We start from the raw sequence: 144179 nt of genomic DNA on the forward strand, positions 1-144179 counted from the left end.
GCTATTCGTGGGTGTGGGGTCCGTGCTGTGCATTTGGGCAATCTCATCTCCCCTTCTGGAGTCGGTGGTAAAGATGGGCGCTGAGCAGGTGGTGGGGGGAGCAGTGGGGGAGACTGGTGCAAGTGGGCAGCCCCCGAGCCAAGACTGGATGGTGACGGGCACCCAGGGAAGGTGTGTTGTGCGAGTGTGTTTGCTCGCCCATGGTTGTCTCCACACACGCAGGGCACCTCCTCCGGCTGCTACCTTGACGGTGCCAGGCCGAGTACATGTGGTGTGGTGTGGCATGGCGTGGCATGGCCCCGCCTTGCTCAGTAGTCGCTCACCTGAGCCAGCTCAGGGGTCAGGTTGACCGTGATGTTCTTATACAAGGCGTCATATGTGACATTTGCCAGATAGTTGAGGTTGCTGAGACCGTCCAGCCCCTGGCGCTCCCGAGACTTCCTCAGCAGTGCATACCTGTGCCAGGAGAGAGGGGGGAGAAAGTATTAAGGGGGAGAGCCAGGCTACTAGGACAACAGGCATGGGGCAGGACCAATTCAGAGGTGGGGCCCTGAGCTACTTCATGCAATGCTTTTGGTTTTCTTTTGTTTGTGTGTGGTTTGGGGACCACACCCAGCATCAACTCAGTTGTTACTCTGAGTTTGGCACTCAGAAAATTATTCCTAGCAGGCTCTGGGAACCATATGGGATGCCGGGGATTGAGCCCAGTCAGCCTTGTGCAAGGCAAATGCCCAACCCGCTGTGTGATTGCTCTGGCCTCCTGAGATGTTTTTATGTAGCCCATTATTTTGCTTGTCTGTCTGTCTGTCTGTCTGTCTGTCTGTCTGTCTGTCTGTCTGTCTGTCTGTCTGTCTCTCTGTCTCTTTAACAGACTGACACTGGTAATGCCACTGGTGTTAATCAAGCCACATTCAAATGGGTTAAAGAAAGAGTTAAAGAATTAAGCAAAGGGGCTAGGAAAGCCTGCACTGCATGAAGGAGCCTGTACTGAGGACCCCCAAGTACCCCCAGTGTGGCCTCAATCCAAACTTCAATATTCCCTCCAACCCCCTCCCCAAATCCAAAGGAAATAAATGCAAGGTGGTAAAAGATCAACCAGGGACAGAAAGACATAACAGCACTGAGACAAGAGCTCAGGGTCCAGACAACCCCTAACCCCCTACAGGCTCCCCATGAACCAGACAACAAAGCATCTCATGTCCGGTGCAAACACACCCCCAGTTCCAATGGTCTGACAGAGATAAATTGAGGATGGCATCTGTGGCCATGCTCACAGGTACATGAGGAACCTTTCAGAACTGTAACTGCAGAGAAATTGGCCTGCCGGGATTTCCTGAAGTTCCCCTGCGTTCAGTTAACAAGGCCAGATTAGTGGTACCCAGGATGTGTGGGGTAACCTCTAAGAGCAGCCCTGAGCATCCGAGAGATGGTTCCACATCAAGACCTCCCCACACACACACAATAGTTTCTTTTTAACTCCTACTATCAAATATTGCACTGTGGGCTTTTTGTTTGTTTTTGTTTTAAGGGCATACCCAATAGTGCTCAGAGCTTACTCCTAGCACTGCAATCAAGAAATCGGAGAAAAAAAAAGGGGGGGGGGGCCGGAGAGATAGCACAGTGGCGTTTGCCTTGCAAGCAGCCAATCCAGGACCAAGGGTGGTTGGTTCGAATCCCGGTGTCCCATATGGTCCCCCGTGCCTGCCAGGAGCTATTTCTGAGCAGACAGCCAGGAGTAGCCCCTGAGCATTGCCGGGTGTGCCCCCCCTACCCCCCCCCCAAAAAAAAAGAAATCGGAGGACCGGGCCCGGAAAGATAGCACAGCGGCGTTTGCCTTGCAAGCAGCCGATTCAGGACCTAAGGTGGTTGGTTCAAATCCCAGTGTCCCATATGGTCCCCCGTGCCTGCCAGGAGCTATTTCTGAGCAGACAGCCAGGAGTAACCCCTGAACACCGCCAGGTGTGGCCCAAAAAAACAAAAAAAAAAAACAAAAAAAAAAAGGAAATCGGAGGACCATATGGGGTGTTGGGGATCAAACCTGGGTCAGCTGTATGCCGGGCAAGAGCCTCATCCCCACATTGTACTATATCTCCAGGCACCAGCACTGATAGTTTGATTTTACTCCCAAATCTCCCAACCATCAGAGGGACAACACGAATGGCACCAACCTTCCAAGGAACTGAACTTCTCCTCGATGATGGTGAGGGATGGACTTGTACTTGCCTGTGTCCCCTTCAGGCCTGCTCACTGAGTAGCCTGCATTCTGCACCCTGTACCAAACAGAGGGAAGGGGGTCTCTGGTCAGTCCAGGGCCTTACACACAAGCACACATGTTGTGTTAAATAATTAGCGATGGTGCTGGATGGAGATGGATGGATGGATTTTTCCCTGCCATCCCAGGCCACGTGGCTCCACAATCCCCATTCAGCTGGAGGGTCCCAAGTTTAGGTGAACGGCAGAATCAGACTCATCCAGAGACAGGCATCAGGAAGCATCAGCTTTATTCATGCCCTATCCACCACATGTGTGGCCTATATCATAACCTTTTAAGCATTTGCTATTCTTAGTTTGCCCTGCATCTTAACTCCTTTCAGCCATCTTCCATTTGACCTCCATGCTGGCCAAAGACCAAAAGGACCCAAAAAGGGCCTAATCCCCTGGGTCAAAGGCCTTATCTACCTTTTCCAAGACCCCTCCCAGGAACGGGCGGGGTCTTGCAGGTAAGGTCAAGTTACCTAGGGAGAAAGGAGGGATGAGGCTTCACACACACACACAGGCAGGCCATAGTCCCAGCTCACCCCACAGCGCCAGGCGTAGCACCAGGCCCAGCATGCCAACTGTCAGGGTTATACAAAAGGGGCCCAATGCCAAAGGAAGTGGCCCCCAGACCTGTGAGCCCTGCAGGGTTACCACCCCCCCACCCCTGTGCTAAGTTAAGTCTCTCTGAGTTGTGCAGGGTCATTAGGAAATGAACAGAAAGGAATCTTTGATTGAAGCATCTCTTCCCTGGCAAGAAACAGCACAAGGGCTGGTCACATGCTTAGTATGTGAGAGGCCTGGGTGAAATCAGGGACCACATGGTCTTCCAGAGCCAGGAGCAGCCCTGAGCACAGGCAGGACATGGCCTCCAGAGGAAAAAAAGTCACGTCCCTCAATAAAATGGGCAGCCATGGGGATTCAGGCTTTAGACTCCAAGCCAGAAAGCTGATGCAAGGGCTGAGCATGGGATTTGCAACAGGGGCTCTGAAAGGCTCCCTGAAAACTGAGCCAGGAGTAGCTCTCTAGGATTCCAGAGGACTGAGTGTGGGTCCAACCCAAACCAGCAAAACTTACCTATGATCTACTTTACATCAACTGAATATTTTAAAACTAGCAAATACTACTTTGTAAGTAATAACAACCACATACTTTTTCTTGTTTCAAACTCAGAAAATAAACAGGTGAAAATCCTTTACCCTGTTCCATATCAGGTTACTATTTACTTATTCTATAAAATTATTACTTTATTTGTACATATAATCACTAATACTTGGTTCTTGCTTTGAGGAGATTCTAATAAAAATAAAAATGCTATGAGTGTAGGAACATCCAGCACATGTCAAAGACTTCACTCAAAAACACACACACACACACACACACACACACACAACCAGGGGAATTATTTCATCATTTTATACTGATCACATGAAAATTATATTTCTGCTATAGTGATTTATTAATATTTAAAAAGACATTAAAATTTGGAGCCGGAGAGATAGCATGGAGGTAAGGCGTTTGTCTTGCATGTAGAAGGATGGTGGTTTGAATCCCGGCATCCGATATGGTCCCCCGAGCCTGCCAGGAGCGATTTCTGAGCATAGAGTCAGGAGTAGCCCCTGAGTGCTGCCAGGTGTGACCCAAACCCCCCAAAATTTAATTAATTTGGGGGTGGGGAAGATGGCAAGGTAGATTGAAGCCTTGTGCTCCGGGAAGTTTATGTGGGCCCAAACAAAAATAAAACAAGTTGGGGGGTTGGGAGGTACGTTTAGACTCTGTGTAGGTGATTAGATCCCAGCAGTATTCAGGTGACCAGGTAAAACCAGGGATTGGATTCCCCCTGCTCTTTTAGTCAATTTTACCTTTTCCCCTATTTCTTTTGTTTGGGGATCAAACTGACAATCTTATGGGTTACTCTTGGCCCTGCACTCCTTTCGGTACTCAGGGGACTATATGGAATGTTGATGATCAAAACCGGGTTGACTGATTGCAAGGCAAACACCCTACCTTCTGTTCTATCACTCTGGCCCCCTTTCCTGGATTTTCACCTTTGAAATGTGACTACGAGGGCATTTTGAGAAGACTCGAGCTAGGACATACCTATTCCAGAGGTCATCATCCTCTCCACCCCAACCCCAGAAGGCATTGGGGAAGCCATTGATCTTGCGGAACTGCTCCACCGTCAGGCCACTCACTCCTCCGAAGAACTCTGTGTAAGGAAGCCTGTAAAGGGGACAGAGCATGAATATGAACGTGAACACTGGAGGAACGGTCTTTCCCCAAAGAGACCATCACGCACAAGGGTCTTAAGAACACTACTGCGTGCCCAGAACCACCAGGAACTGTTTCCTTAGGCCAAAGATATCAGCAGGTAGCTGAGTGATTTGTTTTTGGGGTTTGGGAGGCTTATCTGGCAGTGCTCAGGGGCTATTTCTGGCTGAAATCACTGGGACCCCTGATGGTACTCAGAGGGCCATCACATAAAGTGGCCACATACAAGACAAACACCTCATGGTCTAGCTCACAGATTTTTGGGCAACGTTTTTGAGGAATAATTGACAAAGCAAATCATTCAGGCATCTTACAGTGCATCATTCAACTGTAAAGATAATACAGTGGGGAGGGTGTTTGCTTTGCATGTGGCTGAGCCAGGTTTCATTCTAAACATTCCCTATGGTCCTTCATGCATCTCCAGGAGTAATTCTAACCCCTGAGCACTGACAGGTATAGCTCCCACTCACCCCAAAATGTGGATCCTTCAGTGGTTTTCAATACTTTCATGGAATTGTGTGAAGAAGACCACAATCAAATTCTATGTATGTTATTACCCCCAAAAGAAAACTGGTGCCCATAAACAGCCACTCCACCCATACTCCACCCCAAACCAATATTCCCCTGGATTCTATCTTAATAGACTTGCTAATTCAGTACTCATACACAGAGTGGTTTCTGAAGGTTTCTTTGGCCAGCATCCACTGTCAGGTGGTGGCCATAAGAGTTGGAGCTGGCTATATAATGCAACCATGCCAGCCCCTCCATCCTTTAAGGGGTAAATCTCTGTAACCAGGAGCAGGTGATACTCACAAGTACATGTATTTATCCAACTTAGTGGCAAAGTGCCTTGGCATCTGTCCACATCCATAATAGTTCCGGTCACTTTCTGGGATGTGGTCCACATCGTGAAAGATGAGGCAGTCCCAGTCCAAGTCCTTCATGGCCTCTTGAAAGCCAACATTAAAGAGCATGGCTCGGTTGAATGGTTGGGTGCCAACCTGGGAGGAGGGAGGAGAACCTTGTCTTGAAAAACAACACTTGAAGCAAGATCTCCTGAGCCTTTAGTGAGCTGAGCTGAAGGTTATTGAGACCAGGGTAAATGAGATCAGCCCACTCAGCCTGGCACCACAACTGGACTTGTGGACTTAAGTTTCTTCAGAATAAAAACAACAGTACCCCAAGGCGACAGAATGGAACATTAAGGCAACATTTGCAGCTCCTTATGGGGTGAACTTCCAGGGCCTGGAGCTAGAGTCACATCTCCAAAGCAGCATCAGGAAAAGGTGGCCTAATGTTTTGGGTCAGTAAAAATCTGTGCTGAGGGGCTCAGCCCAGGAACTGGGATGGCTCTGGGCCTCACCCCCAACCCCAGCTACCCTCAGGTGGATCACACACTATATAGCCTCTAGATATATGACAACCAAAAAGGACATGTACTTGTTCAACCACATAGAAGGCAAAGCGCAGGCGCTGGCGTTGCAGCATAGGGATGAGGTGCCTGAATAGGACCGGAAGATGCTCATGGCGGTTCCGGAAGGGGATGAGAATTGCCACCTGCAAGAGAAGATGACATTGGGTTAGCCCTCAAAGTCCAGGGTTTGTAATGAGACATTATTCTGCAGGGCTCACTATCAGGATTCACCCTGGTGGGGGATACCTGGTCCTCAACTCCCACCCTGTGAGTACCCATGTCAACCATGCACCATGGTCTGATGTAGCAGGACGAATCTACTGCATACCATAACCCTGGGAGGGTGCAATTTCTACACCAGAGCCCAACATCTACACTGCAAATAAAGCCACAGAGAAGTGTGTACACCATTAAGACAGCTGTGCAGAGTGTGACCTTCTATAACCTGTGTCATGGCAGATATTGGGTGGGTCATGCAGCGTTGGGTTCAAGTTGTGCTGGATAACTGTTTCCTGATCAGTCCTCATGTCTCCAAGGACTGGCAAGTAGACAAGAAATGTGACAGGAACAGGCCTGGCTGCGATGACAAGCCTGAACCACTTCTGCTATCTGCTTAGGAGACTCATGTGGCAGAGCAAGGTTCTATCATTTGTGGTCTGGCAATGGAAAAGCACATACTAGCTCTAATCAGAGAATCAAGGAGAGCTCAGGGTATGTGACAGTGGTACCTGAGTCAGCCTCATACCAGACCCAACCCTACTTCCACCCAATTAGCCCATTAGTGATTGGCTAATATTCCTAGAAGACAAATGCCTCCTGCCAACAATCAGAAGGAAGGAGGGAAGACAGAACAACACAAGCCAAATTTGGATCAGAGGCATCCCATGGTAGCACTCACCTTCCACCGGGCCACACAGTCCGATGGCTCCCAGTGGCCTCCCAGCTTGATGCTGGAGTCTCTGGAGAAGAGCTGGTGGATGGCATCCATTCCAATCTCGCTCATGTTGATATCTATTGGGCCCTCTGAACAGAGAGGGGAAGGGCATAAAAATGGGCCAGGAAATGACTGTTTTTCCCATAACGCCCTGGGAATGCTCTCTGGACAGTGGTGCTCTGCGCATGGACAGGGACAGGGGAGGTGCCTCATCTCGGCTTCCCAGCTCTCAGCACCCGACCAGACACAGTTAACAAGAGTGAATTGGAAAGACTGGGGGCACCGGGGCAGTGAGAGAAACTGAGATGTGGTTAAAACATGTTTTGAACTTATTCTATTTCCCATAATTGCTTTATTAAAAATCACCATGAAATCAGTACTTTTTAGATTTTTAGCTTTTGGACCACACCTGAAAATTCTCAGGGCTTTCTCCTGGCTCTGCACTCAGGAATTATTCCTGGGTGCTTTGGGGACCACAGGGGATGCCAAAGATGGGACCTGGGTTGGCTGTGTTCAAGGCAAGCAACCTCCCCACTGTGTGGGCTACTGATTTACTTTTTAAAAGATAAAACACACCAGGGACCAGAGTTACAGCACAGTGGTAGGGCATTTGCCTTGCATGTAGTTTACCTGTAATGGACCTGGCATCCCATATAGTCCCCCAAACCTGCCAGGAGTGATTTCTGAGCACAGAGCCAGGAGTAAACCCTGAGCAGTGCTGGGATAAAGAGATAAAACACACCAGACCCTATTTTCTTGAGGACCCTATTTTCTTAACCCCAGGTTGCCAACGAGCATATGCCAAGGAAAGGGAGGGACAGCTGGGGAGAAAGAAAGAAATGTGGGGGATACAGGAAGCCCAGAGAAGACTTGTAGGAAGTAAAGGAGGGATATCTACACAGAAAGCCAGTGACCCCAAAAGCACAGTGGTCAATGCTGTCCCCCTGGGAAAACCAACCACTCCTCTCCACCACCACCTCTTTCCTCTCCTTTCCTCCTTGCCACCTGCAGACAGAAAAGTTCATTGGGGCTCAACTTACTCATGGAAGGGAGCCTCTCGGGGCAGGTGCCATTTGCGAAGTAGGTGAAGTCCTCAGGGAGGAAGGTGGTGGTTTGCAGGAAGGTTTCGCTGTGGTTCAAGTCAAGAGAATAATCTGAAGAGCGAAGGACAAGGGAGGCTCAGCTGGGGAACTGCCACCAACCCTGTGATTCTGTTTTTGTTTGTTTTGGGGCCATACCTGGTGATGCTCAGGAGTTACTCCTGAATTTACTCAGAAATTGTTCCTGGCTTGGGGGACCATATGGGATGCTGGGGGGATCGACCTTGGAACGTCCTAGGCTACTGCGTGCAAGGCAGACGCCTTATGCCACTGTTCAGGAGCCACTGCTCCAGCCCCTGTAATTCTGGAGGTGAAAACAACACCCAGGTACTACTGTCACCTGCTTTCTGGGCCACAGTGTTGGAACTGGGAGGCCTGAACCCATTGTGTGCCCCAGTCCTCAGCATTCTTTCTCTACCCGGCTGAGCCCATCCTTATGGTGGTATGGTCTGAGGCATTAGTTTAGTTTTGGTTCATTTTGGGGGCCACACTTGGCAATACTCAGGGGTTGAACCCAGGTTGACTGAGTGCAAGGAAAGCTCCTACCTCGGTGCTATCTCTCCAGTAGAGCTAGATTATCCCAACAGGTAAAGATACACCTTGCACCAACGGCTGACTCTAGGCTCTCCTCGATGCTTCTAGCCAACCACTGCCAGCAGCCTCCAATTAATCCCATACTCCAATTTTAGGTCTCATCCATGAGATCTTTTTTTCTCTTTTTCTTGGGTGTGGCGCGAGAAGCAATAGCTGGCAGTGCTTAGGGTTTACTCCTGGCTCTGCATTCAAGGATCAATCCTGATGTGTTTGGTGAACTATATGGGATACTGGGGATCGACCCAGTTGGCAGCAAACAAGCTCGTTACTCACTGCACTCTCGTTCTGGCCTCTCTAATCTATCTACCCACTCCCTCTGAGTAAAGTTTACATTCCTCCCTGCCCTCAGCATATTCCTTTTTCCTGTTGCCCAGCCGTTGCCCCATGATGATCAGACCATGTGCTGCAAATACTACTCAGAGCTAAGGAGCCAGGAAAGCCAAGATTCCTCTTCCTTTCCTGCACATTTTTTCCTGGAGTCACTTGCTTTGTCCCACCAGCTTGCCAAGTTCCAAGGGGAAGAACGACTGACTCAGCACAATGCACCTTCCCAGTACAATGAATTCCTCCTGCATCCAATCCTGGTGCCCAATTCTTTCTGCACTGCACTGTAAGACCATGCTAGCCTGCAAATGTAAAGGGCTCCCAGATCTGCCATGTGGGGTGTAAGACAAGCAATGTGGCTAAGCAATTCCCCCTATGGATTGTGTAAATAACCCAAAGTCCTGCCAACGAGGCTTATTTGAACCAAGTGAGACATGTGTAGGACCGCAGAACCTAACACTTAACATGAGGAATCCAGAGGAAAGTGTGCTCCATCCATCTGCCCAGCTGCTCAGGGACCTGTGGGGGTCCCTTCTTGGGTTGCTTTGGAGAGTGGGCATACTGTGCGTGGGCTCAGAAATCAGCATTTGCTCTTTGCAAAAGAGAGAAAAGAGGAAGTCCCAGTTTGGTGCTTGTAGTTCTCAGGTGCTGCTAGCAAATGGGCTAATTCAGATGTGGCCAGTTCTTTTAAGAATTTACCTTCTGTTTGAGAGGCCATACTTCCCCTTCAGTTCCCAAACACTACAGAGCAACTGATCTGCCATGCTGCAAAGAAACCTCACACTGCACAGCAGCTTTTAGTTCACCTCTGAACTTAGAATGAGATGAGAAAGAGAGAGAGGGAGAGGGATGGGGAAGAATGATGGGAGGGAAGGGGAGGGGGAAGAAGGAAGGGAGGGAGAGGGAGAGGGAGGGAGAGAGAGAGAGAGAGAGAGAGAGAGAGAGAGAGAGAGAGAGAGAGAGAGAGAGAGAGAGAGAGAGAGAGAGAGAGAGAGAGAGAGAGACAGAGAGAGAGAGAGACAGAGAGACAGAGAGAGAGAGAATTTTAGGATTGGAGGAGAGTTCAGAGGGATAGGACATGTGCATGCTCAGAGACCCAAACTTGGATCCCCAGCCCATATTCCTCCAGCCATGCCAGCATCTCGCTGTGACCAGGTTACCTACCTCCTTACCCACACTCACGCAACCTGTGCACTGAACTATCAATCAGGCCTGCAATGCATGTAGGACCAAGAACCACTGAGAAAAGCAATCCCCCCACCCCAATGGATAGAGGCTGGAGAAGTAAAAGGCTAATAGGGGGCTGATTTTGTATGGGGGAGTACTAAATTCGATTCCAGGCACTTAATAAACCTGACCAGTGCTGGATGTGACCGCAAAACAACAAAAATTTCCTTAATCAAAATATACACATTTTAGGGCTGGAGAGAAAGTGTGGAGGTAAGGCATTTGCCTCGCATGCAGAAGGTCAGTGGTTCGAATCCCAGCATCCCATGAGCCTGCCAGAAGCGATTTCTGAGCATAGAGCTAGAAGTAACTCCTGAGCACTACCAGGTGTGACTCAAAAAACAAGCAAACAAAACATATGTGTGTGTACACACACACACATTTTAGGGGCAGTGGTACAAGCAGTAAGGCACTTGCCTTGCATCCGCTAACCAAGGACAGAGCATGTTTTGATCCCCCGGCATCTCATATGGTCCCCCAAGCCAGGAGCGATATTTCTGAGCGCATAGCCAGGAGTAAAACCCTTGATCGTCACCAGGTATGGCCCCAAAACAAAAACAAAAACAAAAACTACACACACACTTTACACTTTAATTCTTACTTGCCCACTATATGCCCAAAATGATTGGCAGTAATAATCAAAACTAGTAATAAACATCATCAGTATAAAGTTGCTGGAAAACATTAAAGAACAAGACAGACCAATCACTAATGTTGGGCCAAATAAATAAAATCTTGGGATTTATTTATTTATTTAGTTAGTTTTTGGGTCATACCCGTTAGTGCTCAGGGGTCACTCCTGGCTGTCTGCTCAGAAATCGCTCCTGGCAGGCACGGGGGACCATATGGGACACCGGGATTCGAACCAACCACCTTTGGTCCTGGATCGGCTGCTTGCAAGGCAAATGCCGCTGTGCTATCTCTCCGGGCCCAGGGATTTATTTTTAAAATAAAAGTCAGCACAGGTCTATCTAATCACCTGGAATGTTTTGCCTCTGGTTCCATTTTGGGAAGAGTTCTTTTTAAAACAAGACATAAAGAAAGCAGTTTTCTCTGAAATGTTAAAATCTGGTGAGGCACATAATCTTTTATAAAAATAGTTAAAGGCTGTATGGTCCCCAGAGACTGCCAGGAGCGACTTCTGAGCATGGAGCCAAGAATGGCTGCTGAGTGCCACCGGGACTGAGCCAAGAACCAACCAACCAAACAAACAAACAAACAAAAAAGTTAAAGGCAAAACCTTGATTAAGGAACAAGCTCTATTGGTAACAGAGTTTGTGATAGACAACTAGCCCCCATCACTCTTTTCTCCCTTTTGTATGACTAATGCTTGTTGGCAAATAGAAGCCACTGGTTCAAGTTCTCTCCCCTTCCTTGTCCATTGCTGCTTTGTTTAGCTGAAAAACTTTCTCCCAACCTGGATGAGAGGACAGAGCGAGGCTCAACAGGCTGAGCAAAGGCTTCATTCACATGCAGAAGGTCTGGATTCAAAGAAGAGTACCACATGGTCTCCTAAGCACCCACCCAAACCTGAGCCAGTGAAAGAACAGAGGGAAAAGCATCTGTCTTGCATGCAGCCAAACCAAAATTCAATCCCTAGCACACAATATCATCCTGAGCCCTGCAAGGGCTCCCCAAGCATGGAGTCAGAAGTAATCCCTGGGCCCGGAGAGATAGCACAGCGGCGTTTGCCTTGCAAGCAGCCGATCCAGGATCAAAGGTGGTTGGTTCGAATCCCGGTGTCCCATATGGCCCCCGTGCCTGCCAGGAGCTATTTCTGAGCAGACAGCCAGGAGTAATCCCTGAGCACTGCTGGGTGTGACCCAAAAACAAAAAAAAAAAAAAAAAAAGAAAAAAGAAGTAATCCCTGAGCATCATTGGATGTGGCCCTAAAACCTAAACAAAATCGAACAACCACAGAACAAAATGAAACCTAACCTGAATGAGGCTGACCTCCCAAACCCAGTAACATGCAGGACTAACCCACAGACAATCCAACACTGGGGCACGAGTAGAACAAAAACCTGGGTGATGTTCAACTTTACTTCCAAAAGCCATATTTTTGTTTTTTGGGTTTTTTTTTTTTGCCTGATTTGGTAGTTTTGGGGTGACCCCTATCTATACTGAAGGGTCACTCCTGCTGGTGTTAGAAATTAAACCCAGGTCTCCTGCGTGTAAAGCCTGTGCTTGAGCCTGTTAGACTCTCTCTGGCCCCAAGAAGCCACTTTTATGGTCTGTGGCAACAGTTGAATGACTTGGTTGTGATGAAATAGAAAATGGCTGAGTTTCAAGATCTAAGTGATGGCACAGCAGTAGGGCATTTGCCTTGCACATGGCTGACCCAGAATGGACCATGGTACATACAATCCCCCATTTATTACACCACCACCACTACATGTCGCTCAGAAACCAAAAACATACCATCATGCTCAGCTGTAAGAGAAATCTAAGAAATCTAACCGATCCCTTGCTGATGGTATGAATACATTTTTTAAATCAAATATCAAACTGCTTCCAGAAATAGCATTCCAGGATGTGGTTTTGCTGGTGGTGTTGTGAGCCAGTGGTAGTTGACCTTTCCATACCTGCAGACAAAACCCCCACCACCACCACCGCCGCAGGCTAGAGACTTTTGTCTGGAAACCACTTTGTAGTTTTATACAAGTAGTTTTCTATGGGGTTACCAGTCCCCACAGCTCTGCTCCCTAGGAAGTACAAGGGGTTAAACTGTTATTCACTTTAAGTACTGTTAGCCAAACCCAGCAAGAGGTTCCTAAAAGAGCTTCCCCCCACATTAAAAGACTTCACCAAACTTCCCCTTTCGTCCCATCAAATATAAAGAGCCTGGTCAGCAAGATATTCAATGCTGAGTGTATGATCTACATGCAGGAGGCATATACTGGACCTTCAGCACTGCGTAATACCCCAAGCACAGCCAGAAACAACCCAAGGCACAGAACCAGCATAGTCCCAAAACATTGCCGAGTGCTGGCCCCAAAAGAAGAATAAAATAATATCAAACTCAGTACATGATCTTCAGAGCACTGCAAGGAGTGAATCCTGAGCACCTCTGGATCTGACTCCCAAATCATGAAATAATAGCGGGTCAGAGTTACAGCACAGCAGGCAGACCATTTGCTTGTTGTATGTGACTGACCTGGGTTTGATCCCTAGTGTCTCGTGTGGTTCCCTAAGTCCCCAGGAGTGATTTCTGAGCTCAGAGCCAAGAGGAATTCTTGAGCACTGCCAAGGTGTGGCAATAAAATAAAATAAAAATAAAAATAAGGGCCCGGAGAGATAACACAGCGGTGTTTGCCTTGCAAGCAGCTGATCCAGGACCAAAGGTGACTGGTTCGAATCCCGGTGTCCCATATGGTTCCCCGTGCCTGCCAGGAGCTATTTCTGAGCAGACAGCCAGGAGTAACCCCTGAGCAACACTGGTGTGGCCCAAAAACCAAAACAACAACAACAACAACAACAACAATAATAATAAAATAAAAAATAAAATAAAATAGGACCAGAGAGATAGCACAGCGGTGGGGCAATTGCTGACCCGAGATGGACCCGGATTCGATCCCCGACATCCCATATGGTCCCCCCCAAGCTTCCCAGGAGTGATTTCTGAGTGCAGAGCTATGAGTAACCCCTAAATGCTGCCGGCTATGGCCCCCAAAAAACACTAAATAAATAAAATAAGTACAGGTGGGCTGTAAAGACAGTACAGCAGGCAGGCCTATAAATAAATATTTTTTTTTTAAAAGATTCAAACCAAACTTCCCTCTCTCACCCACCTGAGTCGTTGACGCTGCTGTTGCGCCTGGCGTATGCACTCCGCACCACCTGCTCATAAACCTGTGCTCCAATTGTCCTCACGTTGTCTCGGATCAAAATGCCTTGAGCTTGCATCATGAAGAGGTAGGTATTCACTGCAGAAAACACAAGAGGAGGAAAGGTGAACTCAAAAGAGCCATCAAAACAGCACAAGCTGGGCTGGAGAGAGAGTACAGTGGGGATGGCGCTTATAGTTGACCAGGTTTCAATGCCTGGGGCCCCATATGGGTCTCTGCTTAGCGCCAGGAGTGATGATCCCTGAGCAAAAGAACCAGGAGTAAGATCTGAGCATCGCTATGTGACACAAAAATAAAAACAAAGAAATCACAAACGGGAACTGGCATAACAGTAAGACAGGTAAGAAAGACAATTGATTTGCTTGTAGCCAACCCAGGCTCAATCCCCAGAACCCAATATGGTTCCTCAAATCCCTCCAAGAGTGATCACCAAGCATACAGGCAGGCAAAAATAAGCCTTCACACCAAAATGAACAAACAAAACACATAATCAGACAAAACTATGTGACCTTAGGTTTTGTTTTGAAACTTCCCAGGCCCTACAGAGGCCTTACAGTTTATATCTGGGCTTATTACTGTGAGAAACCAGCACTCTATGGGTAACTATTATCTCAGAGGGTCCTGAAAAACTAAATACAAGAAAAATATATGAGTATCTTTTTGGTTTTGGTTTGGGGTGGGGTATACCAGCAGTGCTCAGGGGTTACTCCTGGCTCTGCACTCAGGAATCACTCCTGGCTGGGCTTGGGGACCCTATAGCATGTCAGGGATTGAACTTGGATCAGCATGCACTATGTACTGGCATACATGCCCTATACTAAGAGTCCTATGGCTCCAGCCCTATATGTATTCATTAGATACCTGATTCATCTATTTTGTTAGACTATCTGTTCTAAGTTCCTCTTTTCAAAAATCTATGACTAGACTCAGACAATAGACTACCAGCCATTCTAGCAACTGAAAACCCTCAGATGGAGGGCTGGGCTTGGTAATCATTGAGAAGAGACAAAATAAGGCTCCAATTGCTGGGGGGGGGGGGGGGCTTTGAATAGAAAAGAAATATCAGCAGCACTCAAACTCACCCAGCTCAGCCCCAAGCCCACAGCAATGAGGAAAACAGTGGGCAGTTAGAGGCCCAAGTTTGTTAACCCACTTAACAAACCATGATTCAGGGGCCAGAGTGATAGCACAACAGGGAAAGTGCTTGCTTTGCATTTGGCCAATCCTCAGCATCTCATATGGTACACCCTTGAACCTGTCAGGAGTGATCCTTGAATTTAGAGTCGGGAGGAAGCTTGGAGCACTCCCTAATGTGACCCCAAAACAAAAACCAACTGCCCAACCCTCTGAAGAAGACCTGCTCTGTTTCCCCAAGTCTTTCTTCTCTATAAAACTAGATCACAAGCACAACATTATTTCTATAATCTACTTAGAATCATAAATGCTATACCAGCTATTATCAAGAACTGCTAAAGGCTCTTGAAAAACAGATTCTTGGGCCAGAGTGATAGCACTGTGGTAGGGAGTTTGCTTTGTATGCTGCCAACCCGGGATAGACCTGAGTTCGATCTCTGGCATCCCGTATGGTCACCCAAACCATATGGAACGATTTCTGAGCAGAGCCAGGAGTGTAACCCCTGAGTACCACGAGGTGTGGCCAAAAACAAACAAATCACAGCTTCTTAGCCAACTGTTCTAAGTTACCTCCTCCCCCCTCTCCCTTAAAGGCTGAAACGTGGATGCTGAGGCTCAGAGAGGGGCACTTTATACCAGTAAACACCTGAACTTTTGGCTGATCTCCAGCCCAGCCCTGGGCAGGTACATGACCATGACCTGGATTCCCCTGTAGCTGGAATCTACTGACCTTGGTTCTGGCTCTTTGACAAGATTTATTTGGCTGAGACAGTTTCCTCATTACTAGCAGTGTCCTGCACATAATGGGCAGTAATAGAGACTAAATGGATAAAGGAGGAGTTGACTGACTAAGCTATAGTATTCGATGTCTGTTCCTGTGAGAGGGTTGGAGGGGTCACACTCTCAGCGTTGCAAACCCAGGTGGTCAATAGAGAAACCCTGTTGGCTTTACAGAGACTTGAGGTCACCTCTCCCAGATCATTCCAGGGATCTCTCAATGCAACACCTTCTCTCCCTGCATCCCCATCTTTTGTGTTTTTCTAGCTTCCAGGTCAGGAAACCTCGAATTCTCGATACAAACAGGAGGGTTTTTCCAGAACAGCCCTCAAGTTCTTTCTTTTGGGTCCTGGAGAGCTCTAAAAACTTCCTTAAGAACTCTGATTCCATGTCCCTTAGGGAGGCCATTGAACACGCAGTGATGCCTCACCACAATGAGAACATTTGGGTGGCTGCTCTGAGACACTGCCAGCCTGCAGATGGGAGGTGGACCTCAGGTGGAAAGGAGTTCCGGGACTTTTGTGGGGGCCACACTCACTGAAGACCCCATGGTGCAATGCTTCATCTCACTTATTCACAACTATCCCAAGAAGGAAGTAGCTCTCTACTCACTTCCTGACTTCACCACAGATGAGGTAGACATTTAAACTGGGGCCCCTGGGTACTTAATCACCAACCTCAATGCCTCAGTCATCCACATTTAAGTCTTCTCTTGCTCAAAGATGCCAAGTACGTTCGTGGCTTAAAGGATTCTCCTAGGAGATTGCTGGTTCTTGATCTGCCTAAAGCTGCCCGGTGAAGCCTTTTAAACTACAGTGTTCACTGCTTGCTCCAGCTGTAAGGCTTTCCACCTGGCTGGTGGTGCTCCACAAACCTCTCTTCTTAGTGAACTTTCAGAATCCCAGTTCACAGGCTACGGCCTGTCTTCCCCTCCTCAAACTGCTATGACTCTCTTTCAGGCGATGACAAATTCAACTTTTTAATTTAGACTTGGTTCAAGTCTGCCAACAACTTCCTCCCATGTCAGTCTTGTGCTCCATTTATCAAGTGTACATAAAGCTGCTTCTTATTGATGCCTTTTCTAATTAACCAAGGGAATTGGCATCATGTGGAGGAAAAATTAATAAAGGGCTGAGGAAATAAACAAAGCCAAAGAAAAGTGCTGCCAAACCCATCCTCCCCTTCCACACCAACCCAGGCCTCCAAGGGCGTGAATGAAGGAAAGTACAGTTGTTTTTCAAAGAGGGTTGCTGGTAAACAAGGTAACACACACATGGCATGACGAGGGAAAGTACAGTTGCTTTTCAAAGAGTTGCTGGTAAACAAGGTTACACACACACACACACACACACACACAAACGTACATCCCAAGTAAGCTTGCTGGATGCCAAGGCCTTTTACCCTTGGGTGGTCAGGCTGCCAATGCATTGCCCGGCTCTGAATCATGCAGCTGGTGGCATGAATCAAAATACAGGCCCTCTCAAGTGTCCCTCTGGAATATGGCTACTAAATTTAGCCCACGGCTTCAGCTTCCTCATGCCCACTTGCGCACATGGACACGCATGTGCACACCCCCTTCAATTAGAAAATCTCATTTAAGAGTCATCTCCATCTTCTTTTTATTACCTTGGATAAGAAAGAAGTCCTGACTCAGGGATCACTGACCCAAGGTCACGATAGAATGAAAACTCAGATGAGGTAACATACTCCAGAACATTTTGCCAGAGTTTTGCCATAAGACATGGGACCTTGCAGTAAAATAGTTCTGATTCACAAGAGCAAGAGCTGAATCCCATTTTCTGTTTTGTTTTGGGGTTTTTTTTGGGGGGGGGGGCACACCCTGTGGTGTTCAGGGTTTTCTCCTGCCCTATGCTCAGGGGTCATTCCTGCCGGTTTTAGCAATCACATGGGATGCCGAGGTTCGAATCCAGTTTGGCCACATGCAAGGCAAATGCCCTACCACTGTGCCATCATCGCTCTGTCCCCTAAATCTCATTTTTAACAACAAAACTATCTTTCAGCTGAGAACTACATGTTGCAGTATGAAGCCAAACAATCTGAAAATGAGTAATAGAATGTGGAATATGTCATAGGCTCATTCCCATGTGGAAAACTCTAAACTGTCATTTCCTGTCAGACCAGGCTGGTGACTAAGCACTTACTGACATACTGATGAGAAAAAGAAAAAAAAAAAAACCGGAATTACCCAGGCCCAGTGTCGAGGAAGGATTTCTTTGGCCCATGATGCAGGAGAGAAAACTCTTAAGTACTGTGGTATTTAATGTCTCCAAAATTCCTGCTCGGATGCCAGCTATTAGCAGCCTGCCATTTCCGGGAGCAAAATGGGTGGGGTGTTTCCTGCCCTGGGACCCTCACGGGCTGTGAGGCAGATCCTTTCTAATCCCGCTCCCAACATCAGAAAGACTATGAACTTCCCCATTAGAATTCTGGTCAGTTCTGTGAGTCAACAGCACCATTTTCACTTGAACACACACATTAATAAATGACTGACTCATAAAAATTCCTCAGGAGATAGTGAACCAGCATTCCATATCAGGAGCTCAATAATCTAGTAGTGGTGGGCCCCTGGAGAGCCAGCACCAAAGTCCAGAATTCCTTTTTTTTTGGGGGGGGTGTCACACCTGGCAGTGCTCAGGGGTTACTCCTGGCTCTATGCTCAGAAATTGCTCCTGGCAGGCTCGGGGGACCATATGGGATGCAGGGATTTGAACCACCGTCCTTCTGCACCTAAGGCAAATGCCTTACCGCTGTGCTATCTCTCTGGTCCAGCCCCCAAGTCCAGAATTCCTTTTCCTCATCATTTGTGTTCTCTTATGTCTGCTCTGTGACTTAATGCCAAGAACCACAGGCAGAAATGCCAGCTCTTTTCTTGTCCTTTTTAGTGATTTTGTTTTGGGGCCACATTATTAGATGCTCAGGGTTAACTCCTGGCTCTGCTGAGGGATCATCATGGTGGGCTCAGAGGACCATATAGGGGTGCTGGGGATCAAAATTGCTCTTGTCATGTACAAGGCAAGTGTAATATCACCCACTGTAACATTTCTCTGGCCCCTTCCCATCTATTCTTTAGTCTGTGTCTTACTGGCAGCCACTGGAATTCCCCTTCCCTGGCCCACTTCCTCATTCATAAGCATCATTTGGGAGGATGTTTTGTCCGCTCCCCGACTAAAACTCAGTGCCCCAGAGGGCAGGGATGTAATTTCCTTCCATTGCCCACCCCCTCTGCTAGAACAGTGTCTGGGACAGGGAAAATGCATGAAAAACATGTATGAACCAACAGCAAAAACATCAAACAACAGTCTTCAATATTTGGCCAAGTCCAGGTGGCAGAGATGTGGGGTTCTAGGCCATCCCCTTTATGAGGGGAACCAAGATTGCTATCAGCTAGCTGGGCTGCTCTGCACTCACTTATTCCTAAGAAAAGCTCAACAGTGGTGCTGGAGTGATAGCATATTGGGTAGGGTGTTTGCCTTGCACACAGCTGATCCAGGACCCAGATTTAATCTCTAGCATCCCATATAATCCCCCAAGCCTGCCAGGAGCAATTTCTGAACATAGTGCCAGGAATAACCCCTCAGCACCGCTGGGTTTGGCTCAAAAACAAACAAACAGAAAAGCTCAACAATTCTTCTGACCAGACAAGCTGCCAGACTCATCTCCCTCTCCTAGTGTTTTCATACTGGTACTATGACGTTATCTTGTTTTCTTTGCAACCTTCCTTAATATAATGCACAAGTCATTTAAAACCTCCTGCAACATTCTGAGAAAAGGAATACACTGGAGAAGAACTAAACCCCCTCCAAAGAAGACCAGCTAAAAATAATACTGCACATTTATATGGATAGAGGGGGGGGGGGGAGGAATCATTCAAATAGCCCGAACTGAAAAGAATCACCAAATCCACTTCTAATAGTTAAAATAGTCTAGAACTGGAGACAGTATAGCAGGTAAGATATTAACTTGGCATACCATTAGGTCTCCGGAGCTTTTACTGAGTGATATCCATGAAAGAGGCAGGAGTCAACTCCAGGAGCCTCCAAGTGTGGACCCAAAACCAAATTAAACAAGCAAACAAAGGTTGACTCTAAAGTAGAAGTAGCAGCCTTTGCTTTTTTATTTTTTTCTTGGTGGTGGAGTCAGTCAAGCAAACTGGAACTGATGGTGTTTGCAAGGAAGAGTGACTGTGAAATCCCACAGTGAGGCAAGGTGTCTGCAAAATGTTCTCTAGAGGATTAGAGGCAGTGAAGAAAACCCAGTGGAGGGGCTCAGAGGTGTCAAGAGTGGCTTGAATGAAGGGGTTGAAATCTGCAGGGCAAAAAATACCTGAGGTGACTGAAAGACAACAGGGCCGATCACTGGGGCTTTACGTGTTATATTTAGGGGTCTGGCCTGGAAGAAACAGTCCCGGGTCACATTTCTAGCACCCCTGAGTCAAATCAGCAAATTCGCTTCCGACTCTCAAAGCTCATGGCTGAACTGCCTTAGTCTCGAGATGGAAATTCCTCATAGGATTCAGAACTCTGGATGAACTGAGCTGGGTCCCAAGAAGAGAACCCCTCATGGGCACAGAGTGCAGTGTCCAGACATGCCCCGTGTCAAGCCTCTGCCCATGAAGTAGCAATAGAACTGAGCCAGCCTGATCACAGCTTGCACGTAGAATAAATGGAGACTTCCAGGAATGAAGTTTAGTTCTTAGAATCCTACCCACAGGGGGTGAGTGCTGGGCAGAGCACATGAGCAACGGAGAGTGAGCAAATGTGTTGTACTTACTGTATTTGGTGAGGGTCTATTGGAGAGGCACTTGCTAGAACCATGAATCTTTGTTCTAAGCAACCTCACAGACAAGACAAAGTGGTCTGAAACAAGGTCATGAACATTGCCAGAGGGCTGGAGAGATAATACAGTGGGTAAAGGTGCTTGCTTTGCACAATGTCCACCCAAGTTCAATTCCTGACATCCCATATGTTCCCCTATATCCCACCAGAGTAACTCCTAAGCACAGAGCAAGAAGTAATTAACCCCTGAGCATCACCAGATGTGATAAAAACAAAATAAATAAATAAAAGCAAAAAACAACCAACCCACCAACCAAAGAGGGGGGGAAAAAAACATTTCCAGGAAACACTGGAGCAAACACACACACCAGCAGTCAGCTTCATTCATCTGTCCACACTTTCAAAATGAAACAAAGGATGGAGGAAATAAAGGAAACAGATGCTGCAAAAAGTAAAAGAAGAAAAAAAAGGGGAGGTTGTCCTATGTAAGACACAATAAAATTACATCTCAGTCTTCTTTTTTTTTTTTTGGTTTTTGGGCCACACCTGGCAGCACACAGGGGTTACACCTGGGTCTACACTCAGAAATTGCTCCTGGCAGGCTCAGGGGACCATATGGGATGCTGGGATTCGAAGTGCCGTCCTTTTGCATCCATGCTATCTCTCCAGCCTCACATCTCAGTATTCTGAGAGACTATATAGATTGTAAAAATAAAATTGTAAGAGAGGATGGGGTGTGGCTTCAGAGTAGAGCACAGCCGTATGGAGCAGGAGGCCTGGGGTCAATCCTGTCACACTCAGAATGTAAATGTGCTGAGGAGCAGGAAAGAAGGAAGCTCCAAGGGCTGAGCACAAGTTCTACATGTGGGAGACACAGGTCTGATCCCCAGCACCACATGATTCCCCTAAATACCACAGAGAATGGCTCCTGAGCACTCCAGTCTAACTCAAACAGTCCCTCCAAAAAATGAGTCGCAGAACTGTTGAGAGTTTTTTGTTTGTTTGTTTGTTTTTGGGTCACACCCAATGGCACTCAGAGGCCACTCTTGGCTCTGTGCTCAGAAATCGCTCCTGACTGGCACTGGGGACCATATGGGATGCTGGGATTCAAATTGCCATCAGTCCTGGATCAGCCGCGGACTGTTGAGGTTTAATTCATTTTGTTTGGGGGCCACACCCAGTGTGTGTGTGTGTGTGTGTGTGTGTGTGTGTGTGTGTGTGTGTGTGTGTGTGTGTGTGTGTGTGTGTGTGTGTGTGTGATCTTGGTGTGCCAATACACCAATTCCTACTAAACATTTGTATACAAGCGAGAGAGCTAGTGAGGGAGGTAAAGCACTGCCTTGCATGCTGCGGACCCCATAGCAACCCAGAACCATGTATGGTCCCCTGAGCACTGCCAGGGCTTACTCTTGAGCACAAACCAGAATAGCTCCTGAGTACTAATAAATACAGCCCCAAGCAATAGATACATAAAATGGATGTAAGGATCTGTTGTGTGTACATGGATGGGAAAACAGGTGGTAAAAAGAGAGATTAGGTGTTAGCCCTATAGCCCACAAAATAAATAAGTAGATTATTATCTTCCCCATTCAGGCAAGCATACTGAAGTTTAAAGAACAAGTTTATGGAGCCAAGATTTTTTTACAGCTGTGGGGCTGGATCAATAGTTCAGAGGAAAGGTACTTGTGTTATATATGGTTGACCTAGGTTTTATCTCTGGCACCCTCATATGGTCCCCTGAGCTTACCAGGAGTAGTTTCTGAGCAGAGACAGAAAGTAACTCCTGAGCATTGTCAGATGTGGCCCAAAAACCTAAAAAATGATTTTTTAATAGCCTCTCTTTCTCTCCAAAGTCCAAGTTTGAACAAATATTGTCCCATCGCTTCTAAGGCTGTCAGTACTCAGGAAATGTCAAATCCTTAGCTACTGTTTCCCACACATGATTCCTTCCTCTGGGACCTAGGTTCTGTCACAGCCTCACTGTTGCCCATCTGCCTGTTAAAGCTTGGATGCAACTGTGGTGCATTTGAACATAGAGCTGCAAATCATGGATGTTTGCACTCAGATCTGTTCCTTGTTCTGCAATACAAATCTCAAGACCTATGACTATAGGGGTACAGTGACACGCATTTAAGAGAGAATAGAACACTGGTTTGGTTTTGTTCAAGATACAAGGAATTTGGGGGGGAAGTACTAGAATGGTAGAAATGAATGGTAAGTATTCTGAAACTCATTCCCACTAACCTGATAGTTTATTATTTGTTCAATTATTGAAATACACGTGAGATTGGAAGTGGAATGTCATGTTAACAGATATGAAGGAGTCAAGAAATTGATGGTTAATTAATCACTTAACTGATCTAAGTGTCAGCTCTCTTGCTCAAATCTTCATGGCACGATGATCAATGACCAACCTCCCAAAGTGAACATCTGCAGAAGTGGCCCAGTGAGACAGATCCACCCATATGGCTGGGGTGGGGTAGGGTGGGTTCTGCCTCTGAGAAAACTGAGAATCCCCTTTCAAGAAAAGCTGGTGGATGTAGCCACCCAACCCGGCTCTGTCCAGAGCAACACTATTCTGGGCTACTGACAAAGGCTCCCTCAGTGGGAGTAGTGGGGGGGGCTTTTTTTCCCCGTGAAGGGTTAAGCACATGGGTCCTTCCTGTACCCACACTATACAGAGGCTGTCAGCCAGCAGCTGAGTGAGGAAACACTCTGATTATGCCTTCACTCCCTTTGCGAACGGGGTGTGGGCAAACCCATTTACACTTGAACAAAGAACTGAAATGCTTGTCCCATCTGCTCAAACCCTTCCAGAAAATTAATGCAAATATGGAGCAAGAGTCCCAGGAGTACAGTGGGGAGGATGTTTTTGCCTTGCATGTGGTTCAATCCCTGGCATTCCATATGGTCCCCTAAGGTAAGCATGACGAGGAATAATTCCTGAGTGCAGAGCCAGGAGCAACCCCTGAAGATCACATGATGTAACCCAAAAACAAACAAAAAATTAAAGTAATAATGAACTCTGTACATAGTTGCCTTAATTAATTTCTAAAGACAAAATCTTGGGCAACAATTAAAAAAAATAGTTAAGGTATCTGTAATTTCATATGCTTGAAAGAACCAAATATGACTCTAAAGCAGGGGTCTCAAACTTGCGGCCCGTGGGCCATTTGTGGCCCTCCATACAACATTTTGTGGCTCGAGGCCGGCCTTCAAATATCGCAGTATTCGCAATTATTCGCTTACCAAAATAATCACAACAAAATCGCATTAAACATTCGCATACCGCGAGCAGTTCCGTTGGGGGTATGCAAATGTTTAATGCAATTTTTTTGCGATTTTTCCCTTACTAATGTGATTTTTTTATTGCGAATATTCGGTAAGCGAAATCCCTTATGCGGCCCTGCCTCACCCTGACTTTGCCTCCTGCGGCCCCCAGGTAAATTGAGTTTGAGACCCCTGTTCTAAAGTAAAAGCTGTGGAAATCTTTCTGCTCTCTCCCATTTAGCTCTGCATTTTAACAATATTTAATATGTGGACACGTATGTATCACTTAATAGAAGCAAAAACAATACTTATATGTATGTATAAATGTCATAAAAGTTTTTTTTTTTTAATTCTACTGGTTAGGTTGAGCTTATTGAACGTGACAACTGCCATTCTACTCCAGAAAAGTGTATTGCTATGGGCTGCCACCTCACTATTCTCAAGTCCCTCCCTACCTTATTAATCAAGCCCAGAAGGGACCCTTAGTATGCCACTGTCACCACCAAAACTGCACAGTCCCTGGTGAACATCACAATTAAAGTATATGCTGAGACTCAATAGTGTGAGCCCACAAGGTTACCTCTGCTCGTCATGACCCAAAGAGCTGAAAGGAAAATGTTCTTACAAAGCTGTTGGGGGGACGGGGGCAGAGAGATAGTACAGCAGGTAGAGCATTTGCCTTGCACACAACCAATCTGGGTCCTATCCCCAGCATCCCATATGATTCTTTGAGCCAGCCAACAATGATTCCTAAGTGCACTCTGCACTTAGGAGTAACCCTTGAGCATTGCTGGGTGTGGCCACAAAACAAAAGAACCCCCCCCCAAACAAACAAAAAGGCTACTTTGTGCCATCTCCACTCAGGATAATTAGGGAAAGTGCACTTTTCCTTTTTCTTTGTTATGAGGCAATATTTCCAAGGCTGTCAGGAAATTTTTTTATATGGCCAAGAAAGAGTCTTTGCTCCACCAGTGAAAATTCTCCCATCCCAAAATCAAATAAACATTTATCAAGTCCATATAAACAGAACATAATTGATAAATGCCCACTCCCTTTCAATGCCCACTCCCTTTTCTTTTCTTTTGGCTTTTGGGTCACACCCAGCAGTGCTCAGGGGTTACTCCTGGCTCTACGCTCAGAAATCGGTCCTGACAGGCTCAGGGGATCATATGGGATTCCGGGATTCGAACCACTGATCTTCTGCATGCAAGGCAAATGCCTTACTTCCAAGCTATCTCTCCGGCCCTTCTTTTTTTCTTTTCTTTTCTTTTTATTTTATTTTATTTATTTATTTTTTTTTTGCCACTCCCTTTTCTGAGTCCAGTTCCCTCCATCCTATTACTCCTTGTTTGAATATATACCCTATGGCTTTCAGGAAATCATTCCATCTCTGATTTTTGCTTAGCTCAGGGAGTTTTGCTCAGCAATACAGAATGTCTTTAGGAAATTGTGGTTCTTAGGGCCTGAATGATAGTACACTGGGCAGGGCTCTTGCTTCTTGCTCTTGCTGACCCAGTTACAAGTCCCCAAGCACTGCATATGGGCCCTCTCAGCCCTGCTATGGAGTAGCTCAAAGTCTAAAGAAAACAGTGGTTCAGACTCACTAGTCATAGAGTACGGGGAATCTGCTTCATTTCTTGGACCTAGATTTCATGTTGGCATCAAAGAAGATGAGCTTCTTCGGCAAAAGTCACTTGTGTGAAGCGCATCAGAATCAACTCAAGCTGGAGCTATGGTAGTTATGTATTCAAGTCATTCCAACCACTAACAACCCCAGTGAAAATCCTTAAAGCCACCAAATCTGTTTGCATTGACCAGCCCAAAATGTACAAATTTCCACCTTGTTGCTAGAAAGTAGACCACCAAAGCGGTCTTTTTGTCTTTCTACTTATTTAAGACAGTGGTCATACCCTTTACTATTAAAGAGGGACAGGCATGGGGCCGAAGAAATAGTACAGCGGTGGGGGGCATTTGCCTTGCACATGGCCAACCCAGGACGGATGGTAGTTCGATTCTTGGCATCCCATTTGATCCCCCAAGACTGCCAGGGGCGATTTCTGAGCAGGGCCAGGAGTAAACCCTGAGCACCACCGGGTGTGATCCAAAACACAAAAATAAATAAATAAATAAATAAATAAATAAATAAATAAATAATAAAAATAACGAGGAACAGACTAGCACATGCTGAGTTTCCTGCCTTGTTACGGTCATCCCATCATGCTGCTCCAGATGCACAAATAACATTCTCAATCCCGAATCATTGTTCTACCTCAGCATCCCCTGAAATTAATTCATAATGATCCTAAAACTGCCAGTGTTTCTGGTTATAAACTTACTAGGGTTTCCTCTAACCAACAATTCAAAAACATTCTTCTGTACAGTTGTGTATTCTATATAGTCCTCCATCTCCTTCCTGCTATCTTCTGGGGGAAAAAAATCATTCTCCAGGTCTCAGGCAGCTTAACTGTTAGATTTGATGTTAGCCCACAAGACTGGAATGCAGCCAGACAAGGTTATTTACACAGGAAGATGTTTTAAGTGTTTCCTTTTGGAAACACTCTAAAAAAAAACAAAAACCAACACTCAATGACAGTAACACTTAATTGTCAAAAACATGAAACCAAAGCCATGACTGGCAAAAAATAATCAGAAGAAGCACATGCAAATGTCTTGGTTCACAAGCTAGCACTGAGCAAGACCGGGCCTTCCCTGACCCTCCTAAAACTACTACCATCCCTTCCATACGCTTCCCAAGGATCACAGGGCTCGACTTTAGCAACCACCAGTGGAGCCCACACATGATATGGGGCTTCTATATTTGGCATTTCTTTCACTTGCCCTGGAATAATCATCCACAAACTTTTCTTCTTTTAGTCAAGTGATGCTCAATGTTTTTGTTGTTCTGGTTTTGGGCTACACCCACCAGTGCACAGGGCTTATTTCTGGCTCTATGCTCAACAATCAGTCATGTGTGATCTAGGAACTCTGTAAGTGGCAGGGATCAAACCCAGGTTGACTGCATACAAGGCAAGTGCCCTGCCTGTTGCATTATCACTCCAACTTTATAATGCTCACATGCTAAAGTCACCCCAAAACCTGTTAACTCCCAGAAACAAAAGGACCAACTTATTCCACGAGGCTGCTGTGTGTGCTCAAAAGCTGAAAGACCACTCCAAAACATTTATACAAAACCTACAAAATAAAATGAGAGCCGGAATGATTATGCAGGCACTCGCATCCATCGCAGGTAGCCAATCTTGGTCTGATCCTTGGCATTGCATATTTTAAGAGTGGCTCCTGAGCATAGAGCCAGGAGTACCCCCTAAGCACTGTTTGATGTGACTCAATCCCCCAATAATAAAACAAAATGTGGTGATTGGGAGGTATGCCATGCTTATATAAAGCCCTGATCTACACCCACCTCCTATTTCAACACTGCTGAGTTCTCTGCCCCCCTCCCTTTTATTTGTGTCACACCCCGAAGCGCTCAGGGGTTCCTCCCAGCTCCACACTTAGAAGTCACTCCTGGCAGGCTCGGGGGACCATATAGAATGCCAGGATTCGAACCACTGTCCTTCTGCATGATGGACAAATGCCCTACCTCCATGCTATCTCTCCAGCCCCTCTGCTTTTTTTTTTTTTTTTTTTTTTTTTTTTTTGGTTTTTGGGCCACACCCGGCTGTGCTCAGGGGTTACTCCTGGCTGTCTGCTCAGAAATAGCTCCTGGCAGGCACGAGGGACCATATGGGACACCGGGATTCGAACCAACCACCTTTGGTCCTGGATTGGCTGCTTGCAAGGCAAACGCCGCTGTGCTATCTCTTCGGGCCCTCTGCCTCCTTTTTTTAAAAAGAAACAAAGAAAAAGAAAAATTCTGGGGGTCCGGGAGGTGGCGCTAAAGGTAAGGTGCCTGCCTTGCCTGCGCTAGCCTTGGACGGACCGCGGTTTGATCCCCCGGTGTCCCATATGGTCCCCCAAGCCAGGAGCAACTTCTGAGCGCATAGCCAGGAGTAACCCCTGTGTATTACCGGGTGTGGCCCAAAAACCAAAAACCAAAAAAAAAAAAAAAAAAAAGAAAAATTCTGGGGCTGTAGCTATAGCACAGCGGGGTAGGATGTTTGCCTTGCACATGGCCAACTCAGGTTTGATCCCCACATTCCATATGCTCCCCAAGCCTGCCAAAAGTAATTTCTGAGTACAGAGCCAGGAGTAATCCCTGAGCACCACTGGGTATGACCCCCCAAAACAAACAAACAAACAAACAAAAGAAACAAATTATTTCCAAAGATGATGGAATTGCAAAGAATGTATGTAAATTATACATTTACAACAGCAATATTACATGAGCACTTGTGTTCTAAGGTAAGGGGTCAAAACCAGTCTGACTAATATCTAAGCATACTAGCATGATAACCTTCTGAGAGGGTAATCTGGCCAAGCACTTCCAACCTAAGTCTAATCAAGCCTTTAGAATCATTTACTAGTATACAAAAATATCAGGAGTTAAGGAAGGACCTAAACAAAAAGCAGGAAATGATGGCCTGTGAAATAATTGGCCTAGTCACCTAATGAAGTTACTGTAATGGGGCCAGAAAGAGATGCAAAGTAGATGTCATTTAAAGGGAGAAAGAGATCATGACATTCGAGCCCTAAAGAAATGTGATTTAGGTACCAGAATACATTGTGAAATCAGTACACATGTTCTCAGCTGCAGTGATAACCTGATGACTACATAGAATATTCTTTAAAAACAGAGGTGTAGGGCCCGGAGAGATAGCACAGTGGCGTTTGCCTTGCAAGCAGCCGATCCAGGACCAAAGGTGGTTGGTTCGAATCCCGGTGTCCCATATGGTCCCCTGTGTCTGCCAGGAGCTATTTCTGAGCAGACAGCCAGGAGTAACCCCCTGAGCACAGCCGGGTGTGGCCCAAAAACCAAAAACCAAAAACCAAAAAAACAAACAAACAAACAAAAAAAAACAAAACAGAGGTGTACCCTAAAATTCATAGTATCGTAGCTTTGAATTTCTGGACAACTTCATTTGTTGATGCTGCTATCCCTAAAGGAGCACCCAATTTAACAGACTGGACATATAACAAGAGCTTATTAAACTTTCTGCCATTGTATTATTGACTTCATTGGTGATACAATAATTTCCACAAATGTGCTTGCTACTGTTCTTTTTTGTTTTTGTTTTTGGGCCACACTTGGTGATGCTCAGGGGTTACTCCTGCTATGTGCTCAAAATCGCTCCTGGCTTGGGGGACCATATGTGATGCTGGGGATCAAACCCAGGTCCGATCTGGGTCAGTCGAGTGCAAGGCAAACATCCTGCTGTGCTATCACTCCAGCCCCGCTTGCTACTATTCTTTTCCTTTCTCTCTCTTTTTTTATTTTGCTTCTCTTTTCATTTTCTTTTTTCTTTTCAGTAACTTTGCTTTCATTTATCTGGAAACAAATATATTATGATCAATTAGTCAACAATGTGATGTAATTTCTTTAAATAAATAAAATTAAGAAATAGAGACACAGGCCAAAGAGATATAGCATAGTGGTAGGGCATTTGCCTTGCACACGGCCAAATGATGGTTTGAATCCCGGCATCCCATATGGTCCCCCATGCCTGCCAGGAACGATTTCTGAGCATAGAGCCAGGAGTAACACTTGAGCACTGCCGGGTGTGACCCAAAAAACAAACAAACAAACAAACAAAAATAGAGATGCAGAACTAGAACATCAACTCAACAGGCAGTATATGTCTTGACATAGTAGGCCCAGGTTTGACCCATGGCATGGCATGGCATGGTTCCCTGAGTGCCTCTGGGCACAACCACTCAGCACTGAACCAGAGCCTGAGCATCATAGGAGATGGCACCCAAAACTAAAACAAATCTTAAAAGTAAAATAAAACAGTAGCTGGAGAAATATAAGCAAGGCATTTATCTGCTTTCCATGCACCTGGCCTGGATTTGATCCCCAACACTGCATAGAGTCACCTGAGTCCCACCAAGAGTGATCCCTGAGCACATACCCGGGAGTAAGCCCTGAGCATTGCTAGGAATGGTCCAAAACCAACAACGAAAAAGGTAAAATAAAAGAGGCAACTGTTGAAATATTTTTTAAACTTTATTTATGTATTAACTGATTGATTGACTGGTTGGTTGGTTGGTTGGTTTCTGGGCCACACCCAGAAGTGCTCAGGGGTTACCCCTGGCTTTGCACTTAGAAATTGCCCCTGGCAGGCTGGGGGAACCACCCTGGGATGCCGGGAATCAAACCGGGTCCCTCCTGGGTCAGCCACATGCAAGGCAAATGCCCAACTGCTGTGCTATCTCTCCAGCCCCATTTGCTGAAATATTTGAGTTAAAGTGTCCTGATATCAATCCACAGTTTGATTTCACATGACAGGTGTTTATGGCCAGATCTCATCTAATTTCAGATGGTGCCAATGAGATGTGTTAAAGCAAAACGGTAACAGCTGCTGAAGTGAATAGAGTTACTTGTTCAGTGTCCTGTTCCTCTTTCAATAAATCCAAATTTTTAATCAAATGTTGACAGGGAAATTAGATTTTTAGATGTATAAAAACCGTCAACAGGGGCCAAAGTGGTGGCAAGGAGCAGTAAGGCATCTGCCTTGCCAGTACTAGCCTAGGACGGACCAAAGTTCAATTCCCCAGCGTCCCATATGATCCCCTAAGCCAGTAGCAATTTCTGAGCACATAGCCAGGAGTAACCCCTGAGTGAGACCGGGTGTGCCCCCCCCAAAAAAAAACAACAACAACCATCAACAAGGGGCAGAGTGATAGCACAGCAGAAAGGATGCTTGCCTTGTATATGAATGACCTGGATTACAGCCCCAGCACTGCCAGGAGTAGTTCCTAAGTGTGGAACCAGGAGTGACTCTGATCATCACCAAGGCACATACATGCTCGCGCAAACACACCCAAACATGCAAGCAAACACACACACACACACACACACACACGTCAATTCTGCCTAAATTTATAAATGCTAATAATAATAAGCATAATGGGGCCAGAGAGATAGTTTAGGGAGTAAAGAACTTGCCTGGCTAGCCTGGGCTCGATTCCCTGATACCACATTCTAAGCACTGCCAAGGGTCACTCCTGAACACAGAGCCAGAAATAGCCTCCTGGGTGTCTTCCTCCAGGTACTAACGCAACAACAGCAAAATACTATATTATTGCAAAGAATCTTATAAACGGGTAAAAAATTACACTACAACAAGCAAATACCCTAATCAACATTAGGCACCTAGTCTAGTACCCCCAAATTGAAGTGGTAGTACAGAGGGTAGAGATCTTGCCTTGCAAATGGCCCACCGGGGTTTGATAGCCAGCATCCCATATGGTCCCTTGAGCCCACCAGGAGTGATCCCCGGGTACAGAGTCAGGAATAAGTCCTGAGCACCACTGGGTGTAACCCAAAAACCAAGCAAATAAACAACAACAACAACAACAAAGAAAATCCTTCATTTGTACTTGAAACTAGAATGAAATTAAAGTCACAGCTTAACAGGCTGAGTATGGAACAGGAGGTCTGAGTTTGATCCCAGCACTCCAAGTACCACTGGAATGATCCTTGAGCACCACCAAGTATAGTACACACTTGTACACAGACACAGAGTAAAACCTATCATTTATAGGATTTAGTCTTCCTATAATTTCACAAGGGAGCTGAAGAGAAATTTAAAATAAATCTTCTTGCCGCCCCCCTCTGGAATAGCTTTCTTTGAGAGCCATATCCAAACCTTTCCTGCTCAGTATGATTTACTGCAAGCCATAAAACCAGCTATCTCTGAATATCAGCTCTCACTACTCCCAAGCCTAGTCACAATGGACACAGGCAAATCCCCAGAACCAGCCAGAGCCCTCAGACAATGTGACTCCTTTTCCTGGAACCTAATACGCAAAATCCAAGATTTAGACAAAGGAAAGCTCCTTAGGAAAAAGCATGTGCTTTTTAACCGAAGTGTCAGCTCAGCTGCAGGGGGCTGGGAGATGGTCAGATACAGGCCAGGCTGGCACTGGGACTCCTGGGCTGGGTCCCCCAGGGATGCCTGTGGGGGTGGGGGGGCTGTTCCCACTTATTTCATCTGTAGAAGTGCCCCCCCCCCAGTGAAAATAACCCCTTCTTAAGATTGGCTAAATTTAGTGTCAGACAAAAGTCACCTTTGGGGGACGAAAAGAGAGGTCAAGGGTCAAAAGCACTTTCACAGCCCATGAACAACCATGGGCAGGCACTTGGGTCCCCAGTCTCCTGGACCCTGGCAGGAGTGCTCTCTCCCCCAAATTTTTTGAACTCACCTCCTAGGTTGGCATACTCCACAAATGAAGAAGTTGGAGGGAGAGAGACCTCAGGAGAGAGGGATCCCAAAAAAATAACCACTGAAATGCCGAAAAATTAAATTAGGGTATTTTATAATAGATTTTGTACTTTATTTTTAAATATTAACAAGCCTACTGAGTATCCAAGGGATAGCAACTTTAGCAGGGCTGAGTTCAGAGGCCAATTAGCGTTTCCCACCGCTCCAACAGCCAGGCTCATGGGGCTCTCTCCAAGGTGGAATCGGCTTAGGACCCAGTGGGTTTGGCACCAGTGCCTCAAGGCATTAAGGCTTCCTTGTGTAGGTGTGTGTGACATGTGTGTAGGTGCATTTGTTTGTGCAAGAGTGAGCGGGGGAAGCCCAGCCTGACTGTGCCTGTTCCTGGGCCAGCCTGTGTGTGGTTTTGTTTCTGTTGTGAGCTTGAAGAGCCCGGACCTAATGCGTCTGTTGGGAAAACGGTTTAGTCTCTCCTCTCACCTTGGCTTTCCCTTCTCACAGCTATTTTTAAAATCAGCAAATGCCGAACATTCATAAACCCTGTCAGTAGCCATCTGTGCTGCTCACAATTAGATCGCTGCTGAGAAGCAGCGAAACTGTCAGCTCTGAACTTTATTTCGACAATCTGGCAAATCATGAAAGGGATGAGTGACCTCATCTTCAGAGGAAGGTCACTCACCGTTCTTACTGCGAGGCCACCCCGAAATAAATCTCAAGCTTGAACGCAAACACCCAGAGAGGTGTGCGTGCTTTTCCCCACACCTCCAGCCCATAGGGAAACCATGCAAAGAGTTACCGGATCTCCACTCATAAAATGACTCTGCTCATGGGTAATAAGATGACCTTCTTATGGGATCAAAAGATGCTCAGAGGAGCCAGAAAGGTAGCAACAGTGCACTTGCCTTACACTCAGCTGACCTGGCTTTGATCCCTGATATGAGCACTGCCACAAGAAGTCCCTGAGAACAAAGCCTCTTACATATAGAATCAAACATGGGTCTGGGATGCACAGTTGACAGGCGTGCCTGCCTTGTGCACATAAGGCCCTGATTTTGATCGTTGGTGCTGCCCAGGTGAGTGAAGAGCAGTCCAACAGCTTTATTGGACAAACACACAGACACAAATATGAACAGACTGGCACACAGATACACACACACTGACCACAAGCCAAGTGTGCTACTCCCAGGAACAGTTTTGAGACTATGGAAGCACCAGTGAATCCTGAACAACCCCCTCATCCATCAGGGTGACAAGAGCAACAGAAAAGGGTAGGACACATAAGTACATAGTTCTTTATATAACATATATCTCAGAGAAAAAAGCCAACTTGAAAAGTGACAGGAAAAGCTGAAAAAAAAAAATTCACCTCAAGGAGCATGCGGGGATTGGTGGTGAGGGATGGGGGGTTGGTAAGCAAAAGCACGCAGCGACTGACTGAAACCTTCCACCCAAGTCACCCGACTCGAGAACTCCACGTAGAGATTGTACTGAAGTACTTTTTGGCTAATTTGTGGCTCAGGAACAACACACTCAAGAAAATGATGCTCACAGCAGGACATTAATACTAAGTAATGTTACTAGATTATTCTGCAAATATTTGTCCTGAATAATTGGCGCTGGCGGTGGCAGTGAAAACAGAGATGCAGCTCAACTGTTGGCTGAACACCGTCAGAACCTTATGTGATGAGGGCTCATCATTTCATTCCAGAGGGCCTGGCACAGGCATGGCACTGTGGTTCCATCCCCCAGGCCTCCTAGAGCCAAGGCTCTAGAGTTCTCAGAGGACCAGTGGGAACTGTTTAGTCTATGGAGTCCCAGGGGCTGAGGCTGGAACAGGCTCTGTCACTAGGAGCAGGGAGAGGCGGGTCCCTAAAGACAGGGAGGCAACTCCTGCCAGAGCACAGCTAGGAGCCTCTGCACCTGAAACTTTCTGAAGTGGTCTAAAGGGGAAGTGGCCTAGAACCCCCAGAAGTACTTCTGGGATCCTCAGCTGACACAAAACCATTATCGCTAGAAAACCTAAAACCCAGGCTGAGTAAGACCTTGGAGTCTTATTGGATTTTGGATTTTGAGCCAGATCTCTGGCCCAATCTTTTCTAGGGCATATTGAGTGTTGCTTCCTTTTCCTTTGCCCCTGTTCTGGAGAGAATCTTGGGGGCACAGGCAGGGGTGGGGCAGAGGGCACCTACAGCTCTTTTGGGGCAAGTAGTGAGCAGAAGAAACCAGAGAGGAAACATCGAGGTTCAGAGATACGAAGACCCACCGCCAGTCATGCTCCAGATGAAAATGCCTAGACAAGTTCATCCGAGTTCAGGGGATTCTCAGGGGTCTTCCCTCCTCTAAGTTTGTTCCAAAGGCAACGCCACTGCTGCTCACAATCTCCTCCGTACCCTCTCATCACACTTTCACCCATTTCCCCAAAACAACTTCTTTTTTTTTATTTTTCGGGCCACACCCGTTTGATGCTCAGGGGTTACTCCTGGCTAAGCACTCAGAAATTGCCCCTGGCTTGGGGGGACCATATGGGACACCAGGGGATCGAACCGCGGTTGAGATCTTTCCTTGGCAAGCGCTTGCAAGACAGACACCTTACCTCTAGTGCCACCTCGCCGGCCCTTCCAAAACAACTTTCTATAGATCTCTCAGCCCAAATGCTGGGGCAAACATTCAGTTAATTTGCTGTTGCTGTGGTTTTGTTTTAAACTATACCTTCTTGGGGCCCGGAGAGATAGCACAGCAGCATTTGCCTTGCAAATAGCTGATCCAGGACCAAAGGTGGTTGGTTCGAATTCCGGTGTCCCATATGGTCCCCGTGCCTGCCAGGAGCTATTTCTGAGCAGATAGCCAAGAGTAACCCCTGATAATTGCTGGGTGTGGCCCAAAAACAAACAAACAAAAAAACCTATACCTTCTTTTAATTTACAGAATGTATCTTTTCCCAAACATTTTTTGAGGGGTGGGGATTTGGGGCCACACCTAGTGGTGCTTGAGAGACCATATGGTACCAGGGATGGAGCCGGAAGTGAACACATCCAAGGGAAGCACCTTAACCCCTCTACTGCTTGTTTTTCTGTCTCTCTTCTAAACAGCCTATGTGTGGGTCTTTCTTGATAATCATTTACTGAGATTACTTAGTACAAATACAACATTTAATAGTATGCCATTAAATAATTTTTCAGGGAGCACTTGGGTCTGTGCTCACTAAACTCAGATCGTATACACTTATACAGGGATTTGAGAAATGTTGCGTTCATTCATTAACTATAATTTTGGGCAACTAAGAAACCAAGACATTCTATAACTAAATACCTCATTTCTATATAAAAAGGGATCAATAACTGTGCTAAAATGTGTTAAAAATACTACAGAAATAGTATGGAGGTAGGGCATTTGCCTTGCATGCAGGACAGAATCCCAGCATCCCATATGGTCCTCCGAGCCTGCTAGGAGCGATTTCTGAACCTAGAGCCAGGGGTAAACCCTGAACGCCGCTAAGTATGACCCAAAAACAAAATAAAATAAAACAAAATGTGTTAAATAGACATCTCCTTCAGGTTTCTAAAGTGAAAGTGCACAGAGAGAGAGAGAGGGAGAGGGGGAAGAGATAGAGAGGGAGGAAGGGGGGGGGGAGACAGAGAAAGGGAAAGAGAGAATTTTAAGGGTTGAGCACAAACTCTGCATACCTTGGCACCTCCAAGTATAACCCCAACCACTGAAAACAACAATGACAAAAGAGCAAAAGTTGCTTTCAGAATTTTATGGCTGAATAAGGAAAAAAAAAACATAAGCAGAAGCAACCCAAGCTCAAATTAACACACCCCAGTGATGACACAAGACTTTGGACTCCATCACCCAGGAGCATGTTCGTGGGATACCTTCCCGAAATAAAATAAGCCCATTTTATTTCTCCGGTGGAGAGGAGAACAGCAATACCAAAGAGTATCAGGTGACGAGGAAGGGAGTCTGGGAGCCTGGAGCTCACCCAGTCCTGAAATGCTAATCAGATACTGCCCGAGTATTATAAAGGGAAATATGAAGGTCAACCTGGTTACTAATTTCCCAGGGACAGACCGAGGCAATCAAGAAAAGGCACCAGGAACCTGGAACTCAAACAGGCCCGCAAGCCTGAAGGTGGGTGATTAAATGGACAGTCTGGGCAGGTGGGTGATTAACAGACAGTCTGGGGCAGGTAAGCGATGAATGGATAATCCATGGTAGATGGGCAATTAACAGACAGTCCGGTACAAATAGGTGCTTAATGGATAGTCCAGGGTTTGGCCTGTCCTGAATGGCCATCCAGAATGCAGCTACATGTGCGGGCACAGCTTCCGAGAAGCATTAACAAGGGAGCTGGCCTGAAAGTCTTGGAGGAGAAAAGCTGACCCAAGTGTACTTGATAAGACACAATCGGAGTGGTGGAAGCCGGCCAGGATCAGGGTCTTGAGGAGGACAAGGTGAGACTGCACACAAGGACATCCTCTGCTCAAACTTCCTCCTGGCACAGGCGAGACCAGGAGAAAAATAAAGAGACGTGGGAGGCTGCGTGCCATCACTGTGAAATCAGCATTTATGATTCCCACTTCAGAGGGAAACACTGAGCATCCACTCTGGCTTTCATCGCACTCAAAAGCTCCCACTTGAGCTTTGCTGAGTGATCCCCCTTGTCACCCACAATGCCAACTGGAAATGAAGTTTCAGAGCATCTGAGCCCTAAGCAGTCTCCTCCCAAATCTGATTCATTTCATCTCTGGCTCACAAGATGATCACAGAAATTTAAAAAAAGAATAAAGAAAAAAGATTTAAATCTCTGCCCAAGACCAAGGCAACTAACTGCAGTTCAAACAGAGAGAACAATGCCCACTTTGATCTTCTTTCTCACTTTCATTGTGGCTGACTTTCAGCAAGGCTGGGACAACACAATGAATTGTGGGAAGTGACCTGAAGGTCTAAGGACTGAAAACAAAACAAAACAAAAAAACCAAAGCAAAGCAAAACTCCTGAATTTTCTTCTACTTGTTGTTACATTATTTTTATAATTGCCCATCATGGAGGGAAATGAAAACTGTTCATTGCAACCAGCACTGTTTCTATCTCTGGCACACCCCATCTGGTCCCCTGAGCCCTGCCAGAAATGGTTCCTGAGAGCAGACCCCTGAGCACCTCAGGGAGTGCCCCCACAAACTAAAAATAAACTGCCATAGGGGAGATACCATGATCACGAAGGTGGTTTCCCCAGGGCGAGGCTCACCCATTGCACTCCGGGTATGCTGACCCCTGCGATTTCTCCAAATGTGGGAAACTCGACTGCATAATTTGTGGTAGTGGGGGACTGCGTTTGCGCTCTCCCCTTAAAAAAAAAAAAAAAAAAAAAAAGAAACTACCATAAAACTCATTAAGGCACTAGAGACTACTACTACTACTACTACTAGAGACTGCAGCGCAGTGTGCCCTTCTTTGCACTCATTCAGCTGATCCATAGTTCAATCTGTCGAACCTGATAGAGTTCTCATGCCCTGCTAGGAGATCCCTGCACACAGTGCTGGGCATAGCTCTGAAACAAGAAAACCAAACAAACTAAAAGAAAGCTCTCACCAAATCTCATCAGCCAGGGCAAGCTATTTAATCATCACTGTCTTTATTTCACTAGTAGCACGAGTCAGAGGATTGTAAGGCTTAGGAGCCACTTCAGCACACTCTTAGTGCTTTTCAGAACATTCATATTTTGGAACACAAGGCTCACCTCTCAGCAGCCAAGAATTCCTCTTACGATCTGAGACTCAAGAACCTGGGTTGTACTATCTCTTGGGCCCCAGAAGCCCATTCTTGACCTTGACCTCATCTTTCATTCTTGGCCTTGCTCTCTCTGCTCTTGTTCAAACCACCTACTTACAGTGCTATTTGCAAGATGCTCCTTCACATAGGTTTCCATCTCAAGTTAGTGTCCCACTCTCCCCCACACAGGCGCCTCTCCTGAGGTGATCACTCCTGGCAGTGCTGAGGAATGAACCTGAAAATTGAACTCATTCAGAGTCCCCTCCCTCAGTGAGGCCTTTTTGAGCGACACTGGATTTAACTCTGGGTCTCCCCAGCTGTCTCCCCCATTTGCCTTTCTTGCTGCAGCTCAATCTCCAGAGCACACAGCTCTAGAGACCTGATTCTATGTGGCAGACCCAATACTGTCTCTGACCCCCAAAAAGCAGCATCTCAGCTCAGGCAAGCCAGAGATGGGGTGTTCAGTGTTCTTATATCCAGCCCTCTAAACTGTGCCAGCACAGAGCTGCAGTCCAATAAACACTTATCAAACAGTGCTGGAAAGAGCAGAGAGGGTTCTCTTAGGGAGCCCACAGCCGAAATTCCACACGCGGTACACAGGGGAGGGGTTAGCCAGAGATTGGAAGAGATTAGATCTGGACTTGAAAAGAATTGAAAAATCTATTTTCACTTATAGCACATTTAAAATACAAATCCCTTCAAAGTTCATTTCTCAAAAAGGAAAGGGAAAAGAAAAAGAAACTCAAACACCGGCCTTAATTTTAGGTAAGCCGTGCATTCTAGACGCGCTTGCAACCTGAAACTTGTTTCAGGCATCTGTCATTCTCCAGCTTACGGGCTCTCTCCCTTTTTCAGTTTTTGGGCCACACCCAGGGTGCTCGTATGACCTTCTCCCAGCCATGTGTTCGGGGTGATCCCCAGCAGTACTCAGCACCCACACAGGTTCCTGAATGCAAAGCCTGTGCTCATCTCTTACCTCGAGGCCTTATATTTTATCTTTAGACATTAATGTCTTAAGTTTTATATATCCTACTAATCCGCTCCAATGTCCCATGAGCATTGCTTCTTTATTTTTTAAGTCCACTTTCTTGGCTGGCATAACCAAAACAGAAACTCCTAATTTGATGAAGTAGGTAGAGAAGTTAACAAAAACTACCCAGCATAATTTTAAAAACCAAAATTGGCAATTCCTTTACCTGGAAGTCTCCAATTGTTCAAACATTTAAAAGAAAAAAGTGTGTCATGCAAGGAAAGCCAAAGATAGAACAGCAGTAAATTCTCTGCCCCGAAGTCAACAATACTGAAAAACAAATCTGAAAAAAGCCAATCTATGAGAACTTCTGCGTCTATGTTTACCAAATAAAGGCAGTCTCATGACAGAAAGCTTTGGCAAAGATAGTTTCGGTATTTAGCTATGCTAGTACAACAGTAAATATACCCAGAAATTAGTGGCATACAGCTCTTATCTAGAAAAAGCTTAGTAGAGGGGCCAAAGTGATAGCACAGCATAGGGCGTTTGCCTTGCACTCGGCTGACCTAGGACAGGGATTGGACCTCAGTTGATCCCCGATATCCCATATAGTTCCCCAAAGCCAGGGGCTATTTCTGAGTAACCCCTAACCACTGGGTAACCACTGGGTGTGGCCAAAAAAAATAACAACAAAGTTTAGTAAATATACTTCACTTTTATAATGATTTCTTTGAGGACACAGGATTATGCCAAATTTTTATAAGATTTTAATTTATTGTTATTATTTATAAGTTATTATTTATACAGTGCTTGGATTAGTATAATTTCACATACCTTTATAAGAGGTAAGATATAGAAATAGTTACATAAAAGACTAAAATTACACACAGTAGATAAGAATTCCTAACTAAAAACAATGAATGAAGTGGCTCTATTAGATAAATTACTTTTGCTTTGGTGCCAAGGCTAAAAGAAATTCTTTGATTTCACCAGTAAAATTTGTAAAAAAAAAAAAAAAAAGTACTTTGATGTGTCTGACCTATCCCAGTATTCCTTTCAGTATCTTTAAGCTACAAATTAACTGCCAGATATCAGTAGGTTAAAAAAGATTAACTTTGAAGAACTGGTTAGGGTTAATTCCTAGTTGCTGAATGACCTCGGGTAAATCACTTTATCTTTCCCAGCCTCAGTTTCATCATCTGCTAAATGGAAAGAAAGCATTATCCCTAAGCTAATATTTGTAAGCTACTAAAAATAAAACCTGTGAAATAGAAAGCACTATTTTTTTTTGGGCCACACCCAGCGTTGCTCAGGGGTTATTCCTGGCAAGACAAATGCTGCTGTGCTATCTCTCTGGCCCGAAAGCACTAATTTTTTATTTTATTTTATTTATTTTTTATTTATTTATTTATTTTTTTTTGGTTTTTGGGCCACACCTGGCAGTGCTCAGGGGTTACTCCTGGCTATCTGCTCAGAAATAGCTCCTGGCAGGCACGGGGGCCCATATAGGATGCCAGGATTCGAACCAACCACCTTAGATCCTGGATCGGCTACTTGCAAGGCAAACACCGCTGTGCTATCTTTCCAGTCCCCTAAAACACTATTTAAATACTTGCTATTATGATGCACATAAAAGGCCAGAATTCTAGCTTCTCTTGGAGCACAGGAGGATGCAGTACTAATATCATTCTGATGTCATCAGGAAGTGCTAAGGAGCTGTGATGGTTTTTTTGTTTTTGTTTTAACACAGCACAAACTTTTCATTGACCCTGATCCTTAGGAAGGCTAACTCCTTAAAGATACCAATGATAGATTTATTCTAACTACTAACATTAGATATCAAGAATACAGTATGGTGAAGTTGAGAGCTTGACTTCTAGAATAATCCTTCCAGACCTGGCTGTGTACAGGCTTATGCTTATTAACTGTGTGACCTGGTCAAGTTCCCTAGCCTGTTTGCATCTCCATTTCCTTATGTGTAACATGAGGGAAGGGACAGGTAGATACCAACCTCCATAGGTAAGGAAGCTATGTGTGCCAAAGCCCTGAGAACAAGGCCTCATCTGAAGCTGGTAACAGTACATTAGCTCAGAGTTTAGGTATTTAATGGAAAAGACAAAGCTGGCCCCAAAACGGAAGGAGGCCACACACCATGAGCACAGTCAGGGCAAGTCTAAATGTTGTGCTTAGTGTTGGTGCTAAGATGCAAACTCAAGGCATGTGTGTGGAAGGAAACAAAGAGCTTCAAAGTCAAGTAACGAACACATCTTTCTCTCTGCTCCAAACAAGGTATCTGGATCCTGCTGAACTCCAGACTGAATGTCTTATCAAAAATAACATTTATCTGGACCTGAGCAATAGCAGAGCGGTTGGGCATTTGCCTTGCATGCACCAACCAGGGATGGACCTGGGTTCGATCCCAGCATCCCACATAGTCTTCAAGTGATTTCTGAGCACAACAACCAGGAGTAACCCAAGCACCACTAGGTGTGACCCATAAACCAGAAAATAGAGACCAGAGCAATAGCACAACAGTAGGGCGTTTGCCTTGCACACGACTGACCCAAAAGGAACCTGAGTTCAATCCCTGGCCAGGAGCAATTTCTGAGCCCATAGCCAGGAGTAAGCCCCTGAGTGTCACTGGATGTGGCCCAAACACTAAAAATAAACCAACAAAAGAAAAACAGAAAATAAATATTTGTCAGTCCCTATGCTCACAGTGCAGCAGAGAACCTGTAATAAGTGAGTTATTACATTTTAGCTATTGAATTAGACCATCTACTTGAGGGGGACAGGCCCAGCTCAGGGGCTACTGCCAGTTGTGCTCGAGGGGTCTTGCAGCAGTGCTGGTAGTCACACATAAAACCTGAGCTCCAGGGACTGAGCTCACTTCCAGGCTGAAATGCAGCAAGAACAAGAAATCACAGCAAAAGTCATGGGGGGGGGGGCCTACACTCACACCCCAAACCCAAGGACTTCAAAAAAACCACCTTTCCTGGGGCCAGGGAAATAGCTCAAAGACATGCTCTGGATTATTCAGGAGCCCTGGGTTTGACCCAGGCACCACATGGTACCCTGAGTCCTGCCAGATGGTCCCTCCAGTCCCCTAAAAAAGGGCTGCTTTCTCCATGAACCATTGCACCCTTTCCTAACCACCCAGAAATTGAAATTCAGTGGCCTTCCTGACCCTGCATCTGATGTCAACAGACAGCAGTGCTGGGTGCTCTGTGGCCACGTCAGGGAGGAAAGCATTGGCGCCCAGCCTGGATTCTAACTGCACATGCAACAATTAATCACTTGTTCCACCTTTTTCCCCTCTCAGCTGACTCCCAGCAGCTGCCTATCATCAAGATAACGTGGCCACAGCATTTAGATGTTTACAAGATCCACGTCAGGGAACCAGGAGAGACAGGCAGGCAGACAGTGGGGTCAAGGAAAGTGGGGTCAAGAACAGCTCTGGTCCCCCCCCCCCCCCCGCCATGCTTGGGTTTATATCAATTTTCTATTTCTCCATACACACACAAAGCCACACACACACAACTTCTAATAGGAAAAAAATAAAGCACAGTCAGCTCTGGAGCTGGCGAGGCCCTCCGGTGAAAGCACTGTGAGCTAAGGGAAACTGCAGCATTCTCCCCTCTCCTGGCCCCGCTGCTCTCACAAGCCTCTGACTCAGCACCTAGGAGGCACCATGGGAAGTGAGGAGCATCAAAAATCCCTGCATTATTAATAAGACCCTGGGCATCAAGGTAGACTGATGTGGAATACAAAAAGATGGCTGAAGATCAGGGGGGGAAAGGGAAAGGGGAGAGAGAGAGAGGGAGAGGGAGGGAGGGAGGGAGGGAGAGAGAGAGAGAGAGAGGGAGAGAGAGAGAGAGAGAGGGAGAGAGAGAGAGAGAGAGAGAGAGAGAGAGAGAGAGAGAGAGAGAGAGAGAGAGAGAGAGAGAGAGAGAGAGAGAGAGAGAGAGAGAGAGAGAGAGAGAGAGAGAGAGAGGGGCAAACAGCTTGAAATTTGGCAGAGGCAGACCACAGACCATTCAAACATCTGTGAAAAGGTGTTTTGCTAGAGTTTTATTGCACTCATTCCAATCTCTTCTTGGGAAAGAGAGGGGCTTGGGAGTCACACTTGGGGGTGCTCAGGCATCACTCCCAGCAGCAGTGCAGGGGATCAAACCTGAATTTCCTGGATATAATGTGTGTGCTCAGCATATTGAGATCTGCCGTTCTGTTTCTCTCCTCACTCTTCAGACCTGAATTCTGAGCTCTCTACCCTACCTACTTGGACATTCCCAGTGTCTAGTTACATCCTCTGCTGTGTGAATCTGCTCATCTCTAGAACCGCATCAGTGGTTTCACCCGCAGGTGTGAGGATGGGAGAAAGATGAGACCCACTGATCGATGAGATCCCGGTGGGAGCTGACTGCCATGGCCAAGGGGCTGCATGCAGAGAACAGTTACCAGCACCTGGAGAGCAACAGACTGTTCTCTCATCCGGAGAACAATGAACAAGGGGCCTCAGCTCCCAATTCACATCAGGCACTGCGTGATGAAAAATTCCATTGATTCTTTGAAGCCTTTTTGTTTGTTTTGGGGCTACACCCAGCAGGGCTCGATGGTTACTTTTGGCACCAAGCTCAGGGGTCACTCCGATGGTGCTCAGGTGAGTAGGTCTGTGGTGCCAGGGAAACAAAGGCAAGCACTACCTTTTTTCCATTTGTTTTGTTTTTGGTTTGGGGCCACACCCAGTGATGCTCAGGGGTTACTCCTGGCTCTCCACTCAGGATTTACTCCTGGCAGACCATATGGGATGCCGGGGACTGAGCCTAGGCTGGCCATGTGCTACAACGCCTGAAAAGAGCAGACTTTGCATGTAGGAGCCCCAGTTCCAACCCTATCCCCAGCACTGCTGGAAGTAGGCTCTGGGTTTTTTGGGTGTTCCCCTCCCCAATATTTTTTAGGGTAGAATTTAAAGCTGTGCCAGTCTGGGGTCAGAGTAAACAGTATAGTGGGTAGGGTGTTCACCTTGCGCTGGGCTAAATTAAGTTCAATCCCCAGAATCCCATATGGTCCCCCAAGCTGGCCAGGAGTAATTTTTGAGCACAGAGCCATGAGTGTCGTGGGGTATAGCCAAAACACCATAAAAAATAAATAAAGCTGTGTAATCAAAAGAAGAGAAAAGGAAACACCCAGGGCCAGTATTCAAAGGCTCAAGGTCAGGACACACCCAGGGAAGGCCAACAACCACCTAGTAGACTCTCCCTAAGGGTTGGTCCTTTCCACACCACACCCCAGCAACACTGGGTCCCAGCCCAGCCTCTTTGCCTAACAAACAAAGGGCACCCCCAGGGCCAAACCCATGGGGTGCGGTCACTGTATATACTGGTCGGTTTCTGACCAGGCAGGGGCCAGGCTAAGGTCTGGAAACAGTTCGCCTATATCTATGGGATCCTGGACTTCATCACTGGCACTGCCAAATTAATGAGATCTTAAGTGATATGCATATTTATTTGTATTTCCTTATAAACTGATGGCTCAAAGGACTGGATTGAATGCTTCCCATGTGGGACTCTCAGGTTCACTCTCCATCACTACATGGGCCCCTGAACACCGCCAGGCACACTGACCATACCAGAGCTGGAGTGGCCCCAAACTCACTAAATACAATGGTCAGCCATTTTAATGATCAAATATTAAAAGCAAGCACATTCCTAAAGGCAACCAATATATTTTCAATTTTTTTTAATGGGAAAAAAAGCAATGCAGAAACACCCCATAGAACTACTCTTTTGCTGTTTAGCCCCACAAGGGGCTATCCCCAAACAAGACTTACTCTTTGGTAGTCCCACATCTACAACCTTTACTTAACAACTCTTTCTGTTTAACAAAATTCTATTTTGATGAACCTATGGAAGCACAAACTAGCATGGGTATCTGGCCTTCCCTTACCGCAGGGGACCACACAGGATGGATGGGTCTGGACTGTGAACTGTAATGACCTGCCTTTATCTGGCAACCAGCTGCTTGGACATAAATTAGCAAAGCATGCCTCTGTTCTAGTCCTAATCCTAGAATACTATTTATCAAAGCAGAAAACAGATACAAGGGCCCAAAACAGCACTTGCAGAACTAAGCAAATCTTCCTTGAGAATTAAATCCTTCATTATTTTGATTTTTTTGAAACTACAAATGGGAAAATATTAGTCACTTGGACTGAAAGCACAATCTATTGTAGAAACTACTACACACAGTAGAGAATGTCCTATAGTTTCCTGCTTTTGTTTTGGGGCCACACCCAAGAACGGGGGTGCTCAGGATTTACTCCTGTCTCAGTACTCAGGAATCACTGTAGCCGTTCTCCAGGAACCATATGGGAGGGAACTTGGTCACATCTTGGCTCCAGCCCCAAAATTCCTATAGTTTATGTGAACTTCATTCAATTTGATGTCTGTTTTGTGGTTTGACTTTTTTTTTGGGGGGAGCAGAGGGATATCATTCCTGGCCATGATCAGAGGGCCAGGTGGTTTGACAGATCAAACTGGGTGAGCTGCATGCAAGCCACCTCATTTCCTACACTATCTCTCTGGTGTCATTTTATATTTCTTCGTTTATTATTTATTTTTAGATCACACCCATCAATGTGCCAAAGATCAAACCAGAGATTCCTGCAAGCAAAGCACTCTAAACAATTCTAAACATGCTTCTGCACAGACTGTAGATATGAGCTCAATTATGCTTTCGAAAAATTATACATACAGATAATAAGCACCAAAATGATTAATCATGGAAGTTATCTTCAAGCTAGTTTGTTTTCTTTGCTCTCTGCTTTTTTTCAATGTTTTACATCATTTCCTGATCCAATAAATTCTTTTTTTTTCCCAATAAATTCTTAATCCAATATAATCCACGGGCTTTCATAAATTATTAGTTTCATAATAAAGAGGGGCTAGAGAGATAGTATAGTGGGTGGGGTGTTTGCCTTGTATGTGGCTGACTCAGGTGTTATCCCCAATACCCTATATTGTCTCCAAGAAATGCCAAGAGTAATTCCTGAATGCAGCAGTAGTAACCCTGATTGTTAAAAGGTGTCCTTAAAACCTATATAAATAAAGACCAAGACTGGAGGAGGAAACACCACCTCCATAGTCACATATACCCAATTACACTCAGTCTTTTCAGTGGTCCTCAAACTATGGCCCACGGGCCACATATTGTATTTGTATCTGTTTTGTTTCTTCATTGCAAAATAAGATATATGCAGTGTGCATAAGAATTCGTTCATAAGTTTTGTTTTTACTATAGTCAGACCCTCCAATGGTCCGAGGGACAGTGAACTGACCCCCTGTTTAAAAAGTTTGAGGACCCCTGGTAGATTCTTCCTACTTACCCCATTGATGCAAGTAACTTGGCTCTCCTGGCAACAGTCACCCTGGCAACTCCCTTATCAGTGTCCATGTGAACGAACATCCAACCTTCATACCCAGGCCCCTGCAATCTCACCTGCCACCGGTTTCAGATCAGTTATCACTCTAGTCTACATTACAAAAAATGATCAATATGCTGAATGTGCTTTTTCCCATTTATACATAAGCCTCTTGGTCACTATCACCATCCCATCCCCTCATCCTAGTACCATCATAGCAGTAGCAGCCAATACCAAACTTCTTAGCACCCCCATTGGACCTTATACAAACCTGGCACACATCTAGCTTGGGAATTCATTCTACTCTGGGCCTTGGGGGCTGTGAATGACAGGAACATTTCTCAGATTCCATTTCCCTATCTAAGAAGACAGGTTTCCCCAGAAATCTGAATCTCTCCCACCATTTCCTGTGATTCTTCCTGTTCTATTATTTGCCAATGTATAAAATCCTTTTCCAAAAACATTGAACATGACACTCTGCCAATAGGCCAGAGTCATGATCAAAAAATATGGCACCATATCTCCTCTGCAGCAGGAGTGATTTGTGTCCCATGAAAATACTGAAGGGGCTGAAGAGATAGCAAAGATAGCTGTCTAGCATGCCCACACAGACTCAATCCCTGGCATCCCCTATGATTCTGGAGCTCCACCAAGAGTGATTCTTATTTTTGTTTGTTTGGATTTGGTTTTGGGTCACACCCAGCAGCGCTCAGGGGTCATTCCTGGCTCTGTACTCAGAAGTCCAGAAATCACTTCTGGGCAGACTCACGGGACCATGTGGGATGCCAAGAATCAAACTGAGGTCCATCTGGGGTTGGTCGCATGCAAAGCAAATGCCCTACCGCTGTAATATCGCTCCAGCCCCAAGAGTGATCCTTAAGTACTGAGCCAGGAGTGACCCCTGATCGTCACTACGTGTGGCAAAAAAAAAACCAAAAGCAGGGCCGAAGAGATAGCATGGAGGTAAGGTGTTTGCCTTGCATGCAATGGGATGATGGTTCGAATCCCGGCATCCCATATGGTCCCCCGAGCCTGCCAGAAGTGATTTCTGAGTGTAGAGCCAGGAGTAACCCCTGAGCATAGCTGGGTGTGACCCCCCCCCAAAAAAAAAAACAAAAGCAAACAAACAAAACCCAAAACAAAATAGGACAAATGGTTCAGTATCTAAGTCAAGAGTCACAAAACCAGAAAATTGCAAAACTAGTACATCAATTTAAGAAATAAGGCCTCGGGGCCGGAGAGATTGCAGTTGCACAGCTGCACAGCCGTGGGCCATTTGCCTTGTATGCAACCAGTCTAAGACAGACGGTGGTTTAAATCCTGGCATCCCATATATTCCCCAGTGCCTTCCAGGAACAATTTCTGAGCACAGAGCCAGGAGTAATTTCCAGGAGCAATTTCTGAGCACAGAGCCAGGAGTAATGGCTGAGTACCACCAGCTGTAACCAAAAAAAAAAAAAAAAAAAAAGAAATAAGGCCCCAGAGCACACTGAGATTCCTATTCCCCGGTGCAAGCTGATTCCCTTTGTCCTCTAACTTTACTGTTTCTTTTTTTTTTTTTTTTTTTTTTTTTGGTTTTTGGTTTTTGGTTTTTGGGCCACACCCTGTGATGCTCAGGGGTTACTCCTGGCTATGTGCTCAGAAGTTGCTCCTGGCTTGGGGGACCATATGGGACGCCGGGGGATCGAACCACAGTCTAGCGCAGGCAAGGCAGGCACCTTACCTCCAGCGCCACCGCCCGGCCTCTCTTTTTTTTTTTTTTTTAAACTTTACTGTTTCTAGAGGCCTACATGACAGATGCCAGATAGGTAGGAGGGAAGACTAGACAAGAGAAAAGGATAAAGATGCTTTCTACACCCCTGATTTCTAGCAATCTAGGAATTCTGAGTATAAACACCCTTACTGTTCTCAAGGCCATGAATTATGGAGAACCAAGATTCTTTGCCTCATCACTTTCAAAAGCCAGGTTGACAGTGTTTACCCTGGCATGGGGGTGAGGGACACAAAAAAACAAGGGGACAGGAGCCTGACCTGAAATGCAGTAGACCCAGGTGTCCCAAGCACCAACAGGAGTAACCTAAGCACCCAATCTCAACAAACTTGCCACATCATTCTAGTTACCAAAATATAAAGAGAAATGATACAGGCATAATTCAAATTACTCTTCTTTCAAAGGCTGAAGTTTTATTATTTATTTAAAGATCTCAATTTTTACATTAGTTTTTTCCAAAGAGAAGCCCCTCTTTCAAGTTCCTATGATTATAAAGAGGAGTTGACCATGCGCAAATCAGAAAGGAAAAGGACTGATCCAGGATTCACACCCTACTACTTCTTGGGGCCACGTCCAAGACTATAATCATTTTAGCGCCTGTGTTTCCAGACAGCTAATAACACCTAGTTTTCTTCCAGCCACTCTTAAGAGTTTATACTTCCTCCTCCTAAATCAAAAGCAAACAAAACAGTAGCTGAAAAAAATATAAAGGGGAAAAAAAAACCCACCTTGATTTCATTGTTTGTGCTAATATTACAGAGGAAGAAAAACATCCAAGAACATAGGCAGATTCTAGGGTGGGAAAGCATAAATGGGGTCAGAGAGAAGAGGTCCACTGGAGTGAAGGTGCACAAAGGTGACCAGGTTGATTCCCTGAATCTTATGGCAGGTAGTCTGCCCCTTTCATTCCTGCCCCCTACCTCCACCCCAATAATACCCAGGACCACAGACACACAGCAAACTTGAGCCTCCCACTGAACCCACTGGACTAAGAATTGCCAAGAGGCACCCCTGGGTCTCATAAGCACTCTTTGGGGGACCAGAAAAGTGCTATGTGCCCAAGCTCATGTTTTTCTCTAAGATCTGTGGTACTCATACCAGTCTGTAGGGCATGACTTTAGGAATAGGAAAGCTATAGCAACTATGGTTAATATGGGGCTGGGCAGTGGCGCTAGAGGTAAGGTGCCTGCCTTGCTTGCGCTAGCCTTGGATGGACCGCGGTTCGATCCCCCGGCATCCCATATGGTTCCCCAAGCCAGGAGCGACTTCTGAGCACATAGCCAGGAGTAACCCTGAGCGTCACCGGGTGTGGCCCAAAAACCAATAAATAAATAAATAAATAAATAAATAAATAAATAAATAAATAAATAAATAAATAAATAAATAAAAACAACTATGGTTAATACATAGTTGTAGATAAGAGAAACTGCTTCTCACTACTCGTCACTCTGACTTCCCTCTGGAGAGAAAAGTACTGCACTTAGTGTCAACTTAATCATTTCCCACACTGTTACCCAGGAGCACCCTAACTCCTCACTGTGTTCTGGTATGAGCTGGGACCCTACAAAGGGCAAGGAAACAACTAGTAACCACCGACCTCATTCCTTTAAACTAGTTTCCAAGGCAAGCTGTGGTCCACAGCTACATTCAAGAAAGCAAATAATGGCAGGAGAGTGTGAACTGAAAGTGGCCAGAGCAGTCTAAGCACCCGGCTTTGACTTCTACTCTTGCTGCTTTCATCCATCCACCTTCTGAATCACTTCTTAATCATTCCAAGATTCCCAAACATGCATGGGGAAAATGTCATCACCATTATCCACATTATCAATACCATTATCAACATGCATCAACAACATTATCAACACCATGATCAACATGCATGGGGAAAAAAATCACCATTAAACAAGTACACGTGACGTTTCTGAGAAAGAACTTTTATTTCAACAGAGTTGAATATAGGGATTAAGCCATTTGCATTGGATGCAGATGAGAGTTTGGATTCCCAGCACCCCCATTTGCAGTGCTCCCCACCCCCAGCACCAGCAGGAGTTATCCCTGAGTGCAGAATCAGGGGGCCAGAGAGATAGCACAGAGGCGTTTGCCTTGCAAGCAGCAGATCCAGGACCAAAGGTGGTTGGTTCGAATCCCAGTGTCCCATATGGTCCCCCATGCCTGCCAGGAGCTATTTCTGAGCAGATAGCTGGGTATGTCCCAAAATAAATAAATAAATAAACCAAAATAGATAAAATCCAATCAAGGGGGAGCGTTAGGGTGTTTGCCTTGCACAAGCTGCTCAGTCCCCAAGCTCCCATATGATCCAAATCCAATCAACAGGGACTGGAGAGATAGCATGGAAGTAAAGCATTTGCCTTTCATGCAGAAGGTCATTGGTTCGAATCCCGGCATCCCATATGGTCCCCCGAGCCTGCCAGGAGCGACTTCTGAGCGTGGAGCCAGGAGTAACCCCTGAGCGCTGCCAATGTGATCCAAAAAAAAAACAAAAACAAAAAAACAAAAAAATATGCAATCAACAGAGAAGCTAGATCAAGCATTATACTTTCACCTTAAAAAGAGGGACTATGGGGCCAGAGAGGTGGCGCTAGAGATAAGGTGTCTGCCTTGCAAGCACTAGCCAAGGAAGGACCACGGTTCGATCCCCCGGCGTCCCATATGGTCCCCCCAAGCCAGGGGCAATTTCTGAGCTCTTAGCCAAGAGTAACCCCTGAGCATCAAACAGGTGTGGCCCGAAAAACCAAAAAAAAAAAAAAAAGGAGGGACTGAAGTGATAGCAAAGTGGGTAGGGTGTTTGCCTTACACACAGCCAACCCGGGTTTTATCCCCAGTTATCCCATATGGTCCCCAGGGCCTGCCCGGAGTAATTTCTGAGCGCAAAGGCAGGAGCACCACCAAATGTGGGGACCCCCCCCAAAAAAAAAAAAACCCTAGCCAAACTATTACAACATGTAATGAAATGTGACATTTTTCTGTTTAGGTTTGTAAACCTCACTCAAAAATTAACTGTACATCATGAGGGCTAAAATTTCCTGTCAAGTTTACAAAGTATAGAAGCTAGAGATAGTATAGTGGGTAGAGTGCTTGCTTTGCACATAGCAGACCTGAGTTTGATCCCCAATAACCCTATGGCCCAAGTACTGTCAGGAGTGGCCCCTGAGCAAAGCCAGTATTAAGCTCTGAGCACTGCCAAGTATGGCCAAAAATGTTTTCCACACAATGGCAAAGATGTCAAATACATTTTCGTTCCAGCTTTCCTTTTGAAAACACCTTGCCAGAATTACCTTATAGCAAGATCCTACCAATTAATACTAACGAGGGAAGCCAGACTAACCAGGAAGTAAGGGCAAAAAACACTGGAAACGGTTATTCTCACATCTACACTGCATTTATTCAATTGCTGCCACTCAGTTCTACAATCCATTTTCTTAGCCCAGCAATTCCCAAAGCACAAAATTTCCAAATATTCTGTGTGTCTGAAGAGGAGACAGAAACAAAAGAGAAACAGTTACGAAGAAAAGATAATCATGAATAAATGATTGTAATTTTCTTTTTCTCATTCTTCAAGCTGATCTACTCGTTTAAAAATATTGTTCCACAGAATAAGGAGATAATAATATCTGCGACTCTTCATTAGACATGATTCATTCTGGAAGGCCCCGGCTGGCCCAGGCATCCATAAACCATCTACCTCGATGCTTATTTCAAACTGCACAATGGAAAGTGTTGTGCACAACAAACACATCATCACCGTCTGACCTGAAACCTTTGCTCCAAGCTACGGAGGTTACTCTGCTGCTTTAATGGCAAAGCTAATTAATTTGTGGCAGCTGTTTATTTGGTGGCTGCTGAGGGCTTGTTCCTGAACACATGCCACAAAATCTATGCCAAGTGCCTTTGTTTGGAGAGAGGTGTCTCGGTCTCCTTGCATGTTTTGCCCTGGGCTTCAGTCAAAGCTGACGTCAAAAGCTTCAGAAATTAGCAGTGGAGGTTCAGAAAATAGGGCCCAGGGATGCAAAAGCACACAGGTGGTAGAGTGGCTGCAGTAATTAATTGTCAGCTCCCAGGGCGTCAGGACGTCTGGGGCACTCTCAGCCCTGCACCTGCTTTGTGTATGTAGGCACATGTATGTGCAAGGCAGAGCCTTCCAGGTGAGGCCTTCCCCTTTAAGCAGCTGACATTTTTGTTCTCCTGGTTCTGAATATCCAGAGTTCAAATGAAGGGCAGACGCAGAGCAGGGGAAAAATTATCAAATCTTCTAGAAACTTCCCCGTTCTAGAAGGAAGGGCTTCCACCCGGCTTTATCTGTCAGGCAGGTCAGCCTGCACATTTCCGGCTTTCTCTCCCTTCCCGAAGTGAGTCTGAGGGACTAGAAAGAGGAAGAGAACAAGAATCTGTGGATAACCTATGGAACCTGAATGAATCTTACAGGCTTTGGCTCCATTCTCTCCTCTAACCCAGAGTAACTCCCTTTGCACATATTAATAAATGATCACTTAGGGATCAGCATTTCATCAGATAGGCCCCTGGCCTTATGCACATCCAACTTAGGTTGGTTCCCTAACACTACATAGGATTCCCTGAGCACCGCCAGGGATGCAGAGTGCAGAGCCAAGAGTATGTCCTGAACACAACTGAGTGTGGCCCAAAAACAATAACAACAACAACAACAAAAAATTAAACCCCACTCATTTAAAGAACTGGATCAGCAAGACCTTAAGCTAAATATGATCCAATTATCCAAGAGCGGCACACATACAGACTAAATAGCCTAATATGAGGGTCTTTTAGGCACTTTCACCACTCTATTATTCCCTAACTATATGGGATCACAACAAATTTTGTTCATGGAGTCCTCTACAAATTGTGCATGTTTGAAATTTTCTATAATAAAGTGATGAATTTATCTTGAACACAAAGCTAACTACCCCAAATAGCTCTGTTTTGTTGTTTGGGGGCCACACCCAAGTGATGCTCAGGGTGTTACTCTTGTCTCTACACCCAGGAATCAATCTTGGCATTGCTTGAGGGGACTCTCTAGGATGACAGTAATTGGACCCAGATCGGCTGTATACCAAGCAAGCGCCCTATTGCTATACTATCTCTCCAACCCCTAAAATTGTTTTTTCCTAACTTAATTTCCCCTAGTGCTAAATGAAATTTAAAAAAAAATCCAGTAAATTTAAATCTCGTAAAACTCGCACAGTTAAATATTTCTGACTTTGTGTTTTTTTTTTTTGGGGGGGGGGTGGAGCGTTAGCGGGGATTCGGTAACATCAGCTAGTGCTCTTCAGAGGAGCTACTGCTGGCAGCACTTGGGGAACCAAAAGTAGTAGTGCCAGGAGTGAAACCTGGTTGACCACATGAAGGCAAGTAAGTAACTTGTCATCACTCTCTCTGGTCTGAAAGCTTAAGATTTCTATATTCTTGGGGCCGGAGGTATAGCACAGCAGTAAGGCATTTAGCTTGCAGATGGCCAACACAGGCCAGATCCTGGTTCGAATCCCGGTATCCCAGATGGTCCCCCAAGCCTGCCAGGAGCGACTTCTGAGCACAGAGCTTGGACTAACTCCTGAGCACCGCTGGGAGTGACACAAAAACCAAAACCAACAACAACAACAACAACAAAAGATTTCTATATATTTAATGCCAGAGCGAAAGCCAACAGAAAAGAGTCCAGAAAGGTAGCTCACATACACAATCCCTGGTCTTCGGTATAAGGCCCTGAATTCTCTCTCAAGTACCATGTGACCTTCTAACACTGAAAGGGCAGGGGGAGAGGGTGGCACTGATGCAAGTGGTCCCAAAATAGTAAAAATTAAATTAAATTGGGGAGGAGAGAAATGATCAAATCAACAGTCAAACAACAAGTGAAGCCAGCCCAAGAGCCCAACAGAAACTGACTCGGCTTCGTCTACTTGTCCAGAGTAGAGCCGCTCAAACGCTTTCCGGAGTGAACTTTCCAGAACTTTAGGGAAAGTGTTTCTTCCTCATCTCTCCTTGGAAGAAATGAATGCTAAAACTCCATTTATGTGACCCCAGTACTACTGAGCACTCACTACCAGGAATAACATGTCCAGCTGTGGTCCAAACCTCCACCATTACCACCATCAAAATAGTTAAAAACCATGTTGAATCCTAAGGAGCAAAATGTGGAAAATATCTAGTTGTCATTTGTAGGCAAACTAAGCCGTGAGATAACCAAACATACAACTGCACTGGTCAGAATTCAGCTGAAACTACAATGACTCATCCTTTCTGTTTATATCAAACAGTTTATACAGACCTACTATGTATTCTATCCTTTTTGGTTTCTCACTTGAAATTGAAGGGTGGAGGGTGTGCTGCAGAGAAATGGCACAGAGCTTAAGACATTTGCCTTGTATCCTTCCAACCCCAGCTAGAATCCTCAGAACAACATATGATCCTCAAGCACCGCTGGGAGTCAGGACTGGGCACAAAACCAGGAATAAAAGCCCCAGACTGAGCACTGAAATATGTGTGCAACCCCACAAGCCCCCCTTCTCTCACACACACACACACACACACACACACACACACACACACACACACACACACACACACACACATTAAAAGGGAAGAAAAAAATTGCTGGTGCTGAGGTGCAAAGTGAAGCCTCAACAGCTGATAAACACTCCACACTGCTTTCACTGGAACTCAATCCGGCACACAGCAACTGTGCCCAGATGGCAAGGAACAGGTGGTTGGGCCTACCTTTCCAGGCCTTGGATCTGTCCTCCACCTTACACCACTGATATCTGAAATAAGTCCCTGCTGTGGCCCACAATAGTGGAATAGTGCTACATAATGAAGAAGTGTACTTACAAAGACTGCAATACATGTAAGGAACATACAAGGTCCCAAATCAAACACCCTCTCCCGGGTCACATCTCAGCAAAGACAGGTGTGTCCTCATGACACCCCGCATCTGGGCCAGAGCAGCACCTCATCACTGGGCAGAGTACTGAACCATTCTGCTACATAGCCAAGCACTGCAATGAGTGCAAATCTTTACCCCTAAATAAAAGGAAGCTAGTGGTTGGACTGACCAGTGTAGATAATGTATTAGACCCTCGATGGCAAACCTATGGCACAGGTGCCAGCGGTGGCACTCAAAGGCCTTGCAGCTGGCACTTGAGAAGGTCCGCAATTAAGACCTGAGGCACGGCAAGAGGCAAGTGTGTCAGTGTCTGCTTTACAGCTCACCTGGTAACAGGGCTGGACTGGCCATTGGGAGGACTGGCCATTGTGCGGCAGTTTGGGCACTCAGGCTCAAAAAGGTTAGCCATCACTGTTCTAGACACTAACCCGTTATGGGGAAACCACAACCCAGAGCATTTCCTTCCACTACTTCAGATTTGGCACACACGGATGAATGGCTCAGCTGTCTGGTTCACTGTTCTTAGGTTGACAGTATGATTACCTTTCTGAACTAGAATAGTAGATTTTTCTTTTTGTTAGCTACACAAACATGGCATTTAGGTTTGTTTTGTCTTAACTTTTGGGAAGGTGTAGGCCATACCAGTGGTGTTCAGCGGTGCTATCTCTCCCGCCTACAACACAGCATGCTGAAAAACACTATTTCGCAGCCTTTTAATAAAGATAATGAGCACAGGACTCATGAGTTTTCATATTTTATTTTGATTGGGCCATGTTTGGTGGTGCTCAGGGCTACCAGGTTTCACTCCTGGAGGGTTTCGAGTACACTGGGTGCAGGGAATCAAACCCAGGACATCTGCATGCAAGATGGTACCTGACCCACTGTACTATGTCTCCAGCCTAATTCATTTAATTTTAAAGCACAGCTCTTGAGCTCTCTCTTATCTATGCTCTCCTACCCCTGATACTCAACATTTTTCATCATTATTAGACTGCTTGTTGCCTCAGAGACGTAACTGTTCGTTTTCTTCCCCCAGTTTTTGGGTCACACCCAACGGCGGTGGCGATCAGGGGTTACTCTTGGCTCTGCACTCAGAAATTGCTCCTCGCTGGCTCAGGGGACCATGTGGGATGTCAGGATTCGAACTACTGTCTGTTCTGGATCAGTTGCGTGCAAGGCAAACGCCCTCCCACTGTGCTATCTCTCCGGCCCATAACTGTTCATTATTAATGACAGTAACCACAGTACCTCAGGAACCCAGGTAGATTCTCAACCAGTGAGGACAGAAATACTGGGATGGGGGGCCGGGCGGTGGCGCTAGAGGTAAGGTGTCTGCCTTGCTAGCGCTAGCCTAGGACGGACCGCGGTTCGATCCCCCGGTGTCCCATATGGTCCCCCAAGCCAGGAGCGACTTCTGAGCCAGAAGTAACCCCTGAGTGTCACCGGGTGTGGCCCAAAAACCAAAAAAAAAAAAGAAATACTGGGATGGGGGCCTGAATACAGTGAAAAGGGCACTTGCCTTGTATATGATCAACCAGGGTTCCACTCCAGGCACCACAAAAGATCCCCCAAATTCTGCCAAGAGTGATTCTTGGGTGCAGAACCAGGAGTAAATCCTAAACACTTCTGGGCATCTTACACACACACACACACACACACACACACACACACACACACACACCTTGGTGTGTGTAACCTGGGAGAAGGCGATCTAACAGAGGAGCGTGCAAGAACTTGTGAAGAGCCAGGACCTTAAATTACTGAGGGATTCCCAGGCTGGAGAAAACACACTATTCCCTGGTCAGCAGGAAGCATGAGTGTGCACCGGTAGAAAGCCACAACAGAACGAAAACAAGAACAAATGGAAATGTAATATTCCTTTTCACTTAACATCCAATTGCTAGAGCAATTGGAAACACAGGAGCTGTACTTCATGCTTAAAAAGCAAATGTGGGAGGCTGGAGGAAGGGACTGATTTAGAGAATTAAAATTTAAAAGGATTACCCAGAGGATAAGAAGAGAAGAAAGGGGGGGCCGGGCGGTGGCGCTAAAGGTAAGGTGCCTGCCTTGCCTGCGCTAACCTTGGACGGACCGCGGTTCGATCCCCCGGTGTCCCATATGGTCCCCCAAGCCAGGAGCAACTTCTGAGCACATAGCCAGGAGTAACCCCTGAGCATTATCGGGTGTGGCCCAAAAACCAAAAAAAAAAAGAAGAGAAGAAAGTACTGGGGGAGAGGAAAGTGGGGAGGTAATGGTTTTCACACCAAAAAGCTCTTCTTGAAGAAAATTCTTTTACTTCTTTATCTTAAACCAAGACAACACAGGTGCTTCCCCTTTCCCCTTTCTTTCTTTGCCACACTGATTTCGAAAAGACTTCAGTGTGGGGGGCCGGGCGGTGGCGCTGGAGGTAAGGTGCCTGCCTTACCTGCGCTAGCCTAGGAGACGGACCGCGGTTCGATCCCCCGGCGTCCCATATGGTCCCCCAAGCCAGGAGTGACTTCTGAGCGCATAGCCAGGAGTAACCCCTGAGCGTTACCGGGTGTGGCCCAAAAACCAAAAAAAAAAAAAAAAAAAAAAAAAAAGACTTCAGTGTGTCCCTCTGGGGGACAAATGTTCCTAAACATCAAGCATTGCATAATGGGAATTTCTCCATTCACCCCAAGGTGAAACTGTGAAAATCCAAGGACCACAAGCCAGCACACCACCAATTCTACAGTAGCCCTGAATTTCAGGCTCAGCAGTTTGTGAACAGGGGAAACTCCTCCCAAAGGAACCTGAATTTTTTTTTTTTTGCTTGTTTGAGGGCCACACTCAGTGTTTATGGATCACTCAGGGGACCCATAATGTGGATCAAGGATTGAACCTGGGTCAGCTGCATGCAAAACAAGCATCCTCTCTGCTAGGTTATCAATCCAGCCTGGACAGATTATTTTTTATGTTTTTTAAACTTGTGTGCATGGGTCAGGGAAGGTGGAGAATACCATGCAGTACTCAGGGCTTATTCCTGGCTCTGCACTAAAGAATCACTCCTGGGGCCAGGCGGTGGCGCTGGAGGTAAGGTGCCTGCCTTGCCTGCCTGCGCTAGCCTAGGACGGACCTCGGTTCGGTTCGTATGGTCCCCCAAGCCAGGAGCAACTTCTGAGCGCATAGCCAGGAGTAACCCCTGAGCGTCACAGGGTGTGGCCCAAAAACAAAAAAAACAAAACAAACAAACAAAAAAAAACCTTCCCTTTGGGGCCGGGCGGTGGCGCTAGAGGTAAGGTGCCTGCCTTGCTTGCCTAGGACGGACCGAGGTTCGATCTCCCGGCGTTCCATATGGTCCCCCAAGCCAGGAGCAACTTTTGAGCGCATGGCCAGGAGTAACCCCTGAGCATCAAATGGGTGTGGCCCAAAAACAAAAACAAACAAACAAACAAACAAAAAAAGAATCACTCCTGGAAGTCCTTGGGATAAACATGGAATACTGGGGATCCAAACCCAGGTTGGCAAGCAAGCGCCCTCCCCACACATCTCCAGCCCAGATGTCAGAATTTTTAGAAAGGGAGTACTTGGGGCCGGAGAGATAGCACAATGGCGTTTGCCTTGCAAGCAGCCAATCCGGGACCTAAGGTGCTTGGTTCAAATTCCGGTGTCCCATATGGTCCCCTGTGCCTGCCAGGAGCTATTTCTGAGCAGACAGCCAGGAGTAACTCCTGAGCACTGCCGGGTGTAGCCCAAAAACCAAAAAAAAAAAAAAAAAAAGGGAGTACTTAGCTTGACTTAAGTCAGCACTCCAACTCATCCTTCAAATTTTGTCACTCAAAAGCAGCAACTTTGGGGCTGGAGCAATAGTACAGCAGGTAAGGCACTTGGCCTTGCAAGCAGCTGGCCCAGGATCCCTAGCATCCCATATGGTCCCCTGGGAAAGCACCATCAGGAGTAATTCCTGAGTGCAGATCCAGAAGTAAGCCCTGAGCATCACTGGATGAGACCCAAAAACAAAATCAAATCAAAAGCAACAACTTAAGCCCTGACTCAGGCACTACAGTTCAAACAGCAGAATCCAGCTGGTATGTCAGCCTGGAGTTGCTCTCAGTTGCAGTTTAGTCTAGGATACTGGTGTTTCCACAAAGGACAATGACAAACAAGCAAAGCTCTGCCTCAAGAATAGTGCTGAGCCATTTCCCAGGCATAGCAAAGCTCTGCCTCAAGAATAGTGCTGAGCCATTTCCCAGGCATATTCTCCTAATTAGTCCAAAAACCCTGAAAAGGACAGTGGCCTCAACCTGAAAACTCAAAATAAATTCATTCTTTGAGGGCCAGAGAGTGCTCAATGGATTAAGCATATGTTTTACAGCAGGGGGACCAAGTTTGACCCACAGCACCTCTGAGCACCCAGAGATAAGCCACCCCCATCCCCACTCCCATCCCCAATAGCATCAAGTTGGTAGTAGCCCTAAGCATGACTGGTGTTGTACCCAAAGTAAAAAAATAATAAGGGGCCGGAGAGATAGCATAGCGGTAAGGCATTTACCTTAGATGCAGAAGGACGGTGGTTCAAGTCCTGGCATCCCATATGGTCCCCTGAGCCTGCCAGGAGCTATTTCTGAGCATAGAGCCAGGAGTGGCCCCTGAGTGCTGCCAGGTATGACCCAAAAACCAAATAATAATAATAATAGTAATAAAAGGAAATAAATTGGAGCCCTAGCTAATATAGCAGGTTGCCTTATGCAACCAACCCTAGTTGGAGTCCCAGTTCAAACACCACATAAAGAGGAAACTGGGAATGGGAAAGGAGAGGAGAGAATAAATGCAAATTTCCCTCAAGCTTTCTCTGCCTCAGAGCCTTGAAGGCACTGGACACCCCATCCCCTTCCTGAACTACTGTATGCCACCTTTGGCCCATGTAAATCAATGCCACCTCTTGTATCTACTGGGCTTTCCCTAACCTAAGTAGGTTTAGAATGCACCCAAAACTATCTCAATGATGTACTACTGGCTGTCTTCTCTGGAGAAGTAAACAAAACAGTATCAAGGGTCAAAACCTCCCTCCAGAGCAGGAATAATAGCACAGTAAGTGGGTGGGGTATTTGTCATGCAAGCAGCCAACCCTGGCTCCATCCCCATCATCCCATATAATCTCCAGAGCCTGCCAGGGATGATTTCTGAGCACAGAGCCAGGAGTAACCCCTGAGCGCTGCAGGAGATGGCAAAACAAACAAACAAAAACCTCCCACCAGAAAGAAGTCAAGCTCCTTCTTGGAGTAGAAATGTTCTACTTTCTTCATATCTAAATAGATAAAAATGCTCTACCTTTCTCATTTCTAAATTACCCTATACCCAGGACCAGACCAGCTTCAAAGCTACAGTAATCACTACCATAAATGAAGAAAAGCCTTGTGGCTCACAGCTAGGTAACAAACTTAATAACTGATTACACAGTATCTTCTCCTTTTTTTTTTCCAACCATAAAGTATGTGCTACAGGGTTATCCAGTAATTCTAAACTTTGGTAAGTTAATGACTCAAGTGGGGCTGAGGTCATCTGCAAAATAAAATCAGCAGTAAAAAGTCTAGAATACAAATACCACCTGCTCCATAGCTAGACACAGGAGACAGGGCAACAGGCAAATAAATACCAGACTACAGCTAACCAACAGATCTTAAACTCCTTTATTTTTTTTTGGGGGGGGGGGGGGCCAAGGTTTGGGCCACACCTGGCAGTGCTCTGGAGTATTCCTGGCTCTGTGCTCAGAAATCACCCCTGGCAGGCTCTGGGGACCATGTGGGATGCCGGGAATCGAACCCTAGTCCGTCCTGGGTCAGCCTCGTGCAAGGCAAATGCTTTACCGCTATGCTATCTCTCTGGCCCCTTAAACTCCTTTTACTTTTCCTTTACTTTTCCTTCCTACAAAGGGCAAGAGGTAGTATAGCAGGGAGGGTGCTTGACCTGCATGAAACTAACCTGGGTTTGATCCCCTGCTTCCTCTATGATTCCCCATGCATTGCCAGGAGTGATTCCTGAATACAGAACCCCAATCACCACAGGTGTAGCCCAAAAACCTAAATAAACAAACCCAGTGCAAAGGATGGCATAGTTTTCTTTGGCTACCATTTAGAGCTGGGGATTGAAAAACAATTATATAGCAGGTATAGCATCTGCCTTACACACTACCGACGTGAGTTCAGTTCCCAGCACCCCCTAGGGTCGTCCCCTCCCCCCCAGCACTATCAGGAGTCATTCTTGAATGCAGAGCCAGGATCACTACTCAGTACTGTTCAAGAAAAGAGAGAAACTAAAGGGGAGAGGGGAAATGCCAATAACTTCTTCTGCACCCACACCCCATCTGTTGGCTCCTAACTACACTTTATCTTGACCAAAGTAAGCTTTCAATTTTTCTCTTCGAGGCCCTCCACAGCATTATATTCTTTCCTTTTAGTTATGTTAACATTTAACTTACTTTAGCTGATTGGATGTGCCCATTTTTTTCCCCACAACCTGAAAACTGAGCGATCCAGGGAACAAGACAGCTAGTAACTGCCTTGGAATTGCTACTCTTCTAGAGAATTCCAAAGACGCTGGCAACAAAGAGATGCTGCCCATCTCGAGGGTCTGGTTAAGACCTGCTCCAACTAGCATTTAAAGTCCAAGGGGGAATCTACTCTGCATGGAAACAGTGGCCTAGTGGCTAGTTGGAAGTGGCTGGAATGGTAGCTAGCACTGAATGAATGGCAGCTCCCCAGTTCTGCTCAAGGCAGGCTTAATTTCACTGCTCAGACATTTCCACTCCAAGGACAGGGCCTGGGGGCCGGAGAGATAGCACATTGGCGTATGCCTCACAAGCAGCCGGGCCTGGTCTCCAGTATAGAACTCAGCAGTGAAGATATAAAACATTGAATTTTATCAAATATGGTGCTGTTGGGGCCGGAGAGATAGCATGGAGGTAAGGCATTTGCCTTTCATGCAGAAGGTCATCAGTTCGAATCCTGGCATCCCATATAGTCCCCTGTGCCTGCCAGGGGTGATTTCTGAGCATAGAGCCAGGAGTCACCCCTGAGCACTTGCCAGGTGTGACACAAAAACAAAAACAAAAAAAAGGTGCTGTCAGTTTTACAACTTCAACCTGCTTTCCAAATAGGGTTTCTTTCTGTTTGTTTGTTTACAGGTCATGCCCAGAGAGAGCATTTTCATGTGAAAGACAATACACAGGGTTGGGATATAGTTAAGTGGCAGAGTACTTACTTGTCTGAGGTTCTGGGCTCCATCCCAGGCACTGTACACACACACACACACACATGCATGCATGCATGCACGCACGCACGCACATACACACCATATATCTCATATTTATTTTTCACATTCAATTATAATGAGCTAAAATTTTCCTGTGGCTTTTTAAAAAGTTGCATTTGACTATATAAAACATCTTTCTAAAATCTTAGGTCTAATACTTATCCCGACCATGAATGAAGCATAGCTTCATATGTACAAGCATGTTACTAAAATAAGATACAGACCTAGAGGGGGCTGGTGGACAGACAGTACATTGGTAGGGCTCTTGCCTTGCATATTGCCAATCCATTTGACCCCGACACCATCTCTATGGTCTTCCAAGCCCCACCAGGAGTCAGCCCTGAGCAGTACCAGGTGTGGTCCAAAAATCAAAATAATTAAATTGAATTTTAAAAGATAGAGTCCTAGTTTTTTAAACAGTTTTCTTCTTTTTTTTTTCTTGTAAAATAAAAGATAAAAAAAATGAAGTGACTTGCTAAAGTCATCTATCAAGTCAGATCTGGGGCTAGAATCACTAATTCCTTAAACTTTTTAGGAACTAAGCAGACCAAAAAAGAAAAGGCTAGGCTGGAGAACTAGTACAGTGGGTAGGATGCTTGCAAACCTGGGTTAGATCCCTGGCACCTACTATAGTCCCCTGAGCCCTCCAAAAGTGATCCTTGAGCACAAAGAAAGCCCTGAGCACTGCCACAAAGTGTGGCCCAAAATTGAAAAGAAAATTGTTGCCCATTTCCTTCCGTCAATGATGTAAGGACCAAAGAAAAATTAATTTAAGGATTGGAGATAACATAGGAGGTAATACGAAGGAAGGAAGGAAGGAAGGAAGGAAGGAAGGAAGGAAGGAAGGAAGGAAGGAAGGAAGGAAGGAAGGAAGGAAGGAAGGAAGGAGGGAGGGAGGGAGGGAGGGAGGGAGGGAGGGAGGGAAGGAGGGAGGGAGGGAGGGAGGGAGGGAGGGAGGGAGGGAGGGAGGGAGGGAGGAAGGAAGGAAGGAAGGAAGGAAGGAAGGAAGGAAGGAAGGAAGGAAGGAAGGAAGGAAGGAAGGAGGGAGGGAGGGAGGGAGGGAGGGAGGGAGGGAGGGAGGGAGGGAGGGAGGGAGGGAGGGAGGGAGGGAGGACACTCGCCTTGTAGATAGCCAACCAAACCAGGTTCAATCCCCAGCACCCTATAGGCCCCCCAAGAACCACTAGGAATAATTCCTAATGTAGTTAGGAGTAACCCTTGAGCACTGTTGGGTGTGGTAAAATAAGCAAGTAAACTAATTAATTAATTAAAAGCAAGCAAGAGGCAAGCAAGAGAGAAAGAGTAAACAAAATTCCATCACTGTATAACCCACTTTAACCAATCTGTATTGGTCTCTCAAAAAGTAACTGAACAATCGGCCAAGGTCAGTGACCTCCAGACAAAGGATCAACAGAACCATAAACTTAGGAAGTTCTTCATGCTCAGCACTTTAGGCCCTGATTAAAAATACATAGTAAAGATCTTGCATATAGTTGACTCAAGTTCAATCCCTGGCACTGCAGATAGGTTCCCAAACCCTGCCAGGAGTGATCCCTGAGTGCAGAGGCAGGATTAATGCCTGAACATAACATTCCTAGGTGTGTCCCCAAAAGACATCAGCACTTCATATACAGTACATCTATAAATAATTCCACCTGTTATCGTTCTTCAAAAGGACCCAATCAGACTGGAATAAAGATGTATGCTGAGCTCTGAGATTCTTTTAAGTTAAAGAATCATAAATAAGTTCAAAGTTTTCTTCAGAATGCTAAAAGGAATAGGATGACTCAAAGATAAAGGTGGAAACTGAATCATGGTTCCATAAATTAAGATTAAATAAAGAGGAGAGGAGGAAGGGAGGATAAGATAAGAGGCGAAGGTGCACCCTTGCCCCTTTCCACCTCTTTCTGACCCATCCTTTTTAAGTCTTTTAAGCTGCTGGTCTTTCTGGGGCTAGAGTGTGGTACACTGGGTAAGGTATTTGTCTCGCATGTGGAAAACCAGGTTTCGACCTCCAGCATCCCATATGATCCCATAAGCACCGCCAAGTGTGATCCCTGAGTGCAGAGCTCTAAGTAATCCCTGAGCATCACCAAATGTGACCCAAAATCAAAAATAATAAAACACTCCAGAATTAGCTACATAAAAAACATAATGTCCGGGCCCGGAGAGATAGCACAGCATCGTTTGCCTTGCAAGCAGATGATCCAGGACCAAAGGTGGTTGGTTCGAATCCTGGTGTCCCATATGGTCCCCTGTGCCTGCCAGGAGCTATTTCTGAGCAGACAGCCAGGAGTCACCCCTGAGCAATGCCGGGTGTGGCCAAAAAACAAAAAAACAAACAAACAAAAAAAAAACCATAATGTCCAAAAAAGCCTTATTTAAAAGACTGGAAAGGAGGCCAGAGCAATAGCACAGCAGGTAAGGAGTTTACTTTTACACAGCTGATTAGGGTTCAATCCCCTGCATACTGTATGGTTTCCTGAGCCTGCCAGGAGAGATTTCTGAGCGCAGAGCCAGGAGTAACCCGAGAAGCTGGAGTAATAGCACAGCAGCATGTGGCTGACCCAGGTTCAATTCCTGGCATCCTATATGGTCCCCCAGCCTGCCAGAAACTATTTCTAAGTGCAGAGCCAGGAGTAACTCCTGAACAGCTCCAAGTGTAGTCCCAACGGCCCCTAAAAAAAAAGAAAAGAAAAGAAAAGAAAAGAAAGAAAAAAACGAGCAAAGAGTAACCCCTGAGCACCACTGGGTGTAGCCCAAAAACTAAAATCAAACAAACTAAAATCAAACCTGGGTGATGGTAACTCAGGTCATACATCAGACTTCACAAGTCTAAGTTTGATGCCAGGCACCACCTGGCACCCTCACAGCACTAGCAAAATTGGTCACAAAGCACAAGGTTGGGACACCCTCAGACCCACCCTAGGACTAGGAGTGTCTTTGAAACACAAGCATTCACATACACCCAGGAAGTATGACCCATAGAATAATAGTAATTACAAAATTAGAACTGGATTAGAAAGAGGAAATTAAAATAGTTAAGAGCCATTCAAGCTTGTCACAAACCCAAGTTTACATTAATGTCACATTTAGGGATTTTTCCTTACATTCCATTTTCTAGATCAAACAGTCCCCACACTCCCATTTGGGAAGACTCCAGTCCAGGAAGCATCATTCTCTTTGCCCCCAGAATCTGGGGCACCAAATACATAGAGGAGCTGGCATGAGCTTTCCAAAATACAAAGTTAATGGCTAGGTTGAAATTGTGCCTGAACTATATTATACATGAACAACGCTGCAACATTTATAACAGGAGTGTTCTCTGAACTTTACTCTCTTCGGATCAGTTATGACACACCCTTGGCAAAATCATTTCTATCTAGTACCTGAGTACAAAGTGGCTAATGGGTATATAAAGCAAATCAAAAGCAAGGCTACAAAAAAAAAAATTAAACCTGGAAGGAAACACAAGGGTGACACTTCCCACTGTGCCAGAAGACAGAGTGTCATTGTTCAGAAATGATGTAGGTTAAACTCTCACACTGCTGATAACAAGTGTTTCTGACCTACAGAAACAAGGGAATTTCACATGGTTTGAACCTAATAATAGTTTATAATAAGCTCACTTGAGTTCATTTCCCAAAGCACATAAAACCTTGTATTTGGAGGAGGGGAGGGAGAAGGGCAGAGAAATAGAGCAGGGGAGATGTTTGTCTTGTTCACAGTCCACCATGGTTTGATCCTCTGCACACCAATAGGGTCCTACTCCCCATCCCCCAGGTCAGGCAGGAATAATCCTTGAGCATAGCCAGTAGTAATTGAGAAATGCCCTGGAGGATGCAAAAAAAAAAAAAACCTTGTATTTCTCCAAATTGTTTAGCATTCTGTAAAGATCTGCATCCAACTGTCCAAAGCCAGTAGTTTGAGAAAAAAAAAGTTCATTAGCAAGTAGATAGGGTAAATAGAACCACCAACAGCTTAAGGTAAGCAAGTTTGTCTGGGCCTCTCAAACAATGAAAACCTGAAGTAGACTTGTCTTTCAGGAGACCTAGATTAAGGGAAATATCTAAGTGCTCTATACCTTTTTGGTTGTAACAGGAAAGTAGGGCACCACAGATGGCTAGGACATTACACTGACTGGGACTCCACAGATCCAAAATGTTGGGAATTTTTTGTCTGTTTGTTTGTTTTGTTTTTGGGTCACACCCAACAGCGCTCAGGAGCTCCTGGCAGCCTCAGAGACCATATGGGAGGCCGGGATTTGAACCACTGACCTTGTGCATGAAAGGCAAACACTTTACCTCCATGCTATCTCTCTGGCCCCAATGTTGCGAAATTTTAAGTTTAATTAAATTCACTTCTGTTGGGTCATGTGGCTGCTAATCTTTCTCATCGCTCCAGTGGTTTTTCCATTTTGATATGACTGTCTTATCAAAATCCATCTCAAAAATGAAGTTTCAGGGGCTGGAGTGGTAGCATAGCGGTAGAGAGTTTGCCTTGCATGCTGTCGACCCAGGACAGACCCAAGTTCGATCCCCGACAACCCAAATGGTTCCTTGAGTCTTCCAGGAGCGATTTCTGAGTGCAGAGCCAGGAGTAACCCCTGAGCGCCACCAAGTGTAGCCCAAAAACTAGAAGAAGAAAAAAAAAAAAAGGAAGAGGAAGTTTTACTTCCAAAAAGGTAGTTAATGGCCCTGACTTCTGTGGGTTCAGATCCATCATTTTATGTTCACTTTTCTTATATGCTGAGGAAATCTTTTTCAATTAATCCCCCTAACAATTCACCTGCTCTTATTTTCTCACAACCCCCAAGCCCTTTACCATCAGCCATAACGCCAGAGCCAATCCATCGGCACCAATCCAACAGAACCATCTCTTCCTCAAAGGATGCTCTTTCTGAGATTCTATACTTAGGAGCTATGGATTCTACGAGTTCCATCCTCCCAGGACCTAGTTTACAGTACAGATAGTCAAGATGATCAACAAAGTAAAAGGCATCCAGAGGGGAAAAAAAAAAAAGATAATCTCCTTCACAGTCTGGAAAACTCTCTTTGGCTGGTTTGATATTGAGTGGCCAATGAGAAATGGCACTCATTGAGTGTTATGACCATCTCAGTCAAACCATCAGCCCTTCCTAGGACGGTCCCAGGATTTCCATAGCAAAGTCCTCTTGCCTATCATGAATGGACACTTCGCATCTCCCACCCTTCCATGCAGGTTTCCTCCAGATCTCCGGGCTGGTGCCCAGTACCAGGCACCTGTATCCCTGTCCTCTCCCTCCTGTCAAGTTCTAGGTAAGGAAGCACTGTTTTTGAAACACCCCGTTTGCAGCATGAGCTGCAGCTTCGGGTCCAGGAAAAAGAGTCGCCAGCAAGCCTAAATAAAACTCAGCGTGAAGACCATTTCACAGAACAGCAAAGCGGAGGCCCGGGCACTTCCCAAGGTCAAAAAAGGCAGCGCCTGACCTCCGAGTCCTCCAACCTCGCGCCTTCCAGCAGCGTTTCCGCGGATGCTTCTGCTTCTGGCCCTGCTCGGAGGCCTGTGCGCAGTGGCATGCCTGGTGTGCTCCCCCGCTGCTCCCGGTGGCCGCGGCTGGGGCAGGGCCAGAGCCAGAGCCGCCACCCCAGACCACCACCCGCGTCCCCTCGCCCCCCAAGACCCTCACCTTCCTCGGGAGCCCACTCCCACGTCCTTTCGGGGCCCTGGGCAGCACCCCATAGAGACTGCGGGGTGTCCCCTCCGAAGGCCACGCAGAAGCAGAAACCCCGCCGCGCCCCCGTGCCCAGCGTCCCTCCGGAGGAGCGGAGCGAAGGGGGACAAGGGTGTGTCCTTGGGGTGCGGAGGCGGCGCGGAAAGCTCAGGAGTGGGGGATTCACAGTGTCTGCGAGGGCCCGGCGGGGTGGAAAGGAAAGTGCGGGGAAGAAAGGGGAGAGGGGAGCGGGGGGCGGGGAGCCGAGGGGTCCCCCGGGCGAGAGGGAGATGGAGGGAAGACAAGGAGACCTCCAAGCCTACCACCACCGCTGGCACCCCTCTGCGCCGGGCCCGGCGAGGGGGCGAGAAGCGGGATCCCGGCTAGAGGGAGGCGACCCCGGGGCACTCGGGCCGGGCAGGGGCTGCGGCGAGGGATGCCCGGGCGGGAAAGGGGTCCGCCGAGGCCAGGAGGGCGGGGCGGGCGCGAAGGCATCTCGGGGGGCGCGTGCGGCGGGCCCCCGCCTCCCCTGCAGCCCCGGGCCGCGCTCGGGGCCCCCCAGCCCACCCGCAGCCAGCCCCGCCGGCCCTACCTATGCCCGGCGCCACATAGACGAAGTAGAGCAGCGAGGACGACAGCGAGAAGAAGAAGAGCGCGGCGAGCAGCGAGCGGCGCGGCAGCCGCAGCAGCCCCCGGCCGAGGCGCATGCTGCAGCCGGGCGCCCGCGCCGGGCCGGGGCCGAACCGAGCCGAGCCGAGCCGAGCCGGGCCGGGCCTGCTCCCGCCGCGCCGCGTTCGCCGCCTCCCGCCGCCCGCTGTCCGGGCCTGGGCCTCCGCCGCCCGCGCCTCCCGGGCCTCCCGGCCGCACGCTCGCGCTCCCAGCCCCGGCCGCCGCGGGCCCGGCCACAGGAAGCGGGATGGAGCGCAGCGGCCCCGGGCGAGGAGCGCGGCGGGGCGGGCCGGGGGCGGGCCGGGGCGGGGCCTGCCCGCCGGGCACCGGCGCCCGGGAGCCGCGCGCGCCTCCCACCCACCCGCCCCGCGGGACCCCCGCGCGACCCCCGCCCCGGCCACCGCCCCGCTGTCGGGGCGCGTCGCTCGCTTGCTCGCCCACTGCGGCGGGAGACGGGCGCGCGGTGCAGGGGTGAGGGGAGACTCCGAAGGCTCCTTTCATTCATTCATTCATTCATTCACTCATTCATTCACTCACTCACGCATTCATTCATTCACTCGTTCATTCCCTCACTCATTCACTCATTCATTCTTTCACACATGTATTCACTCATTCACTCCTCACTCATTTTTCACTTACTCATTCACTCATTCTTTCACTCATTCATTCACTCATTCTTTCACTCATTCATTCACTCTTTCATTCATTCATTCACTCATTCACTCACTCATTTTGGGGAGGAGCTGCGCTCAGGGGTTACTCCTGGCGGAGGATGATGCTACAAAATTCCAAGTCGCTGAACAAATCTTGGTCTTGGAACTTAAACGAACCAGTCCCTAATACTCAGTACTGGTAAGTGTTCTCAAGACGAACCTGCCTGAGGACTGTTGAAATCAGGCCAACTTGGTGCTTTCCTGAAAGTCCCTAAGCAGAGGATCTGAGTTGCGATAGGAAAAGGTGAGTTGAGGAGCAGATGCAGCGCCCGGGAGACAGGGTGAGGCGGGGAGGCTTATACAGCAAAAAAAAGATTAGCAAAGAATTTTTTTTTGGGGGGGGCCACACCCGGCGGTGCTCAGGGGTTACTCCTGGATGTCTGCTCAGAAATAGCTCCTGGCAGGCACGGGGGACCATATGGGACACCGGGATTTGAACCAACCACCTTTGGTCCTGGATCCGCTGCTTGCGAGGCAAACGCCGCTGTGCTATCTCTCCGGGCCCAGCAAAGAATTTGATTCAGATATGGATTCGAGCTTTGACGTGGTGTCAGCTGATTAAGTGATCTTGTACTGACCACTTCCTCACTTGAACTTGCTTCCCTGTGTTTCTTCATACTTACTCCACATCTCTCCAAGGAGAGAAAGGACAGCCTTGAGGCCCAGTACCTGAATTTACCAATGTGCTGGGAACATCTGACAAGGTTTTACTCTCTACCCTAGATTTAGCAATTACCGTTTTCTGGGAAGTGGGAGTCTCTGAGAGAGATCAGCAGGCTGAGTATGCGGGCTTTGCATGCATGCAGGAGGTCGGTTATATCCCCAGAGTACTGTTAGTATCGCTCAAAACCCATACACAAAATATGTTGAGGTCCAATGATGTGGTTAAGTGGTAAAGCACAAGCCTAATATGTGTGAGGCCCTACATTTCTGTCCCTGGCACCCCAAGGGAACAACTGAAGGGCTGGGGTCATACCTGGTGGTGTTGGAGACTCAACTCCTGACTCTGAGTTCAGAAATTACTCCTGGCTATGCTTGAGGACCTTATGGGATGCTGGGGATCAAACCTATGTCAGGCACATGCAAGGCAAATGCACTCCTTGCTGTACTATCACTCTGAGCCCAATAATAAGCATATTAAGGGCGGGGGTGGGGGTGGGGGGGACCAGAACCAGAACATGAGCTCAGATGTGATTCAATGTCCATTATGGAGAGATAAATTGATAGATAGGTAGGTAGGTAGGTAGTAGGTAGGTAGGTAGCTAGCTAGCTAGCTAAATAGTAGAGCACTTTCTTGTGTGAATCCCCAGCACTGCAAAATAAATATCTAAATGAAAAAGAAATGTCTCTTCTTTAAAAATCAGCATTAAGGGGCCGGGTGGTGGCATTAGAGGTAAGGTGCCTGCCTTGCCTGCGCTAGCCCAGGACGGACCGCGGTTTGATTCCCCGGTGTCCCATATGGTCGCCCAAGCCAGGAGCGACTTCTGAGCGCATAGCCAGGAGTAACCCCTGAGCGTCACCGGGTGTGGCCCAAAAACAAAAAAACAAACAAAAAAAAAAATCAGCATTAAGGGCACAGCAGTAGGGCATTTGCCTTGCATGCAGCCAACCCTGGAGGGACTTGGGTTCAATCCCATTATCCCATATGGTTTCCTGAGCCTGACTGGAGCAATTTATGAATACAGAGCTGGGAGTAACTCGACAGTACCACTGCGTATGCCCCCCCCCCAAAAAAAAAGAAGTCAGCATTAAGGAAAAAAATAGTCCACTCAGTAGAAAATAAAAATACCGGTGTATCTCTGACAAAACAAAAAAAGAAACTCATGGGGGCCACACCCAGCAGTGCTCAGGAGTTACTCCTGACTCTTGAATTACTCCAGGTGGAATTCAGGTTATCATATGTGGTGCTGGGAATTGGTTGGCAAACAATTTGGTTATGTGCAAGGAAACCACCCTACCCTCTGTACAGTCTACAGATGCACACTTTTTTTTAATTACAATTACAGCAGTTGGACTGGAAGAGATGGCTGACTAGACTGGAGGGAGTGCTTTGCCTGTGGGAGCGCTGGGTTTGATTCCCAGCACCACATGGTCTCCTAGGAACCACTGAGAGTGACCCCTTGAGCCGAGAGTAAACCCCAATTACCTCCAGGTTTGTCCCCCAAAGAAGTAAAAATTATAGCATAGATTTATGACAAGAACAACAACCCAGTGAGGAGGAAACAAATAACAACAAAAAAAAAAAAAAACTAGTGAAAGATTTAGTAACATTTTTGCTTTTGTCTTTGGGAAATTTTTTTGGTGGGGGCACACCCTGCAGTGCTCAGGGGTTACTTCAGACTCTGATCTCAGGGGTCATTACTGGCAGCCTTGGGGGGATCCTATAGGGTGCCTGCTGGGTCACTTATAAATGTCCTACCCACTGTGCTATTGTTCCAGCCCCTTTCTTTTGTCTTTGGACCACACCCAGAAATGATGTGCTTTCCAACAGAGTGTTGGTGGGGAGGGGATTGTCCTTGACCCAGCTCTGTGGACCCTGCTATCCTGGGATCCACCCAGACCTTTGGCAAGCAATTCAAGTACTCTAGCCCTCGGGGAATTTCTATCAAAAGAGAAAGCCAAATGGTCAATAGACATATGAAAAGGTGACTGCATTTAAGTTATCTGGAAAATGCAAATTGGGCCACATCTCAATACCATCTATGGGCATTGTTCTGAACAATGGGAGAGCCTTCCTCTGTAACGAAATGTCTCTTTGAATGGCCCAGTTGAGAGGTGAGTCCACCCTGAACCTGAAAGAGGTTGAAACTAGAGCTTAGAGACTGCTGTTCCAGGATGGAAGAAAAGTCAAACTCCTCTGAATAAATGTATCTCTGAGCTGAGTCTGGCTACATTCTTTTGTTTTTGTTTGTTTGTTTGTTTGTTTGTTTGTTTGTTTTTGGGTCACACCCCACAGTGCTCAGGAGTTACTCCTGGCTCTGTGCTCAGACGTTGCTCCTGGTAGGCACGGAATCATATGGGATGCCGGATTCCAACCACCATTTGTCCTGGATCAGCTGTGCTCAAGGCAAACGCCTTCCACAGTGCTATCTCTCTGGCCTCTGGCTACATTCTTTTGGAACCCTCTTTCTTGTTTTTTTTTTGTTTTGTTTTGTTTTGTTTTTTTTGGTTTTTGGGCCACACCCGGCGGTGCTCAGGGGTTACTCCTGGCTGTCTGGCACAGGAACCATATGGGACACCGGGATTCGAACCAACCACCTTCGGTTCTGGATCGGCTGCTTGCAAGGCAAACGCCGCTGTGCTATCTCTCCGGGCCCTGGAACCCTCTGTCTACCATAGATAGGATCCGCCCCTCTGGGAATCTGCTCCTGATGAACCCAAATAGGTGAAGACTGCCCTGCTCAAGGAAAAAGAGATGGCAAGGTCTTCGCACCTCTGAACTATCTCTGCTCAGTGTCCCATCTGAAATGATAAGGAATTGAAAAAGATGTGTCTGTACAATGAATGGCACCCAGACTTCATACAAGCAAAGAATATACACTACACTCTAACTTAAGGTTAAGGTTAAAAGCCTTAACCCTGCCCTGACCTTACTGGTTGTTGGTTTTTTGGGACTGGGACTCCAACTGGAGTTGGGAATTGGATGCTTTCTGTTGTTTTGGTTTGGAAGCCACACCCATCAATGCTCAGAGGTTACTAGAGTGACTGCCTGATGCAAGACAACCAATCCACTGAACTCTTTCTTCTGCCCTCATTGTTTTACTTAGTGAAGAATGAAAGAAAACAACGTTGAATTTCCTATCTTGGACTGAAGCAATTCCTCAGTCCTAGTACAGCAGGCAGGGTGCTTGCCTTGTATAAGGCAGACTAGGTTTGATTCCTCGAGGAAGTGAGTCCTAAGCACAGAGCCAGGAGTAAGCCATTAGCAGCACCTAGCTTTTTTGTTTTTGTTTTTGTTTTTTTTTTTTTAAAAAAAAAAACTCCTTTTGTCAAGTTCTCTCTCCACACACCCTTTCATCTCCAGATTAGATTTCCACGGACTCTAACACTCATTTGTTCCATTGTTATTCAATACCTTAGACTGTTTTCTGATCTCTGCCCAAAAGGGAAAAAATCCCACTGGGAGAATTTCCTACTTGCTTCCTACCATCGTAGAATATTCTATACCTTATTTCTCTTTTTGGGGGGTCCACCCCAGCAGTACTCAGGGTTTACTCCTGGCTCTGAGTGCAGTGATCTCGCTACTGGTAAAGCTCAGGAGCCATGTGTGGTGCAGGGGATCAACATAAGACTATCTGTGTTTCTGGTCCACTTAGCTTTCTTGTTCCATAAAGCACTTTTTGTGCACTACGTAAGACTCCCCACATATGAGCTGAGAGGCCAAGGTGAGATAACACCACAATATGGAGTTTGTGTTTGATGTGCAACAGATCCAGGTCTACTTCCTGATACCACCTGGGGACACTATGACAAGGTGGGGTGAGTGGGAGCACAACACCCAGCACGGAGTCAGAAGTAACCCAAGGCACTGTAAGTATGGCCAGAAATAAAATGAAGGATGGAACATGCACACATGTGTTGGTCTTTGTATTTTGTGTTTCTGTGTCACATATTCACTCCTGGAGGTCAGATTTGGTTTCTTCTTTATCCTGGCTACAGCAAGTGCTCAATAATTACTGGGGTAGGGACTACTACTGAGCTAAAAGCAGTTGTGCACAAGCACAGGTTAGGCTGGCCAAATGCAGTGATGGCTCAGTACAGCTAACTTCTGGTCTGGTGTTGGAACCCACCGGAAAGTGAGTAACTGGTACAATGCAGTGAGATTCCAGTGGCAGGCAGTCGTGATGGGGAGAGATGGTCCACATGGTCTTGTAAGATTCCAGACAGTTGGGTTCAAGAGATAGTACAGCAGGAAAGGGGTTTGCCTGGGATCAAACTGGGATTCCGACCATTACCATTTTTATTTTTATCAATTAAAAATACACAGATTAGGGCCCGGAGAGATAGCACAGTGGCGTTTGCCTTGCAAACAGCCGATCCAGGACCAAAGGTGGTTGGTTCGAATCCCGGTGTCCCATATCGTCCCCTGTGCCTGCCAGGAGGTATTTCTGAGCAGACAGCCAGGAGTAACCCCTGAGCATCACCGGGTGTGGCACAAAAACAAAAATACAGATTAGGGCCAGAGTGATAGTACAGCTGGTAAAATGTTTTCCTTGCATTCAGCTGACCTGGGTTCAATTCCTGGCATCCTATATGGCCCTTTAGCCCATCAGGACTGATTCCCAAGCACCACCAGGTGTGCCCCCAAAAACAAACAACAAAAGACAGCGATAGCACAGCAGGTAGGATGTTTGCCTTGACACAGTGGACTAGGGTTTGATCCACAGCATCTTATATGATCTCCTAAGCCTGCTAGGAATGATTTCTGAGTGCAGAGGCAGGAGTAATGGCTTAGTGTTGCCACAAAACAAACAAACAAACAAACACAAAAAAGATACTTAGATCAAACTATTCTTTTCCTTTTTTTGGTTTTTGGTTTTTGGGCCACACCCGGCGATGCTCAGGGGTTACTCCTGGATGTCTGCTCAGAAATAGCTCCTGGCAGGCACAGGGGACCATATGGGACACCGAGATTTGAACCAACCACCTTTGGTCCTGGATCGGCTGCTTGCAAGGCAAACGCTGCTGTGCTGTCTCTCCGGGCCCAGATCAAACTATTCTTAATTTATAAAACTAAAAGAAAAAGGGCCAGAACAATAGCTCAGCGGTAAAACATTTGCCTTACATACAGCCAACACAGGACGGATGGTGGTTTGAATCCCGGCATCCCATATGGTCCCCAAGCCTGCCAGGAGCAACTTCTGAGCACTGCTGAATGTGACCCGAAACCCTGAAAGAAAAAAAATGCATAAATCCCATTTAATGAAATTAACCATTTCTCTATTTTTCCCCCTTAAGTTCTCATTTATTATAGTCACTAAATATATTCTAAATCCTGTCAGGCAGACACAATGTGAATAAATCATTTGATCTCATGAAAAAATAAAATAAAATAAAATTGTAATGAAAAAGAAAGATTCTGGATTCCTCGAAGGGAACCGAGACAGACTTGCTCAGGGGTTGTGAAGAGCAAAGTCACTGGTCCATAACAGAAAATGAAAATGGAGCAAGGAAGGTTCTGGTGGGGCCAGTTAGAAAGATCTGGTGACCATTCAGACCTGCCTCTCCCATGCCCTGATGCAGTCAGTACCATTGGCAAACCAGTCTGCTCTGGGAGTTTCATGGTCTCATCTGTCCTCAGGGGTCAAACTATGATTTGCACCCCTACCTGGAGACACAGAGCAAGATTCAGCTACTGGGAGCCTCACTCTAACATTCTTGTGGGGCGGAGGAGCCAGTGAAGATGCTCCAGAAGAAATGGCTTGGAGAAGTACAGAGCTATGTACGTTTCTGTGCAGTTGGCTTTGCCCATGACTGCTTTCAGGGAAGGGTCCACAGGATCTGTGCTATAGAAGGTCGTAGGCCCTTGCCCTGAGTCAGCCATAGGCACAAGTGTGAGAGCCCACCTAGAATTCTGGCATCTGATGTACAGATTGTGACCTTCATCCTACCTAACATGTCGCTTTCAGAGCCGAGAAGAGCCGAGAAGCGGCAGGCATGCACTCTGCTGCTCCATTACATCCAAAGTAAGAAGGAATCACCCCCAAATCTAGTCAGTTATGGATGTGTAGAGGGACATGGAATCCTGTTGCTGCTTCTCTGCTGAGGGGCTGTTTGTGACTACAACATGATTTGGATTTGTCCTCACATGTCACCAACATAGTACTGCAACCTGCTTTCTCACAACATAATTTGCATGAGGTAGATGGAGAATGATGCACAGAGTAATAATTCTTTGGTTTTCATGACAGAAGTCCAACTACAAACATGCTTGTAATCATGGTGCTTAAATATTTATAATAAAAAATAAAGTTTAAAAACATAAATAAAAATAGAATTATTTAGAAATATTGAAAAACAATTCTTTGGTTTTCACTGCTCTGTGGTATTGCAAACCAAGTGATGCCATGTGAGTATGTGTGCGTGTTTATTTGAGGAACCCCACTTTTTTTTTTGCTTTTGGGTCACATCCAGTGGCGCTCACTGGTTACTCCTGGCTCTTTACTCAGAAATCACTCTTGGCAGGCACAGGGGACCATATGGGATGCCGGGATTTGAACCACCATCTGTCCCGGATTGGCTGCATGCAAGGTGAAAGCCCTGCTGCTGTGCTATCTCTCCAGCCCCTGAGGAACCCCACTTTTGAAAGTCTGGGAGTCGAGCGGTAGGACATTTGCCTTGCACGCGGCCAATTTAGGACCGACCTTGATTCGATCCCCTGGCCTCCCATATGGTCCCCTGAGCCAGGAGCAATTTCTGAATGCATAGCCAGCAGTAACCCCTAAGTGTCAAAAGATGTGGCCCAAAAAGCAAAAATAAAAGGGGGGGGCTTTCTGATTAGGTCTACTTAAGTTGTTTTGTTTTGAGGGATTTTCTTTAGAGTGGGGCCCCACATGCATGATGCTCAGGGCTTACTGAGCTTTGCACTCAAGAATTACTCCTGGCAGTGCTTGGGGGACCAAATGGGATGTCAAATGGAATCCAGGTTGTTCATGTGCAAGATAAAGATCCTACTCTATATCATTTCTTCGGCCCCAGTTTTAATTTTTTGCCTTTATTTTTGTTTGTTTTTGTTGTTGTTGTTGTTGTTGTGGGCCCACACCCAGTGTTACTCAGGGCTTACTTATGGCTCTGTGACTTCTACTGGAAGTCAGGGGGCCATACGTGGTGCCAGGGACGAAACCCAGAAGAGATGCGTTCAAGGCAAGCACCCTTCCCACTGTACTATCTCTCTGGCCCTTGGTTGTTTTTGTTTCATACTGTTACTGTTTCTTTTTTTGTTTGTTTTTTGGTGTGTTTTTTTGGGGGAGGGGGGGGTCACACCCAGCATCGCTCAGGGGTTACTCCTGGCTCTAAGCTCAGAAATCGCTCCTGGCAGGCTCAGGGGACCATATGGGATGCCAGGATTCGAACCACTGTCCTTCAGCATGCAAGACAAACACCTTACCTCCATGCTATCTCTCGACCCACTGTTACTGATTCTTAGATTTAATTCTAAAACCCACATATCTAAATGTTTTTTCCTAATTTCTTTGGTAGCAAGACCTGACCTGACCTGAATATTTTGGGCTTGACCTCCTTAGACAGCTTCTTCTAACACTTATCTCACCTGAGGTGAATATTCTTATATCCCACTGAGGAAATACTGAAATTTCTGCTTATAGGATTACCCATTTCTCTGAAGTACTGTTGTATAATATTCTAAGATCCTATACATTTCAGAGCCAAGGCGTTTGCAACAGGAAGGGGTCCAGTACAGCAAACCCTCCCACAAGGAGCAACCTCAGTACAAAAAGGTACTTACCAAACACCCATCTACAAGGTCCTCCACCCCCATTCTCCTCTCTAAAATCTTTTTTGGGGCTTACTCCTGACTCTGTGCTCAAGGATCACTCCTGATGGGCTCAGGGAAGCATATGAGATGCTGAGAATAGAATCTGGGTCTGCCGCTTGCAAGGCAAATGTCCTACTCCCTCTACTGCCACTCTGGTCCTTAGGGAAAAAAATTTTAATTCCTCTTCATTGTGATTGATCACACAGCTATCACCTAACATCAGAGATAATGCAACTTCTGACTTGTTAATTTAAACGTTCACATTTGGAACTCAGAGCCAACAAGCTGTAAGAAGTGGGTGTACAGGGAGCATGTGGACAGGTTATCTTCAGGGGCTCTGGCATTCTGCTGACCAGCAATATCAATCACTAGCAAGAACATACCTTTCGGGGCCAGATAGATAGCACAGCGGTGTTTGCCTTGCAAACAGCTGATCCAGGACCAAAGGTGGTTGGTTCGAATCCCGGTGTCCCATATGGTCCCCCGTGCTTGCCAGGAGCTATTTCTGAGCAGATAGCCAGGAGTAACCCCTGAGCACTGCTGGGTGTGACTCAAAAACCAAAAAAAAAAAAAAGAACATACCTTTCCATATCTACCTCCCATAGCCAAGTCATTTACAACCTTCAAATTTTCTCAGCTGAAGCCACAGACAAGCTGTGTCCTCACCTTTGTAAACCCCCGAGTATAACAAACAGTTATTATTTCACACTCCCACGGTTGGGATGGTTTACTTTACAGTGATGGCATCTGTAAGAAAATAACTAGAATCTTCTATGCAGGAAAGTCTTAATTTCTCAGCATATCCAAGAGAGGCTGAGCAATAGTATATTCACAGCTTTGGCTTAGCTCACCCCCTTTCCAACATTTTCTCTAAAATGGGTAGTCTAGGGTAGAACAATAATACAGGGGCCAGAAAGATAGCATGGAGGTAAGGCATTTGCCTTGCATACAGAAGGACGGTGGTTCAAATCCCGGCATCCCATATGGTCCCCCGATCCTGCCGGGGGCAATTTCTGAGCGTAGAGCCAGGAGTGACCCTTGAGAGCTGCCGGGTGTGACTCATAACCAAAAAAAAAAAGAACAATAATATAATGGGTAGGGTGCTTACCTTGCACATAGTCAACCTGGGTTTGATCCCCAGCATTTCATATGGTCCCTTAAGCACTACTATAAGTCATTCCTGAATACAGAGTCAGGATTTAACCCGGGCATTGCCGGATGTGGTTCCAAAACCAAAAAAAACTTTTTAAAATATGAAGTGTGTCTCCTTTGCACCACAGCCTGATTGTGTGATTTCCTGCCTCACTTACATTTGCTGTGATAGTGCTGTATCACGAAGGACCACTGCAGAAAGATGGGGGAAAGTAGAACATCATAGCAAATGCTGCTAGTCAGTTCTCACTGTCTTGCTTAGGCTAGGCAGAAAGATCTGATGTGAGGCTTGCAAGCTAATAGAAATGGTTCTCCCCTCCTACATAACCCAGCAAGTATTGACTCAAGTGTCAGGTATTTTTCTAAATGCTAGGAGGAGATGAAGATGGAGGTGATATTGATGACAAAGACAATAGGCAACAATAACAACTAGGTGTCAGATACTTGTGGAACTTTTATTTATTTACTTGTGTGTTATTTATTGGTTCTTGGGCCACATCTAGCAGGTGGTGGATGCGCCCAACTAGGTGCTCAGAGCTGCTCCCAGCAGTTCTGTTTCAGAAATCAGACCCGGCCCTCCCACTTTCAAAGCAAACCCTTAGAGCTATCTGCCCAAACTTTGTTTTTAGCCACCAGACCTCCAGTCCCTTCCTTTTCTTGTTTTTAGTTGATACTAGGGTAGAAATTCTGGCTTTGTTGCCACCTTCAGATCTGACTTGTTGTAGTGCCAGTATGGCCATATGGTCTGTCAGAACATTGCATCTTCTGGCAGTGAGACTGGTTTAAGGGACCAGGGAGAGAACTCAATGGGATTGGAGCACATGGTTTGTATTCAATCCCATCTCCACATGGTCTTCTGAGCACCACCAGGCGAGACCCTTGAGCACTGAGCCAAAAGTAGCCCATGGTGAGTGTTGCCCCAAATCTACAACAACAATAAAATTTGTTCAAAGTTGGGAAGACAGGTCAGAGACAATTTTCAGACTTTTAAACTTATGCTTAGTACCAAAGATTGAATCCAAGGTCTTATACAGACCAGTAAGTGTTCCACTGCTGGGCTACATTCTGGCTCTCACTTGCACTTCTGGAGAAGTTTTCTCACAAGAAAAGAAGAGTTTTCTCATGCATGTTAGTCAGAAATATGAAAGATTAGGGGCCGGAGCGATGGCACAGCGGTAGGGCATTTGCCTTGCATGCTGCTGACCCAAGACGAACTGTGGTTTGATCCCCCAGCATCCCATATGGTCCCCCAAGCCAGGGGCGATTTCTGAGTACATAGCCAGGAGTAACCCTGAGCATCACTGGGTGTGGCCCAAAAATGAAAAAAAAAAAGAAATATGAAATATAACATGAAAGCAATGGCAGCCACCTTAGCAACATGTAGGTTTTTTGTTTTTTGTTTTGTTTTGTTTTTGGATCACACCCAGTAGCGCTCCTGGCAGGTTCAGGGGACCATATGGGATGCTGGGATTTGAACCACCGACCTTCAGCATGCAAGACAAATGCCTTACCTCCATAACATGTAGGTTCTGAGAATGAGACCAGTATATCAAGAAAGACTGACAATTGCAACCAAATAAGCCAAACTGAATCTGGTGGCATCATTTGAGTTCTTCTGTCTCATCCTGGACTGTTGTCTTTTTGACCTTCTGACTTTATACTGGAGTTTGTTTGTTTTTGAGTCACACAGGGCTGTGCTCAGGGTTACTCCTGGCTCTGCATTCAGAAATCGCTCCTGGCAGGTTCAGGGGACCATATGGGAGTCTGGAAATCGAACCAGAATCTGTCCTGGGTTGGTTGCATGCAAGGCAAATGCCCTACTGTGCAATTGCTCAGGCCCCTATACTGGAGATTTTCTGTCCCGCTTTTCTTTATGTGGCATTCTAGTATAACATGTGTATACATATCCCAAATGTACAACTCACTAAAAATGAATACATAGGGCCAAAGAGAAAGTACAGAGATTTAGGTGCTTATTGGATCTATGACACTGGATGGTCTCTTGACTGAGAGAGTCCAAACAGAACAGGAAGTTGTTCCTGAACATCACCAGGTATGACACACACAACCCCAAAAGCCACAATTTTATATCCTCATTTAATGAACACGTAGGTCAAGAAACGAATTATGGGGCCAGAGTGATAGCACAGCAGTAGGGTATTTGCCTTGCATGTTGCTGATCCAGGACAGACTAGGGTTCGATCTCCGGCATCACATATGGTCCCACAAGCCTGAGCTCAGAGCCAGGAGTAACCCTTGAGTACTGCTGGGGTCAAAAAAAAAAGGGGGGAGGGGCCGGGCGGTGGCGCTAAAGGTAAAGTGCCTGCCTTGCCTGCGCTAACCTTGGACGGACCGCTGTTCGATCCCCCGGTGTCCCATATGGTCCCCCAAGCCAGGAGCAACTTCTGAGCACATAGCCAGGAGTAACCCCTGAGCGTTACTGGGTGTGGCCCAAAAACCAAAAAAAAAAAAAAGGGGGGGGGCTGGAGAAATAGCATGGAGGTAAGGCGTTTGCCTTTCATGCAGAAGGTCATTGGTTCGAATCCCGGCGTCCCATATGGTCCCCCGTGCCTGCCAGGAGCAATTTCTGAGCCTGGAGCCAGGAATAACCCCTGAGCACTGCCGGGTGTGATCCAAAAAAACCAAAAATAAATAAATAAATAAATAAAAGAAACAAGTTATAAGGAGGGAAGCAGGTACTTGAGTGAGGGGTCTTAGACACTTTAGTGCTAGTGAAGTGAGCTAATGATGATCCTCCATAGTCAACACATTACCTCAACTATAATCATTTTAATGGAAACAAATGAATGTTATATGAATAAATCCTAGATAATAAACTGTTATGCCTGACTTCTTCTGCTCACTATTATATTTGAGATTTATCTATGTTGATGAGAGAGAAGTTGTAAGTCATTCACTAATTTCTCTTGCTGACTGATTTTTTTTTTCTTTTTGGGCCACACACAGTGATGTTGAGGAGTTACTCTTGGCTATGTGCTCAGAAATCACTCCTGGCTTGGGGGACCATATGGAATGCTGGGGAATCGAACCTCAGCTCATCCAAGGTCAGCGTGTGCAAGGCAAATGCCTGACCGCTGCGCCACCGCTCCAGCCCTTTGCTGACTGATTAATATTTCACTGTATGGCTCTATCACAGTTTATTCTATCAATTGTTGCCAAGCATTGCAACACTTTCTATTGTGATGTGCTATCAATAATGTTGTTATCAACTCTCTAGTCAAGTGGCTCTTCACTTGCAGACCACTTGCTTAACTTTGTAGATTAGCCAAGACTTTCTATTCAAACTAATCAAGCATGAAGAAAATTTATTGGTGAAAATGGTGAGAAAGGCTTAACCAAGCATAGATGTGTCTGAAGACTCTGAGAGGGATTTCATCATCTCTCCTTTTACCTCCATATGTGAGTTTTGGTCTCTTCTAAGGCTGGCCACATCCAATTTTCCTCTCCCCTGACTAGGGCTTCTCAGCTGTTCCAGGTTTCTGTCCCATAGCTGAGGAATCCCCATCCTAATGTGAATTTTTCTGAGCCCAGGAGATGGTTCAAAGGGCTGGAAAATGAACCTGGCATGCATAGGGCCCCAAGTTTAATCCCCAACACTGCTGGGAAGACCAGGACACAGTTTTTTCATCATGTTTTATAGACCTGGCTTGAAACTCGTGTCCATCATGACTGCAGTGACTGAGAGGCAGAGTGTGCTGGTCTGCCTGAAGGTCAGCAGCAGGACCTACCTATTGAGATCCACATGACTAAAGGAATGACATCCCAAAGGGAAACCAAGAAGCAGGGAACCCAATGCCCAACAGGCAAAAGCAGCTAATACCTATGGAGCAGGTGCAGCTTTTTTTTTTTTTATCCCTTTATACATTCTAGTTCTGTTACTTGGCTTTTTTTCTTTATTTTTTTTCTCTCTATCCTTTTTTATTTTGTCTTGGGTCACATCCAGTGATGCGTAGGGCTTACTATTGATTTACCCAGGATTTACTCCTGGGTGCTTGGGAACCAAATGGGATGGGATGCTGGGGATCAAACCGGGTCGGTGCATGCAAGGCAAGTGACCTACTCACTTTTCTATTGATCTGTCCTCCTGTCTTTTCTTTTTTATTTGTTTGTTGTTGGGCCACACCCGGTGACACACAGGGTTTACTCCTGGCTCTGCACTCAGAAATCATTCCTGGCAGACTTGACTTGGAGATGCTGGAGATCAAACCCAGGTTGACCCTGTGTAAGGCAAATACCCTAGGGACTCACCATTCTTTTGCTCTGGTCCCTGTCTTTTCTTGTTGTTTACTTGTTTGTTTAGTTAGTTGGGTTTGTATTTTGAACTGAACTGGGCAGTGCTCAGAGCTTACTTCTGCCTTTATGCTCAGGGATCACTCCTAGAAGGTTCAGGGGACCAAATGGAGTGCTGAGGATCAGGTCAGCTAGTTACTAGGTAAGTGCCCTAGCTGCTGTGCTATCATGCTGGCTCCTAGTTCTGTTATTTGGAAGCCCTGTCCTCTTTTTTTGGGGGGGGAGGGCATACCCAGTGATGCTCATGGGTTACTTCTGGCTATGCACTCAGAATTTAGTCCTGGCTTGAGGGACCATATAGAACACCAGGGGATCGAACCGTGTGGTCAGTCCTAGGCTAGTGCCAGCAAGGTTAATGCCTTACCACTCTGGCCCCCTGTTCTCATTCTGACCTAATTCACATTTGCCTCCCAGCATGAATGTGCCCAGGGACTAATTACTCCTGGTTTTGCCATCAGAAGCCACTCCTGGTGGACTTGGGGGACCATACAGGATGCCAGGTGTTGGACTCCACTAACTATAATTTAACACTGGGAGAACGGGGCTCAAGCAGGATCAAGATTGCTGCAATAATTAATAATCCAAACTAAGCATAAAGGTGAAAAACATGGAATCTAGAGACTTCCAGCTCCAAGGTCTGGAGCCCACCAAATTGACCTCTCTTTATTGACCAGCTCAACCCACAACTGAGCAGGGGAAAGGTAAAGAATGACAAAGGACCTAATTTAGGCTATTCCAGTCTAGGTGGACCTTTTACATGTAAAAAGGGGTAGTTGAGGGCCCAGAGAGATAGCACAGTGGCGTTTGCCTTGCAAGCAGCCGATCCAGAACCAAAAGGTGGTTGGTTCGAATCCCGGTGTCCCATATGGTCCCCCGTGCCTGCCAGGAGCTATTTCTGAGCAGACAGCCAGGAGTAACAACTGAGCATCGCCGGGTGTGGCCCAAAAACAAAAAACAAACAAACGAAAAGGGTGTAGTTGAAAGAGGACCCCAGGGTCTGGGGAAGGTCTGTGTTTTGGATAAAACAAGGTGTAATCTAACAGCCAAGTAAACACAAGCATGTGCAAAGCAAATGCTTTACCTGCTGTGCTATCCACTCTGACCCCACCTTTTTAAATTTTTTTTATTATTTATTTATTTTTTTGGTTTTGGGGTCACACCTGGCAGTGCTCAGGGTTTACTCCTGGCTCTATGCTCAGAAATTGCTCCTAGCAGGCTCCGGGGACTATATGGAATGCCAGGATTTGAACCACAGACCTTCTGCATGAAAGGCAAATGCCTTAGCTCCATGCTATCTCTCCGCCCCCCCCCCCATTTTTTTTTAATTTAAAGAAAACTTTTTCACTGGAAGATGGCTAGCAAGCGTGTGTGTGTGTGTGTGTGTGTGTGTGTGTGTGTGTGTGTGTGTGTGTGTGTGTGTGTGATATATACCAAGAACTAACTTAAGTGAAGTGCCAGATAGTAAATATTTTTGGTTTTGTAAGCTTCCATCTCTACAATGTCTGTTACCACCATGGAATTCTGCTGTTCTGGCAGTACAAAATCAACCATAGACAATAGAGAAGTTAACGTATGTAGCTGTACTTTCATAAAGTTTTCTCTCTCACTGTCTCTCTCTCTCTTCCTCCTTTTTTTCTCTTTTTATTTATTTATTTTTTGATAAAGAGGTAGTTTTGGGTCACACCCAGTGGTACTTGGGGACTATTTCTGACTCAATGTTGGGTTTTCTCCCTCAGTGTTCAGGGAACCAGGCATACCTCCATGAATTTCAGCTATCAGCCCTTGGGCTCTCTCCTGGCCCACAACAAGACTTTCTTTTTTTTTTTTTTTTTTTTTTTTTTTTTTTTTTTTTTTTTTTTTTTGGTTTTTGGGCCACACCCGTTTGATGCTCAGGGGTTACTCCTGGCTATGTGCTCAGAAATCGCCCCTGGCTTGGGGGGACCATATGGGACGCCGGGGGATCGAACCGCGGTCCGTTCCTTGGTAGCGCTTACAAGGCAGACACCTTATCTCTAGCGCCACCTTCCCGGCCCCTCACAACAAGACTTTCAATTGAGACAAGCAGTGAATAAAGTCCAACCCATGGATTAGAGCCCAGGTATATCTGAGCTGCCCTGGAGAACTAGCCTGAATTGCATCCAAGTACTTACAATAAATAATTGCACTTAGTAAAATCAATCAGGACCATAACTTTAGCTTAGTTTTGAAATTTTCTTTTTTATAGGGGATACTGTTAGATAGCCAGTTGCCATGCAGAACAAAGAACATAGAGTGAAGAGGGCAGAGATAGGTTTATTAAGACTCATCACTGAAGGGCCAGAGCAGTGGTACAAGAGGTAGGGCATTTGCCTTGTACATACTAGCCTAGGACTGACTGCTGTTCACTCCCCCAGCGTCCCATATAGTCCCCCTAGCTAGGAGCCATTTCTGAGTGTATAGCCAGGAGTAACTCCTGAGCATCACCGGGTGTGGCCCAGAAACAAAAAAATGACTCACCACTGAAAGTCTGAAAGTCAATGGAACTTGGAGCCCTGGAACATGAGGTAAACACACAATTTACACATTTTCAGTTCTTTTTTTTTTTTTTTTTTTTTTTTTTTTTTTTTTTTTTTTTGTGGTTTTTTGGTCACACCCGGCAGTGCTCAGGGGCCACTCCTGGCTCCATGCTCAGAAATTGCTCCCGGCAGGCACGGGGGACCATATGGGACGCCGGGATTCGAACCGATGACCTTCTGCATGAAAGGCAAACGCCTTATCTCCATGCTATCTCTCCGGCCCCACATTTTCAGTTCTTATATTCAAGGCACATATACATATTTCTTCAAGGCACATATAGCCAAGCAGACTTTAGATTAAGCCATATATCTTGTTTTTTTGTTTTGCTTGGTTTTGGTTTTGGTTTTTGGGTCACACCTGGCAGTGCTCAGGGGTTACTCCTGGCTCTGTGCTCAGAAATCGCCCCTGGCAGGTACAGGGGACCATATGGGATGCCAGAATTCGAACCACCAACCTTCTGCATGCAGGCAAACGCCTACCTCCATGCTATCTCTCCGACCCCATGCATCTTGTTTAGGTGCCCTGTTTGCTTATCATCCAGTCTCTGCCTTCCAGAGACCTCAGGGAATTTTTCTAATATCTTTCAGACACTGGCTGACCTGGTCTCTGTTTAATTTTTCTAGGTTTGGCCAGAACTGTGTAATGGCACTGCTCTGGTTCACAATACTCCCAGCAATTTTCAGTCCAATGGTGAGGCCTGGTAGTTCTGTGTGAGGAGCCAGCAGGACCACCCCAGCTGTGATGGGGACACATAGTGTCAGAGATCAAACATGTCAGGGATCAAATGCACCTGGCATTAGAAAGCCATATGCCCTATCACTGAGCCATATCCCTGGTCTCTGAACAGGTTTTTTTCAGCCATCACCTTTATTTAACTCATTTACTCACTTAACTCTATTAAACTGCATAAAATAAGGTCTGGAGAGATAGGACAATGGGTAGAGCCTTTGAATTGCACATGACTATCCTCTGACCCCACTAAAAGTGATCCCTGAGAAATATTAGGAATAGCCTAAATGCTATAAAATAAATAAATAAGCCATCTAGAGGGCCAGAGTGATAGCACAGAGGGTAGGGAATTTGTCTTGCACATACCTAGATACAATCCTTAGCATCCCATATGGTCCCCTTTGAACCTGCCAGGAGTAATCCCTGAATGCTACCAGGTGTGGTCCAACCCGCTCAAAAAATAAAAAAAAAACTATCTGGAATACAATCATTAAATCACCCTTCTAGTTTAAAAAAAAAAAAAGAGTGACAAAGGGCTTGAACAAATATATATATTTGGTTTTTGGGTCACACCCGGCAGTGCTCAGGAGTTACTCCTGGCTGTCTGCTCAGAAATAGCTCCTGGCAGGCACAGGGGACCATATAGGACACCAGGATTCGAACCAACCACCTTTGGTCCTGGATTGGCTGCTTGCAAGGCAAACGCCGCTGTGCTATCTCTCCGGGTCCCCCCCTTTTTTTTTTTCTTTATTCAGGGGAGAGCACGAACGCAGTCCCCCACTACCACAAATTATGCAGTCGAGTTTCCCACATTTGGGGAAATCGCAGGGGTCAGCACATCCAGAGTGGAATGGATAAGCCTCACCCTTGGAAAACCACCTTCGTGATCATGGTATCTCCCCTGCCAGGTAAGTATTTGGGTTCAATTCTTTGCATCCCATATTGTCCGGAAGCCCGCAAGAGTAGCCAAGAGTAACTCCTGATCATTGTCAGGTGTTGTCCAAAGACAAACAAAAAAGCAGGTGACTTCCTCAAGCATTCTAGGACAAAGATAATGTTCATTTGAACATTGAAGGTCTGTGGTTAGAGAGAGTTCAAAGAGCTGATATCAGGGCTGGTATACTGAGACCCTGAGTTTAATTCAGTCTCACCTAGATTCCTGAACGAAGGCCTCTGGCTAAGACTTTGGTGACCTCTGAACACTCTGGGGTATGACCTCTATAGCCCTATCACCACTGGGCCTGAGCACAGTCACATCAGGAATAACCCCTGGGAGATACTCTAGAGAGGCCTTTATAAGGAGCTCCATAGGACCAAAGTGATAGCCCAGCGGTAAGGCATTTGTCTTGTAAGCAGCTGACTTGGGTTCAATTCCTGGCATCCCATATGGTGTCCCAAAAATCCAAAAAATGATCCAGCTGTGACTCTTTGCATTTCTTGCTTTTCCAACATGTAGGGGCTGTAAACACGTCAAGTGTGGGCGATAGTACATTGCACGAGGCTAACCTGGGTTCAATCCTCATCATTCCATATGGTTACCTAAGCACCGCCAGCATAGTACCGCCAGAATTGATTCCTGAGTGCAGAGTCAGGAGTAACTCCTGCATACTGCAAGTGTGGTTTCCCCCCCCCACACACACACACACAACACAATAAAAATAAAGGTTATATTCTAAAAGGATATCAAAGGAGACAGATGACTTGAGATTCACAGAAAGGGGTTGTTTGGGGTTCAGAACCCCAAATCCCTCAGAAGAAGCTTTTATTTGGGGCAACAATTTATTTTTTTGAGGCTGACTGGGCTTTATTCCGGGGTAGGGGTAGGGACCTGGTTGAGGCGGCTCAGCAGGGCACCCAGTAGTTCTTCGCACATAGCCAAGCACCTTGGTAGGTGGAAACAGCCTTTAAAAGGACCCCCCTTGATGGTGAGGGCAACCTTCCCTTCCTGGGTCAAGTAGCCAAACCACTCTCCGTACTTGGGATCTTGAAACCTTTGGAATGCATACTCGGCCACCTGACAAAAGCAGTCCAGCAAAGCGGGGTCGCCGCTGTCAACGTAGCCCATGAGGAAGGCCACTATGGCCTCACTGTGCGGCCACCACAGCTTCATGGCCCACTCGAGCTGAGTGGGGCAGAGGCCATCGGCATCCTGGAAACAGAAGAGGCCGCCATGCTCAGCATCCCAGCCGGCCCGGAAAGGCAGCCACAGGAACTGGGCGATGGCACGGGTTCGAAGCTCAGTGTCACCTCTCCTGCGTGCCAACTCCAGCAGAAACCAGCCAGCCTCCAGCGCGTGGCCTGGGTTCTGAAGTCTCCCCAGGCAGCCCGGGAGCTCCTGGCCATCCTCTGACACGGTCTCCAGCACAACCTGCCCATCCCTCTGGACATGTCGCAGAATTCTGCAGGCGCACCAGTCTCCCAGCTCGGAGTACCGGGCTGCCAGCTCCTTGTCTGCCTCCCCGAGCTGCAGTACCAGCCCGAGCAACATCATGGGCACTGCCAGAGGCTCCGAGGCTGGGGCTCCCGCCATCTGGGGCCGACCCAGGCCCGACGGATCCTCCTGCACCCAGTGCACAATCTGCTCCATCATTGCCACCGCTTCGCTCTGGTAGCTCGGCTCCCCAGTGACCCGCCACAGCTCATTCATGGCCATGGCATAGAAGCTCTCGCTGAAGATGGTTCTCTGCACTTTGACAGGCTGGCCAGCTCGGGTGAGAGCAAACGCACACTTCCTTCCGGGGGGCTCCACCCTGGCAAACCGCAGCAGAAATTCGCCCCCTGCTTTGGCCGCTTCCAGGAGCTGGGGGCGACAGAAGCGTGGCAGAGTGCGGTACAGGCGACAGTACATCCACACCTGACGGGCCTGCAGCCACACATACTTGACATCGTCGTATACTTGCCCGTCTTGACTCAAGCACGTGAAGAAGCCCCTGTGGACAGCAGTGTCAGCCTGGAAGGGGGGGCCATCTTACCTCCACCCCTCATTATGTGCTCTCACCCGTGCTCCTGGTCGTGCGAGTGTTCGGTCCAGAAAGTCATCACACGGTCCAGCTCGTGGGCCACGCGCTCCTTCCAAGCCAGCACTATCTCCCTCTCCTGCTCCACTGTTCGGGCCTCGGTCTTCCCCAGGGGCTCTCCCGTTTGCCCCAGGCTCGGGAATCCAGTTCTCAGGATGGCCCCCTCCACTCCGTGCCTCCCAGCCCCCTCCATGATAACAGCCCGCCCTCCACGGATGCCACAAGCGCCCCCCCACCACCACCATCACTCCCTTCCTTCTCCTCGCAACAATACTTTTGATGTCATATTAGTTGGTTGCACTCTGGTATGTTAAGAACTTACTTGAATATTTTTTTTGGTGGGGGGGGCATACCCAGTGTTATTCAGTGCCCACTCCTGGGTCTGCAACTCCCTGAGTGATATATATGTGCTGAGCCTTATGCACTGTATTATCTCTCTGGCTCCGGGACCTTGGACTCAGCTGGTTTTCTTGCTGTTCTTCAATAGCACTCGTCATTTCTGCCCAAAGCCCTGGGCCTGAGCTGTGTGACCACAATTCCTGCTTCTCACACCCCAATTACTCAGTCTGCTGCAATGCGGTGAGCTCAGGGTTCTGCCTGGAGGTGGGGGTCAGGGTGCAAGCATGGGGAAGAGAAGCAGAAGCCTTCTGTCCTTTCTAAGATCATGCCCATCTCAGACACCCCCAGGCTCCTGCATTACACAGCATCCTTGGCTGTGGCCAGCCCTTTCTCAAAGTTGAGCTTCTGTGTGTAATCCTGTTTACCTCTCAGGAACTGAGGTTTCCTTTCTCAGCACAGCATGCTGCTCACACTGCGATGGGTAAGGGCACTGAATGGCTTGGACATAAGAATCCTCTACCCAACAAAAAAACAACAACAACAAAAAATTCTAATAAGGGCCCGGAGAGATGGCACAGCGGCGTTTGCCTTGCAAGCAGCCGATCCAGGACCAAAGGTGGTTGGTTCGAATCCCGGTGTCCCATGTGGTCCCCCGTGTCTGCCAGGAGCTATTTCTGAGCAGACAGCCAGGAGTAACCCCTGAGCACCGACAGGTGTGGCCCAAAAACAAAAACAAAAACAAACAAAAAAAATCCTCTACCCTTCAAATTGGGGACTCTCTACAGCTTACCCCTGGTTTTAGCTTAGCCCTTTCTGGGCCCCCGACATTGTTACTTGGGGTATGATTGAGGAGAGTGGAGAGAGTTTGTTTTGGGTTTTTTTTATTGATAGATTATTTATTTATTTATTTATTGGTTTTTGGGTCACACCCTGTGGTGCTCAGGGGTTACTCCTGGCTCTGCACTCAGAAGTCTCTCCTAGCAGGCTCGGGGGACCATATGGGATGACGGGATTTGAACCAGAGTCTGTCCTGTGTTGGCCACTTGTAAGGCAAATGCCTTACCGCTGTGCTATTGCTTTGGCTCTTATTTGTCTTTTATCTATGGCCACACCAGAGCAGTGCTCAGGAGTTGCTGCTGCTCTGTGCTCAGGAAGCAAGTGCTAGAGCTGGAACCTAGATCTCCCACAAATCATGCTATCCTCACGGAGCCATCTCTCAGGTCTAGTTTTGGTGATTTTCAAGGTCCCTCTATATCCTATTATGTTTAAGAAATGGAAATCTGGGGCCGGGCGGTGGCGCAAGAGGTAAGGTGCCTGCCTTGCCTGCGCTAGCCTTGGACGGACCACAGTTCGATCCCCCGGCGTCCCATATGGTCCCCCAAGCCAGGAGCAACTTCTGAGCGCATAGCCAGGAGTAACCCCTGAGCGTTACCGGGTGTGGCCCAAAAACCAAAAAAAAAAAAAAAAAAAAAAAAAAAAAGAAATGGAAATCTGGGGCCGGGAAGGTGGCGCTAGAGGTAAGGTGTCTGCCTTGCAAGCACTAGCGTAGGACGGACCGCGGTTTGATCCCTCAGCGTCCCATATGGTCCCCCCAAGCCAGGGGCGATTTCTGAGTGCATAGCCAGGAATAACCCCTGAGCGTCAAACGGGTGTGGCCCAAAAAACCAAAACAAAACAAAACAAAAAAAAACCCAAGAAATGGAAATCTGTGGGACCAAGAGAGAGTACAGCAGAAAAGTCATGCCTTGCACATGACTAACCTATGTTCGATTTCCCGCACATTATATAGTTCCATCGTTTCTTTTTTTTTCTTTTGGTTTTTTTGGGCCACACCCGGCGGTGCTCAGGGGTTACTCCTGGCTGTCTGCTCAGAAATAGCTCCTGGCAGGCACGGGGGACCATATGGGACACCGGGATTTGAACCAACCACCTTTGGTTCTGGATTGGCTGCTTGCAAGGCAAACGCCATTGGGCTATCTCTCCGGGCCCAGTTCCATAGTTCTTAAGCGTGCCAGAAGTGATCTCTGAGCACAGCCAGTGTGCCTTCCCTCAAACCCAAAACTGCAACCCTATTGCCCACAGATACAGTCAGATGTGATCAAGCAATTCAAAGACAGTTGATGAGGCCCCCCCAAAATAGTACTATAGGTAGAGCTCTTGCTTTGCATGTGGCTGATCTTTGTTTAATCCTTGGTATCACTAATAGACACTTGAGCCCTGTCAAAAGTGTGATCTCTGGGCCCGGAGAGATAGCACAGTGGCATTTGCCTTGCAAGCAGCCAATCCAGGACCAAAGGTGGTTGGTTCAAATTCTGGTGTCCCATATGGTCCCCTGTGCCTGCCAGGAGCTATTTCTGAGCAGACAGCCAGGAGTAACCCCTGAGCACCACCGGGTGTGACCCAAAAACCAAATAAATAAATAAATAAATAAATAAATAAATAAATAAATAAATAAATAAATGTGATCTCTGAGCAGAGAACTAGGAGTGAACCCTGAGCCCCTGAGTACCACTAGGTGTAAACCTAAAAAAAAAAAAAAGAAAAACCTTAGACAAGGTGACCTAGTCTTACTTTTTTTTTTTTTTTTTTTGCTTTCGTTTTTGAGTCACACCCTGTGGTGCTCAGGGAACCATATGTATTGCAGGGAATCGAACCTGGGTCCATCCCAGGTTGGCTGCATGCAAGGCAAAGCCCTATTACTGTGCTATTGCTCCGGCCCTTAGTCTTACTTTTTTTTTTTTTTTTTTTGGTTTTTTGGTTTTTTGGGGGGCCACACCCGGCATTGCTCAGGGATTACTCCTGGCTGTCTGCTCAGAAATAGCTCCTGGCAGGCACGGGGGACCATATGGGACACTGGGATTCGAACCAACCACCTTTGGTCTTGGATCGGCTGCTTGCAAGGCAAGCACCGCTGTGCTATCTCTCCGGGCCCTCTTAGTCTTACTTTCTTGTTTTGTTTTGTTTTTGAGGGGAACCACAGCCGTTTGATGCTCAGGGGTTACTCCTGGCTATGCGCTCAGAAATCCCTCTTGGCTTGGGGGGGAACCATATGGGACTCCGGGGGATTGAACCGTGATCCATTCTAGGCTAGCGCTTGCAAGACAGATGCCTTACCTCTAGCACACCTTTCCAGCCCCCCCCCCGCCCGCTTAGTCTTACTTTTTTAGACATTTTCATTACACAGCAATTCACTGAAATCCCGCAATCTCTTTTCCATTTATGTGTCAGTATAATTTTCAGATCTCAGATATTACGTGTAGTGGAAAGATGGACAGAGTCTGCTCTGGCTTACACTGTCCCTTGTTTAAACACCCTGGCACCAACTTTCCTTCACCACACCAAGCTCTCCAGGTTCACCAGGCTTGTTCCAACTCATAGAACCTCACAAGTACTTGCCATGCACCTTCTTTCTGGTACATAAAATGACAAACTGTTTCTAAACACTCCCACATATAACACTGAAGAATATTTGCAGTGATTCTCTTTCTTGTAGCATATCTGCACCCACAGATGCCAGGCCACCCCTTTCTCTGGATACTCCTGGAAGGTTTGTGATATACACTCATCTCAGTGGTTTTTCTTGTCTCCATAGACCTCCACCTGGATCATACCAATGAATCTGGACCTGCTGTTTGGATTCAGTCATGGGAAAGAGGCTCCTGATCTGTGGGGATTCACCACTGTCTCATATCCTTCCCTGCTTTGCAGATTTCATTGGAAACCAGAGGAGGACATTTCCTACTGAATATGGAATTTTGGGACCAGAGCATTAGCACAGCAGTAGGGCATTTGCCTTGCACACAGCCAATCCAGGACAGACCGTGGTTCGAATCCCAGCATCCCATATGGTCCCCCAAACCAGGGGCAATTTCTGAGTGCATAGCCAGGAGTAACCCCTGAGCGTCAACAGGTATGGCCAAACACAAAAAACAAACAAATAAAAAAGAATATGAAATTTTATTTGGGGGGGCTAGAGAGGTAAAACAGTGTGTAGGAGGTGCTTGCTTTGTATACATCTGACTTGGATTCAATCCCCAGCACCACAAATAAACACCACAAGAAACAGAAGAAAGCAGGAAAGATTTCTATGATTCAAAAGCCATAGCCATAAAATACATGACTCCATGGCGTGGGCAAAATCAGAAGTTTGTAGCCTGCCAGGAGTGATTTCTTTTTCTTTTTCTTTTTTTTTTTTTTTTTTTTTTGGTTTTTGGGCCACACCCAGCGATTATTAGGGGTTACTTCTGCTCAGAAATAGCTCCTGGCAGGCACGGGGGACCATATGGGACACCAGGATTCAAACCAACCACCTTTGGTCCTGGATCAGCTGCTTGCAAGGCAAACGCCGCTGTGCTATCTCTCCAGGCACGCGATTTCTGAGTGTAGAGGCAGGAGTAACCCCTGAGCGCTGTTGGGTGTGACCCAAAACAAACAAACAAACAAAGACATCAAGCACCAAGGGGCCAGAGAGATGGCATGGAGGTAAGGTGTTTGCCTTGCATGCAGAAGGTTGGTGGTTCAAATCCTGGCATCCCATATGGTCCCCTGAGCCCTTAGGCTGCTGGGTGTGACCCAAAAACCAAAGGAAAAAAAAAAGACATCAAGCACCAAGACTAAAGCAAGTAGCATGCTTGCCTTGCACATAGTCAACTGGGGTTTAATCTCTAGCACCTGCTGTGTGGGTTCCCCAAGTCCCTCCAGAAATTATCCTTGAGCTCAGAACCATGAATAAGCCCTGATCAGCACCAGGTGTGACTCTAAAACAGAAAAAGACATCGCGTACCTTCATGATTTTTAGTAGACTACAAAATGGCTTCATTTTCTGAAGAGCAATTTGACAATAATATTGACAATTTTTCTTTCTTTCTTTCTTTCTTTCTTTCTTTCTTTCTTTCTTTCTTTCTTTCTTTCTTTCTTTCTTTCTTTCTTTCTTTCTTTCTTTCTTTCTTTCTTTCTTTCTTTCTCTCTCGCTCTCTTTCTTCTTTCTCTTTCTCTCTCTCTCTCTTTCTTTCTTTCTTTCTTTCTTTCTTCTTTCTTTCTTTCTTTCTTTCTCTATCGCTCTCTTTCTTCTTTCTCTTCTTTCTTTCTTTCTTTCTTTCTTTCTTTCTTTCTTTCTTTCTTTCTTTCTTTCTTTCTTTCTTTCTTTCTTTCTTTCTTTCTTTCTTTCTTTCTTTCTTTCTTTCTTTCTTTTTGGTTTTTTTTTTTTTGGTTTTTGGGCCACACCCGGTAACGCTCAGGGGTTACTCCTGGCTATGTGCTCAGAAGTTGCTCCTGGCTTGGGGGACCATATGGGACACCGGGGGATCGAACCACGGTCCGTCCAAGGCTAGCGCAGGCAAGGCAGGCACCTTACCTTTAGCGCCACCGCCCGGCCCCTCCTTCTTTCTTTCTTTCTTTCTTTCTTTCTTTCTTTCTTTCTTTCTTTGTTTTTGGGCCACACCCGGTGGTGCTCAGGGGTTACTCCTGGCTGCCTGCTCAGAAATAGCTCCTGGCAGGCACGGGGGACCATATGGGACACCGGGATTCGAACCAACCACCTTTGGTCCTGGATCGGCTGCTTGCAAGGCAAATGCCACTGTGCTATCTCTCCGGGCCCTTCTTTTTTTTTTTTTTTTTTTTTTTTTTGGGGGGGTGCCACACCCAGCAGCACTCAGGAGTTACTCCTGGCTCTATGCTCAGAAATCGCCCCTGGCAGGCACAGGGGACCATATAGGATACCGGGATTCGAACCACCATCCTTCTGCATGAAAGGCAAATACCTTACCTCCATGCTATCTCTCTCGCCTCACCAATTTGAGTTCTATCACCAGCACCCACCTGATCCCTGAGTGCAAAAACAGGAATAAACCCTGAACACCCCCAAGGGTGGTTCCCCCAAAAGTATAACCATAGTAGCCATAGCAGTAACAATCATAATAGCTACCCTTTATGGATCACTTGATCTATGTCAAATACAGCCAGCCGCTGGATGTATTAACTTATTTTAGTCTCAACAGCCTTGGTAAATAGTTACACTTTTTCAAGCTTTTTTTTTTTTTTTTTTTTTTTTACAGAAATAGAAACTGGTTCAGTATGAAATCACTCCACCATATGAAATATGGTGTCATATTTCCAGTCCCAGGTGGATGGGTCTGGGAAAGGAGGACTGGTCTGGAAGAAGGGAGCCTCAAAGAATTAATAAACCAAGCCAGTCAAGAGGAAATCATGGAGTCAGTGGCTTCTCACCTTGTGGTCTCTCCATGAGTTCCCACCCCACCCCACCCTCCCCAACTGACCTTTCTTTATTCTCCAAGTACAAATTTAACCAGGTGGGGGAGGGTTGTGTGAGATCCAGGTAAACTTTTACACATCAAAAGGATGGGTAAAAAGGAAGAGGAAGTTGGGGAGAATGCCTTTGTTTTGAATAAAAGCAGTCAGGGTGTGACTTAACAGTCTAGTTTTAGTTTGTTCTGTGGGAGCCATTCCCAGTAATTCTGGGTTCTACTCTAGAACTGCTCGAAAATCATGCCATATTAGTACTCCAATCTGGCCTTTGGCATGTAAAGCATGTGGTAACCCTTGAGCCACCCCTCTGGCCTTGTGAAACGTTTACTGGCCACCCAGATATGAAGTGATGAAACGAGGGCTGAATCTCTGACAGCCTGGATCTAAAGGAGGAAGTTTGACCTGTGCTCAGAGCTGAGCTGGGTGTGGTAAAGTCGAGAGTAGAGATTTAAATGGAATGAAGGCAGGAAGTCCAAAGGCCAGGCTTATAAAGGTTTGGGAGAAAGTCTCCCAGACTGGTACTGTGAATGAGGATGGGCCCAAGCAGAGGGACACCAGACTTCCAGCAATGCCTGCCTGCTTCCCTCACCTCCCTCTGGACAAGATCCTAACTGGATCTCCAGTCCCTGCATTGCTGACATTCTCCAAATTCCTTCCTCCTCTCCAGGAAAATCCAAATGCTTTGTGTGTGGTACCCACATTACTGCCCCCACCTCTTTTCACCTCTTTCCTCATTCAGCAGCATCTGAATGCTGTTTTAAACAGAACCCCCAGATTCTTTCCCAATGCTGGACATGCTTCCCTCTGCCTGGAAAGTGCTTCCATATCATTAAGCAGTCAGCCTTCTTCCCCTGTAGTTTTCAAACACAATGATAAAACATCACTTATAGGGGGCAGAGGGATAGATAGTACAATGTGTTTGACTTGCATGTGGCTGACCTGGGTTTGATCCCCTGCACAACAAGCAGTCCTCCAAGACCTGCCAGGAGTCATCTCAGCCCTGAGCACTACCAGGTATGGCCAAACAAAAAGTCAATGAGACTGAGTCCTGCAGGGGACCTCCCTCCTAAAAGGCCCTTTCTTCTACTATGCTCTTCTTGCCCACCCTTCCTGGCTTTCCTTACAGCACAACTCTCAAACACCTTCTTTCTATTAGCATATAATATAAAAATATTTTTCTTAAATATTCCAGTGTTGTTGATGATGTTGATAGCAGAAGAGATTTTCTGCACATGTGAAAAATCATTACAAGTGTTGACAAAGGCCAAAGTGGGTACTTTCATCACAAATCCAAAACTACTATTTAAAATTCATTTAAAGGAATTAAGGGGCTGGAGAGGGGCCGGAGAGATAGCATAGAGATAAGGCGTTTACCTTTCATGCAGAAGGTCATTGGTTCGAATCCCAGCGTCCCATATGGTCCCCCGTGCCTGCCAGGAGCAATTTCTGAGCATGGAGCCTGGAAAAACCCCTGAGCACTGCCAGGTGTGACCCAAAACACACACACACACACACACACACACACACACACACACACACACAAAAACAAACAAACAAAAAAAAACAAAAACAAAAACAAAAAAAAAAACAAAAAAACAAGGGGCTGGAGAGATAGCACAGCGGTAAGGTGTTTGCCTTGCACGCAGCTGATTACAGAAGGTGGTTCGAATCCCAGCATCTCATATGGCCCCCAGAGCGTGACGAGAGCGACTTCTGAGCGCAAAACCAAGAGTAACCCCTGAGTGAGTGCCACCAGATGTAACCCCAAAACAAAAATAGGAAAGAAAGAAGGAAGGAAGGAAGGAAGGAAGGAAGGAAGGAAGGAAGGAAGGAAGGAAGGAAGGAAGGAAGGAAGGAAGGAAGGAAGGAAGGAAGGAAGGAAGGAAGGAAGGAAGGAAGGAGAGAAAGAAAGAAAGAAAGAAAGAAAGAAAGAAAGAAAGAAAGAAAGAAAGAAAGAAAGAAAGAAAGAAAGAAAGAAAGAAAGAAAGAAAGAAAGAAAGAAAGAAAGAAAGAAAGAAAGAAAGAAAGAAAGAAAGAAAGAAAGAAAGAAAGAAAGAAAAAGAAAGGAAGGAAGAAAGGAAGAAAGAAAGAAAGAAAGAAAGAAAGAAAGAAAGAAAGAAAGAAAGAAAGAAAGAAAGAAAGAAAGAAAGAAAGAAAGAAAGAAAGAAAGAAAGAAAGAAAGAAAGAAAGAAAGAAAGAAAGAAAGAAAGAAAGAAAAATAGAAAGGAAGAAAGGAAGGAAGAAAGGAAGGAAGGAAGGAATTTACAATAACATACATAATAAGGACACTCTGGATTAAGGCTTAGCCTAAGTTCCTCCATTTTAAGATACTGGCCATTAAAAAAAAAACCACAAAATAATAAATAAATAAAAAGGGGGCCGGAGAGATAGCATGGAGGTAAGGCATTTACCTTTCATGCAGAAGGTCATCGGTTCGAATCCCGGCATCCCATATGGTCCCCCGTGTCTGCCAGGAGCAATTTCTGAGTGCAGAGGCAGGAGTAACCCTGAGAGCCGCCGGATGTGATCCAAAAACAAACAAACAAACAAAATAAATGGGTTGGTCATGGTGAGTAAAAAGAAACTTCAGAGACTGATGTCTCATTATACTCTGTCAGGTCCCCTCTGAAAACACTAGAGATGGCTGAGATAGTTGTCCAGAGATATCCATGCAACCTCTGGATGTGTTGGGAGGTCCCAGCACTAGGGCAAAATTTGTGTTGTGTTGTGTGTCTAGAGTTGAGTCTTGGTGTCTGTCTTTGTAATAATTTAATTTTCAGGAGTTCAAAAGAATTCCTTAATTGCTTCCCTAGAAACAGCCCAGGATCAGAGTGGACAGTCTCAATCAGCTAATAGGGCTTAACTTACCCTGAAAACATCAGTTTTTCTTGACCAGCTTCAATGCTCTCCTGTCATTCTTAGTGGGGGCATATTAATCTATCATTTGAGCTTATTTGCATGCGTGTATATGTATGGTGGACACCCCTTTGTTTATTGTCAATCCGTCTGTCTGTGTGTGTCTGTGTGTCTGTGTGTGTCTCCTGGAAGGCTCAGGGGACAATATGGGATGCTGGAGAGTGAACGTGGGTCAGCCACATGTAAGACAAATACTCTACCCACTGTGCTATCACTCCAGCCCAAATATCATTTGATTAGTTTTTTTTAGTTTTTTTTGGGACCACACCTGGTGATGTTCAGGGGTTACTCCATGTTCTGCACTCAGAAATTGAATTGCTCCTGGCACTCTCATCAACCATGTGGGATGCTGGGGATCGAACCCGTGCCAGTCCCAGGTAGCCACAAGCAAAGCAAATAAATACCCTACCACTGTGCTATTACTCTGGCTCCTCGAAAATTTTTTGTAGTGTATGTAACACCCAACAACACTCAGGGGTTTACTCCTGGCTCTGTGCTCAGAAATCACTCCTGGCAGGCTTCGGGGACCATATAGGAAACCAGGAATCCAACCACCCTTTGTCCTGAGTTGGCCAGGAAAGTGCTCTACCACTATGCTATCAGTCCAGCCCCTTCTTTTGTTTTTGTTTTTGTTTTTGTTTTTGGGCCACACCCGGCATTGCTCAGGGCTGTCTGCTCAGAAATAGGTCCTGGCAGGCACGGGGGGGGGGGGGGGGTGTGTGTGTGGACACGGACGGGACCATATGGGACACTGGGATTTGAACCAACCACCTTAGGTCCTGGATCGGCTGCTTGCAAGGCAAACACCGCTGTGCTATCTCTCCAGGCCCACCGGCCCCTTCTTTTAATTTTTTTGTTTTGTTTTGTTTTTGGGTCACACCCAGCAGCACTCAGGGGTTACTCCTGGCTCTATGCTCAGAAACTGTCCCTGGCAAGCTCGGGGCACCATATGAGATGCCGGATTCAAACCACCATCCTTCTGCATGTAAGGTAAATGCCTGATCACTGTGCTATCTCTCCAGGCCCCTTACATTTTTTTTTTAAAGTTTTACTTGGGAACCAAACTCAAGAGTGCTTAGAGGCTGTGACCAGGTAGGTCTCTGGCATGCAAAGCAGGTGCACATGCTCTATGAGTCTTCCTAGCCTATAAATAAGATGATGGAATTAGGAGCTAGAACAGGAATGAAAGAGCTTGCCTTGTATAAGGCCAATCCCAGTTTGATTGATCCCCAGTATTACATAAACTCCTGAGCATCATCTGGAGCTCTGAGCACAGCTGGAAGTGGCCCCAAAACCTAACCTCCAATAAAAATGGAAAAAAATAAAGAAAAGTCAATATTAATTCTACAAAGAATACAGCTTTCTGCAGAGATCAGGGAAAGGAGCAACATTTTTTTTTTATTTTGATTTTTGGGCCATACTCAGTGCCACTCAGGGGTTACTCCTGGCTATGTGCTCAGAAATTGCTCCTAGCTTGGGGGACCATATGGGATGCCAGGGGATCGAACCAAGGTCCATCCTAGATTAGCGTGTGCAAGATAAACGCCCTACAGCTTGCACCACTGCTCTGGCCCTGGAAAGGAGCAAAATTTAAGGAAAAAAATTATACCCTGAGTTAAAAGCATAGGAAACCTCAGAATGGAGCCTAGGAACAATATAGCCAGAACTGAGTGTGGGCAACTCCAGAATACAGTGCCCCAAGCTGCTCTGGGGAGCGAACTGACCCTGCTCTTCTCTTTCTAAGTGGTCTCCTTTGGGGCTGAAGGTCATTACTAAGGAGCTGTCAAGAAGTATTTTTTTTTTTTTTTTTTTTTTGGTTTTTTTTGGGCCACACCCGTTTGACGCTCAGGGGTTACTCCTGGCTATGAGCTCAGAAATCGCCCCTGGCTTGGGGAGACCATATGGGACGCCGGGGGATCGAACCGCGGTCCGTCCTACGCTAGCGCTTGTAAGGCAGACACCTTACCTCTAGCGCCACCTTCCCGGCCCCGTCAAGAAGTATTTTAAACACAATTTTTCTGTCTTCATAGGGCATCTTTCCTGCTTGGGCATGGTCTCTGGACTGGGTCTGGTTTTCATCCTGATCTGGCAGGGAGCTGACTCCTTCCCAAAACACATCTGTCTCTCTAAACATTTATTTTTGTTTTTGTCTGGGAGTCACACCTGGAAATACTCAGGGGTTACTCCCTGTTCTGCACTCAGGAATTACTCTGACAGTGCTCAGAGGACCATGTGGGATCTCAGGAACTGAACCCAGATCTAAATTGGTTCTTTTTTTTTTTTTTTTTTTTTTTTTGGTTTTTGGGTTACACCAGGCAGCACTCAGGGCTTACTCCTGGCTCTATGCTCAGAAATTGCTCCTGACAGACTCAGGGACCATATGGGATGCTGGGATTCAAACCATCGGCCTTCTGCATGCAAGGCAAACGCCCTACCTCCATGCTATCTCACCTGCTCCCAGAATCAGTTTTTAACCCGAATCTGCTGCAGGCAAGATAAGTGTCCTACCAGCTATACTATTTCTCCATCACCTCTCCAACATGCCTTGCCTTCATGGTTTTTTTGTTCTCTCCTACTTTCTTGATGGTAGGTCTCACTGAAATATTTATAATTATAGTATTTATAATCCTATCCATCCTGACTGCCTTCCTCAAAATGATTCCATTCTGGTTACAGTTACATTCTGGTTATTTAAGGATATTTTTATTTTTATCTCTAAAGTACAAGGCAAAAACTGAGGTACAAAGAGTTTATGTCACGAACCATAAGGCTCGCAGGGGTCCTCAAACTTTTTAAACAGGGGGCCAGTTCACTGTCCCTCAGACCATTGGAGGGTCTGACTATAGTGAAAACAAAACTTATGAACGAATTCTTGTTTTTGTTTTGTTTTGTTTTTTGTTTTTGTTTTTGGGCCACACTCGGCGGTGCTCAGGGGTTACTCCTGGCTGTCTGCTCAGAAATAGCTCCTGGCAGGCACGGGGCCTTATAGGACACTGGGATTCGAACCAACCACCTTTGGTCCTGGATCGGCTGCATGCAAGGCAAATGCCGCTGTGCTATCTCTTCGGGCTCATGAACGAATTCTTTTTTTTTTTTTTTTTTTTTTGGTTTTTGGGCCACAACCGGTAACGCTCAGGGGTTACTCCTGGCTATGCGCTCAGAAGTTGCTCCTGGCTTGGGGGACCATATGGGACGCCGGGGGATCGAACTGTGGTCCGTCCAAGGCTAGCGCAGGCAAGGCAGGCACCTTACCTCTTGCGCCACCGCCCGGCCCCATGAACGAATTCTTATGCACACTGCATATATCTTATTTTGCAATGAAGAAACAAAACAGATACAAATACAATATGTGGCCCGCGGGCCATAGTTTGAGGACCACTGGGCTAGAGAGAGTACAGTGGGTAGAGCTTTTGCCTTGAACACAGACAACTTGGGTTCAGTCCACAGTACCCTGAGCAAAAAGCCAAGAATAGATCCTGAGCACCACAGGGTGTGACTCAAAAGTCATAGAAAAGGGTCACAAAATCAGAAGTCAGCACCAGTGTAACTGGGCATCTGCCTATAGAGCTGCCTTTTTTTTTTTTTTTCACTTATTTTTTATGTAGGAGGCCCTAGAATCGAGCCCTTATACCAGAGAAAAGAAAAGACAGAGTGAAGTTGGAGAAATAGTCCCCTGAGCACTGCCAGGAGAGCTTCATAAGTGTAGAGCCAGAAATAACTCCTGCACCACTGGGTTAGCCCCCAAACAAGCAAACAAACAAAAACATAAAAACAAAAACAAGAAAAGGCAGAGTTGCAGCTCTGGGCAACTGTGCAATTCTCCTGTGAAGCATAGTAGGGCACTGTCTGATGCACATCTAGGTCCTGCAACCAAAGGATGGAGATGCTATGCTGGATTTCTGAGTCCCTGTTGGAGGCAAGAAACACCTTCAGAGTGGTGTCAGGCTGCCTTTGGAACTCTTGGGCAACCTTCATCATGTCCCTGCCCCACTAGGTACCAGGTTTCCTTCTGTACCCAGGGAATTGTGTGTGATGGAGATGACACTGAATCTCTGGCCGGTTTGGCAACTGGGTGGAAAGTGATACAGCTGATTCTCTAGTTGGAAACAGAAAAAGGGGTCAGGCTGAGCTTCCTGGAATCCAGGTCCTGAAGCTGCCAAACACTGGCCTTCTTTGGAACAATTGAAAAGCTCTGGGTAACCTGACACGACAGGACTAGGAGAGTGGCCTCCTGCCCAAAGCTTCATGCAGGGCTGTGTGAACACAGGGCCCCGCAGTGTTCCACTGGAGTTTCTCAGCTGAGACCTGAATGACTGGCCTTCAGTGGGGAGACCCCCTAACCCAGTCTCAGGCCCAGGCACAGCTAGGGAGGTGCATTTAGGTCCTAAATTCAGATTCCAGGGCTCCCAAAAGAGTTTTCTTAAGCATAGCCTAAGTGAAAAGTGAGGGGAATGGTAGGTAGAGATGGGTAAGTACAGAGGGAATCAAAACTTGCTGAGTACAGGCTTTGCATGTGAGAGATTCAAGTTATTCCTCAGCACAGCATGGGACTCCAAAACAAACAACAAACTGAAGATGACAGGATTCAAACTCACATTTTATGAACTACTCCATAAATCCCCTTTCTGTGGGAGCTTCGGGTTTTAATCCCAGCACTACATGATCCTTCAAGTAGAAAACAGCTCCCAGCACAACACTCTAAGTCATAAAAAATAAAAGGAAATCTAAATAAATTTTTAGAAAAGTGTTTTTCACCACAATGAGTAGTGCTTAGGGCTTACTCCTGGCTCTGTACTCAGGGATCACTCCTAGTAGGGCTTGGAGGACCATATGGGGTGTTGGGAACAGATCCAAGTTTGGCCACATGCAAAGCAAGTACTCTACCCACTGTAATTACTCTTTGGACTTATCTGACTTTTTTGTTTTGCGGACCATATCTGGCAGTGTTCAGGAGTTACTCCTGGCTCTGTGCTCAGAAATTACTCCTAGCAGGAGATTATATGAGATACCAGAGTTCGAACTGGGTCGGCCACCTGCAAGGCAAATGCCTTACCCACTGTGCTTTTTATTTTATTTTTTTTGGGGGGGCCACACCCGGCGGTGCTCAGGGGTTACTCCTAGCTGTCTGCTCCTGGCAGGCATGGGGTACTATATGGGACACCAGGATTCGAACCAACCACCTTTGGTCCTGGATTGGCTGCTTGCAAGGCAAATGCTGCTGTGCTATCTCTCCGGGCCCGTGCTTTTTATTTTTTTATCAAAACTAGGACCTCACACACTCAAAGCAAGTGTCTACTATGAGCCACACCCCTCATCCACACACAGAGAAAAAAATTTTCGGTGAGGGGCCCACACCTGATAATACTCAGACATTACTCGTGGCTCTGCATTCAGGTCTTACTCCTGGTGGTGCTCAAAGGACCATATCTGATGCCGAGGATCAAACCTGGGTTGGCTGCATATAAGGCAAATTCCCTCCCTGTTGTGCTATCGCTCTGGCCCATTAACTTGAGAATCTTAACATCAAAACAGATGGTGCTCACTGGCTTTTCTGGGCAATTAAGTCTTTAATTTATTGTCCAGTGTAAATCTGTTACTAGGAAAATAAGATAGGGCTCTCCCAACTTAAAAAAAGCCAGTGATATCAAGTAGGCTTAGCTAGAGTTTAGCACAGACACAGAGGTTCAGTGAGGTTTTAACATTTCAACAGTGATCACATTGAATGGACCCCATGAGATTTCAGCAATAAATTTCATAGTAGTAGAGGGCCACAAATGTAGCACAGGGGTTAAGGTACATGACTTGCATGTGGCTGATTAAGGCTGGATCCCAAAATTCTTTTTTTTTTTTTGGGGGGGGGTTTGGGTCACATCCGGCAGGGCTCAGGGGTTACTCCTAGCTCTGTGCTCAGAAATCGCCCCTGGCAGGCACGGGGGACCATATGGGATGCCGGAATTCAAAGCACTGTCCTTCAGGATGTAAGGCAAATGCCCTACCTCCAGGCTATCTCTCTGGCCCTGGATCCCAAAATTCTTAAAAGAGTGATCCCTAATTGAGGCTGGAGTGATAGTACAGCAGGTAGGATTCTTGCCTTACATGTGGCTGACTCAAGTTCTATCCCCAGCATCCCCCCTGTATTGTCCCCTAAGGCATACCATGAGAGATCCCTGAGCACAAAGCCAGGGTGTGGACCCAAGACCATAATAAATAATATTAAGTAAAGTTATGTGTCCTTTCTCTGCACCACGTCCTATCCTTGGCACTTTATTTGCATTGTGTTACTGGCTTTGATAATTATTAGGTTCATTTTTACAGATGAAGCTAGAAAAGTGACATAAAGATTAAGTAAATGGTAAGGGTAGGACATTTGTCCAGAGATTCTAGTTCCAAAGTTCCCATTACCATTGCACCTGCAATCATTCAAAGCATTGTTGAAGTTTATCTAGACTTCCCAAGAATGTTTTGTGATGGGAACATATTATACCTATTTTACAGAAGAGGAAAGCAAAGTTCAGAGCAATAAAGTTCATTGACCCAGAGCTGGTCAAGGAAAGTGTCAGTTTAAACTCAACAGTGTGATCCTTGGTCAGGAAGAAGGCTGAAGCAGCAGTAGATCATGTGCCTTACATATGAGTTGCTGGACTCCATCTCTACATGCCCTGTGTATGAGCCCTTGGACTACATTCTCACTTGCAAACCCTAGCAGCACTGCCTAAAACCTAGAGTGATCTTGAAGCCCTGAGAACATCCCAAAGATTCTATTGGACCTCAGTCTTCAGCCTGCCTGTAACAACTTTCTTCACATCAAGCTTTTCTAGATCTTTGTTCTGATTCCTCCTATATGAAGCAAGGTCCTTCTTCAGTTTCAAAGATACATAGGCTGGGGCCAGAATGATAGCACAGCAGTAGGGCATTTGCCCTGCATGCAGCTGACCTGAAACAAACCCGGGATGGACCTAGGTTCAATTCCAGGCATCCCATATGGTCCCCGAGCCTGCCAGGAGCGATTTCTGAGTGCAGAGCCAGGAGTAACCCCTGAGTGCCACCGGGTATGGCCCAAAAACAAAACAAAAAAAGAACAAACAAAAGATACCTAGGGCCGGGCGGTGGCGCTGGAGGTAAGGTGCCTGCCTTGCCTGCGCTAGCCTAGGACGGACCGCGGTTCGATCCCCCGGCGTCCCATATGGTCCCCCAAGCCAGGAGCGACTTCTGAGCGCATAGCCAGGAGTAACCCCTGAGCGTTACCGGGTGTGGCCCAAAAACCAAAAAAAAAAAAAAAAAACAAACAAAAAAAAAAAAAAACAAAAGATACCTAGGCTGGAAACTGGGGTATTAATGGAATAGGGGTGGGCCAAGACACTCACACTCACACACACACACACACACACACAAACACACACACACACACACACACACACACACACTGCCACCAGAAAACCCAGCAGCCTCTGCTCATACCTGCCATCTTCCTGGAAAAACACACACACACACACACACACACACACACACACACAACGGCCTAGTTCCTCTATGAAGTTCCAAAGGAAAATTATAGTTTCTGACTCTTCCCAATTATCAGGGACAGGGAGAGGGGCTGACTCCCCTGTCTGTCTGCCTGAAGCCACAGCAGCCCAGTGCTACACTTGACACCCTCTGACAGAAACTGCCCAGCTCCTCTGCTAAATCTAAACCTTATCAAACTGCCATGCCACCAAATTTCAGATCTGTAAATCCTTGCTCAACCTCAAAAATTTATGGTAGTATCAGTCCAGTAGTATCACAGGAGATCTGATGGGAAAATTGCATCGCAATCTGTCAAGCTCAGTGAGCTTAAATAGTACCACAGAAGGCTCAACTAGCATCAACCACAGCCCAGGAAATCCTTAGACACTGACTTTAGTAACACCTTGGAGAGATGTAAGAGTCATTTCAAATGGACCCTGTTGATGTGAGTTTTGATCATTCAACTTGCTTTTGTGTGGTAACAAACAATATGAAGTAAATTTGTTTGTACCTGCAAGGAGGTAGGTTTTGGTGGTGGATGAGAAAATTGGGAACACTGGTGAAGGGAAGATCACACTGGTAGTTGGATTGGTATTGGAACATTTTTTTTTTTTTTTTTTTTTTTTTTTTTTTTTTTTTTTTTGGTTTTTGGGCCACACCCGGTGACGCTCAGGGGTTACTCCTGGCTATGCGCTCAGAAGTCGCTCCTGGCTTGGGGGACCATATGGGACGCCGGGGGATCGAACCGCGGTCCGTCTCCTAGGCTAGCGCAGGTAAGGCAGGCACCTTACCTCGAGCGCCACCGCCCGGCCCCGGTATTGGAACATTTAATGCCTGAAACAATTATATCAAGAACAACTTGCTAAATCATGGTGTTGCAAAAAAGACAGTAAAACATAAACAAAGAGAAACACCTGGAGGTCTGGGGATGTGACAAAGCTCAGTTGTCACTTTCAAACATGAAACATGGATGGGTCCATTCTATAGCAGTACAAAAACAAACAGAAGAACTGGAATTTTCAGATAAAAAGCATAAGCCTGGGGATTCCCCATACTTATCATTTATGTAGATAGACTGTACATGGGGCACCCAGACCTTAGATGGAGGCTCAAAGTCAGCTTTAAGTCAGGGAGGTCAAGAGTCCAAACTTGGATTAGATATTTGCTACATGGATAACTGGGGACAGGTCATTTCCCCCTGTTTACATTTGTTTTTTCTCTGATCCTTCTTTCACTTCCAGCTGGCTCCCCTCCCTTCTTCCAAGGTTAGTGGTGAGGATTAAAACTGATGGGAGGAGCCAGACGAATAGCCTAGCAGGGTAGGGTGTTTGCCTTGCCATTACTGACTCAGGTTCTATTCTGGGCATCTATCTCATATGGCCCTCTGAGCACTATTAGGAATGACCCCTAAGTGCAGAGCCAGGAGCCCCCCACCAGGTGTGGCCCCAAAACAGCATCAACAAAAAAGAAAAATAAAACTGATGAGGGGAGGGAGTCTGGAGAAATAGTAAAGTGGGTAGGGTGCTTGCCTTGCAAGTCAGGTTCAATTCCTGGCATTCCATATGGTCCCCCAGCACCGCCAGGAGTAATTCTCAAGTGAAGAGTCAAGAGTTATCGCTGGGGCCAGAGAGATAGATGGAGGTAGGGCATTTGCCTTGCATGTAGAAGGACGGTGGTTCAAATTCCAGCATCCCATATGGTCCCCTGAGCCTGCTGGAAGCGATTTCTGAGCGTAGAGCCAGGAGTAATCCCTGAGTGCTGCCGCGCGTGTGACCCAAAAACCAAAAAAAAAAAAAAAAAGAGTAATTGCTGAGCAATGCAAGCTGCCCCAAAACAAAATAAAACAAAAACCGATAAGAAAAGACACCCCGGGCCCGGAGAGATAGCACAGCAGCGTTTGCCTTGCAAGCAGCAGATTTAGGAACAAAGGTAGTTGGTTCGAATCCCGGTGTCCCATATAGTTCCCCGTGCCTGCCAGGAGCTATTTCTGAGCAGACAGCCAGGAGTAACTCCTGAGCACCGCTGGGTGTGACCCCCCCCCAAAAAAAAAGAAAGAAAAGAAAAGACCCCCCCCCACTTCTCTTTTTCCCAGGCAGGTTCTCAAAATAGAAAGTCACCTGTGGGGGCCGGAGAGATAGCACAGCGGTAAGGCATTTGCCTTTCATGCAGAAGATCATTGGTTCAAATCCTGGCATCCCATATAGTCCCCTGAGCCTGCCAGGAGCGATTTCTGAGCATGGAGCCAGGAGTAACCCCTGAGCGCTGCTGGTGTGACCCAAAAACCAAATAAAAAAAAGAAAGAAAGAAAGAAAGAAAGAAAGAAAGAAAGAAAGAAAGAAAGAAAGAAAGAAAGAAAGAAAGAAAGTCACCTGTGGCTGCAGACAGCAGGTAAGGCCAACCCAAGTTAGATCCCTAGCATCCCATATAGTCCCCAGACGCCATCAGGAGTGATCCCTGAACACAGAGCCAGGATTAAATATATCCTGGTGTGCCTGAAAACAAACAAAAGATGGAAGTCCCTAAATCTGGAAGCCACAGACTTCTAAAGTGTGAAGCAGAACCTGGTCCTAGAACAGAGGCTCCAGTCAGGCTCATCTTTCACACAATCCTGTCAGACAAGATTGCTCCTTTGAAAGAACAGCAGCAGGACAGTCTGTCTCTGCTTTAAGTGTCAGAAATTCAACTAAGATTGGTTCCAGCAAAAACAAGTCAGAAAACTCACTTAATTGAAAAGACCTGGATAAGTGCCAGCCTCAAGGGCTAAAGGGGATATTTTCCATATCCAGCCAGGGGCCTCTTTTCCATCCTCTAGGTCTCCTATGTCCTCCTCCCCTTCAACATCCTGACACCATAACACTGCCAACCAAACATCTCTATATTAGTGGAGCTTAGTCACTGAAGCTTGGGCCATTTGTCCTTTTCTGAACTGTCACTTGGCACCATGAGATAAAATGCTGTGACTGGGCCAGCTTAAAGCCAGGTAGACTGGAATATGTCTCCCCAGGGAAATCCGAGTGCCATTTCTAGAAGAAGTGAAGGACTGGCTTTGTCAGTGTAGGTGTACCCACTACCACCAAGCTGTCCTGTGTGGAATTCAGCAAACCCAAGATCAAGGAGAACAGAGGCTTCAGCATTCTCTGGAGTCAACTGTGGCAATTGCATTCTGCGTGCTTTGTCACCCTGGTGCTGGGGATCCTCATCTGCACCTTTTGTTTTACTTTAAACCCATATCTAATAATACTCAGGTTCTAGCTACTGCCTGCATAGTGCTCAAGAGTTACCCCTCTGAGTTCAGGGCAGCAGGAGTCAAACCTAGGAACTGGAGAGATAGTAGAGTGGTAAGGTGATTGGCTGGCACATGGTTGACCTGGATTTTATATCTGGCATTCCAGCGGTCCTCCAAGGCCTTCCAGGAGTCATCCCTGAATGTAGGAATCACACCTAAACCTCTGTCATGCACTCCAACCCTTTGAAGTTTTCCTCAGACATAGGATGCCCTTTATGTTGTTGTTGCTGTTGTTGTTGCTCTTTGCTTTTGGATCCCACTTGGCAATGCTCAGGGCTTACTCCTGGTTCTGCACTCAGAAATCACTCCTGGAAGGGCTCAGGGAACTCTATGCAGGTCTAGAGATTTAATCAGAGTTGGTTGTATACAAGGCAAGTGCCCTACTTGCTGTGCAATTACAACAAGTCCAGGCTACTCATCTTTATCCAGTCAACTCTGGGTTTCCTAGCAATAAGTATAATTCTCTGGGGTGTCCTGTTTCAAGGGGAGTGGAATACTGCACTGCATAGAAACTCAGAATACAAAACATGTTTTCTGTTTTCTCAGATAAAAGAATGAAGCAGGTGGCAGAAGCTGTGATGAAGAAAAAAAAAAGAAAGAAAGATCATAACAAGTATTGGCGTGAGAGATAGCATGGAGGTAGGGCATTTGCCTTGCATGCAGAAGGATGGTGTTTCGAATTCCGGCATCCCATATGGTCCCCTGAGCCTGTCAGGAGCAGTTTCTGAGCATAGAGCCAGGAGTAACCTCTGAGCACTGCCGGGTGTGACCCAAAAATCAAAATAAATAAATAAGGGGGCCGGGCGGTGGCGCTCGAGGTAAGGTGCCTGCCTTACCTGCGCTAGCCTAGGAGACGGACCGCGGTTCGATCCCCCGGCATCCCATATGGTCCCCCAAGCCAGGAGCGACTTCTGAGCGCATAGCCAGGAGTAACCCCTGAGCGTCACCGGGTGTGGCCCAAAAACCAAAAAAAAAAAAAAATAAATAAATAAATAAATAAATAAATAAATAGAAATGCCCTCTTAGCCTTCTAAGTGGCATTATTTAAAAAAAAAGGAAAGATGGGGCTGGGTAGGTGGCGCTGGAGGTAAGGTGTCTGCCTTGCAAGCGCTAGCCAAGGAAGGACGGCGGTTCGATCCCCCGGCGTCCCATATGGTCCCCCCAAGCCAGGGGCGATTTCTGAGCACATAGCCAGGAGTAACCCCTGAGCGTCAAATGGGTGTGGCCCAAAAACCAAAAAAAAAAAAAAGGAAAGAAAGAAAGAAGAAGAAAGGAAGGAAGGAAGGAAGGAAGGAAGGAAGGAAGGAAGGAAGGAAGGAAGGAAGGAAGGAAGGAAGGAAGGAAGGAAGGAAGGAAGGAAGGAAGGAAGGAAGGAAGATTATGACAATAACAAAATACTGATGATGACCATCTTTTCACAGTGCCACTACCAAGTATTTCTATAGGTCCAAGAAACAAATATCTAATGTTTTTGTTTGTTCGTTTGTTTTTGGGCCACACCCAGTGACGCTCAGGGGTTACTCCTGGCTATGCACTCAGAAATCACCCCTGGCTTGGGGGACCATATGGGACGCCGGGGGATCGAACCGCTGTCCGTCCTATGCTAGCACTTGCAAGGCAGACATCTTACCTCTAGAGCCACTTTCCCGGCCCCGCAAATGTCTAATGTTTTTATTCCTCAACAAGGCAGGAAGGATGGTGGTACAGTACTAACTATGATTTAGCATTTGTACTACAGATTTGCATTGGCTGATAACTCAACCCATTTAGTCATGTATTACTTTACTCACTCTCAGCACCAGTTTCATGAAAGCAACTCTAAGTCTTACATATATGTTTGCATGCTGGGACCACAGGACAAAGCAAAGTCAGTATTTTCCTTAGGAAGGGGCAGTTCAGTGTGAGAGGAATTATAGACACTAGTGAGAGAATGGGAGAAGTATCTGGGTTCAGCAGAGAACAAGTGTGAAGGCACACAGAAGAGAGTGTTGGCAACAGAGCAGGGTGGGCAGATTAAAGACGAGCCAGATACGCAGAGATGGGAGCAATGCACATCTACGAACTCATCGAATCCAACAGAACCCTGTGGCTCAGCCTCTACTCTTCAAAGCATTTTGAAAGCCAGAGAGAGAGGACAGCAAGTAAATTGCTTGCCTGAATATAGCTAACCCAGGTTCAATCCCTGGCACAACGTATGCTACCCCAAAACCATTCTAGAAATGTTCCCTGAGCACAGCACAGAGTAAACTCTGAGCATAGTGTGTAGCCCAAAAAGCAAAACCACACAAGAAAAAAATTGGCTTGCTTAGGAGAACAGAGATAAGGATATGGATTTTTTTCCCTTTCAGTTCCAACCTCTCTAGCTCTATGGCCTCTGGCCTGCTTCTCTGTGTCTTCCTGTTGGCCAGACTAACTCAGTTTACCATCATGTAGTTGCTGCTTTCAAAAGTCTCAGATTCTGGGGCCAGAAAGATGGTACAGTGGTCGGGTGTTTGCCTTGCAAGTGGCCAACCCATGACCAATGGTGGTTCGAATCCTGGCATCGCATATGGACCCCCCCCCATGCCTACCAGGAGTAATTTCTGAGCAGAGAGTGAGGAGTAACCCCTGAGCGCTGCCGGGAATGGCCCAAAAACCAAATAAAAAAAGTCTTGGGGCCGGAAAGATAGCATGGAGGTAAGGCGTTTGCCTTTCATGCAGAAGGACAGTGGTTCGAATCCCAGCATCTCATATGATCCCCCGTGCCTGCCAGGAGCAATTTCTGAGCATGGAGCCAGGAGTAACCCCTGAGCACTGCCAGGTGTGACCCAAAAAACCACACACACACACAAAAAAAGTCTCAGACTCCAAAGAAAATGGAGGAGGCCGGAGCGGTGGCACTAGAGGTAAGGCATTTGCCTTGCATGCACTAACCTAGCACAGACTGCGGTTCGATCCTCTGGCGTCCCATATGGTCTCCCAAGCCAGGAGCGATTTCTGAGCACATAGCCAGGAGTAATCCGAGTGTCACCAAGTGTGCCCCCCTAAAAAAATGTCTCAGATAAATTTCAGGCTTACTAGGAAATTTACAAAGTTTACATAGGGTCCTGTAGCTTAAGGAACATGGATGCCTTCAGAGATAAGGAAGGGTCATCTCTGAGAGCTGCTTTCCCTCTTCTCCCCTTCTTGGAGGCTGTCCGAATCCACGAGGCTCCACTCAGCCACAGGTTCTAGCAACTAGTGTCTCTAAAAAGGCTGAACACTACTAGCAGGTCTTACGGCAGGACTGTAAGGGGCCCAGTTCTGAGAAAGCTGGAGGTTGTCAGACCTTATTCAGAATACCCAGAGACAATAGAGATGAGAGCTGGAAGGACCAGCCCATGATATGAAGCTTACCACAAAGAGTGGTGAGTGCAGTTAGAGAAATAACTACATTAACAACTATCATGACAATGGTAGTGAATGAAAGAAGTAGAATGCCTGTCTATGGGGGGCAGGAGGGGCAGCAGGAGGGGGGAGAGAAAATGGGGACTTTGGTGATGGAAAGGTCGCACTGGTGAAGGAGGGTGTTCTTTTTTTTTATGACTAAAACCCAACTACAAACATTTATGTATTAAAAAAAATGAAAACTTGCAGCTGGAGAGATAGCATGGAGGTAAGGCATTTGCCTTGCAAGCAGGTCAGTGGTTTGAATCTCAGCATCCCATATGGTCCCCTGAGCCTGCCAGGAGCAATTTCTGAGCATCGAGCCAGGAGTAACCCCTGAGAGCTGCCGGGTGTGACCCAGAAACAAAAATAAACAAACAAAAACTCATTCAGATTCCTAGACACCAGAGGATGCTATATCTGTCAGATTATCCCAGAATCCCAATAGATTCTCTCTAGTTTCTTGTCTCTCTCTGTCTCTGCCTCTCACTTTGTTTAAAGACCATGGTTTGCCGGGTAGGTGGCGCTGGAGGTAAGGTGTCTGCCTTGCAAGCGCTAGCCAAGGAAGGACCGCGGTTCGATCCCCTGGCGTCCCATATGGTCCCCCCAAGCCAGGGGCGATTTCTGAGCACATAGCCAGGAGTAACCCCTGAGCGTCAAACGGGTGTGGCCCAAAAACTAAAAAAAAAAAAAAAAAAAAAAAATAAAGACCATGGTTTACAAAGTTGTTTATAATACAGTTGCTGTGGGCATTCAATGTTCCAACACCAATCTTATCTTCTCTCTCTCTCTCTCTCTCTCTCTCTCTCTCTCTCTCTCTATATATATATATATATATATATATATATATATATATATATATACACATATATGTATATATATATACATATCTTCTATATCTCTATATCTTCTCTTTCCCTAGTCAGTTTTGTTTTCTTTTTTTTGTTTTTTTTTTTGTTTTTGTTTTTTTTTTTGGGGGGGGGGGCCACACCAGGCGGTGCTCAGGGGTTACTCCTGGCTGGCTGCTCAGAAATCGCTCCTGGCAGGCACGGGGACCATATGGGACACCGGTATTCGAACCAACCACCTTAGGTCCTGGATCAAATGATTGCAAGGCAAACGCCGCTGTGCTATCTCTCCCGGCCCAGTTTTGTTTTCTTTTTGAAAATAGGAAGGGTTACTGGAAAGTAGAAAAGATATGAAAAGAAACTACCCAGGTAGGGATGAACTTAGTAGTGGACTAAGTTCTCCTTTAGTCAGTTTCCACTTACTATCACTTACAGAAAGGGCTTCCTGTCACATATAGGAAAAGGATTCTAAATTTCTTTTTTTTTTTTTGGGGGGGGGGCCACACCCTGTGACGCTCAGGGGTTACTCCTGGCTATGCGCTCAGAAGTTGCTCCTGGCTTCTTGGGGGACCATATGGGACGCCGGGGGATCGAACCGCGGTCCGTCCTAGGCTAGCGCAGGCAAGGCAGGCACCTTACCTCCAGCGCCACCGCCCGGCCCCGATTCTAAATTTCTTAAATTTTATGGTCCCCTGAGCACTGACAATAGAAGTGTCTGAACACAGATCCAGGAGTATGCCTAAACACTTCCAAGTGTGACCCAAAAAAAATTTTTTTTCTATGTGCAGATGTCCAAGCTGGAATCAGCATCAACAAGAATAGGACCCTTTTGGAGCCAGTCCTCTGGTCCTGACAAAGATGGCTTTGCTCAATACCATGACCTGAGACTCTGAAGCTTCCACCCTGGAAACCTGAAACTTTTCTTCATAAAGCCTTGTTCTGTTCTCAGCATAGAGAAGGAAAGTGGATTTCTGCTTTCACTGTAACCTGAATTGAGAAAATGAAACTGAAATGAAAATGAAAAATTGAGAAAATGAAAAGCAGTTCATTTCTCAGATTATTCTGCTGCTAAAGGAGCAAGAAATCCTAAATGAAGCAAGAAAATCCTCTTCAACAAGTGGTGTTGGCACAACTGGTTAGCCACTTGCAAAAAAATCAAACTCAGACCCCCAGTTAACACCATGCACAAAGGTAAAATTCAAATGGATTAAAGACCTTGATATCAGATATGAAACTATAAGGTATATAGAACACCATGTAGGTAGAACACTTCATGACATTTAGACAAAAAGCATCTTTAAAGAGGAAATAGCACTCTCCAAACAAATGGAAACAGAGATAAACAGATGGGACTTTTTTTTTTTTTTTTTTACAGATGGGACTAGATTAAGCTGAGAAGCTTCTGCACCTCAAAGGAGATAGTGCCCAGAATACAAAAGCCACCCAATACCCATTAGACAAAGGACTAATATCCAAAATATACAAGGTACTGACAGAATTTTACAAGGAAAAAACATCTAACCCCATCAAAAATGGGGAGAAGAAATGAACAGACGGGGCCGGAGAGATAACATGGAGGTAAGGCATTTACCTTTCATGCAGAAGGTCATCGGTTCGAATCCCGGCATCCCATATGGTCCCCCGTGCATGCCAGGAGCAATTTCTGAGCCTGGAGCCAGGAAAAACCCTTGAGCACTGCTGGGTGTGACCCAAAAACCACAAAAAAAAAAAAAAAAAAAAAAAAAAAAAAAAAAAAAGAAATGAACAGACACTTTGTAAAAGAAGAAATGCAAATGGCCAAAAGGCACATGAAAAGATGCTCCACATAGCTAATCGTCAGGGAGATGCAAATCAAAACAACTATGAGGTACCATCTCACACCACAGAGATTGGCACACATCATAAAGAAAGAAAGCAAGCAGTGCTGGAGGGGATGTGGAGAGAAAGGAACTCTTTTTCACTGCTGGTGGGAATGCCATGCCATCTAGTTCAACCTTTATGGAAAGCGATATGGAGATTCCTCCAAAAACTGGAAATTGAGCTCCCATATGATCCAGCTATACCACTTCTAGGGATATACATGAGGAACACAAAACTACAATACAAAAATCACTTCCTCACACCTATATTCATTGCAGGGCTATTTACAATAACCATATTCTGGAAACAACCAAGATGCCCTTCAACAGATGAATGGCTAAAGAAACTGTGGTACATATACACAATGGAATATTATGCAGCCATCAGGAGAGATGAAGTCATGAAATTTTCCTATACATGGATGTACATGGAATCTATTATGCTGAGTGAAATAAGTCAGAGGGAGAGAGATAGACACAGAATAGTCTCACTCATCTATGGGTTTTAAGAAAAATGAAAGGCATTTTTGTAATAATTCTCAGAGACAAAAGAGATGAGGATTGGAATGTGCAGCTCATGACATGGAGCTCACCATAAAGAGTGATGAGTGCTGTTAGAGAAATAACTACATTGAGAACTATCCCAACAATGTGAATGAATGAGGGAAGTAGAAAGCCTTTCTTGAATACAGGTGGGGATGAAGTGGGGAGGAGGGAGATTTGGGACACTGGTGGTGGGAATGTTGCACTGGTGAAAGGGGGTGTTATTTACATGACTGAAACCATACAACTACAATCATATTTGTTATCACAGTGTTTAAATAAAGATTAAAAAAAAGATTCTGCTGCAAAGAAGGCCTGACTGGCACAAGGCCATTGGCACTGATAGGTGCACACACAGCACAAATTGGCACTAACTAGCACATATAGGCACTGACTGACACACATAAGCACATAGGGCACTTATCAGCACTTGGCAATACTGACTGGCATCGACTGGCATACACTGACACTGATCAGCATACATTGACACTGACTGACAGACACAAAGCATTGACTGGAATCAACTGGCACACCTTGGCACTGACTGGCATAGATTGGCATGCTTAGGGACTGGCTGGCACCCATTGACTTGCACTGGAACATTGGCACTGGCTGGCACACATGGGCACAGATTGATACACATTGGCATGGGCTGGCAAGGTCACATATTGCCACAGACTTTTTTTTTTTAATTTAATTTTTTTATTTTTTATTTTTTTTTTGGTTTTTGGGCCACACCCGGTAACGCTCAGGGGTTACTCCTGGCTATGCGCTCAGAAGTTGCTCCTGGCTTGGGGGACTATATGGGACACCGGGGGATCGAACCACGGTCCGTCCAAGGCTAGCGCAGGCAAGGCAGGTGCACCTTACCTTTAGCGCCACCGCCCAGCCCCCAACCACAGACTTTTATACATAGGCACATACTGGTACTTGTTTGTACTGACTGGTATAGTCTGGCATTTACTAGCACACATGAGCAAGACTAGCACCCCATTAGCACTGACTATACCCATTGGCACTGACTGACACCTATCATCACTGGTTGGCATATGTTGATACTGACTGGCACACGTTGGCACTAAATGATACACATAGACAAGGACAGGTGTTGTGTATGTAAACATTTTATGGGATTATTATGCTACTGACCCTATCCTGATTGGTGATTGTGCCCTACCCTAGGGTGTGACCTGGTATTCTGCCCCCACCCTAGGGTGGTACCTGATTCTACTTCCACCATTGGGTGGTATCTGATCCCACCATTGGGTGGTACCTTATTCTGGGGGATAAAAACAAGGGTCTGTGGAAGGCGAGGGGCTTTTGGCTAGAACTGATGCTGAGGCTTTGGACTTCAGTCTTGTCCATCGAATAAAGCTAATATTTCCGCAAGCCTGACTGTCTGGGAGCTGTTTACCCGCCACTTCACCTCAGAACCGCCAGCTGAACATGGTGGCAGAAGCGTGCTCGGAGCTGGAGGGGAAAGACCTCATCCCCCATCCCTCCATCAGTCAACCTCTTCAGGGGCTGACTTGCAACATAATGGTGCCCGAACAGGCTGAACCTGGACCCCCAATAACTGTAAGGGAAATACTTCATTGGAAATTTCCTCTGCTGACCATTAAATGGTTTCTATGGTTAGTCATGTGGATTCTGCCACCTTTTTGCTTAAGCATTGGTTCTCTATTATACAAGTGGATTATTCCATTTTGTTTAAAACTAATTGGTTTTGATCTAAGGACAATTACTACAGTTGGATGTTGTGGTCTATATTTCAAATAAAAATTGCATTGTCTCCAGCTGTCATAGTTTGTGGAATTTCTGTGTTGGCTCATGTTGTTACTGTGAGCATAGTTATTGGCTGGTATTTAGGAAATAGAAAGTGTAGAAATGGTGAGGCTAAAACCAGTATGGATAATAAGGAAATTTTTCCTATGAAAATTCAAACCAGGGGCCGGGAAGGTGGCGCTAGAGGTAAGGTGTCTGCCTTGCAAGCACTAGCATAGGACGGACTGCGGTTCAATCCCCCGGTGTCCCATATGGTCCCCCCAAGCCAGGGACGATTTCTGAGCACATAGCCAGGAGTAACCCCTGAGCATCAAATGGGTGTGGCCCAAAAACCAAAACAAAAAAGAAAAGAAAAAGAAAATTCAAACCAAGGTGCAGGCTGACGAATCCAGCCCCACCATCAACAATATAGGAATTTTTTTTTTTTGTTTTTTGTTTTTTGGGCCACACCCTGTGACGCTCAGGGGTTACTCCTGGCTATGCGCTCAGAAGTTGCTCCTGGCTTCTTGGGAGACCATATGGGACACCGGGGGATCGAACCGCGGTCCGTCCTAGGCTAGCGCAGGCAAGGCAGGCACCTTACCTCCAGCGCCACCGCCCGGCCCCAATATAGGAATTTTTGCTGGAAGAAAAACAACTCGAAAAGTTAAGCCTGATTCTAGCAAATCGCATGACACTAGTGACTCAGACAATGATCAACCTCCGGTGCTAACTCCACAAGTGAGGTCTGATTCTATTCACAAAATTGAATCGCACAACAGCGCAGATTCAGATAATAAACCACACGCATGGCCTCAGAGCTCTATTCAGAGTAATTTTGCTAATCCGGTGGCCTCATCCCCTTTACACGGGGTAAATGTTTCTAACTATGTACCCTATCAGATGGAAGAATTAGATCGGTTTAAAAAGGCATGTAAATAGTATGGTCCAAAATCACCATACAGTGTGAAGTTATTAAGACTTTGGAGTCATAACTCATCTTGGACTTTGTATGATTTTAAAAGTATCACTGAAATATGCTTGTCGTCTAAACAGTGAACTGAATGGGAAATGTACTATTCAGAAGGCGTAAAAGCCAAATTATATAGCCTGGATGATATGAAAAAACAAGTGGCAGGTGTTACTCTATCATATGAATTATTGATGGCAGAAAATCAATTTGCAAATATTTAGACACAAGCAGCTTTACCTAAAGAAATCTTAAATTTAATTAGGGATATTGCATTGTCATATGGGAAAAAATTGATTTTAACAGCATTGGTAGAGGAAACTTTTTAAAAATTACCCAAGGCCCTTATGAGTCATATGCAGAGTTTGTAGGTAAGATTAAAGATGCTCTGAAGTTACAAGTCAAAGATGAGGATATGAGAAACTTCCTAGTAAAATCTTTGGCTTATCATAATGCAAATTCGGCCTGTAGATTAGTATTGAATACGTTAAATGAAAAGGCAGATGTGAATGATTTTCTTTATGCCTGTAGAAATGTCTATGGAGAACCCCAACCCCCACCCCACTTAGACTCGGTACAAACCTTCCCAGTTACCAAGGGAATGATGCCTTACTCCCCTCTGGGACAGGGCGCTTTCAGTAAACCAGGTCTTTGCCCAAAATGCAAAAAGGGTGGCCACTGGGTGAAAGATTGCAGATCCGGAAACCTCATTGACAATAACCTAAGTAGAGGTTTCAACACAATCCCCAGGAGGCAAACCGCCTGCTACCATTGTGGAAAACAGGGGCATATCAAAAGAAATTGCCATTTCCTTATAAATTCAGCTCCTCAAGGACACACATACAAGATACAGGGAAACGCCCACAGGGCCTCCCCCCAGGCCCTTCCAAATCAGGAGCAAAGTTCACAGACAATAATCTTTCCAAGCCCAACCCAAGAAAATTCATCACGTTAAGAAATTAATTCACTCCACATCAGGGAGTGCCAGATTAGACATATTATGCCCAGATGACATTACAATTTACCCAGGAGCATGCCCTTATATGTTAGAAACTGGCATTGTGGGCCTGCCACTCCCAGATACTATGGGTTTGATTCTTGGCAGAAGTTCCCTCAACATAAAGGGTATATCAGTAACCACTGGTGTCATTGACTCAGATTCTATGGGAGAAATCATTGTAGTTATTGCCGTACCAGTTACATGGACCTTTAAAAAAGGAGAAGCGATTGCCCAGATAGTAATAGTGCCTTATGTCAAATTTGGGACTTCAGATAAGACTAGAATTGGAGGTTTTGGAAGCACAGATCCGGGTGCTGCTCAAAACCCAATCATGACTCTGGTTACTAAATTTAAAGATGAACACCCAATGATCAAACTTCACTTGGAAGGGCAACCCTTTGATGGCATGATAGATACGGGTGCTCAGTTACCATAATTTCTGATAAAGAATAGCCAGAAAATTGGCCTCTTCAGGAAATCCCCTATTCGCTAGAAGGAGTAGGAGGCCTGAGCTCCTGTCTGTTGAGTACAAGGACTATAATATTTTACGGCCCAGAAAATCAAAAAGCGATAATCAGACCTCACGTGGGCCCATTTTCACCATCCCTGTGGGGCCGTGACCTACATAAATAGTGGAAAGCAGAATTTCACATCCCATTAGCTCCAGAAGAGCCCAAACCTTCTTTTGATTTAAAAACCCAAAATTTTTAGTAGGGGCCACTACCATAAAAACACCAGCACCAATAAAAATAAAATAGAAATTTGACAAACCAATTTAGACAGGTCAGTGACCCCTTAAAACTGATAAATTAAAGGTGCTGACAGAATTAGTGGAGGAACAGCTAAGTGTAGGACATATTGAACCATCTTTTTCTCAATGGAATTCACCTATATTCACTATAAAAAAGAAATCTGGTAAATAGAGACTTTTGATGGATCTTAGAGCTGTAAATTTATCCATGATACCTATGGGAAAATTGCAGACTGGTTTTACATCACCTGTAGTTATTCCAAAGGAATGGCCACTAATTATAATTGATCTAAAAGACTGCTTCTACCATATTCCTATCCACCCAGATAATAAAAAACGTTTTGCATTCTCAGTTCCTTCTCTCAATAATACCCATCCCTGCAGATGGTTCCAATGGACTGTTCTCCCCCAAGGCATGCTGAATTCCCCAACAATGTGCCAGTTTTTTGTAGATAAGGTTTTGAGCCCTGCTCATGAAAAATTTCCTCAAGCCATGATATTTCATTATACAGATGATATCTTGCTCACAATGAACAATGAAACAGATTTACAGGACTTATACTCTTATGTTATTGACTATTTATAAACATCAGGACTGAAAATAGCTTTAGAAAAAATACAGATAATGCCACCGTATCAATATTTGGGTTTTATTTTGGACCGGACGTCAATACGTCCACAAAAAATTTCTATCAAAAAAGAAAACCTCAGAACGCTTAATGATTTTCAAAGACTTTTAGGTGATGTAAATTGGCTTTGCCCTGCACTAGGAATCCCGAATGCAGAGTTGTCTAATCTGTTTAAAATGTTGGAGGGTGACCCTGCTTTAGATAGCCCAAGAAACTTAACAACAGCTGCCAAAAATGAATTGGACATCTTCTTGAGCAGATTACAAAAATCGTTTCTCTTAAGATTCATCCCGGGAGAAAGGTATTTCTGTTAATCTTCCTTACTATAGAAACCCCCACGGGGCCTAGAAGCAACAGTCAGGACCTTTGGAATGGGTGTATTTACATAACAAACAGTCTCACTCAGTTGTCCCCTACTTGCAACTGATTTCAGAGATTATTATCAAGGCAAGACTCAGATCTATATCTTTACTAGGTTTTGACCCAGATATAATATTCTTGCCAATACCAAAAAAGGAAATTGAGTCAATATTGCCTCTTAATGAATCTCTACAAAGGGCCCTCTCAGATTTCACAGGAGAAATATCCTCCCATTATCCAACAGGAAAAACTTGGGACTTTTTAAAGAAAACTCAGTTTGTTATTTCTTCAATTGTTCGGGATTTCTCTATTCCCAATGCCAAGGTTTTTTTTTACATTGATGGATCCCAATATGGAAAAGGAGGAATAACCGGAGACAACATTAATATGACCATAGATACCAAATATAAATCTGCAAAGAAAGTTGAATTAGCAACGTTAATTTACCTATTATAAAATGTATCTGAAGCCATAAATATAGTTTCTGATTCTTTGTATGTGGTAAATTTATGTCATGTGATAGCCACTGCTTCCCTTAATGCTAATAATCTGATCATACAGAACTTACTTTTTTTTTTTTTTTTTTTTTTTTGGTTTTTTGGTTTTTGGGCCACACCCGTTTGACGCTCAGGGGTTACTCCTGGCTATGTGCTCAGAAATCGCCCCTGGCTTGGGGTGACCATATGGGACGCCGGGGGATCGAACCGCGGTCCTTCCTTGGCTAGCACTTGCAAGGCAGACACCTTACCTCCAGCGCCACCTACCCGGCCCCACAGAACTTACTTAAACAATTACAGCAGCTTCTTCAAAAACAAACTGAGCCCATCTTCATCATGAATATTAGAGACCACTCATGTCTTCCAGGACCGATGGCTCAAGGAAAAAAAAACTGCTGACTTGCTAGCAATGCCTATATTTAAATCACCTGTAGAGGAACATTCAGCCCTACACACAAATGCTCGCCGTTTACATGTGAATTACCAAATTCCATGGAGGCAAGCTAGAGAAATTGTAGAAAACTGCAACATATGTGCACCGTTAACAAAAAAGACTCACATAGCAGGAGCAAACCCAAGAGGCTTACAGTCTAACGAACTTTGGCAAATGAATATAACTCAAACAGATTTATTTCCAAGAAAATCTTATCTTCATGTTGTCGTGGACACTTATTCTCGGTTTATGTGGGCAATTCCTATGTCTTCTCAAAAATCTCAGGCTGCTTGTAGTTTCTTTTTTCTTTTTTCTGTGATGGGTATTCCATATTCTATAAAAACTGATAATGGGCCAGCCTATGTTAGCAAAATTTTTGAAATTTTTTGGTAAAGAATGGCAGATAAGACATCTGAAAGGAATTCCTTACAATTGTAGGGGACAAGCCATTGTAGAAAGGACTCACAGAACCTTAAAAAACTCAATTACAGGGGCCGGGCGGTGGCGCTGGAGCTAAGGTGCCTGCCTTGCCTGCGCACGGACCGCGGTTCGATCCCCCGGCGTCCCATATGGTCCCCCAAGAAGCCAGGAGCAACTTCTGAGCGCATAGCCAGGAGTAACCCCTGAGCGTCACAGGGTGTGGCCCCAAAAAAAAAAAAAAAAAAAAACTCAATTACAAAAAAAAAAAAAATAGAAAAAGAGGTTTACCACCAAAGGATTTGCTATCTTTGACTCTTATCACACTAAATTACTTAAACTTAACCCAAGGGGAAAGTTACACTGCAGGAAAGACATTTTAAAGAAGATATTCAGAGACAAGAAACAACCCATAAACTTATTTGGATCAAGGAGGATGAAAAAAAATGGATAGTTGGATATCTTCTCTGAGAGGAAGGGGTTATGCCTATGTTTCTACAAATGACAACCCTCCCAAGAAATTTTGGGTTCCATTATGCCTTGTTAGAAATCGGGCTAGCACAAATGATCAGGTTCAGACTATAAACTTCCCTTCAGAGCAAAAACAGAATACTCAAGACATTAACAACAGTAATATTGCTGAGGTCTCTGGGGCAGGGAACAAGGATTTAGATGTCAAACACCATACATTGAGTGAGACTGATGGTATGAGTGAGTGTTATGGCCAAATTTTTTGTGAAGTCTGTATGTGTATGTCTTGTTCAGTGTCTGTCTGTTTTGCATATTTTGTATATAGTTCCCTTTTTTCTAACTTTATCTTCCCCAATTTAGTCTTCCTTAGCCTTCCTTCTCTCTTCCTAGTCCTTAAATTTTAATTTTCAGAATTCCGTTCACATGTGCAAATCATCTCCTTCACCCACAGCTACAAGCCTCCTGATCTCGGCCTGAGGAAGAAATCCGTGACTGTTGGAGTTTTGTACCATGTTTGCTGCAATCTTGTTGGAAATGAAGCCACCTAGAATTTGTGTCACAATATAACCCCAGAGAAAAGATCCATGGATAAGACCCACAGTCTCTGGATCCCAGTTAAACTGTGCTATCTAAATTTCTGGTTTTCCATCCACATACACAGTGCTATTGTTGACCATTTCTACAAGATTGCACCGAAATCAAAGGAAATGTAGAAGCCCAACCAACTCATGATGGTAATGATGTAACGCTTGGGGATGCCCCAACACATGCATGACTGTACTGGCCTTCCTTCTTCATTCAGCTTGATGTTATCTTCTGTACCAGGCTTCAACCCACTTTTCCAGACCAATCAAGTGTCTTTTGCCAGTCTTTTCAGAGTTCCAGATCCCTCATCTTTACAGATTGGTATTGGACTTTGTAGAAATTTCACCTTTTGTATTTTTCTTATAATTGTAATCCTTTGAATTTATATTTGGAACTACACTTCTTTTGAATATTGTAATTAATGTTTTTCTATTTTAGTGTTTTGTTTTGTTTTGGTTTTTGAGCCAAACCCAGCATTGCTCAGGGGTTACTCCTGGCTGTCTGCTCAGAAATAGCTCCTGGCAGGCACAGGGGACCATATGGGACACCGGGATTCAAACCAACCACCTTTGGTCCTGGATCGGCTGCTTGAAAGGCAAACACCGCTGTGCTATCTCTCCGGGCCCCTCTATTTTAGTTTTTAATCTTAGGAATTGATGTTGTATTACATTAGGGTTTTGCTTTCTTGACTTTAGGTTAGTGGGTTAGATATTGTTGTCTATAATTTCCTAAATGATATTTTTGTCTGTTCTCAGGGTTTTTTGCGTGGGCGCATCATAGGCAAAATACTAAGTTTATAGGAGGTTCCATCCATTTTGGATGGATCCTCAAGTTGTTTATTTACACAGGGAGGGTCTCTGCCTTAAACATTTTGTTTTGGTTTGTGACTTAAGCTCCCATCTATAAATAATCGACTGTATTGGTACATCAATTTCGAACATCATATAACTTCAGCCTGGATTAAGAACTTGGATTAAGTTCAGAAGCCTATTGATTATCATTGCAGTGGCCAGGGGATATATGCTTCTTCCTCCAAAATAAGGGCCTAATTCAATGCCCTCAAAGATGAGCTTTCTGGTCTACATGGACTTGAATGAAAATGGGTACGGAGAGATAGCATGAAGATAAGGTGTTTGTCTTTCATGCAGAAGGTCATTGGTTCGATTCCCTGTATCTGCCAGGAGCGATTTCTGAGCATGGAGCCAGGAGTAACTCCTGAGCACTGCCAAGTGTGACCCAGAAACCAAATACCAAAAACCAGCAACAACAACAACAACAAATAAAGAAAAGGTGCTTCTTCTCACCTGCTACACAACCTTTCTGGCTTCTCTTCGAAGGATCTATGTATGTCTTAGATTTATCTTCTCAGGAGCTTGTAGTTGATTCCTTGATACATGTTTCTGTTTTTTTGTTGTTGTTTTTTGTTTTTTTTTTTTTTTGGTTTTTGGTTTTTGGGCCACATCCAGCAGTACTCAGGGGTTACTCCTGGCTGTCTGCTCAGAAATAGCTCCTGGCAAGCACGGGGGACCATATGGGACACTGGGATTTGAACCAACCACCTTTGGTCCTGGATCAGCTGCTTGCAAGGCAAACACTGCTGTGTTATCTCTCCGGACCCACATGTTTCTGGTTTTAGACATCCTGTATTTAGGTTAGAAGTTTTTCTTTTCATTTTCCTGTGATGCACTTATGCAAACAGCCGCTCTTTTATTATTGACTAGTTTTTCCTTTAATAATTGTAGACAATATTGTTTGTTTACTAAAAACAAACAGGGGAATTGTTGTGTATGTAAACATTTTATGGGGTTATTATGACCTACCCTGATCTGTGATTGTGCCCTACCCTAGGGTGTGACCTGGTATTCTGCCCCCACCCTAGGGTGGTACCTGATTCTGCTTCCACCATTGGTTGGTATCTGATCCCACCATTGGATGGTACCTGATTCTGGGGGATAAAAACAAGGGTCTGGGGAAGGCGAGGGGCTTTTGGCTGGAACTGATGCTGAGGTTTTTGAACTTCTGTCTTGTCCACCGAATAAAGCTAATATTTCCACAAGCCTGACTGTCTGCGAGCTGTTTACCCGCCGCTTTACCTCAGAATCGCCGGCTGAACAGGGTGGCAGACACATGCTCTGAGCTGGAGGGGAAAGACTTCATCCTCCATCCCTCCATCAGTCAACCTCTTCAGGGGCTGATTTGCAACAGACAGGCACTGACTGGAATACATGGCACTAACTGAATACCAACAGGCACATACTAGCACTGAATGACACATGTTGGCCCACTCTGTCTCTGGCAAATACAGGCATTGACTGGCCACCTTGCTCGACAGCATTGCCAAAATTATTCCGATTACTACCAGGACCATTTCTACCCCCCAGTAAATGATGCATCCCACCTGCATTCCTATGCTCACCACAGGGTGCCTCCTCTCTGCCCTGCCTCCTGGAAACCCTGCCCAGGCCAGAACCCCACATCTGGTTTTCTCCTCATCCAATTTTCCTTGGGCAGTCAGGGCTGGTGAGTCAGGAACAAGAGCCCAGCAAGAAGGCACTGGCAGTCTCAGAAGGTCAGAGCTAGAATTTCTGAACCTCTCAAACCCTGACTTACTGTTGCTTAGTGGACGAACACTTGCAGATGAATTTTGTCCCGGTCCACTTTAGGGGTCAGCGACTGGGACAGGGACAGAGTGAGAAGAGGGAATAGCACATATTGTTGGGACGTGAATTCTGAACAAGGAGGAATGCCATTTTGTAAAAACCACATGGCAGGCTTCTTAGGTTCTGAGCAGGAAGAAACACCATTTTGTAAGGACCACATGGTGTGAATTATATGCTGGGGCTTCACAAGCCTATTTCCACAGACTCCGCCTCAATCTACCTGGCCATACCAGATGGATATTTAGACAGATTAAAGTGTTAAACTTTATTCCAGTTATATGGTCTCATCCTTCTACTCTGGAACCCTACAATATGAGGCCTCAGGGAACTGTTTAACCCACCCCCTATTTTAGGGACAACTGGACTCACCAAGCATTGTGATCATCCCCACTTTTACTCCTGTCCTGGCCACCTCCTGACAGAAGAATATTTTCAGCCAAATAGTCTCTGAGATGTGTGTGGGCTGAAGTGGATAGGCAGGAATGCAGCACTCCAGACTCCCCACCATGGTGACTGTCCAGGGCCAGAAACTGGCTCCAAGTGCTGGAGATTTATGTGGGAGCTCCAGGCCTGGCCCATCATCCCAGGAGCACTGCTGGAAGTGACCCCATCACCTAGCTACAAGTAACCCCAAAACTTTTTTTTATATTTTTGGTTTTGGGACACACCAGGTGATGATCAGAGCCAGGGTTACTTCTGGCTCTGTGTTCAGGAATCACTCCTGGCAGCCTCGGGGGCCATATGGGATGCCAGAGATCAACCTGGTGGACTTGGGGGGGGGGTGCATATGGGATGCCAGAGATCAAACCCAAGTTGACCGCATGCAAGGCAAGAGCCCTACCCTCTGTGCTATTTCTCCAGCCCCAAAACCCATCCCTTTATGTTTAAAAAACCTTCAGACAGGGCCCGGAGAGATAGCACAGCGGCATTTGCCTTGCAAGCAGCCAATCCAGGACCTAAGGTGGTTGGTTCGAATCCCGGTGTCCCATATGGTCCCCCGTTCCTGCCAGGAGCTATTTCTGAGCAGACAGCCAGGAGTAACCCCTGAGCATCGCCGGGTGTGGCCCAAAAACCAAAAAACCAAACCAAAACAAAAAACCTTCAGACATTGCCTCTGATGGCAGGATTTGACCTATTCAAAACTATTTTCTGAAAATGATATAAAATGGAGCAAAAGGCAATGCTAAGAAAAAGAAATCAGGGGCCGGGCGGTGGCGCTGGAGGTAAGGTGCCTGCCTTGCCTGCGCTAGCCTAGGATGGACCGCGGTTCCATCCCCGGCGTCCCATATGGTCCCCCAAGAAGCCAGGAGCAACTTCTGAGCGCATAGCCAGGAGTAACCCCTGAGCGTCACAGGGTGTGGCCCAAAAACCAAAAAAAAAAAAAAAAAAAGAAAAGAAAAAAAAAGAAAAAGAAATCAGGGGCTGGCAAGATGGCGCAAGATGGCGCAAGATGGCAAGATGGTAAGGTGTCTGCCTTGCAAGCGCTAGCCAAGAAAGGACCAGGAGGGGCCGGGCGGTGGCGCTCGAGGTAAGGTGCCTGCGCTAGCCTAGGAGATGGACCGTGGTTCGATCCCCCGGCGTCCCATATGGTCCCCCAACCCAGGAGCGACTTCTGAGCGCATAGCCAGGAGTAACCCCTGAGCGTCACCGGGTGTGGCCCAAAAACCAAAAAAAAAAAAAAAAAAAAAAGAAAGGACCAGGATTCAATCCCCCGGAGTCCCATATGGTCCCCCCAAGCCAGGGGCAATTTCTGAGCCTTAGCCAGGAGTAACCCCTGAGCATCAAACGGGTGTGGCCTGAAAAAGAAAAACAAACAAACAAACAAACAGAAAAAGAAATAAAAAAGTCCAAGGATTGGTCACACCCAGGGTTCGCAGGTCTAACTCCAGTCCTGGTACTGTATGCAGTGTTGGCATCTGCATGCATGGCAAACGCCTGCCCATGGCACTGTGCCTCTGGCCCCTAAGCAGTAACTTCAATTGAGCTCTAGGACCCATGGGTATTCTGGCTTCTCCCACAGGGCACACAAAGGTTCTGGCACCCCACCCCCTCCATCTCTGGGACAATGGGGCCTCTCTCTGTTGTCCCAGCTGGGCCCAGCCCTTCTGCTGTGGGCAACTTTGTGCAGGGCGCTGGCATGGGGGAGTGGGGTCTTGGCTGGCTCTTCGGAGCTCACAACACAGGAAGATAATTACCACGGTTCTCAATTGTAGCTCCTGGGAAGGAGAATTGTCTGCTGTGGGATCTGTCCAGTGAGTGGTAGGGACTTAGTTCAGCAGCAGCAAAAGCCACAACCAGATGCTAATGTGCTCCCCCTTCTCTATCCCTCCAGGCAGTTATAACAACTAAATTATCTCCAGTCCCTGCCCAGTATTCTGGGAGACAATCCCCAAGCCCCACCAATCTCCAAGCTGAGAACCAACCTTCTTTCCTTCCCTCTTGTCTTTAGCAGATACTTGGAGCCTATTCTTTTTTCTTTTTAAATAATTAGTATTTCATTTATTTATTTATTTATTTATTTGGTTTTTGGGCCACACCCAGTGGCGGTCAGGGGTTCCTCCTGGCTCTGAGCTCAGAAATCTCTCCTGGTAGGCTCTCGGGACCATATGGGATACTGGGAATTGAACCCAGGTCCATCCTGAGTAGGCTGCATGCAAGGCAAACGCCCTGCTGCTGTGCTATCATTCTGGTCCCATGAAGCCTATTATTTTTGTTTGTTTGTTAGTTTTGTTTTTTGTTTGTTTGTTTGTTTTTGAGTCACACCTGGCAGCCCTCAGGGGTTACTCCTGGCTCTACACTCAAAAATTGCTCCTGGCAGGCTCGGGGGATTCTAACCACCAACCTTCTGCATGAAAGGCTAATGACTTATCTCCATGCTATCTCTCCGGCCCCATGAAGCCTATTCTTAGCTCAATGCTTAGGTGTTATTCCAGGTGCTATCTGGCACACTTGCCCACCCCATACAAAGTAGCCACTTCCAGCCCTTTGAAGCATGATTGGTCCTCATTAGAAATCCCCTATTGTCCTCACTTGTCAGAAGAAGAACCTGGTGGCTGTTTGTAAATTTACATCCCATGTGATTAGAGAGTTAATCTCCCTTGATTCCACAGTTCTGCTGATGAATCTTGTCAGCTGCATCTCTGGTCTAGAACCTTCTGGGAAGGGGACGGCAGTTCCATGTCTCCCACAACTGACACTCTGACTTCAGCCAAGGGGACACCCAGCCCTCTCTCACCCTCCCTGTCCCAGCCTGGCCTCCCAGCTCTGCTCCTCAAATGTCTTATAATCATTTGAATGAACAAAAATTGCTTATTGTGTAATAATCTATACAACTTCCGAGTGGGGTTAACTGGATTAGCAAATTGAGTTAATGAAATAATTATCACTGAATGTGCCTGAAAATGCAGCCAACTGTGTTTTAAAACTATCTCTTGGGGCCAGAGCGATAGCACAGCAGGTAGAGCATTTGCCTTGCACATAGCTGACCTGGGATTGAACCCCAGTGTCTCATATGGACCCTCAAACCTGCCAGGAATAACTTGAATGCAGAGCCAGGAGTAACCCCTGAGCACTGTTGGGTTTTGTCCACCGAAAAAGAACCATCTTTCTCCGGGCCAGGAGATAGCTCAGTAGGGAATGCACTTACTCATCTTGTCCCTGTGAAACTGCAATTTGGACTCCCCCTATTCCCTGTGCCTGGGTCTGTGTGCTGGGCAGTTCTGTGGCTCATGGTTCCCAGAGCCTCCGGCATTTCTGGTCACACTACAATCATGTGGGAGTGAGCATCACATCACCACTTAGGGTGGCAAGCCTTGCAACCACAGCAACTGAAAACAAACAAACAAAAACAGGGAGCATAGTGGTCAGGAGTTTAATCCCTGGATAATACAATAGGTACTATAGCATCCTCCCCGGAAAGAGACTTCAAGAACATGTGCAAATATCACAACTAAAGGAGTATGATCCTACGTTACAACCACAACCAAGTGTGAGAGAGCCTCATTCATTGCAACATACAGAGGGGAAATGAGGACGAAACAAATTCATTTTTAGAGTGTGTGCTTCTTAGGCACTGTATTTAGAGATGACTCCTTGTTCTCTGCTCAGGGATGACCCTGAAGGACTGAGGGGGGTGCTATTCACAGTGCTGGGGGTGGAACCCGAGTTGGCCTCATGTAGTGCAAGCACCTTAGTTGCTGTGGCACCTCTCTGACCCTTCTCCCCGGATTGCACCTTTTGACCCCCTTCCTGCTGCCGTTGAAATGACTGAGTGTCGTGCATATGTGTGGCTGTTGCACTTGTATGTTGTAACTGGGATGCTTTCCGGGGTCACATACAGGTTGTGGGCTCACACACAGGCACATATGTCTTCGAGATACACTCCTTTACTTGTGCTGGTTGCTTATACCCAGCAGCTGAAAAGCTCAGCAGTACTGGGCATTGCAGACAGCTGAGCGACTGACTGGACACTAAGAACAGAGCTACATGAGTCGTGCGTGGATTAACTCTCAGTCTTTTGCTGTGAGACAGGTGTTTAAGTCACTCTGCTCTTCAGCACCATTCCCATTTTAGTTCATATTTATTTGGGGGTTACACCCAGTAGTGCTCTGGGTTACTTCTGGCTCCAGGATTACTCCTGGCTCTGTGCTCAAAAATTGCTCCTGGGGAGCTAAAGTACCATATGGGTGAAGGGACTGAACTCATATTGGCCACGTGCAAGGCCACTCAATGCTTCCCTGCTGCTGTACTATCATTCCTGAACTACTGGACAGTTTTTAGGGGGCACATCTGGTGGTGCTCAGGATTACTCCTGGCTCTGTGCTCAGGAATCACTTTGGCAGGCTGGGGAGATGACATGGGATGCCAAAAATCAAACCCAGGTTGGCCACATGCAACATAAACACCTTACCTGCTTTATTATCGATCAACCCTTGAACTACTTAAAAACACAAAAGCGGGCCTGGAGAGATAGCACAGTGGTGTTTGCCTTGCAAGCAGCCGATCCAGGACCAAAGGTGGTTGTTTTGAATCCCGGTGTCCCATATGGTCCCCCCGTGCCTGCCAGGAGCTATTTCTGAGCAGACATCCAGGAGTAACCCCAGAGCACCGCTGGGTGTGATCCAAAAACCAAAACAAAAAAAAAAAAAACAACACAAAAGCAGGTCAGAGAGTCAATAGCTGACCCAGGTTTGATCACAGCACTGCATATATGCTAGAACCCCTGCCAGAAATAATGCCTGAGCACAGAGTCAGGAGGAAGCCCTAAGCACTGCTGAGTGTGACCCCCCCCAATAAAATAATAAAGAAAAGAACAGGTTAGAGAGACAAGACAGGCAGTAAGGTACTAGCCAGGTATCCTGCTGATTCTGGTTCAAAACTCTGGCACCACATATGGTCTCTTAAGCACTAAGAGGGGGGTCCCCCAAAGCACCTCTGAGCACTGAGTCAGAAATAGCCCCTAAGTATTTCTGAGTATAAACCAAAATAATCCCCCCAAAGTAAAAATAAAGAAGCCAAATAGGAACCTGAGAGATAACACAGTGGTAGGATGCTAGCCTTACAAGTAGCTGATCTAGGAGGAACAGTGGTTCGAATCCCAGCATCCTAGATGGTCCCCTGTGCCTGCCAGGAGTGATCTGAGCACAGAGCCAGGAGTAACTCCTGAAGGCATCTGGGTGTGACCCAAAAACCAAACAAAAACAAAAAACAAACAAACAAAAAACAGAAGCCAAATAAAGAATTAGGCAGAGAGTAGGTGACTGAACTAAAATCAAACAGAACAAAATCTTGATCTGCCAAAATCTGTAAGTTCTGCAAGGATGCTGTGAGGTCATCATGGTTCCCTTAGACTTGCTGCAGTTTAAGTGTGTGCAGACAGACATGGGCATTCATGTGCACAGAGAGAGCTGCACAGGTCTGGAGAGAAGTTTGATATACCCCTTAAACTCGTGGTCATTGAAACAAAGCTCCATTAAGCTTTCTCAGTTGAAGTCATGTAGAAAGTTTTATATCTAATCCCAAATACCTTCATTCTGCCCAGGGGAGGATGTTGAGCCCAGGCATATCCACTGTCCACCTGAGTATTCCCTTTGGGCAATGGACTTCCCTGCTCCTCCAGCCCCCAGCTCTGCATGGCTGCTGGAAGCTAAACACATCGTCCTGGGGAGCAGAAACCAGCAACTTAGTCCCAGAATCCCCATCAATCCATATCTACTTGAGGAACAGGAGACCCAACAATAACTAGGAGACTTGTTGTCCACATAAAACCATAGGTATACACACTTTTTTCTACTGTAGTTTTTTAACACTTATCCTTTTTTTTTGGGGGGGGGGCACACCCGGCAGTGCTCAGGGGTTACTCCTGGCTATCTGCTCAGAAATAGCTCCTGGCAGGCAGGGGGGGACCACAACCACCTTTGGTCCTGGATCGGCTGCTTGCAAGGCAAACACTGCTGTGCTATCGAACCCGGGCCCAACACTTATCCTTTAAGGGAAAAAAAAAAAAAAAGCCCTTGGGTATTATCCCCCCACGTTCCAGCAAGGCAAGCATTTTAGGAAGAAAGAAAACCTTGGCCCAAGACCCAGATTTTCAGGAAATCAGCTGACCTGCTGGCCTGGGGTAGGGGACACTTTGAACTCAAGTATCTCTAGAGACTTGTTTACCCCCCCCCAAATTCATCAACTATTTATAACTAGGACATTTACTTTATTTATTTGTTTGTTTATTTATTTATTTAGGTTTTGGGCCACACCCAGCAGCACTCAGGAAACACTCCTGGCTCTGTGCTCAGAAATCACTCCTGGCAGGCTCAAGAGACCACATAGGATGCTGGGAATCTAACCCAAATCAGTTCCAGTTTGGCAGCACGCAAAACAAATACCCTAGCACTGTGCCTTCCATTTACTTTATTATTAAGAGAGGTTTGGGCCCGGAGAGATAGCACAGCGGCGTTTGCCTTGCAAGCAGCTGATCCAGGACCAAAGGTGGTTGGTTCGAATCCCAGTGTCCCATATGGTCCCCCGTGCCTGCCAGGAGCTATTTCTGAGCAGACAGCCAGGAGTAACCCCTGAGCAACGCCGGGTGTGGCCCAAAAACCAAAAAAAAAAAAAAGGGCCGGGAAGGTGGCGCTAGAGGTAAGGTGTCTGCCTTGCAAGAGCTAGCGTAGAGGGGCCGGGCGGTGGCGCTAAAGGTAAGGTGCCTGCCTTACCTGTGCTAGCCTAGGACGGACCGCGGTTCGATCCCCGGCGTTCCATATGGTCTCCCAAGCCAGGAGAGATTTCTGAGCGCATAGCCAGGAGTAACCCCTGAGCGTCAAATGGGTGTGGCCCAAAAACCAAAAAAAAAAAGAAGAAGAAGAAGAAGAAGAAGAAGAAGAAGAAGAAGAAGAAGAAGAAGAAGAAGAAGAAGAAACAAGAGGTTTATGGAGGGGCAAGATAACTCTTTTTTGGGGGGAGGTCTTACACTGGCAGTGCTCAGGAGGTACTCCTGGCTCTGCATTCAGGAATCACTCCTGGTGGTGCTCAAGATGGAACTTGAGTGGTGGAACTTAAGTGGTGCCAGAGATGGAACTCAAGCCAGCCACGTGCAATGCAAGCGCCATACCCACTGTACTATTGCTCCAAACTTTATTTTTTAACATTTTTGGAGTATTTCTTTTTCTTTTTTTTGGGGGGGGGTCACATCCGGCCGCACTCAGGGGTTTCCTCTTGGCTCTACGCTCAGAAATCACTCCTGGCAAGCTCGGGAACCATATGGGATGCCGGGATTAGAACCACTGTCCTTCCAGATGCGAGACAAATGCCTTACCTCCATGCTATCTCTCCGACCCCCCCCTTTTTTTTTTCAAGTATTTCTATTTGCAATTACAAAGAGCTGGTGCTGCTTTTGCTAATTAAGCTTTGTCTTTAATTATATTTTATTTTATTTGTTTTGTTTTGAGATCACATCTGGAGCTATTCAGGGTTTGTTCCTGTCTCTGTGCTCAGGGTTCACTACTGATAGCGCTCAGAGGACCATAAAGAATACCAGGAAATGAACGCACATCATTTGTGTGCAAGGCTATACTATCTTTCTGGTCCTTCCCTTTAGTTATTTTCAAATTATCTTTAAATTTTGGAGTGCCACACCCAGCTGTGTTCAGGACTTACTTCTGACTCTTAGGGATTACTCCTAGCAGGTTCGGGGGACCATCTGGGACGCCTGGGATCAAATCCAGTTGGGCTATGTACCAACACTTCCACCCCTCCCTCCAGTTATTTTTAAACAAGTGATGCCTAATTTCAAGCTGCTTCATTCCCCTACTATGTACATCTATTTACATCCCACTATTGGGGTGCATTTAAATATTCAGAAGAAAGTTTCAGAATTTTAGTATATATTAGCACACTGATGTCTGTAATAGCCCTAAAGGAGTTAGGAAGAAGTTGACAAAAGTGCTATTACATGCAGGCAAACAGTCTAGTTAGTCCTAGTGGGGGTGGAATCTGCAAGTCTGAAAGCAGAGCCACCTAGTCTGGGATGTGTTGAGGTTAAGTGAGAGAGTTCCCACACTGGTAAGTGAAAAAGATTTTAACAGTTTTTGGAGAAATCACCAAGGAAACTGCCTTCAGGCATGACTGTTCAGGAGACCAAATAAGGTCAAAAGTGAGATTTTAAAAATATACATATGTATGTATATATGTGTGAGTGTGTGGTATATACACTCCCTCTCTTACTCTCCATCTCTCACTTCTGCTTTCCTGTTTTGCATTTACTTTCAGGTAAACTTTCTCTACATTGTAGCAAAAACTGCCTGCAGACCCTCTAAGCTTGCTTTTCTTCGTTTGGCTTTTGAACCACACACATGGTTGTGCTCAGGGATCACTTACTCCTGAAAGTGCTCAGAGAAACATATGTGTTGCTAGGGATGGAACCAGGATCCTGTGTGAAAGGTAAGCCCCTTACTCAATGCTCTCTCTGGCCCTGACCCAGCTTCCTTTTTTTCCTTCTTTGTAACTCTAAACCTCCAACAAAAGTGCACCTCTTTCTCAACAATCCCAGAAATGAGTTTGATCAGCCAGTCAGATGATGTGCTTTTCCATGAACCAATCACATTGGTCAGAGGAAGGAACTATAGTGATTGGCCAGGTTCAATCATAGATAATGGGACTCCTATACTATCTCCATTCCTTTTTTTTTTTTTTGGGGGGGGGGGAGAGTTGAAAGAGGGCACAGACAGGGTTACTCCTGGTTCTGCACTCAAGGATAACTCCTGGTGGGATTGGAGGACCATATGGGATGCTAAGGATCGAACCTAGGTTAGCTGAGTGCAAGGCAGTGCCTTACCTGCTGTACAATTGCTTTAGTCTCCAGTACATTACTTCTCTAGATGAATAAAGCAAGGACTGGTTCCCCCGTGCCCACCCCCAAGGAAAGTTGAGATGTTTTCTTTTAACCCAGCAGAATTGGGTTACACATAGCAGTGCTCAGGGATTTCTCTTGAACTCATGGCTCTGTACTCAGGAATCACTCCTCATAGTCTCAGAATAACATATGAATACTGGCGATTGAACCCAGACAAGTCATGTGTAAGGCAAGCACCTTACCTCTTGTACTATTGCTGCAGCCTAAGATGTTGCTTTCTGTTGGCTTTTGGGCCACACCAGTGACCCTCAGGAGTTACTCCTGGTTCTGCACTCAGAAATTGCTCCTGACAGGCTCAGGAGACAATATGGGATGCCAGGGATCGAACCCAGGTCAACCGCGTGCAAGGCAAATGTCCTCCCCGCTGTGCTATCGCTCTGGCCCTGAGATGTTCTTTTCTGACCCAGGGGAAATCAATGTGTACAGCAGAACTAAAGATCCCCCACAGTAGAAAACTTGCTGGAGGAGTTGACCTTTAAGACAAAAAGTCAAGGGGAACTGATCTGTGCCAGGTGGAAGGGAGGAGTCGAAAAAGGGCTCCCGGGGCAGAGGGACAGAAGAAGCAACATGTACAGCTTTCTGGAGAGCACTACTTGTTCCAGAACATGTGAGAGATGGACAGTCCCCTGGTCTGACTGAATGGTGGGCACTGAGGAGGGGTAGGGGAAGTGCTGAGGTCAGGAGAGGCAGGATGTTTTTGAGGATGTCTCTCTCATGTCTCTCCTACCCTCCATCCTGGCTATCAATCAGTCATGGGGTTTCCGCACTCCCCCCACTTCCAGCATGGCACAGTGTCTGTCTCAGTGTGGGAATGTGACATTCTCAGCAGACCACTGTTCCTCACTGGGGGTACAGTAGAATGTCAGCTGCTCTCTGCACAGCAGCCCACAAACTCCTAGTTTCATAAACGAGGGGCTCAGCTTGGACATGAAGAGAGAGTAAGTGAGTATATGTGACTTAGTTGGGTGCACGGGCCATAGATGTTGTTCTGGTAAGTTTTGTTCAATTAGAAAAAGGGAAACCACTTTATAACTAGGTCTACAATCACCTCTTCCTTTTGCAGGTAAGCTAGTTCAGTGTCCAGAGATTCACCTGATAGTCAAGCCTGATGTTGCTCAGGTCTTGTGGTACTTGTGTCCTTTGATCTGTTGGATTCTGTCTCTTGTACTGAGGCTCCTTTCATTCTCAAAAGAACTCTATAAAATAATTGCTGTCTTGTTTGGTGCTCAGGGGTAACCCCTAGCTTTACACTCAGAAATCACTCCTGGCAGGTCTCATATGGGATGCCAGAGATTGAACCCATGTCAGATATATAAAAGGCAAACAACCTATTCACAGCACTATTGCTCCAATTCCTATAAAATTATTATTAATATTATTATGTTTTCCCCACGCACACACATTTGCTAGTGCTCAGAGGCACTATGGCCAAGGGCTTATCCTGGCTTACAGGATTATATGTGGTTCCAGGATCCTGCCAGGATCAGCCAGAAGCACAGCAAGTGTCTTAAGCCCTGTACTATCTCTCCAGCCCCTAAAGAAATTATATTGCTATTTCCAAATTTACAGTGGGAACTGATGCCTGGATTTTAAGAAACTTGCTACAAGGGGCCGGAGCAATAGTACAGCAGTAGGGTATTTGCCTTGCACTCAGCCAACCTGGAACGAACCCCGATTTGATTCCCGACATCCCAGAGGCAACTTCTGAGCACAGAGCTAGGAGTAACCCCTGAGCGCCACCGGGTATGACCCAAAAACCAAAAAAAAAAAAAAAAAAAAAAAAAACTTGCCACAAATGTGACCTGTATATTTTTTCCTTGTGCTCCCCCACGTTAGATTTAGGAAAACTGAAGCCCAGAGGAAAAAACTCTTTGCAGAGCCATAGAGGAAAGCAATGGGGAAGTCAGAGTCTGAAGGGGAAGGGAATGTCCCTGTCACTTTGGAACAGTGAGCAGTTAGCTTTTGAAAAGGAATCATCTAGCAAGTCTACTCAGGAAATGAAACCAGAAATGGGAAGTGTGTACCCACCCAGAAACATGTCCCAACAATGTGTATGAGAGCAGAAAGCAGTAACAGCCCATGTTCCACAATTAGAGAATGTATCGATAAATTATATACATACATACATACATACATAAAATCCTACTCAGAAATAAAAGAAACCAAGCATAGATAGTTGGCATGGATAAACCCAGAAACATGCTCTGAGAAAAACTCCAAAGATCACAAGGAATTATCCTTTATATTGTATCATCTCCTATATAGAAAATGCCCAAGAGGGCAAATTTATAGACATAAAGTAGATTAGTGGCTGCCTTGTGAGCATTTGCCTTTTTTTTTTCTAAACATCACTGTGTGCTGAGAGTCAATGCCAGTTGCCCACGTCACTCTGGAGGAAAGCAGGAAACCAGAGATTAAAAAGACACATTGTGGGAACCAGAGTAATAGCACAAAGAGGAAGGCGCTTGCCTTGAAGGCAGCTGAGTTAGATCTCTGGCATCCCATATAGTTCCCCAAGAACCACCAGGAGTTGAGTCCTGAGTGCAGAGCCAGTGCTCTGAGCTTCACCAGGTGCGGGCCCCAAAAATAAAACAAACAAAATCAGGGCTGGAGAGATAGCATGGAGGTAAGGCCTTGCATGCAGAAGGTCGGTGGTTCGAATCCTGGCATCCCATAGGGTCCCCAGAGCCTGCCAGGAGCAATTTCTGAGCCTACAGCCAGGAGTAGCCCCTGAGCGCTGCCGGGTGTGACCCAAAGAAAAACAAACAAACAAAAAAAGAATTCCAATTCTGTAAGATCATTTACCGTATTTTCCGGCATATAAGACGACCCTTTAAACCATGAAAAACTTCCTAAAAGTTGGGAGTCATATTATGTGCTGGTATACGGCATGTTGAAACTTGTTCCAGCTTCAGGGACGAGTGATCTGCACCCCTCTTACTTTTAAGACTTGTAGGAGGTTTTTCATGGGTTGAAGGGTCGTCTTATACGCCAGCAAATGTGGTATTTTGTTTGACCTCTGATTTTGTTTGTCTTTCATTTGTTTGTTTGTTTGTTTTTGGGTCACACCCGGCAGCGCTCAAAGGTTACTCCTGGCTCTATGCTCAGAAATCGCTCCTGGGGCCCGGAGAGATAGCACAGCGGCGTTTGCCTTGCAAGCAGCCGATCCAGGACCAAAGGTGGTTGGTTCGAATGGTCCCCGTGCCTGCCGGGAGCTATTTCTGAGCAGCCAGCCAGGAGTAACCCCTGAGCAACGCTGGGTGTAGCCCAAAAACCAAAAAAAAAAAAAAAAATGCTCCTGGCAGGCTAAGGAGACCATATGGGATGCTGGGATTCGAACCACCGTCCTTCTGCATGCAAGGCAAATGCCTTACCTTCATGCTATCTGTCTGGCCTCAAAATTGGAATTCTTTTTTTTTTTTTTTTTTTTTTTTTGGTTTTTGGGCCACACCTGGTGACGCTCAGGGGTTACTCCTGGCTATGCACTCAGACGTCGCTCCTGGCTTGGGGGACCATATGGGACGCCGGGGGATCGAACCGCAGTCTGTCCAAGGATAGCGCAGGCAAGGCAGGCACCTTACCTCTAGCGCCACCGCCCGGCCCCAGAATTGGAATTCTTACAGAGCTTACAATTCTAGAAGCAGCTGGAGGAGGAAGAAAGTATCAAGCACAGCAATTTCCCTTCCCAAAACCTCGACCCTGGACTTTCATCATTCCTGTTGTTTGGATTTGGGGAGCCACACTCAAATATGCTCAGGGCTTACTCCTCCTAGAAGACTCAGAGGACCAGAGGTGCCAAGAAGCAAACCCAGGAAGTCACATGCAAGGCAAGTGCCTTACCCGCTGCACTATATTTCTGGCCTCTCTTTTTTTGTTTGTTTGTTTTGGTTTTGTTTTTTGGGCCACACCCAGTGATGCTCAGGGGGTTACTCCTGGCTATGCGCTCAGAAATTGCTCCTGACTTGGGGGAACCATATGGAATGCCAAAAATCAAACCCAGGTTCATCCTGGGTCAGCTGTGTGCTAGTCAAATGCTCTACCCCTGCACTATCACTCTGGCCCCTCTTTTTTTTTTTTTTTTTTTTTGGTTTTTCGGGCCACACCCTTTTGATGCTCAGGGGTTACTCCTGGCTACGCGCTCAGAAATTGCCCCTGGCTTGGGGGGACCATATGGGACGCCGGGGGATCGAACCGTGGTCCTTTCCTTGGCTAGCGCTTGCAAGGCAGACACCTTACCTCTAGCGCCACCTTGCCGGCCCACTCTGGCCCCTCTTATTGCATGTTCCCTTGGACCTGAAACACCCCACTAGACTCAGTGACTGATTTTGGCCTGGACTGCAGGATAAGTCTGAGGTGATATGTTCTGAAGTTCATCCAATTTGAGAAAAATAATATAAAACTTGGGCCCTGAGAGATAGCACAGTGGTAGGGCGTTTGCCTTGCACATGGCCATCTCAGGACAGATGGTGGTTCAATTCCTGGCATCCCATATGGTTCCCCAAGCCTGCCAGGGGCAATTTCTTTTTGTTTTTGTTTTTGTTTTTGTTTTTTTGTTTTTGGGTCACTCCCAGCAGCACTCAGGGGCTACTCCTGGCTTTATGTTCAGAAACTGCCCCCGGCAGGCTCCGGGAACCATATAGGATGCTGGGATTCGAACCACCGTCCTGCATGCAAGGCAAACGTCTTACCGCTGTGCTATCTTTCCAGCCCTGCCAGGGGTGATTTCTAAGTGCAGAGTCAGGAGTAACCCCTGAGCATTGCCAGATGTGACCTCCCCTTCAAGAAAAAAACAAAAACAAAAAGAATACAAAACTCTAACAAGCGTGGGGCTTGAAACCATAGCACAGTAGGTTGGGTGCTTGTCTTGCATGAGCACAATCTGGGTATTTTATGTAATCCCCAAGCACTGCCAGCCATAGATTCCTGAGAATAGAATCAGGAGTAACCTCTGAGCAATGTCAAGTGTGGACCCAAACAAAACATAACACAATAGGTTGAACCATATACGAGACTGTAAACAATGACAGAATCTCTGTAGACAGTTGACGCAGACATGCTTTTTCTCTTGTGCCCTCGCTCTTCTGTTTCCTGGAAACTCTAAAACTCTTAACCCCTCCCAGCCCCAGTCAATCACAGGAAATCTGCTCTTGAACTCAATAAAGATTTTCTAATGAATTTGTAGAGTGACTAATTGATCAAATAGCTACACCCCAGATTAATCTTCACAAAATCCAGTCTACACCTACATAGCTTAGCCCCTTGTGCCTTATCTTGTTCCTTTTTAAATAATAAAGAGGTGTGCAAAGTCACCTTTTCTTAAAGTCAAACATTCTGCCCAACGGAGGTTTTTGTTTAATTTTTTTTTCCCCAGTGGATCACACCCAGGGTTTCACACAGCTGAACTGTGCCCCCAGTCCCTGCCCAGCTGGTTCTGAGACTGCCCTGGAATCACCTCTTGACTCAAAGCCTCAGTTTCAACTCTGCGTAAGGGGTAGAAGCAAGAGGAATCTATGAGAATCACCTTGATTATGTAAATTAATACTCATAGCATCTGGAAAGTGTATCTAATAAACAGATTTTTGGTATTTTTCACTTTTTACTTGTTTGACTAAGGCTTACTTCCAGAACGTTCAAAGCCATCGGATGCAAATCTGATTATAGTTTAAAACGTATAGAAATGTTGTGAGGGGCCCGCGATGTGGCACTAGAGATAAGGTGTCTGCCTTTCAAGCACTAGCCAAGGAAGGACCATGGTTCGATTCCCCAGCGTCCCATATGGTCCCCTAAGCCAGGGGCAATTTCTGAGCGCTTAGCCAGGAGTGACCCCTGAGCATCAAATGGGTGTGGCCTGAAAAACAAAAAAAAAAAATGTTGTGAGAATAATTCAGAGTCCCAGCATCTTTCCTACCCCTTTTTATCATCCTTTTTTTAAGTTGAATATATTTATAGTTGTTTCTTTTTCTGAGCTACTTAAGAATAAGCTATGTATATGAAAAAAAAAGAATAAGCTATGTACATCCTGTTCCACTGACCCTTATGTTGACTAAAAATAAGATGTTATTTTATATAACTCCAACATGATACCACAGAACATTTACCTTGAAACAGAATTTTTGTTGTTTTTGGGCCACACCCAGCAGCACTCAGGGGTTACTCCTGGCTCTGCACTCAAAACTGCTCCTGGCAGACTCAGGGGACCATATGGGATGCTGAGAATTGAACTCGGGTCCGTTCAGGTCAGCTTTGTGCAAGGCAAATGCCCTACTGCTGTACTATCATTTAGGCCCTTTATTTTATTTTATGTTATTTTATTTTATTTTATTTTACTTATATTTTGGTTTTGGGGCCACATATGGCAGTGCTCAGGGCTTACTTTTTTTTTTTTTTAAAGGCTTACTTCTATTCTGCATTTAGGGATCACTCCTGGTGGACTCAGGGGACCTTGTGGGATACTATGGATTGAAACCAGGTTGGCTGTGTGCAAAGCAAACATCCTACCTGCTGTCTCTTGTTCTGGTTCCAGCAACAGAATGGTAACCTATCGCCTATATTGTGATTTTTTTTTTTTTTGGTTTTTCAGGCCACACCCATTTGATGCTCAGGGGTTACTCCTGGCTAAGTGCTCAGAAATTGCCCCTGGCTTGGGGGGACCATATGGGACGCCGGGGGATCGAACCACAGTCCTTCCTTGGCTAGCACTTGCAAGGCAGACACCTTACCTCTAGCGCCACCTCACCGGCCCCTATTGTGATTTTCTTGATTTTTGCTTTAATGACTTTGGAAGTACTTTTTCCTATGCAGTGCAAGACAAGGTTTTGATTGAGTTATTATGTTTTTTTTGTTTTTTCTTTCCCTTTGGCTACATCCAGATGTGCCCAGGAACCACTCCTGTATGGCTCAGGGGCCATACATGCAGGTATTTGGAGGCCACACTTGGTAGTGTTTGGGGGGCAGCATGTCCCATTGTTTAAGGTCACCATTGCCTTAACCTTTGAACTATCTCTCTGGACCAGGTTTTTTTTTTCTTTTTCCTTTTGGTTTTTCCGCCACACACATCAGCGTTCAGGAGTTACTCCTGGCTCTGTGCTCAGAAATTATTCCTGGCAGGCTCGGGGGACCATATGGGATGTGGGGGATTGAACCTGAGTTGGCAAAGTGCAAGGCAAATGCCCTCCCCATTGTGCTATCGCTCTAGCCCCTGGCCAAGGTTTTCCTTTTGTTGTTGTTGTTTTTGAGTCACAGCCTGTGGTGCTCAGAGGTTACTTCTGGCTCTGTGCTCAAAATTCACTCCTGGAAGGCACGGGGACCCTATGGGACCATATAAGATGTCGGGATTTGAACCACCATCCATCCTGGATCAGCTGCATGCAAGGCAAATGCCCTATCACTCATTGCTATCTCTCCTGTCCCCTTGGCCCAGGTTTTCTTTCCTTCAAAAGATTCTTCAGCTCTCTTTTGTCTCTGATAATATCAGGTTTTATATATTATCTTATTTGGGGCCACCAAGCAGTGTTCAGGGCTCCCAGCAGGTGAGCTCC

General features: G+C 46.1%; 2 protein-coding genes and 2 non-coding genes across 4 annotated transcripts; 1 reads left to right on the plus strand and 3 right to left on the minus strand.

The window, feature by feature from the left end:
- Positions 1-281: 281 nt before the first annotated feature.
- B4GALT5 (beta-1,4-galactosyltransferase 5) lies at positions 282-68804 on the minus strand. The gene is made up of 9 exons (XM_049781344.1): positions 68690-68804; positions 13912-14046; positions 7916-8029; positions 6840-6964; positions 5968-6084; positions 5341-5528; positions 4357-4479; positions 2169-2270; positions 282-456 (listed from the first exon to the last, which is right to left on the minus strand). Exons 1-9 carry the CDS (start codon positions 68802-68804, stop codon positions 309-311), a joined length of 1167 nt encoding a protein of 388 aa, XP_049637301.1. The 3' UTR covers positions 282-308.
- Positions 37472-37637, plus strand: LOC126019192 (U1 spliceosomal RNA). The gene has a single exon (XR_007498940.1). It is a non-coding gene; the product is annotated as a U1 spliceosomal RNA (small nuclear RNA).
- Positions 68805-87473: 18669 nt separating the features above from the next.
- On the minus strand, positions 87474-87637 carry LOC126019719 (U1 spliceosomal RNA). The gene has a single exon (XR_007499346.1). It is a non-coding gene; the product is annotated as a U1 spliceosomal RNA (small nuclear RNA).
- An 888-nt stretch (positions 87638-88525) lies between these two features.
- Positions 88526-89931, minus strand: LOC126018398 (N-acylglucosamine 2-epimerase-like). The gene is made up of 2 exons (XM_049780546.1): positions 89720-89931; positions 88526-89651 (listed from the first exon to the last, which is right to left on the minus strand). Exons 1-2 carry the CDS (start codon positions 89929-89931, stop codon positions 88526-88528), a joined length of 1338 nt encoding a protein of 445 aa, XP_049636503.1.
- Positions 89932-144179: the final 54248 nt, after the last annotated feature.

This window comes from Suncus etruscus, chromosome 9 (genome assembly GCF_024139225.1).
Source record: "Suncus etruscus isolate mSunEtr1 chromosome 9, mSunEtr1.pri.cur, whole genome shotgun sequence".
In the NCBI taxonomy this organism is placed as follows: domain Eukaryota; kingdom Metazoa; phylum Chordata; class Mammalia; order Eulipotyphla; family Soricidae; genus Suncus; species Suncus etruscus.

Coding starts and splice junctions, on each gene's coding strand:
- LOC126018398 (XM_049780546.1), bottom strand. CDS start 89,931: ATGGAGGGGGCTGGGAGGCACGGAGTGGAGGGGGCCATCCTGAGAACT. Junction 89,652..89,719: donor TCGCACGACCAGGAGCACGG/GTGAGAGCACAT, acceptor TGCTGTCCACAG/GGGCTTCTTCACGTGCTTGA.
- B4GALT5 (XM_049781344.1), bottom strand. CDS start 68,804: ATGCGCCTCGGCCGGGGGCTGCTGCGGCTGCCGCGCCGCTCGCTGCTC. Junction 5,529..5,967: donor CCTTCTATGTGGTTGAACAA/GTACATGTCCTT, acceptor CCCTCCTCCCAG/GTTGGCACCCAACCATTCAA. Junction 457..2,168: donor GAAGTTCAGTTCCTTGGAAG/GTTGGTGCCATT, acceptor CTCCTGGCACAG/GTATGCACTGCTGAGGAAGT.